The following is a 144179-nucleotide window of genomic DNA, read 5'->3' as shown; positions in this document are numbered from 1 at the left end:
ACATCGAGTGGCTGCCACCCACACGACCAACCAGGGCCGGGGACACACTGCAACTGAGGTACGTGCCCTTAGCGGGAACCGAACCCGGGTCTCTCCGGACCACAGGCCGACGCTCTAACCTCTGAGCCAAACCGGCCAGGGCTCCCTTCCTCTCTTTCTAAAAAAAAATCAATAAAAACATATTTAAAAAAATTAAAAACAAAGTGCTCCATACAAATGGCTAGTTTAGCTTGCAATTCAAACATCATACTTAAGTAAGCAGTACAAGTATACATCCTTCTTATTTTATCACACAGACTATTAAAAAGACATGTATTCAACAGATTAATTTAAAAAAATAATAATCTTTACTGTTTCAAATACATTCTTAAATAAAACTGGCATTTCTTCTACTGGAGTATGTTGCTGATGAAGAAATAACATGAATGTAGTTTGGTATACTGTCTTGATCCATGCTAAGTTACCAGTACTTTTGCCCATTATTATATTTTTAAATATCTTTTAATTGATTTTTTTAGAGAGAGAGTTAGAAACATTGATGTGAGAGAGATACATCCATCGGCTGCCTCTTGCATATGCCCTACTGGGGATCAAGCTCGTAACCCAGGTCATGTGACCTGACCGGGAATTGAACTGGGACCTCTCAGTCAATGGGACAATGCTCAGTCTACTGAGCCACACTGGCCAGGCTTTTTGGCCATTATTGCTTTTGCTTTAACAGCACAAGAGCCAATACAGTGAAAATGGCATATAATGCCTTAGCTTTATCATAAAAATAGTTTTGACTGAACTTCCTGAATTATTCCCGTGGGTCTTTGGATCATACATTTAGGGCTGCTGGTCTAGGCCAAGGCTGGAAGGGGAGAGATTCAGAAGAGTGGAGATTAAAATTTAATCATGCTCAGAAACATCCTGTCAATAGAGGAGGCAGGTGGGAATAAAGAGATAATTTGTAGATTCCTTTTCCAAAGGACCTCTGCTGTACCCCTTCCTGCTTCTGACTTGCCTTGCTCCTGATCTATTCCAGCCTAATCGACAACTAACTTCTAAATCTCCTCCATCCTAGAATCTCTACCTTGCAAGTCCAAAACACTAACAGAGAATTCCATACTGGCCCATGAACTTTTGCTACCCTACCCTAAAGCCCCAAGGCTCTGCCACACTGAATCTTGTTAGCCTTCTTGGATCAACCACCCTGTGTCAAATGGCATTCTATTTCCATGGAACGAGCACCTACTATGTACCCAGTCCTGTGTCAGGTGCGGATGGGAAAGAGGAGCAGTGATAAAGCTATAGTCCCTTTCCTATTCACTTCAATCGAGAGTCTTGCTTTACATCTGAAAGGGGAGCTGATGAAAGCCCTGTGGAAGAAGGTAGATGTTATCACATCTTGGAGGATTCCTGGAGTAAATGTGGGTTTAAGAAGGATCTGAGAAGGAGAGGTAGAATTTTAATCATGAGGGAGAGAGAAGGCATTCTAGACCTAGGCAGCAGGTAGAGATGATCACATGCAAGGCCACTGTAGTGACAAGCCACTGGAAGTGAGAGAGAGAGAGAGAGCTGGGTAGAGTTGGAGGTAAAGCTGAAGATACAGGGAAAATTGTGAATGCCTGACTTATTTCATCAGTCATAGTTTGCCAATGCAGGTGTATGAGCAGGATTGAAGCTGTGTTTCAGGAAGCCAATGTGGCCATATGTGCATAAAACACCTAAAAGCGTGTGGGACAAAAAGAACTAATAATAGCCCTGGCCGGTTTAGCTCAGTGGTTAGAGCATCGGCCTGTGGTCCAGAGAGACCCGGGTTCGGTTCCCGCTAAGGGCACGTACCTTGGTTGCAGTTTGTCCCAGGCCCTGGTTGGTCATGCAGGTGGCAGGCACTCAATGTATCCCTTTCACATCGATGCCTCTCTCTCTCTCTCTCCTTCCCACTCTATCTGAACACAATATGGAAAAATGTCCACAGGTGAGGGTAAAAAAATAAAATAAAATAAAATAAAATAAGTTTTTTATATATATAAAAAAAAAAAAACTAATAATAGCTCAGGCCAGTTTGGCTCAGCAGTTAGAGCTTCAGCTCGTGGACCAAAGAGTCTTGGGTTCGATTCTGGTCAAGGGCATGTACCTAGATTGCAATTCGTCCTCAGCCCTGGCTGGGACCGTGCAGGAGGCAACTAGTCAATGTGTGTCTTTCTCTCCCCCTCTCTCCCCCTCCCTCACACTCTATTTGAAGATAAATAGAAAAATATCCTCTAGGAGATGGGTACTATTGTTTTCATTCCCTAAAAATTGAGGCTCAGAAAGATCAGGTAACTTACCCAAGGTCACCTAGATGGTAAACTACCCAGGAGAGATTCCCACCCAGGAATGCTTCCAAAGCCTCTGCTCTGAATAACCAGTGATGGAGAGGGAAAAGAGAATAATTATAATAACGATGACAGCCACATTGAGAATTAGATATGTGACAGGCTAAACAATCTTTCATCAAACTCTTTCATTAGAACTTCATTACAACCTTGTGAGGTACAGACCATTATTACCTCATTTCACAAATGGGAAAACTAAGAAATGAGAGGTTAAATCATTTGCCCCAGGCCCCTCAAATAAGTTGAAGTGGGGAAACACACTAACACTTATTTCTAGAGCCCAAGATTTTTCACTTTAAGGTCTACTGCAGAAAGGGGACATTTGATAATAAGGACCTGAGATAGAGTAGTAGCCAAACCACACTATAGCAATAGCTAGTGAGAACTGAGTCAAGAGCTGTCATGAAGGAAGTAAGCACTGACAGAAATTCTGGCTGTCTCCATTTTGTAGTCGGGAGGTGGTGCCATTGACAGATGACGCCCAGCCCCAGACCACTGGTGATGGCTATGGTAGAGATTTTCCTAGGTTGTAGCACTAGTCACCCACTTTCACAGGCCCCTTCTGCAATCTGCCTAACTCTACAGCAGCACATGGGCCTCTAAGTGGGGCACCTGGAGCAATTGCCAAATGGACATACCCTCCACACATTTGTATTCTAAAATCTCATAGAGTGTTGAATTAAAACACTGATTCTAATCTCAGATCTGTTACTCACTAGCTATTTTGTAAATCACTTAATGTCTCTGTGCCTTAATTTCCTGCTCATCTTTAAATGGGAGCAATAATAGTACCTACCTCGTAGGATTTTCATAAGGAGTAAATGAAATAAAATAAGAAAGTGCTCAGCACAGTGCTTGACGTATTATAAGAACTCAATTAATGTTACTTATTTTTGTTGTTAGGGTGGTTATTCTTATTAGTTTGTCAATATCTACCTGCAAGGAAGATAGCTGTCACTAGTAATCAATATCTGTTTTTTACTTAGGCAGGGTGTCAAGACTATAAAGAGAAGAAAATGGCCCCTGGGTGGCTTAGTTGGTTGGTACATCATCCCATACACCAAAAAGGTTGTAGGTTCAATTCCCGGTCAGGGCACATACCTAGGTTGCAGGTTCAATCCCAGGCAGGGCACATGCATGAGGCAATCGATCCATGTTTCTCTCTCACCTTGATTTCTCTCTCTTCCTCTCTCTCTCTTTGTGTGTGTGTCTTCCTGTCTCTCTAAAATCTATTTAAAAAAAAAATAAAATAAAAAGAGATGAGAATGTACTAAAAGTTCAGCATCACTGCATCTTCCCATGATTTCAGGCTAGGCTGAGAAAGGAGGCCGAGTCAGACAGAGCCCAGGGGCTGGAGAAGAGCCAGGGATGGGGCTGACTTAATTAAATAGGGGCAGGGAAGGAGCCTGGTTAGGAGTGACCTTCCCAAGCACCCTACCTCTCACTCCTCCTGCTTCCTCAGAGCTGTTTTTCTAGACCCATGGTATCCAAATGAGGAGCAAATGGGGAGCTGCGAGGGGCTCTGCCAAGAGAGTCCTGCACCACATGGGCCACAGCCCTGACTCAAATGGTAGGCCAAGAATCAGAGGGTGCAAACAGAGACCTGATCCAGCAACAAACTGTTCTCTAAAGGAGACCCCCCTATCCTAGGAACCCAAAGGGCTGGATCCAAGACTTGGCACATTTGGGACAATTTGGAGTTAAGGGCAGAGGTCTCCAGTACCATTTGCTATTTTTGTTTTGTTTAATAAACGTTCTCTCCTCTCACTATATACTTCTGTGCCAGTTCTCCCTGCCAGGATTAGATTTTCCCTTTTCACTGCCTATTTAAGCTCAGTTTAGCTCCATCGCCCTCCTCCATGAGGTCTCCCTGGCATTACCTGTTCTCCTAATCTCTGCTATATTCCCCTGTGAAACTAGTCCCATTTTGAGAGCAAGGACTGTGACATGAATAGTACTGACCAAATGAATTACAAAATAACATCTAATCCCCCGAAGCAGTTAAATTTTGCAACTGGAACCTATAGTAAGAACTATATTTTACAGCATGTCCTAGTACATGCATTTGCGTATCTTTAGATCTAGATCTAGATCTAGATATATGACTAAACAAAAGTTTCACAGAACAACATGTACCCTTACCACATGTGATTCACTCTTCTAGTTGTTCATTCATTTTGTTAAATGCTGGTTGCAACCCACTACATTGATTTTAAACCTTGCCATTAGTTATGACCTATAGTATTCTCTGATAAGCCCTGTATAGAATGGGCTTAAGACCCTCAGAAGCCCTAAATCCTAAAAAGATGACAGGTGAAAGGCCATACATGGTCTGTTTACAGAGTGCAGGTCAAGTGTATCATCCTGATTTGTAGACTATAATTAAGAACCACAGATTTGAGGAATGGGCAGAGGAAGTGAGGTCAGCAATGAATGGTTTCAGAAATAGAAGGGAAACCAGGAGAGAGTGATCATGGAGACCAAGAGAGGAAGGAGAATTTCAGAAATGAGGACTTGGCCCACAGTGTCTTTTGCCACCCAGAGTTCAAAGAGATCACTGAATTTGGCAATTAGGAGGTTATTGGTGACCTTTGGTAGTGCCCTTTCACTAAGAGGATGGGCTGGGGCCAAATTGCAGTAGGTTGAGCTGCGATTGGTAAGTTGGGTAAAGTGACAGTTTAGAGTTTAGACTCTACTTTCAACAAATTTGAGGGTAAAGTAAAGAAAAGAGACAGGGAAGGAGGGAGCAGTAAGAGAGAGAAAGATAGCAAGTTAGGTAAGCAAGTGAACACATCTTAGGAGGAAGGAGGCTCATTCTGGGAAATAACAGAAACAGGCATTTTATAGTCAGAAGAGAGAGAGAGAACTAGTATAAAGAAGCTGAACTTTTCTGAATAGAAGGGGCATAACATTTTAAAGGAAGGGCCCAGAGAAAGAGGGTGGATGAAGCCAAGGCCCAGGGGAAAGGGAGTAGCTTTTAATGAGAGAGGCACCTTGTCCCCTGAAAAGGGAGGGCTGGAAGGGAAGGAAGTCGGAAAGGCAGGCCAATTTTTAGGAGGTGGGGCATGGCACTGAGGTAATTCATGCTTGAAGGCCTCTGTTTTCTCAGGGAAGTAGGAGGAGAGGTTATTCTATGCAGGGAGAGGGGTGGGGCAGGAACATGGTAAGGAGCTGAAGACAGTTTGTAATATGACCCAGGGAAATATTTCTGCTGGAGCTGGGAACTTGACAAAGGAACTGCTCAAAAGTGGCTGAGGAGTACTGGGGTTCAGCTGAGGTTGATTGAGACTGTCTTCCCCTCTGCTGGTCTTGTGTCCCTCCCTAGGTTGTAAGCACCTTGAGGCAGTGTCTACAGCACTTTCCTCTTTCTATTCTACTCCCTGACTAGTTTATGTCCAGCATCATTTGCCCAGAAGAGGCACCAGCCCTCTTGGAAGGATTTGGCAAAGCAATCACTGATGAAACCCAGAAACACTGTTAGGGAAAACAGAGGTAGAATCATAATTACCCTGATAGGAAATTCTTCACTTTGGTTGTTCCAGACAACCAAACTGTCAGGCCTGCTGCTCAGGGCAGTAAAGGGTCTGGACAGCCTCAATCATGAAGGATTGTGGCTGAATGAACAAAAGTTCAAGGTGGGAAGTGGCATGGCTAACTCTGGTTGGAAATGATTCCTGGGATCAGTTGTAATGTTTGCCTCTTCCTTTCCCCTCTTCTCTTCTGCCTATTTTCAGAGGCCATAGCCACCTAAAGATCAAAGAGTTTCCAGGGTGTGACAATAGGTCTGTTTCTTCCTCACTTGCCATCTCTTCCAACCCAATTTCTTCAACCAGGCTTCTCTCAGCCTCCCTTCGCATTTGAATCAGTGATGAAGTTAAAGCAAATTATCATGATCTGAAGGTAAATTTAGCAAGAACCCTCAGAGACTAATAGAAACTTGGGCTCCCAGGCAGCGCTCATTTTCTCCCCAAAGATTTTCCTCTCCAGGATCCAGGATCCAGTCTGTATTTATATAGTTAAGGGACAGAGAGCTTACCCCATTTCAACACATGTAATAGATCTCTGTTTATTAAGGGCTGGCACAGCGCCAGGCCCTTGGGTTAGGTGGTGGCTGGGCTGTTAGGAAGTTTTCCTTTGATTGAGCCAAAAAGTGTCTCCCTGTAGCTTCCAACCCTGGGCCTCTGCTCTGTCCTTTGAAGTCACACAGAACAAGTGTAATCCCATTGCAGTCTAATCCTCAGATATTTGAAGATGGCTGCCATTTCCCAAAGAGTTTTCTCTCCTCTGTGGATAAGCATTTCTTTCTTTTTATTTTTATGTGTCATCACTTTTTATTATCCAAATAATATCAGGTCTTGTGGAACTTTTCAGAAAATTCAGAAAAGCATAAAGAAGGAAGTAAAGATCTACCATAATCTTACACCCAGAACCAACCACTGTTATAGTCTCCTTTCTTTAAACCAGTATTTTTTCCTGTAACTGTATATTCTACCCTTTTTTCTTACCAGAATGGAATCTTCCTCTGTTATTATTGTAAAGGCTTCTCTTTTTTTCACCCTTCAGTACATTAACATTTCCGCAATCTTTTACAAAGCCAGTTTTAATACAAAATTGTAAAACTGTTCAATGACTTATTTAACCAGTTTTCTAAAATGAGACATTTAGGTTGTTTCCAATTTTCCTTTGCTGTGATGAACACAGTGGGGCTGGAATTTGAAGTGAGCTGGAGGTAGGGGTATTGGTGAATGGAGTAAAGAGGTGCCCTCGAATCAAAATATTCATTCTATTTTTTATTTAATTAATTTATTAATATGTTTTTATTGATATTTTAGAAAGAGGAAGGGAGAGAGAGAGAGATAGAAACATCGATGTGAGAGAGAAACATCAATCGCTGCCTCCTTCATGTGCCCCACTGGGGATCTAGCCCTCAACCCAGGCATGTGCCCTGACTGGGAATCTAACGAGGACCTCTCAGTCCATGGGATGATGCTCAGTCCACTGAGCCACACCAGCTGGGCTATTGATCCTATTTTAGCATCTGATTTTTTTTCACTTTGTGGATAGTTATACTTCCTAGAACATGATTGTGTCTGCTTAATATTCGGTTGCAAGAACCAAATTAATTTACCCTAATTAATTTAACCAGTTTCTTATTATTGGATATTTGACATTGTTTATAAGTTTTCACCATTAAAAACCCAACTGTGATGACTATCCAAGAAGTTACATTCGTGCTGGTGCTGGACATGGAGGTCAGGAAGAATATTTTTGGGACTTCTAAAGCATAAGGAGTCTGCCAGTAGTTGTAACTAGAAGCTTTTGTCTAAAGCCCAGAAGACTGGCTAAGGTCAAAGACAGTGCTCAAGCCTCTGGGCTTGCCCCGGGTTAGTACCCATTTACCCAGCCCCCGTCACAGAGTGTTCAGGTTGCAGGCCCTTTTGGGACCACTGGCTCATAACCTCTTCTCACATGTGAGGGAAGTGAAAGCCATGGGACCAGGGATAGTCCTTCATCAGCTTAGCAGCTGGGCAAAACTCTGCCTCCCCCAGCACCCCAGCTCCTGGAATGGAAGCTGAGCTCCAAGATTTGGAATCTGACTTGGAAGCCTTGACAATGCTGCCTGCATTCCTTTACAGAACCACTTACTGCTGTGGTTGGAAAGGGGTTCTGGCACTTTTGCAAATGAACTGACCAGTCAATGGGAGGGTGTGGAAAGATAACTTGAAGTTTAGCCCATAGACAACTATACCTGCTCTACCCAGAACCTCCTTTTCCCCTAACGCAGATGGTATGCTTAATGACAGTCACCCTATATCAGGTCCACCTAATAAATATATTTGGGATTTGAGCTGAAGTAACGGGTTACTTCCTCACTCTCCTTAGCCAAGCCATCTGTCTTTGTTGAGAAGGAGCTGTGCTAAAGGTTTGTCTGTCCAGCCCTTTGTGCCTGGCAACTTTCTGTGGTTTCAGGTACTAATGAGCTTCCCATCATTCCCCCCTCTGGCTTTGTTACTGCCTGGGGTATTCGCACAAATGGTGTGTGATTTGCCCCTCCTGTGTTTTCCTTTCTGACTTGGAGGTAAAGATAACCTCTCACCCCCCACTGACTCTCTGTTTATTCAACTAGGAGAGATTTCACACCCAGGAACCCAGCTCTCCCTCCTTGAGTGCCTTTTTTAAATCTTCACACACCCCCAAGTCTCACACGTCTGTACTTCCCTGAATAATTTATGAGTCCAGGCAGGTCTTATAAAGGGTCTCCCAGGAAAGGCCAAGAGTACCGCAGGTTCTTAGAAATAGGGGCCCTCACAGCCTGCCTGTTCTTGACACCTTAAGGATGGATCCTTCTCCCACTGCTGCTGCTGCTGTCTCAGCCCTGGCCCTAAGCATAGCTCCAGCTCTAGCACAGGCCCCTCTGGTACTCCCTGGCCTGTTCAATCCATCGCCCCTTCCTTTCCCTGGACAAGAAGTAGGTAGGAGTGAAAGGTAAGTGGAACTTGGCCTTTGGCAATCTGAACTCTGGCTTAGTGGGTTTCCTGGGGAAGGAAGGAAAATGAGATGTCCAAGGTGTCCCTATTCTCGGTGAAGGAAAAAAAGGCAAAAGCCTCATAGCCCTGAGAAACTGTCCCCTCCACATCTCGGGCTGGAATATCTCAACTGACTGTCCACCTTACTAATCTCTCTGGGTGACAGGAGGGGACTTAGGGACAGTGGGCATTGCCAAAGCTGAAAACTGAGCAGCCAGACCCTTATGGGCAAAGTTGCTCAGTCTACTGAGGGGCACATGGGAGAATGGCATGAAACCTGGGTTTAACATGAGCTAGGCTGCAGAGGTGGGAAAAGGGGCCAAAGTCCCAAAAGGCCTTTGACTGGGGAGACTGTCTGTTTCCTGACCACACTATAAGATTTCCCTTTTCTTTTCCCCTACTTCTGGAAGTCTAATGGGGAAGCAGTTGGCCCGGGAATATTTCTGGACCCTTTCCCCAGTGCAGGAAGATGGGAGGACTCTGACCTCTGCTTCTTGGAGCAAGAGGTAGGGGGGTAAGATATTCACCACTTAACCCTCATTCATTCCTCCAAACATTTAAGGAGTTCAACAAATATTTACTGAAATGCTTACTGTGTACCAGGCATTGTGGTAAGTATTGGGGATTCAGATATGATCAAACATAAATCTGCCCTTAAAAAGTTCAAAGGCAAGTAAATAGACAATTACAAAACTGTGATAAGAGCAATGATAACATTGTTGAAGCAGAGAGGAGGGGCATCTATCCTGACCTGGGCTCAGGGGCCTTAGGAAAGGCTTCCTGAAGTAGATGGCATCCCAGCCAAGTGTTTTTGGAGGCCTCTTTGTGATCTCAGAGAGTCCACGTTTGAGTCTCTTTCCTTCACTGATGGATCTCTTCTCTATGTCCTAGAGGGGCTTGCCTTTGGAGACCCTGGCTGTGCTTTACAAGTGATTCCCCAAGGCAGGTGAGGAAACTTGTGGATTTGGTGAGTATGAGCCCATTACATATGTTCACACATAGCCACATGCATTCACGCTGACCAGGTACCTTCCCAGAGAACTCCTGACCTCAGTCCAGGTCTGCAGATCTGGGAAATCATCTTCACAGCCATGTTCACATTTGATTCTCACAAAAGCTCTAGGAGGAGGCCAGACCTGAGGTTTCTGTGCAATTTAAAGATAAAGACACTGAAGCCCAGAGTAGGGGAGGGTAGGAGCAGGCCCCAAAGCTAGGTTATGGTAGAGCTGCTGCTAGAATCCTGGTCTCCTGGCATCTAACCCCAGTGTTTTTCCCCCACCTCTATCCCCACCCCCAACCACAAATCTTTGTTGCTCCAGTAGAACTCTGTCCCCTGGACAGTCTCCAAACAGGTGTTAGAACAGGGGCAGGAAAGTTAACAAACCCCAGGACTCTGCCCACTTGTTTTTCAACCACAACCAGGACAGACCCCTTTGTTGGAGGTGGGAGTAGGGACTCGACCCCAGAGCTGTCAAAGGTCTCTTTCTGTATCATCTTACTTGCAAGTTTCTGACCCATGATACAGAGGAGTCAGTTATCTGGCCATGTACTTTGAGTCACATGCTAGCTTTTGTTTTCAACAGGCCACTTCTGGGGCAACAAGTGCCAAGGTCACCAAAGCTGACTCTAAGTTCCATCACCCCGTCAGGTAAGCTTCTGGCACCAAGCTCAGAACTTGACATAGGTTCATTAGCTCTTTAAATCCTCACAACAGTCCTGTGTTAACATGAGGATAGAGGCACTGCTATGATCACTATTTCATAGACCAGAAAACTGAAGCCCAGAGAGGTTAGGGACTTTGTCAAGGTTGGCTTCCCTGGGGGCATTGTCAATGACAACTAAGAATGAGCCTTTATGGATAGGTCATTGAAAGAAGCCTTAGTAGGAGATAGAGGACACAGAAGAAATCTACAGAATTCTTGGCTAGAGGCCTTCTGAGGTGGGGGTGAGATCAGTGTCAGAATTAATAGATGCTAGGGTTGGGGGTCCCCAAAGTTATAGACCCACCATGTATTACCTTCCTTTCTGCGGTCATTTTGTAACCATTCAGAAAATTCTGTTACATAGCTCTCTTTTTTCCTTTCTCTCTCACACTATTATTATAGGTAGGACAAGGAGTTTAGGTTCTGGCTTCCTCTGTGGTCCTACTGATCCCTTTGCACATATGAGACCTCTCAAAGTTAGGGGCCATATTTCTTCTCTGTTACACAGGCTCTTCTGGTCCAAATCTTGCTCCTTTGACTACCTATACAGTTATGGGGAGATTTTACTGCAAAGCTTCCCTGTCCAGGCAACCATCAATCTGTATGAAGACTCAGACAGCGAAGAGGAAGAGGAAGATGGTGAAGAAGACAAGGAGGACGAAGAAGAGGAGAAATAGGAGGCAGATAAAAAGGGGTCAGAAGTGTGCGTGACGATACTAGGGTCAACACCACACATAGTCACAAGTCTTCCTCCTTCCCCATGCCTGACCTGTCCAAACTGAGCCAGAATCTGATTAGGGTTCTGTATGCCTGGCAAGGCTCCAGGGCATCGATTAGCTAGGAATCTCCAGGCACAGCTCTCTGGATTGAAAGTTGGGTCCTCCAGTCACTAGCTTACCCTGGCTATAACTATCTGGGCTGTAAGCCCAGGCCTCTGGCATCCCATTGCCTGGATTGCTGTTGTGTTGACGGTGGGAGGTTTCTAGGAGCTCTAGGGAAAAAACTATCTGCTTTCTGAAGCCCCTAGGAAGCAGATGTGGATAAAGCATGCCCATGAAGAGGGAAACAGTCACTCTTCATGGCTCTTTGACTCTCCAGCCTTCTAGGTGGCCACATACTACTGTCTCTGTGGGAAAAAACTGACTTCAGGCTTCACCTCCAAGGATACCAACACCAGATCCAAACAGAGTTGGAATGCTTTTCTGATGGGTTTTGCAGCAACCGAAGGGACCATCCAGAGAATGAGCTTGCTTGGGGGACCTCCCCTCATGTTGGCTGTTATCCACTGGAATCTCTATTGGCATGAGATGAATCAGGAGAAAAATAAACTAGATAATGTTTGCCTTTCTTCTGTAACTGTGCTGATTTCTTAACTGAACTCTGTTTGTGTTGTGAAGCCATGGGCACAGGGTCGGGGACCAGCTCAAGGCCAATTCATTGCTCTATCTGAGGTCAGTTTACAGATGGGGATGTAGGGTCAGGGGCCTAGTACAGGGCCAGGCCCTCTCTGTAAACTTGTGAAATCAGGCTACATTACACTTCAAAGACAAAATGGAAAGGGGGCCAAAAGACCCCCAAAGTGTGGCTTGAAAATTGGGAGTAGGACTGTGGGTTGGGGTGAAGGGGTGAGAAGTGCAGCCTTAGTTCAGCCTTGGAGATGAGTGTGTGCTTATGGAGAGGAGAGCTTGGGGGGCTACTCAATCAAATCAATTTTACTTACACAGTTCAGGCTTTCATACTTTACCTTGACCCCAAATACTTGTCAACTAATTTTCATGCCTCGAGAACATTCCTCTGCAATTCCTCCTCCACAGTGGCCACCAGATCAGGTCATGTTGAGCCCCAACAGTTGAAAACTTAACTTTTTTAAAAAAACCACAGATCCTCCTGAGAATCTGTGGCTTCTCTACTTATATATTCACAAATCAAGCCCTAAACTTGATATTCCAAGCTGTCCAATTGTTTGGTTGTTGACTGTTTCTCTTTTTAAAATTTTTATATTTTTAAAATATAGTTGACATACAATATTATATTAGTTTCAGGTGTACAAAATAGTGATTTCACATTTATCAACCTTTCGATGTGATCACCACAATAAATGTAGTACCCATCTGACACCATACAAAGTTATCACAATATTATTGCCTATTTTCCATATGCTATAAACCATATACTGTGATTTATTTTATAACTGGAAATTTGTATCTCTTATTCACCTTCACTTCCCTGTCTCTTCAGACTCATCTCTCAATGCTTGAAGCCTACGCTGCCTGTCCTTGAATGTGTCATGCTTTCTATCACCTCTGTAGCTTTCTCTGTGTGGAATGTTTCTTCACTTTTACATGTCTTATAAACTCCCATTCAATCAATAAGACTAGTTCAGACACCTCTCCTGTGAGAAGTCTCCCAGACCCCAAAGTCCAGATTGGGTGCCTCCATTACATTCAGTGTCTCCCATACCATAGCATCTGCCCCCTTCTTATGCAGTAAGATAGGGCTGTGTTTGATATCTCCACATGATTTCATTGCACAGCACACTGCCTGACACAAAGCAGGCACTCACATGTTAAAGAAAAAAAATTCTAAGGTCTTCTTAAAGCAGTTCTTGGCAGAACCATCTCTGTCCCTTCACTTGCTGGCTTTCCATTTCTTTGCTTAGCTACAAACAGGACAGAGTAACATCGTCTGTTTCAAGAACAAAATGCTGGCCATCTTTCTTTCCCTCTTTGATCAACTTGTGACAGGCTGCTTCAGTTCTGAGCCCTGCTGGGACTTCCCTGAATTGGACCAAGCCTTGAGCAGATAACCAAATTCACACACTGGTGCCATCTATTGGTCAAAATTTAACCTTGTTCCTTAATACTGCCAGGCAGTTGACTTTTGACCACTATAATCCCTTTAGTACATTATTTTCCCCCCTATATTCTCCCTCTTTTTTCAAATGTATATGTTTTTTGTTTTGTTTTGGTTAAGCCTCACCCAAGGATATTTTTACATTGATTTTTTGATAGAGTGGAAGGGGGTGTGGGGAGAGAGAGAGAGAGATGGATGTGAGAGAAACACAATGCTTGGTTGCCTCCCACACAACCCTAACTGGGGCCAGGGATCAAACGTGCAACCCAGGTATGTGCCCTTGCCTGGGAATCAAACCTGTGACTCTTAGGTCCATAGGCTGATACTCTAACCACTGAGCCAAACTAGCCAGGGCTAGCGCTCTCTCTCTCTCTCTCTCTCTCTATATATATATATATATATATATATATATATATGTATATATTTAGTGTTGACAGTATTACACATGTCCCCCATTTCTTCCCCTTTACCACCCTCTACCAGCCACTACCAACCCCCCACCCCTCCACCATAGGTCTTCACTGCACTACTTTCTGTGTCCATGGGCTATGCATATAAGTATATGCATTCTTTGGTTTATCTCTTCTCGGCACCCCCCTCCCCCCAGAGATATGTCAATCTGTTCTGAGATATGCCTCCATGCCTTGGCACTTATTTCGTTGGTCAATTCATTTCATTCATTAGATTCTACAAATAAGAGAGATCATGTGATATTTGTCTTTCTCTGACTGGTTTATTTCTCTGACTTAGTATAATACTCTGCAGGTCCCTACATGCTGTCTCAAGGGTAAGATATACTATTTTATTTTTTACAGCTGCATAGTATTTCACTGTGTAAATCTACTACAGCTTTCTTATCCACTCATGTACTGATGGGTACTTGGGCTGTTTCCAAATTTTAGCCATTGTAAATAACATAGGGGTGCACATATTCTTTGTGATTTGTGTTTCGGGGTTTTTAGGATATATTCCCAGAAGTGGGATCACTGGATCAAATGGTAGTTTCATTTTTAACTTTTTCAGGAAACTCCATACTGTTTTCTGTAGTGGCTGCACCAGTCTGCATTCCCACCATCAGTGTGCCAGAGTCCCCTTTTCTCCACATCCTCACCAGCATTTGTTGTTTGTTGATTTACTGATGATAGCCATTCTGACAGGTGTGAGGTGATGTCTCATGGTGGTTTTAATTTACATTTTCTGATTAGTGACGAGCATTATTTTATATGTCTAAAAGACCTTTAGTCCATTTTGTTTATGTTTGTAAGTAAAGTGGAATCTACCACATGCTAGCTGTATCACCTTGGGCAAGTTACTTATCTGCTCTGAGCCACAGTCTCTTCATCTATAAAATGGGGAAAATAATGATACTTTCTCTGAGGGTTGGTGTGGGGATTCAATGAAATAATATATGTAAAGTACTTAACACAGACCCCAGCACGTAGTTAAAGCACTAAATAAGTGGTTGTAGCCATAGTAATCATAGCTGTAGTAGTGATTTTATTACTTTTATAACAGAAATTAGTTTATAGGCTCAAGTCAGCTAATGACTGGTTTACTCAACTGATCGATTTGTCAGTCATCTCTACCTGATTTCCCTGGCACCATTTGATGGCTTACCAGTCAATGCATCTTTGCAGTGTTTTTCCCTAATTTAAAAAGGAAACAGAAAACAGAGACCAAATGTGACTTCTTGGGACAGAGGTTTCAAAACTTACGTTTTGTGCTTTAGCAGGGACACACTTCTTCTGAATTGAATGTAGAATCCCCATATGCAAACCAGAGCTGGAGCTGTCCTGGTGGAAATCACAATGTGGGACACAGAATTCCCACCATGTTGTCCTCTCTCTTGTAAATGAAGTCTCTCTACCCCTTTTTTTGAGGCACCTGCCAGGGATCCCTAGATTATGGGGAAGACTATTTGGAATCCACTGTTCTAAGGGTTAAAATAAGATTGATCTGAATTCTAGTGGGGATTAGAATTTTAACATGTTCAGTGTTCCATTTAAAATCCTTGTTTTGGGTTCTAAGCTCCCAGCATTTCATAGTTAAAAAACTGTTTTAGTCCTCCTCTGCACACATTGTTGCTAAGTAATTGGAATTCACTATTCTGACTAATCAGAGTCCAGTGTGAATTACTTTGTGCTGGGTGTATCCAGTCCTTATAAGAACTTCAAAACCAGTGTATAAACTCAGGAGAAAAATCTCTGTGCAAAACTTAGAGTCCTTCCTCCAGTTCCACCCTAGCTGGTCCATCCTAGTGTGCCATACTTCACACCCCAGCACTTATGCCTCCTGTTCTCCTCCATCCCATAGTAACAGAGAGAGGGCACATCTTTTGAGCATGAAGCTGCATTTGAGCTGGACCTTGAAAGCTGGGCCCAGCTAGAGAAGGAGGGAGAAAACTTTTCAAAAAGAAGCAGCAATATAAATTATTTTATTAAACAAATATTTATTGGGCAACTACTCTGTGCCAGGCATTGATATTGTAATGATTAAGAGTATGGGCTTTAGAGGCAGAAGCACCTAGCTTCAAATCCCATATCTGCCACCTGCTGGTTCTATCCAACGGCCCACTCCCCTCAGGTGTCAAGGTCAGCTCTCTGCTCTCAACTCTCTCACTATCAGCTCTGTATTCCCTTATTATATAACACACACACACACACACACACACACACACACACACACACACACACCCCACATACTCATTATATGCTGCCTATTCTCCTCTATCTCTGAGCAAAGAAAGCTCCCTCACCTACCCCAGTGGGTGTTACCAACCCTTACCTTTCATTCCTGCCCCCAACTGTGCCTAGGCTGTTGTCTAGTAGGGAGTTTGTCTCCCTTCCACCCCAGGCCCCTGTTGTAAAATGTTTGCCAATTCTCTTCCCAAACAAGGTAGTTAGGTGGCCTGAGTTCACTGTTTTGACCTGTCATAAGCCTGGTGTTGGTTACTGTGTTTTTGGTTTAATCCCAGCTGGCAAGGCTTGTGGCAACCTAAAGCACACAAACCCAGATACAAAAATCTGGCAGCGAGAGAGAGCTTAGTAAGTGGTAGCCACAATACTCTTTGCCAGGCACTTGCTACTAATGTTACAGCCATGATCTTCTATGGTATTATAATCACAACAATCCTAGAAGATAGGTACAGTTGCCATGCCTATTTATGAATGAGAAAAGTAACAATTAGGAAGGTTTTTGTACATGGGTTTGTGGGCTTGCATGGAGGTTGCTACAAGCCTTTCAGCTGTGGGGTAAACCAAAAACATACTAACCCTAGGCCCCTGACAGCACAGAACAGTGAACTTGGGCTACCATTTTACAACAGAGGACTAGGGAGGACAGAAGACAAACTGCCCACTGGATAACCACACGGGCACAGGTAGGGGTGGGTGGATAGGAGGTGTTAACACCCACTGAGGTGGAAGAAGAGGCTTTCCCTGTCCAGAGGAGGCTAGGCAACATGGTGGCTTGGAGGATGAGAGTTACAACAACTGATAATTATTGAATTCTTATTATAGACTTGGGTGCATGGCTAGGAACCTTACATGGATTAACTCATTTAATATAACAACCCTGAGGTATAGTTACAGTTAGTATGACTGAGTTTTTTAGGGGTTTTCAAAAAAACTTGCCAAAAAATCCCAGAGCTGATCATCTGTAACACCTTCTAAGTGTGAGGCACTTTACCTGTATTCCTCATTTTTTTTTGTTTTGTTAATTCTCATCTGAGGATATTTTTCCATTGATTTTTAGACAGAATGGAAGGAAGGGAGGGATGGGGCGATTTTAGAGAGAGAGAGAGAAAAAAAAAAAACATCGATGTGAGAGACACACGAATTATTGGTTGCCTCCTGCATGATCGCGACTGGGGCTGGGGATCGAACCTGCAACCCAGGTATGTGCCCTTGACCGGGAAAAGAATCCGTGACTCTTTGGTTCACAGGCTGACGCTCTAACCATTGAGCAATGGGCCAGGACTTCCTCATTATTTTATTGATGATTTTTAGAGAGAGAGGAAGGAAAGAAGAGAGAAACATTAGTGTGAGAAATATTGATTGGTTGTCTTCCATACCTGTCCCAACCAGGGATTGAATTTGCAGCCAACTTTGTGCTGTGACCTGGAATCAAAACCAAAAACTTTTGGTGTATGGGACGATGTTCTAACCAACTGAGGCACACTGGCCAGAGCTACCTGCATTTAATCCTTACAACAATCCTGAGACATAATTACTACTATTATCCTCATTTTATAGATGAGAAAACTAAAGTTCTGGGAGGTTAAGGAATCTGCTCTAGGTCACACAATGCATAAATGGCTGAGCCATGATTTGAGAGATACCAGCACGTGTCCTAGGTTACACCAATGATAAAAAGCGGGACAGGATTCAGGTTCGACTCATTCCAGAGCCCTGTGCTTTCAGGAGGTAGATGGAATCTACAGGACTTAGCAAAGAAGTGAATCTCTTGGAAGGCAGCAGAGAAAATGTTGCAGTTCAGGCTGGAGGGAAGTGAGTTAGACGTTAGGAACAATTCTGGGCCAGGAAAAGCTGAGGGGCCACTGAAAGGTGCCATCAAGGGAGGGATGTTTGGGGGCTTTCTGTGGGGTAGCGGCAGACTCTCACAGAACCTGGGCTGCAGTAACAGGGAGGCCGATGAGGGACTTCTCCTCTTTCACTCTGTGGCCTCTGAGTATAATGGGCCCTGGCTGAACGGAGTGCTTCCTTCTATCTCCTGAGAGTCTAGGCCCAGCTTGAGGACTACCAATTACTGAGCTCTCCCATAGTGCAGCAGGCACTAAGCTCAGCACGTTTTATCCCAAATAAGATTCACTAGCCCCAAGCAGGGTGGGTTGTACTATTCTTATGTTTACAGATAGAAAACGGACTCAGAAAGGTGAAGAGGGGAAGCTGGGGGCAGGCCCCAGACAATGTAGGTAGAGTCCTGGCTTTTAACTACTAAATCCCTCCTACCCTTTTACTCATTTTTCCGAAGAAGCTCTGAGAGTCCTGTAAGGGCAGGCAGCTTGCCTAGTGTCCTGAGGTCTACATGAAAGAGAAGCATGCTAAGGCATTTCTATCTCTGGTAACATTTGGGGCCTGCGGCCAAGTGTGAATTAAAAGGGATTGAGGGAGAGCCCAAGAGCAAGGTGGTACCAGGCTCTGGGTTCTTAGAGAAATCTTCCATATCTGGGAGAGAAGAGCCAGCTGCCAGTCCCTAGCAATTCAACTGATGTCCATTAACAGCAGGAGAGGCAGCACTCTCTAATGGCTGAGCTCTAGACTGAGCCTGGATCTATAGCACTAGGGAAGGGATCAGGAGGCTCATCCACCCAGAGGATTTTATGGCCAGCCTGGTGGTTATAGGGACAGGCTCTGGAGTCACACAAGATCTGGGTTTAAATACTGGTTCTCCTCCTTGCTAGCTAATTGACCATGTAAAAAAGAGCAAAGTAATTTCCAAGTGAATAATGTCAGAACTAAGTTGAATTGTAGGACACACAACCAGTGTTGAAGAATGGCTTATTGGTATAGGGAAAAAACTACACATTGGAATTGGAATTAGAATTGTTACATATCTAGCCTTAGCATGAAGCTTGTAACCCAGCATTAATTATAAATTCTTGTTTCTATTTATCTTTCTATAACAATAGCAATTATAATAATAAATAAAAACTTAAATTAGGGTACTGTTAATCATCTTTCACTGCATGAAATTCAGAATACCTTTGAGGAGAATGCAATTGATTCCTTGATTCATATATTTGTTTAGATTGGCTTCAGGTACCAGAATATGCAATATATATAAGAAAACCAATACTGTATATATTAAATCATGGATGTTTTGAAATTCCACTTTCTGGCTTATGTGTGTGTGTGTACAGTGTGTATATGTATGCACATAAATATATAGAATGTAGTGGCCCTAGCTGGATAGCTCAGTTGGTTGGAGCGTTATCTCAATATGCCAAGGTTCAATCCCTAGTCAGGACAGATACAAGAAACAACCAATGAATGCATAAATAAGTGAAACAACAAATCAATATTTTTCTCCCCCTCTCTCTCAATATATATAAACAAACAAACAAATAATAGAATATGATTCTCAAGGCAAGAGAAGACATTTTAAATCTGGCGAAGTGGTATAGGAGGCATCTTGATTATGATGTAACTTGTGTTTTGTGGAGGACTCTTATCGAAACTGCTTTGTATTCCAGTTAACCTGGAAACCTAGTATTCATTAGATTTTTATCAATTGCAAAGCTCCATTCACACTTGGAAGCACATATCTTCCATAGGTATACCATAAAGGAGTTTTATCATAATCATTTTTTTGTGGCCAGCTTTGTTTTTAGTAGGAAAAATCAGATCTACAAAAACAAAACTTCCAAACTAAACAAGAAAAGTGACAACTCTCAACAAGCACTTCCTAGTAGCCAGGCTTGGTGAGAAACACTTAACAATAATGTCATTATGAAAATAAATAAGCCCTGGCTAGTTTGGCTCAGTGGTTGGAGCATCAGTATGAGGACCAGAGTCCTAGGTTCAGTTCCTGCTAGGGGCACTTATGAAGAGAAGGGAAGGGAAGGGAAGGGAAGGGAAGGGAAGGGAAGGGAGGGAAGGGAGGGGAGGGGAGGGGAGGGGAGGGGAGGGGAGGGGAGGGGAGGGGAGGGGAGGGGAGGGAGGGGAGGGGAGAGAAGAGGGGAGAGGGGAGGGGAGGGGAGGGGAGAGAAGAGGGGAGGGGAGGGGAGGGGAGGGGAGAGGAGGGGAGAGGAGAGGAGAGGAGAGGAGAGGAGAGGAGAGGAGAGGAGAGGAGAGGAGAGGAGAGGAGAAGAGAGAGAAGAGAAGAGAAGAGAAGAGAAGAGAAGAGAAGAGAAGAGAAGAGAAGAGAAGGGAAGGGAAGGGAAGGGAAGGGAAGGGAAGGGAAGGGAAGGGAAGGGAAGGGAAGGGAAGGGAAGGGAAGGGAAGGGAAGGGAAGGGAAGGGAAGGAAGGGAAGGGAAGGGAAGGGAAGGGAAGGGAAGGGAAGGGAAGAGAAGAGAAGAGAAGAGAAATAAGATAGTGAATGTGTTATTTCTCTTTGGGTTTTAAAGATGAGAAAATCAAAGCTGTAGAAAGGTTGAGAAATTTTCCACAGATCACCCTTGTAAAAAGTGGTGGGCTAGACTTCCAAAACTGGTAATAGTGTTGTGTTGCCTCCTCTAATTGCAGGTGTTGGAATCAAACCTGGACAACCTTTATGAACAGTGAGCTTTTACCAAAGTAAAAGTGAGGCATTTTCAATGGTGTTTCCAATTGAATGAGTGCCATACAACAATTTTCATGATTCATTTGATAATACAGCTTAGCTGATTTAACTATCTCTTCCTTGATCGTTTATTTTTTCCATCATGTTTTTACCAGAAGAGAATATATTTGATCTTGGTTGAAGGAACTATTTATCAATAGGATATAGCAAAGACAAAAGGTTTAGTTGATCTAGAAATAGTGCATTTATTAGGATGTTAACCTTTATCCAAACTTCCTTTCAGGTAAATACATGAAAAATTGGATCTGCACTCTTTGTAAGCATTTCATTTGTGAGTTAGTGAATCTATCAAAAACATTTATGAATTGAGTGTTTGTTCATTTAATTGTTATATTTTACCTAATTTGTCAGGATCAACTAGAGGAAGCAGAAGAGCATTAGCTTCTATTCTATTTAGAGAGATTAGAAATGTTTATGTAATTATAATGTAGTGTGATGAGAACCGTAAAAGAATAAACACAAATTGATGTGCAACCAAATAAACCCGATGGAGAATGGAATGTAGGCCAGAAATCTTTTGTCAAATAAATTGGCATGAATTTTCAATAAGATGCTAAACACCTACCAGTCCCCTACTTCCCACTTGACCAGGAATTGAACCGATAAAAGCAAAATGCCTGACATGAATAGGAAATGTCCAAGAACTGCTTGCTAAATATTAAAAGTTTATAAAGATTGTATTTGTTATCAATTTTGACTTGTTTTCCCCAAATCACTTATAAAGATCCATTAGCAAGATACGTTAAACTTAATTCTTTGTCTATTCATGAAATCCAAGTAAAAAAGTGAACTGAAAAAAAAAAAAAGAGTGAAGTAATCTCTAACCCTCAGTTTCTTCATCTATAAATAGGGATGATAATCATACTAATTTCATAGCATTGCTATAAGGATTAAATGAAATTATATATATAAAGGATTTAGCTGAGTACTTGGCACATTATAGACATGAGATACATATGTGTGTGTATGTGTAGTATGTGTGTGTGTATACATATAATCATTATTTTTTGTCTTTTGTAAGTTATCTTTATGGTTTAATGTATTAGAGACGTTCCTCCTTTTCCCCATATTGACCCCATCCTCCCTGATCCCATCCTCCTTCTGCTTTCCCCACACTATTGTCTGTGTCCATTGGTTACATTTATATGGATATAAATCCTTTGGTTTATCTCTTCCTGCCCCCCCCTTCCCTTTGAGGTTCTTCAGTCTAACAACCAATTTGTACTTCTTAATCCCTTCACCTTTTTCACCCATCCACCCACCCCACTTCCATCTGGCAATCATCATAAAGTTATCTGTATCTATGAATCTGTTTCTGTTCTGCTTGCTCATTTTACTTGTAGATTCAATTTTTTTTTTTTTTTTTTTTAATCCTCACCCGAGGACCTTTTCCCATTTTTTTGCTCAGGTAGAGTGGGAGGGAGAGAGAGGAACAGAGAGAGAGAGAGAAACATCGACGCGAAAGGAACACATCGAGTGGCTGCCACCCGCACGACCGACCAGGGCCGGGGACAAACTGCAACCGAGGCACGTGCCCTTAGCGGGAACCGAACCCGGGTCTCTCAGGACCGCAGGTCGACGCTCTAACCGCTGAGCCAAACCGGCCAGGGCTCAATTTTTGATAGATATGTATTTATTGCCATTTTATTGTTCATATTTTTTATCCTTTTCTTCAAGAAGACCCTTTAACATTTCATATAATACTGGTTTGGTGGTGATGAACTCCTTTAACTTTTTCTTGTCTGGGAAACTCTTTATATGTCCATCAATTCTACATAATAGCTTTGCAAGATAATCTTGGTTATAGGTCCTTGCTTCACATAATTTTGAATATTTCTTGCTACTTCATGCAAAGTTTCTTTTGAGACATCAGGTGACAGTCTTAGAGGAGCTTCCTTGTAGGTAACTGTTTTTCTCTTGCTGCTTTTAAAATTCTACCTTTGGTCCTGGCCGGTTGGAGCGTCAGTCTGCAGACTAGAGAGTCCTGGGTTCGGTTCCTGCTAGGGGTACATACCAAAAAACAAAAACAAAAACAAAAAAACTCAAAAAGATTCTATCTTTGTCTTTAACCTTTTGCATTTTGATGATGATGCGTCTTGATGTGGACCTCTTTGGCTTCATCTTTTTTGAGACTCTCTGTGCTTCCTGGACTTGTATGCCTGCTTCCTTCACCAAGTTAGGGAAGTTTTCTAACATTATTTTTTCAAATAGGTTTTCAATTTATTGTTCTCTGTTCTCCTTCTGGCACCCCCATGATGTGAAAGTTGGTATGCTTGAAGTTGTCCCAGAGGCTCCTTACACTATCCTCAATTTGGGGGTTCTTTTTTTTTTATTTTTGCTGTTCTGATTGGGTATTTTTTTGCTTCCTTATATTCCAAATCAATGGTTTGCTTCTTGGCTTCACCTACTCTACTATTGATTCCCTGTAAATTTTTCTTTATTTCAGTTAGTACATTCTTCATTTCTGACTGTGCTTTCTTCATTTATGACTGGTCCTTTTTTTATGCTTTTGAGGTTCTTACTCAGTTCATTGAGCATACTTATAACCAGTGTTTTGAACTCTGCATCTGTTAGATTGATTATTTCCATTTTGTTTAATTCTTTTCCTGGAATTTTGTTCTGTTCTTTCATTTGGAACATGTTTCCTTATCTGCTCATTTTGGCTTCCTTCTTGTGTTTGTTTCTATGCATTAGGTAGAGTTGCTATGTCTCCTAGGCTTCCTAGGGTGGCCTGTTGTAGTAGGTGTCCTATAGGGTCCAGTGGCACAGCCTCCCTGGTCACCCAGCTGTGCCCTCAAGGTGCACTCATAGTGTGGAGTGTACACCCTTCAGTTGTAATTGAGTCTTGATTGCTGTTGGCATGTCAATGGAAGGGATTTACTCAGGCTGATCAGCCCCAGGGACTGGCTGTGCCCACTGACCACTGACCTCTGAATACTTTGGAGGATTAACAGTGCAGGGGCCCACCACCCAGAGCAAGACTTATTTCAGCAGGGCCCTGGTACCCACTGAGTCCACTCCTTGAGTGTGTTGCTTGTGCCTCAACGTGGTCTGAAGCTGTCCACTGCTGGCTCTGGTGCAAGGTCAGCCACTGCCTGTGTTAGTGGTGTGTAGATTCAGGTCTTTTATCAAATTGGGGAAGATGTCAGCCATTATTTCTTCAAATGTTCTTTATTCCACCCCCCCTCTGTCTCTCCTCTCTCTCTCTCTGGGAGCTCCATCGTGTGTATGTTAGTATTCTTGAGTGCCCCACAAATCTTGTTAGGCTCTATTAACTTTTCTTCATTATTTTCACTTCCTGCTCTTCAGACTGTATAATCTGGATTGTTCTGTCTCCAATTTCTTTTTTCTGCTTGCCCAAATCTTACTCAAACTGTCTCCTATAGTGAAATTTTAATTTCAGTTATTGTACTTTTCAACTCCAGAATTTCTTTTGGTTCCTTTTTGTAATTTCTCTTTATTGACATTCTGTATTTGGTGTGACATTGTTTTCCTGGTTTTCTTTAGTTGTTTGGGCATATTAAAGACAGTTGGTTTAGCCTGGCTGCTATGGCTCAGTGGTTGAGCATCTACCCATGCACCAAGAAGTTGCAAGTTTGATTCCTGGTCAGGGCACATGCCAGGTTGTGGGCCAAATCCACAGGTGGGGGGCATGCAGGAGGTGGCCAATCAATGTTCTCTCTCATCAATGTTTTTATCTCTTTCTCCCTCTCCCTTCCTCCCTCTCTAAAATAAATAAAGAAAAAAAATTAAACAAAAAGACAGTTGGTTTAAATTATCGAGTAAATCCAATTTCTTGGCTTCTTCAGGGATAATTAATATTACTTTTTTTTTTAAACCTGTGAATGAACCATACATTCTTCTTTCTTTGCATGCCTTATAATTTTTGTCTAAAACTGGATATTTTGAGTATTATAATATGATAATTCTTGATATATGATTCTCCCCCCTCCCCAGGGTTTGTTTTTGTTTCCTATTGTGGGTTGTTGTTTGTTTGTTTAATGACTTTTCTAAAATATTTTGTGAAGTCTCTATTCTCTAATGTAGCCAGTGAAGTATTTATTCCATTAGATTAGTAATCAACTAATATTTTGACAGAATTTTCCTAAATGCCTGGAGCCAAGAAAACAAAAAGTACTCTCCCAATTTTTGTGGATCACCTCTGTGTTGGGAGACTCCTTCAATGCTTAACCAATCCATTTACAACTCTGCCTTAGCCTTCAGTTCTGGCTTGCATGTATTGTGAAAGTTAGACAGAGATAAAATCTTAGGTGTTCTCAGGCCTCTTCTGAACATGTGCCCAGCTCTGGGCATACACATGACTTTGTCAATTCCCCCAGTATATGCGAGAGCTGTTAAAAGTTCTTATTCCCCCACATATTTCCCTTTCCATTTTCCTTTTTCCCAGGCTTCTCAGTTTTTCTATTGCTTGTCCCAATTGTTATTCCTTTCCCCAGGCTGCACTAGACAATACTTTTGCCTTCAAATGTTTTTGGCAAAAGCCACCCAGTAAGCTCTGGAAATGCTCTGAGTCAGGTGAAATAAAGGCAGGCCCTTACATCAGTCCTTGAAGTAGTCATTAGTCAGGTTGAAACACACAATCACAATAATTGTGAATAAGGCCATTATTGCTCTTTCTGCCAATATCAGCCTGTACCATGTGTTCAGAATGCCACCTTCATGGCTGCTGCTGATCTGGCGGGGGTGGGGGAGTTGGTAGGCAGGTGATTTAAAATACCACAGCACTTTTTTTTACTGCAATGTAGCTGCTTCTTTCTTCATTAAGCTTTCCCCTGGTTGTTGTAAGTTTAGTTTTACTACATTCCAGAGTTCTACATAAGTTGACATTTTTTGCTAGCTTATTAATTGTTTTTGTAAAGATATAGAACCCTGGAGTTACCTACTCTGCCATTTTTGGTGATGTCCCTTGACAAATATAGTTGCTATAAACTTTTAATTTCCAGAGTTCTTATAAAGTTTATTTTGACTTGGCCAGTTTATTTGCTGCTTTATGAAAGGAAAGACTTTTGAAGTTTCCTACTCTGACATTTTCAATGATGTCACACAAACAGGAATTTTAAAATCTGGGTAGATTATTCACCTTAGTATTTATTCTTTAATCTTCAGTGGAGGACATATTTTTATTGAATTTTAGAGCGAGAGAAAGGGAGACAGAGAAAAAGAGAAACATCAAAGTGAGAGAAACGCATTGATTAATTGCTCCTGTACACGCCCTGACCAGGGACTGAACCTGCGACCTAGGTATGTGACCTGATCGGGAACCAGACCCACAACATTTTGGTGTATGGGACGACACTATAACTAGCTGAGCCACCCAGCCAAGGCCCCATCTTAGTATTTTATCCAACCAGAGAATCATTGCTGGAAGGAAACAATGTCTAGCCACTCTGATTTCTGCATTGGCCTACCCTAGGTCCTCAGCTACAGCATTGTTATTGGAAAAGCTTTATCTTAAAGAAGATAGGCCTTATTAAAGTGAACTTTGGCAGTTCTATTTGAGGAATCTGTAAATTTTTTAAAAAGGGTTGAATATTTAGCTTCTTGTCTCTTCCTCTTGCTTTTCTTTACCATTAGCATATTCTTTCATGTACTTTTCTGTATGTTCTGATTTTTTTCCGCAATTAACACGCTCCTTACTATTATGCTCCTTATAAAGAACTGTTACATTTTTCAATTGCCTTTTTACCTGAAGAAAAATATAAATAATTGTAGTATTACTTTATTATACTGCAGTGTTTTGGAAATGATAGATTAATAATTATTCTGCCATTATGTAGGTCATGGTGGTCATACATACCTACTAGAATGGTTCTGGTGGGATGGGCTTTAATATTCAGTAAGTTCTCTTCAATTTACTATCTATTGATATTACATTTACCCCAATGATCTATGTTTTTTCAAATTTTTGTTACAGATGTTTCTCATTTTCCCCCCATTGACACCCTCCTCCTGATCCCACCCTACCCTCCAGCGTTGTTGTCTATGTCCATGGTTACCCGTACATGCATATAAGTTCTGTGGTTTATCTCTTCCCTCTCCTCACCCATCGCCCTCTTCTGAGGTTTGTCAGTCTGAACCCTACTTCTATGTCTCTGGGTCTATTTATTTCATCAGCTTGTTTTGTTCATTATATTCCACAAATAAGTGAGATCATATGGTATTGGACTTTCTCTAATTGGCTTATTTCATTTAGCATAATACTTTCCAGGTCCCTTCATCTTATCTCAAAAGATAAGAGATCTTTCTTTCTTACAGCTGCATAGTATTCCATTGTGTATATGTACCACTACTTTTTTATCCATTCATCTACTGATGGACACGGGTTGTTTCCAGATCTTAGCAATTGTAAATAGTTCTGCTATGAACACGGGGGTACATATATTCTTTCTGATTGGTGTTTCAGGCTTCCTAGGGTATATTCCTAGAAGTGGGATCATTGGGTCAAATGGCAGTTCAATTTTTAAGTTTTTGAGAAAACACCATATTGTTTTCCATAGTGGCTGCACCAGTCTGCATTCCCACCAGCAGTGTACTAGAGTCCCCTTTTCTCCACACCCTCACCAGCACTTGTTGTTTGATGATTTGTTGAGAGCAGCCATTCTGGCAGGTGTGAGGTGATACCTCATAGTTTTAGTTTTTATTTATTTATTTTTTTACTCCTCACTCAAGGATATTTTTTTACTTATTATCAGATAGAGTGGGAGGGAGGGAGACAGAGAGAAACATTGATGTGATAGAGCCACATTGACTGGTTGTATCCCACGTGACCTCACCAGGGCTGGGGACAAACCGCAACCAAGGTACGTGCCCTTGATCGAACCCGCTACTCATTGGTCAGCGGGTCAACACTCTAACTGGCCAGGGTGGTTGTTCTAATTTGAACCTCTCTGATGATTACTGACGTTGAACAATTTTTTTTCATGTCTCTTGGCCTTTTGTATGTTCTTTTTGGAGAAGTGTCTATTTAGGTCCTCTGCCCATTTTTAATTGGGTTCCTTGTCTTCCTTTTGTTGAGTTGCATGAGTACTCTATATATTTTGGAAATTAACTCCTTATCTGATGCATTGTTGTCAATTATGCTCTCCCATGTAGTGGGATCTCGTTCCATTTCTCCATTTTTTTTTTTTTTTTGATGTTGTTGTTCAGATAGAGTGCGAGGGAGAGAAAAAGAGAGAGAGAAAGAAACATCGACGTGAAAGGGACACATCGAGTGGCCGCCACCCACACGACCCAACCAGGGCTGGGGACAAACTGCAACCGAAGTATGTGCCCTTAGCGGGAACTGGACCCGGGTCCCTCTGGACCGCAGGCTGACGCTCTAACCTCTAAGCCAAACTGGCCAGAACTCCCGTTCCATTTTGATGGTTGTTTCTTTTGCTTTGCAGAAATTTTTTCGTTTGTTGTAGTCCCATGTAATAATTTCTTCCCTTGTTTCTCTTGCCTTAGGTGATGTATCAGTGAAAATTCTGCTGTGTGTGATGTCTGAAATTTTGTTGCTTACATTTTCTTCTAGGATTTTTATGGATCCATGAATCGCATTTAAGTCTTTTATCCATTTTGAGTTTATTCTTGTGTATGGTGTAAGTTGGTGGTCTAGTTTCATTTTTTTGCATGTAGCTATCCAATGTTCCCAACTCCATTTATTGAACAGGCTGTCTTTACTCCATTGTATGCTCTTGCCACCTTTGTCAAATATTAATTCAGCTTAATATCTTGGTTCAATTTCCAGGTTGTCTGTTCTGTTCCATTGATCTATATGCCTGTTCTTGTGCCAGTACCAGGCTGTTTTGATTACAGTGGCTTTGTAGTAATAACCTGATATCTGGTATTGTGATTCCTCCTACTTTGTTCTTTTTTTCAAGATTGCTGTGGCAATTCAGGGGCTTTTTGGGTTCCATATACATCTTTGAAGTATTTGTTCTAGTTCTGTGACATATGTCACTGGTATTTTAAAGGGGATTGCATTGAATGTATAGATTTTTTTAAAAATTATTTTTATTTTTTTGTTACAGATATTTTACCTTTTTTACCCCATTGGCACCCCCCTCCGCACCCCATCCCACCCCCGCCCCATCCCTGGCTTAGTTGTCCATGTCCATTGGTCATGCATACATGCATATAAGTTCTGTGGTTTATCTCTTCCCACCCCCCACACCCCCTCTTCTGAGGGATGTCAGTCTGTGCCCTACTTCCATGTTTCTGGGTCTACTGTATTCCTCAGACTGTTATGTTCTGAATGTATAGATTTCTTTGGGTAGTATGAACATTTTAATGATGTTAATTTTTCCGATCCATGAACAAGGTATATGCTTCCACATTTTTATATCTTCCTCTATTTTTTTTTTCAATGTCCTGTAGTTTTCTGCAAATAGGTCTTTTATTTCTTTGGTTAAGTTTATTGGTATCTTAATTTTTTTGCTACAATGGTAAATGGGATTGTTTTTTCAGTTTCTCATTCTGTGAGTTCATTATTGGTGCATAAGAATGCTGTCAATTTGTAAATGTTAATTATGTATCCTGCTACTTTGCCAAATTTGTTAATTAAATCTAGTAGGTTTTTGATGGAATCTTTAGGGTTTTCTATATACAATATCATGTCATCTGCAAATAATGAGTTTCACTTCCTCCCTTCTAATTTGGATCCCTTTTATTTTTTCTTCATGTCTGATTGCTGTAGCTAAAAATTCCAGTACTATGTTAAATAAGAGTGGCAAAAGTGGACAACCCTGTCTTGTTCCTCTTATTAATGGAAATGCTTGTACTTTTTGCCCATTGAGTATGATGTTGGCTGTAGGATTTTTGTATATGGTCTTTATTATGTCAAGACATGATCCCTCTATTTCCACATTGCTGAGCATTTATAGGAGAAATGGGTGTTGGATTTTGTTGGATGCTTTTTCAGCATATATTGTTATGATCATATGGTTTTTATCTTTCATTTTGTTTATGTGGCATATTACATTTATTGATTTGCGAATATTGTACCATTCTTGCATCCTTGGGATGAATCCCACTTGATCATGGTGAATAATTTTTTAAATGTATTGTTGAATCCAATTTGCTAATATTGTGTTAAGGATTTTGGCATCTATGTTCATCAGAGATTTTGGCCTGTAGATTTTTTTCTTTGTACTGTCTTTATCTGGTTTTGGAATTAGAGTTATGCTGGTCTCATAAAATGAGTTTAGAAGTCTTCCTTCTTCTTATATTTTTTGAAATAATTTGAGCTAATGGGTGTTAGTTCTTTGAATGTTCAGTAAAACTCCCCCATGGAGCCATCTGGCCCTGAGCTTTTGTTTGCTGAGAGATTCTTGATTACATCTTCAATTTCCTTAGTTATTATTGGACTCTTCAAATTTTTTATTTCTTCTGGTTCAGTTGGGAGAGACTTTGTTTCTAGAAATTTGTCGATTTCACTTCAATTGTCCAATTTGTTGTCATATAATTGTTCATAGTAGTTGTTAACAATCTTTTGTGTTTCTGTGGTGTCAGTTGTTACTTCTCTTTCATTTCTGATTTTGTGTATTTGGGTTCTCTCTCTCTTTGTTTCTTGGTGAGTCTAGCTAAGGGTCCATCAATCTTGTTTATCTTTTCAAAAAACCAGCTCTTTCACTGATCCTTTGAATTGTGTGTGTGTGTGTGTGTGTGTGTGTGTGTGTGTGTTTTTAGTTTCTATGTCATTTATTTCTGCTCTGATCTTTACTATTTCTTTCTTTCTACTTGATCTGGGTTTTTCTTTCTGTTTGCTTTCTATTTCTTTAAGTTGTAATGTTATCAATTAGAAATTTTTCTTGTTACTTGAGGTAGGTCTGTAGTGTTACAAACTTCCCTCTCAGAACTGCTTTTACTGTGTCCCATAGATTTTGTGTTTTTGTGTATTCATTTTTATTGGTTTCCAGGAAGGTTTTAAGTTCTTCCCTGATCTCCTTTGTAACTCATTTATTGTTTAAGAGTTGCTTTTAGCCTCCACGTGTTTAAATGTCTTTACGTGTTTTTGTTGTAATTCATTTATAATTTCATGCCATTGTGACCTGAGAAGATGCATGATATGAGTTCAATTTCTAAAACTTTTAGAGACTTAGTTTGTGTCCTAACATGTGGTCTATCTTTGAGAATGTCCCATGTGCACTTGAGAAGAATGTGAATTCTGTAGTTTGTGGGTGTAATTCTCTGTAGATATCTATTAAATCCATTTGATCTAGGGCATCATTTAGAGTCTCTGTCTTCTTGTGAATTTTTTGTTTAGAGGATCTATCCAGTGATGTCAGCAGGATGTTGAAATCCCCCGCTATAATTGTATTGCTGTCGATTTCTCCTTTGAAGTCTTTCAGAAGATTTTTAATATATTCTGGTGCTCCTATATTGGGTGCATATATGTTTATCAAGGTTATATCTTCCTTTTGGATAGATCCTTTCAATATTTTGTTGTGGCCTTCTTTGTCTCTAGTTATGGTCATCATGTTGAAGTCTATTTTATCGGATATAAGTATTGCTGCCATTGCTTATTTTTCCTTTCCATTTGCTTGGAAGATTTTTTTTTCATCCCTTCACTTTCAACCTTTGTCTTTTGTTGTGAGGTGGGTCTCTTGTAAACAACATATATGTGAGTCATGCTTTCTTATCCAGTCAGCTACTCTTCGTCTTTTGATCAGAGCATTCAATCCATTTAAGGTTATTATTGATATGAATTTATTTATTGTCATTTCTGTTTATTGTGGTTATATTTTTCTTCCTATGTCTTCAACTAATTACAGCAGTCCTTTTAACATTTCTTGCAGTGCTGGTTTGGAGCTAATATCGTCCCCTAGATTTTTTTTTTTTTTGTCTGGGAAGCTCTTTATTTCATTTTCTGTATTGAATGATAGCCTTGCTGGATAGAGTAATCTTGAATTCAGATCCTTGTTTTTCATTACCTTGATTACTTCATGCCATTCCCTTTTGTTCTTTTGTGTTTCTGTTGGTAAGTGAACTGACAGCCTTAGGGGGTTTCTTTTGAGGTGACCTGTTACTTATCTCTTGCAGACTTTAAGATTCTCTCTTTTTCTTTAATTTTTGGCATTTTAATTATTATGTGTCTTGGTGTGGGTTTGTTTGGGTTCTTTTTACTTAGGGCTCTCTGTGCTTCTTGAATTTGAATGCTGTCTTCCTTCACCAAGTTCGGGAAGTTTTCTGTCACTATTTCTTCAAATATATTCTCTAATCGTTGCTCATTTTCTTGTTCTTCTGGAACTTCTATGATGTGGATGTTGTTACATTTCAAGTTGTCCCACAGTTCTCTTAAGCTGTCTTTCTGTTTTTTAATTGTTTTCCCTTTTTGGTTTTCTAATTGGGTAATTTTTTTCTACCCTGTTTTCTAATTCACTGATCTGGTCCTCAGCTTCCTCTACTCTACTGATTATTCCTTCAATGTGTTTTTTATTTCTGCAGTAATTCTTCATTTCCAATTGGTTGTTTTTCAATGTTTCCATATCTTTATTCATGCTGTTCAGCTCTTCATGTTGTTGAGCTCCCTCAAGATCATGGCTCTGAATTCTACCTCTGAAAACTTGTTTAACTGCATTTCATTTATCACTTCTTTGGTAGAGGTCTCTTGTTCTGTCATTTTTGATTTGCTTTTTTGTTTTATAATTTTGGTTGTTTCAGTGGGTTTTGGAGCCTGACTAATTTTCCCTGTAGGTGATGGTGTTCCACTGGTTGTGGCTCCCTCTACTGGGTTTGGATGAGTGTGGGAGGACCCACATTAAACACCACTGTGAAGTCTTAATTTTCTGGGTAGATTTGCAAGCCCAGAAAAGGTTCAGTTATCCTCTAGCTTTTTGCTTAGAGGCTATAAGTCTCAGTTACTTGATGAGCCTTGGAATGTAGCCCTTATCTGAATGAAAAAAATCCCTCAAGTGTTCAGGCTAAGAGGATTTCCAGAGGGTGGGGCAGATGCTTGCTGGATGTAAATGAGCCTTGATTTCCATTTCTCTGGCCTGGTGGGGTATTGTTAAATTCTTGAGGGAGGTGTTGTTGCTTCTCCCTGGGGCTCTTTGAGTAAGATGGCTACTGTTTTATGAGGGAGTGATTCAGCAAAAAACTCCCATTGCCCTACCAGCTCTCCCAGCTCCTGATTCTCCACTCAGGTCTAGTTCAGTGTGCCTCCCTCTGCTGGAGCCCAAGGTGAGTGGCTGTAGCTAATTTAGTGATGGCTTGGGGTTTTAACCCCTAGAAAGCTGCTCACAGCTAAAAGAGCTTCTGTCTATCGGCTCCCAGCCTGCCCTCTTGTGCCTCTGCAGTTCCTACCAAGCTCGATTTTCTCTCCCTTTTCTGTCCCTGGTTGTATGGGTGTTCTCCAGCTGCTTTTCTTTTGCTTTTTTCCCAACAATTTGTCTTTGTTTAAGTTGTAATTACAGTTCGGTTCTGGGAGATGATTGGTGTAGCTCCCATTCACTCCGCTGCCATTTTGGAATCTATTATTTTTCTAAAATATGTATTTATTGATTTTTATAGAGAGAGAAAGGGAGAGGGAAAGATAGAAACATCAATATGAGAGACCCAATGATCCACTGCCTCCTGCATGTTCCCCACTGAAGATTGAGCCCACAACCCAGGCATGTTACCTGATCGGATATCAAAATGATGACCTCTCGGTCCATGGGTCAATGCTCAGCCACTGAGCCACAACTGCTGGGCCTTAAAATATTCTTTATTTCAGTTAGTACTTCCTTAATTTCTGACTGCAACCTTCTATTCTGACTGGCCCTCTTTTATGCTCTCGAAGCCTTCAGAAAGTTTATTGAGCATCCTTATAACCAGTGTTTTGAACTCTGTATCTGTTAGATTGCTTATCTCTGTTTTGTTTAGTTCTTTTCCTGGAGTTTTGTTCTGTTCTTTCATTAAGGACATGTTTCTTTGTCTCATTATTTTGGCTGCCTCCCTATATTTGTTTCTATAAATTCGGTAGAGTTGCTATGTCTCTTAGGCTTCATAGGGTGGCCTATTGTAGTAGGTGTGCTGTGGGGTCCAGTGGCACAGCCTCCCTGATCCCCCAGGTGTGCCTTTGAGGTGCACCCATTGTGTGGACTATATACCCTTCTGTTGTTGTAATTGAGTCTTGCTATTGGCACATTAATGGGAGGGATTTACTCAGGCTGATCAGCTGCAAGGACTAGCTGTGCCCACTGAACATTGACCTCTAACTGCCTTGGAGGATCAGCTGTGCACAGGCTCACCACACAGAGCAAGACTTATTTCAGTAGGACTCTGGTACCCACTGAGTCCACTCCTTGAGTGTGGCGCTTGTGGAGGTGGTTGGGTGGTGGAGCTTTGATATGGTCTGAAGCTGTCCACTGGGTGTACTAGCTCTGGGGAAAGATCAAGCACTGCCTGTGTTCTACCCGGGGCCACCAGGCATAAGCTACAAAGCGATCTGTAGATGGCTGCTTCTTGTGCTGGGCTTGGAGGTACTGAGGGAAACCTTAGTTTTTAACCAAGGCTGGCTGTTTCTAGTGTCAGGCCTGGGGCCACTTAGTGAGAAGTTTGTAGGCTCGCTGAGGCCAGGTGCTGTTTGTTTGTGAGAATTTAGGAAAAATATGAAGTAGGATCCAAGACAGGCCAACCCTATTGTAAAACCACTGGAAACAGCTTGGGTGGGCCTGGAAGTTTCAGTGTGGTTAGGCAGGGCTTCAGGGAATCACAAGGGCAGGGCAGACAGTGTGAGCCATGTTGCTAGAGTCCCACATATGGTGCCTGTCTGATGGCTCTTTGGGGGAAGGGCTTACCAAAGGAACAATGGCCTCTGCCAGCACATCTGCCTGGGAGAAAGCTGTCTTTCCAGCTCTTGTCCTGATGCTGAACAACTCAGTTCTTCCCATATGTCTCTAGTGCCTTTCAGGCTGCTGGAACTTTGAGGGAGCTAGTCTGAGTAAGTACATGTGTGGGCCCTTTAGGAGGAAGCCTCACCCTCCCTCAGCCTTAATTCCCACTGGTTTTTACAGCCAGAAGTTATAGGGACTTCTCTTCCTGGTACTGGAACTCTGAGCTGGGGTGATTGATGTGGGATGGGGACCCCTCACTCCACAGGGAGAACCTTCACATTGGAGGTACCTTCTGATTTTTACTTCCATACGTGGGTGTGGGACCAGCCTGTCTGTGCATCCATCCCTCCTACCAGTTTCAATGTGGCTTCTTTAATTTTGTAGTTGTAGGACTTCCATTCAGCTCAGTTTTCAGATGGCTTTGAATGATGGCTGTTCTGTACTTGTAATTTTGATGTAGTTGTGGAAGGAGGTAATACCGCATTTACCTACACAGCCATCTTGACCGGAAGTCCATCATTATTATTTTTTGACTTATGCTATCATTTCAGTAGTTATATCTTTGACTCACCCTATCTAGCTCTGTTAGGTCCCTGGTGCTCCCAAGCATAACGTCTTGACCCAAGGGAGGCAACGTCAACACACTCACCTAAGGCTTATGGGTCAGACCTGGGTTAAGATACTTGTTTTGCTCCATATATACTTTCAAGAATCTTGGACTGTAATATTTTTCCTTCACTATCCTGTGAATACTAATAAGCTTGCTTTACACAGGAGTTGGCTTTTTTTCTTAATTTTAAAGCAGCTTTATATCCACGACCTCATTTAGATCTCTTAACATTGCCCATGATATATTCCTTTTTCAATGAGGAAACCGAAGATGATGGGAAGGTAAGTAACTTGCTCAAGGTTACACAGCAAGTCACTGCAGGAGTCAAGACTAGACCCCAGAATCTTGCACTGAGTCTAGTGCTTTTCTTTAATACTTACGATTGTCCAGGCACCTGAGCTCTGGCTAAACGTGAAGCATCTATAACCTAGGATTTGGATTATGGTTTGGAGGCCACATTACTGCACTCTGACAAGTTTCCTGCTTCTACTGAGGCAACATTTTATCCTCAGTAATCTATTAAATATTCTTCTAAAAGAAATGGCAGCAAGTTATTAGGGTTGGAAACCCATGAGTCACATCTTCAGCACTTGTCAAGAATAAAATTAAGTGTTAGAGAAGAAATGAACATTATCTCCCCAGCCAAGCAGCATGCAGTGCTTAGAAATTTGCCACTGTCATGTACTCACAACCAGCTAGATTTAGCCACTCATCTCATGTTTAACGCAGCCATCAGGTGCTCAGAAGGGCAATTGTGTCCTTAGTCAGTACAGATTGTGAAGTGTAGATGTGCGTCATCAGCATGGGTCTCGATGGCAGTACGTGTTTGCAGGCACTCAGGGAAGCAGTGAGATAAAAGCTCTGTGTCCCTTGACATGACTCTGGGGTTGCAGGCTTGACTGTCAGTACCAGAGGCTGGTTTCCTCTCATTCTAACACAATGGAAACAGCACAAAGACTGCTGAGATACCAAGTCTTTCAGCCCAAAGACCCCATCCTTAGTTCCTATGTGGCACTGAAACCCTGACAAGCTTGGTTCTGCTGAGAGGGAAATCTTGTTATTTCCTCCTGAAGCACTGGATCTCTGGGCAGCACTAAATTTTTTTTTCTGCTGTCACTTGCTCTTCACTCTCTGATTACCATGGCAACCCAAGAGAGGGAGCCAGCATTAAAATCAACTTCTCCCGCCCTAGCCAGTTTGGCTCAGCGGTCAGAGCTTTGGCCTACAGACCAAAGGGTTGTGGGTTCTATTCCCAGTAAAGAGCATTGACCTGGGTTCTAGGTTTGATCCCCCACCCCAGTGGCGGTTATGTGAGAGGCAACCAATCCATGCATCTCTCCTATGTTGATGTTTCTCTCTCTCCCTTCCAGTCTTTCTAAAAAGCAATGGGGAAAAAAAAATCCTCTGGTGAGGATTAAATAAATCAACTTCTCTCAACAGACATATGTGGAACAGCAAGTGTACTCTAATATTAGGGAAGAGGAACATATTTAACCCTCTTTTCATTCTTTAGTATTGGTCCATGGTGGAGAGCAAATACTTTCACCCATAATTCCAGGTGCTTGATATATCTCTTTCTTAGATCTTCCTGCATTGGAACTACTAATCTGATTGGTCTGAGATAAATTATTAGGCTATATCTCACCAGTGAGCAGGGTCATCACAATGAAAAGTGATACACATTTGTGACTATACATAGTATAGTCCACATGCTATGGATAATTAGGTCAGGCAAAATTTTTTCTAAAGACTGTAGCTTCTCAGATTTAGAAAGGAGGAAGTAGCTTAAGCTTCATTTTACAGTCCATTTTTTATTGATTTTTAGAGAGAAACATCCATTTGTTGTTCCACTTATTTATGTATTCACTGGTTGATTTTGCATGTGCCCTGACCAGGAATTGAACCCACAACCTTGGTGTATCGAGATGATGCTCTAATCAACTGAGCTACCTGGTTAGGGCCTACAGTCCATTTTTTAAACCACAGAACCATGCAACAGAATGACAGAAAGAGGGGAGGAGGGGTTCCCAAGCATATGCTGGATTCTCGAATCAAGCTTTTATTAATAAATGACACTTTGCTTGCTATACCAATTTGTCCTTCTATGTATAGTTTTCTCAGTGGAAAGTCTTGAGGAGAGGGTGAATAGTAGGAATCAAGCATGAAAACTCATTCTTGAACCCACATCGAGGAAGATTTGCCCGGGATCAGAATCTTGCCCCAGCCCATGTCTACATTGGGCAGAGGGTGTACTTAAATTCAATTTCCTTACCTTCCATTGATGTCTGAGAACCTAGGGAGGAAATTCAATTTCAATTTCAATTTAATACTGAGCTTCTAGTTGTGTGTAGCTCTTTCATGGACACCCAGAAGTGACTTGACTAAGTAGTAAAATTGTTAGATTGGGAGAAAGGGCTTTGCCTTTGGCTAACAGTGAAAATTTCTCCTGCTCAAACAGATCCATGGAAACTTGTCAAAACACTTTTGGAAAACTAATAGCAATAGGTATTTTCATAGGTAAAAAAGTTTAAAATAAAAATACATTCTTTGTAAAATTAAAATTTATTAATGACTAACGTTTTCTGAGGCAGGAGCAGTGTTATAAAATTTTCACAAAAATTTTAATTGATTTGAGAGAGAGAGAGAGAGAGAGAGAGAGATTTGTTGTTTAACTTATTTAAAATTTTTTTCCCTTTATTGATTTCAGAGACAGAGAAAGTGAGAGGGAGAGATATAAACATCAATGAGAGAGAACATCGATTGGCCACCTCCTGCGTGCTCCCCACTGGGGATCGGGCCCATAACCTGGGCATGTGTCCTGACCTGGAATTGAACTGGCGACCTCTTGGTGCATGGATTGATGCTCAACCACTGAGTCACATTGGCCAGACTTTTCAACTTATTTATGCATTGATTGGTTTATTCTTATATGTGCCCTGACTGGGGATAAAACCCACAACCTTGAAATATTGGGATGGTCCTCTAATCAAATGAGCTACCTGGCCAGGGCAGTGCTGTGGGATTTTAATAAGCACTATGAAAAGACCATCAATGTTAACAGTCTGTATTTCAAATGCAAGCACAAACTCCCAGAAAATTCTTGGAGAAACCCTTGGAGATCTGGCATAAAAAACAGCCAGGTAAATTACTAGAGATGCTAATATTTGTGGCTTTACTCCTAGAGGTAGGTGAAATACTTCCTTTTTCCTACCTGCCCACCTTTCCTAGATACTCCATTTCCTAATCAACTTAAGGAAGCTCTCCACAAGACTCTGTATGTAATGTGAATTCACAAAAAAGTGTGAACATGAGAGCAGTAGCTTTGCTTGAATTGCTGGGAGTGGTGATTTTTGGTAGTTGCCATTGGCAAAGGCTTACAAAATATTCAGTTGATGCTATTTCTCCAAAGCTAGGCCACCTGCATATTTGAGTACAATGAACATGTTATGCCACTGTGAATGTACTCATCCTGTTAAGAAAATGGATGTTTTCCCCATAGAAATCACTTTAAGGACTCTATTTAAATTTCAAAAAGATACTAAAATTTTTTTAAAAATCTATAATAATGGAAAATTTACAAATAATCCATAAAAGCATTACTACAGGCACAAGAAAAACCATAAAAATGGCAGGAGAAATCCCAATTGACCAAAACATTTGCTGAAACAAAGTAAAATGAAGAGTTGTGGGAGTAAAAATAAAATTAAAAGTAAAATAGTTCCTTTTTACTTTTAAAAGGGTAAGGATACTCGCCTTTATGTAATGTATTATACACTTTTTGTGTACCCTTCCCTCTTAAACATATACAAAACCACAAATAGCTCCATGAAGTGTTAGTAGAAAAGAAAATGTTTCTCTTACTATTGCACAGAAGGTAAGATTATAAATGTAGATGTTTGCAAGGCTTCCTTATATCTATTTTTGTAAATCCAAGAATATTATATGCAATTGGACACACCACACTGAAACCAGGTAGAATAAAGTATAATTAAAAAGAGATAAATTACCAGAGGAAAGAAGGGGGGAAGGCAGTACAAGGTAAAGCAGGGATAAATGGTGATAAAAGGAAACTTGACTTGGGGTAGTGAACATATAATACAGTGTACAGATGATGTATTGTAGAATTGTACACCTGAAACCTATATAATTGTATTAACCAATATTACCTCAATAAATTTAATTTAAAAAGATATCCAGCCTTGGCCAGTTTGGCTCAGTGGTTAGAGCGCTGGTCCATGAATCAAAGGGTCTCGGGTTCGACTCTGGCCAAGGGCACGTACCTTGGTTTTGGTTTGTTCCTGGCCCTGGTTGGGGTCATGTGGGAGGCAACCAACACATGTGTCTCTCTCATGTCGATGTTTATCTCTCTCTCTCTCTCCTCCTCCCTCCCACTCTATCTGAAGAAAATGGAAAAATAGCCTCGGTTGAGGATTAAAAAAAAAAGCCAATATCCAAATGAAGGACATTTTAGTTTCTTATTGAGATAGAGAAAGAGGGAGACAGAGAGAGAGAGAAAGAGAAATAGGTAGAGTAGTAAAGAATTAACCATTTAAAGTGGAATCAAAAAATGCAAATCTCTTGGTGTGTTAGGGTGGTAAAATTACCTATGGTTTTACTTTTCTTATTTCCAAATGATCCTTAGAGGGCTTGTTTTTATTTATTTATTTTATTTTATTTTATTTTATTTCATTTTTCCCCCTCTTCCTACGTTTTTTTTTTTTTTTAAATTAAATAATTTATTTTTGTTACAGATGTTTCTCCTTTTCCCCCCACTGATTCCCGGCTTCTCCCCCTCCCTGCCCAGTCCCCAGCTTTATTGTCCATGTCCATTGTTTATGCACACATGCATATAAGTTCTGTGGTTTATCTCTCCCCCACAACCCGCTCTTCTGGGGATTGTCAGTCTGAACCCCACTTCCAGATCTCTAGGACTACCCATTCCTCAAACTGTTATGTTCATGATATTCCACAAATAAGTGAGATCATATGATATTTGTCTGTCTCTGTTTGACTTGTTTCACTAAGGATAATACTTTCCAGGACCCTCAATGTTGACTCAAAGGATAAGATATCTTTCTTTCTTACAGCTGCATAATACTCCATTGTTTATTTGTACCACACGTTTTTTATCTATTCGTCTACTGATGGACACTTGGACTGTTTCCAGATCTTAGTGATTGTAAATAGTGCTGCAACAAACATAGGGGTACATATATTCTTTCTGACTGGTGTTTCAGACTTTCTAGGGTATATTTATAGAAGTCGGATCACGGGTCAAATGGAAGTTCAATTTTTAACTTTTTGAGGTAACACCATAGTGTTTTCCACAGTGGCTGCACCAGTCTGCATTCCCACCAGCAGTGTACTAGAGTCCCTGTTTCTCCAAACCCTCGCCATCACTTGTTGTTTGATGATTTGTTGATGGCGGCCATTCTGACAGGTATAAATTGATACCTTATTGTTGTTTTAATTCGCATCTCTCTGATGATAAGTGATGTTGAGAATTTCGTCATATGTATCTTGGCCACTTGTATATCCTATTTAAAGAGGTGTCTGTTTAGTAAATTTGACTAATTAGCTTCAGGCAAAAAGGTAGAGAATAACTAAACTATTCCTGGGCTAGAAACTTTAACCAGGAAAGTAAGATTTGACAGTGGTGTGTAAGGAGGGTCCTTCCTGACTCATCCAAACCCAGGAGAGGGAGCCACAAACAGCAGAACACCAACACCCACAGGGAAAACTTGACAGGCTCCAAGCCCACTGTGATAGCCAAAATGTTGAAACACAAAAACAAATGCCAAACGAAAGAACAAGAGACCTCCACCAAAGATGAGATCAATGTGGAGCAGTTAGGCAAGTTGACAGAGCTAGAATTCAGAGCCATGATCTTGAGGAAGCTCAACAGCATGTGTAAGAACATGAGCACCATCAATAAAGACATAGAAATGTTGAAAATCAACCAGTTGGAAATTAAAAACCATCAAGAAGAAATGAAAAATGACATATCGGAAACAAAGAACACATTGGAAGGTCTAAAGAGCAGAGTAGAGGGAGCAGAGGACTGGATAAGTGAATTAGGAGACAAGGTAGAAAAAAAATCAACCAATCAGAAAACCAAATAGTAAAAAACAATTAAAAAACAGAAAGACGGCTTAAGAGAACTGTGGGACAACTGGAAACATAATAATATTCGCATCATAAGAGTCCCCGAAGAAGAAGAAAATAAGTAAGGGTTAGAGAATATATTCAAAGAAATAGTGACAGAAAATTTTCCTAATTTGGTGAAGGAAGAAGGCATTCAAGTTCAAGAAGCACAGAGAGCCCCAAGTAAGAAGAACACAAACAGGACCACACCAAGACACACAGTAATTAAAACGCCAAAAATTAAAGACAAAGAGAGAATCCTAAAAGCAGCAAGAGATAAGCAACAGGTTACCTACAAAGGAAACCCCCTAAGGTTCTCAGCTGACTTCTCACAAGAAACAATACAGGCCAGAAAGGAATGGCACGAAGTAATCAAGGTCATGAAAAACAAGGATCTAAATCCAAGACTACTCTACCCAGCCAGGCTATCATTCAAAATAGAAGGTCAAATAAAGAGCTTCCCAGACAAAAAAAGGCTAAAGGAATACATTAGCACCAAACCAGCACTGCAAGAAATGTTAAATGGACTGCTATAATTAGTAGAAGAAATAGAAAAAAAATATATAACCACAATAAACAAAAATGGCAATAAACAAGTACATAACAAAAAATCACCTTAAATGTAAATGGACTGAATGCTCCCATAAAAAGACACAGAATAGCTGATTGCATAAGAAAGTATGACTCATCTATATGTTGTTTACAAGAGACCCACCACACAACAAAAGACTCACATAGGTTGAAAGTGAAGGGATAGAAAAAAGTTTTCCAAGCAAATGGAAAGCAAAAAAAAAACAAACAAAAAAAAAACTGGGGTAGCAATACTTATATCTGATAAAATAGATTTCAAATGAAGGCCATAACTAGAGACACAGAAGGCCACTACCTAATATTGAAAGGATCTATCCAACAGGAAGATATAACCTTGATAAACATATATGCACCCAATATAGGAGCACCAAACGATATTAAAAATCCTCTGGAAGACATCAGAGGAGAAATTAATAGCAGGGGACTTCAACACCCTGCTAACATCACTGAATAGATCCTCTAGACAAAAAAAAAAAAAAAATTGTCAAGGAAACAGACTCTAAATGAAGCACTAGACCAAATGGATTTAACAGATATCTACAGGGAATTACACCCCAAACTACAGAATTCACATTCTTCTCAAGTGCACATGGGACATTCTCAAAGACAGACCACATGATAGGACACAAACTAAATCTCTACGAGTTCAAGAAGATTGAAATCATATCAAGCATCTTCTCAGATCACAATGGCATGAAAGTAGAAATCAATTGCAACAAAAACATGCAAAGACATTTGAACACATGGAGGCTAAATAGCATGTTATTAAACAATGAATGGGTTACTAAGGAAATCAAGGAAGAAATTAAAAACTTCCTAGAAACCAATGAAAATAACCACACAAGAACACAAAATCTATGGGATGCAGCGAAAGCAATTATGAGAAGGAAGTTCATAGCACGACAGGCCTACCTCAAGAAACAAGAAAAATTTCTAATTGACTGTCTAACCTGACAATTTAAAGAATTAGAAAGCAAACTAAAAGAAAACCCGGAGTAAGTAGAAGGAAGGAAATAGTAAAGATCAGAGCAGAAATAAATGACAGAGACCAAAAAAAAACCCACAAAAAACAAGTCAAAGGATCAATGAAACAAAGAGCTGGTTTTTCAAAAAGATAAACAAGATTGATGGACCCTGAGCTAGACCCACCAAAAGACAAAGAGAGAGAACCCAAATAAAGAAAATCAGAAATGAAAGAGAAGAAGTAACAACTGACAAACTGACACCACAGAAATACAAAAGATTATCAACAGCTACTATGAACAACTATATGGCAACAAATTCAAAAATCTAAGTGAAATGGACAAATTTCTAGAAACACAGTCTCCCAAAACTGGACTGGGAAAAGATAGAAAACTTGAACAGACCAATAACAACTAAGGAAATTGAAGAGGTCACCAAGACACCCAGCAAACAAAAGCCCAGGCCAGATGGCTTCACAAGGGAGTTTTTCCGAACATTCAAAAAAGAACTAACACCCATTCTCCTCAAACTATTTAAAAAAATTCAAGAAGAAGGAAGACTTCCAAAATCATTTGATGAGGCCAGCATAACTCTAATTCCAAAAGCAGAAAAAGACACTACAAAGAAAGAAAACTACAGCCTAATATCCCTGATGAACATAGATGCCAAAATCCTGTACAAAATACTAGCAAATCGGATCCAGCAATACATCAAAAAAATTATTCACTATGACCAAGTGGGATTCATTCCAGGAATGCAAGGCTGGTACAATATTCGCAAATCAATAAATGTGATACACCTCATAAACAAAAGATGAATAAAAACCACATGATCATATCAGTAGACGCTGAAAAACCATTCGACAAAATCCAGCATCCATTTCTGATAAAAACACACAGCAATGTGGGAATAGAGGGACCATATCTCGACATAATAAAGACCATATATGAAAGAACTACAGCCAACATCATACTCAATGAGCAGAAACTAAAAACATTTCAGATAAGAACAGGGACAAGACAGGGATGTCCACTTTCGCCACTCTTATTTAACATAGTACAGGAAGTCTTAGCCACAGCCATCAGACATGAAGGAAAAATAAAAGGGATCCAAATCGGAAAGGAGGAAGTGAAACTGTCATTATTTGCAGACGACATGTTATACATAGAAAACCCTAAAGACTCCATCAAAAATCTACTAGACTTAATAAATGGATTTGGCAAAGTCGCAGGATACAAAATTAATGTCAAGAAATCGACGGCATTTGTATACACCAATAATGAACTCACAGAAAGAGAAACTGAAAAAACAATCCCATTTACCATTGCAGCAAAAAAATTAAGATACCTAGGAATAAACTTAACCAGAGAAGTAAAAGACCTATTTGCAGAAAACTACAGGACATTGAAAAAATAAATAGAGGAAAATATAAAAACGTGGAAGTACATACCTTGTTCATGGATTGGAAAAATTCTCATCATTAAAATGTGCATCCTACCCAAAGCAATCTATAGATTCAATGCAATCCCTATCAAAATACCAACGACATATTTCACAGAACTAGAACAAATACTTGAAAAGTTCATAAGAACCAAGAAAGTCCCCAAATAGCCACAACTATTTTGAAAAAGGACAAAGTAGATGGGATCACAATACCGGATACCAGGTTGTACTACAGCGACTGTAATAAAAACAGCCTGCTACTGGCACAAGAACAGGCACATAGACCAGTGGAACAGAACTGAGAACCCAGAAATGGACCCAAGGCAATATGCTCAATTAATATTTGTCAAAGGTTGCAAGAGCATGCAGTGGAGTAAAGATAGCCTCTTTAATAAATGGTGTTGGGAAAATTGGACAGCTACTTGCAAAAAAATGAAACTAGACCATCAACTTACACCATACACAAAAATAAACTCAAAATGGATAAAAGACTTAAATGTGACCCGTGAATCCATAAAAATTCTAGAGGAAAATGTAGGAATCAAAATTTCGGACATCATACGCAGCAGAAATTTCATTGATACAACACCTAAGGCAACAGAAACAAAGGAGAAAATGAACACATGGGACTACATGAAACTCAAAAGCTTCTGCACAGCAAAAGAAATTACCCTCAAAATGGAAAGGCAACCCACTGTATGGGAGCACATCATTGCCAATGATACATCAGATAAGGGGTTAATTTCCAAAATATATAGAGTACTCATACAACTCAACAAATGGAAGACAAAGAACCCAATTAAAAAATGGGCAGAGGAGCTGAATAGACACCTCTCCAAACAGGACATACCAATGGCCAATAATCATATGAAGAAATGCTCAACATCACTAATCATCAGAGAGATACAAATTAAAACAACAATGAGGTATCACCTCACACCTGTCAGAATGGCCACCATCAACAAATCATCAAACAACAGGTGTTGGCGAGTGTGTGGAGAAAAGGGGACTCTAGTACACTGCTGGTGGGAATGCAGACTGGTGTAGCCACTATGGAAAACAATATGGTGTTACCTCAAAAAAGTAAAAATTGAACTTCCATTTAACCCAGTGATCCCGCTTCTAGGAATATACCCTAAGAAGCCTGAAACACCAATCAGGAAGAATATATGTACCCCCATGTTCGTAGTAGTACTATTTACAATAGCTAAGATCTGGAAACAGCCCAAGTGTCCATCAGTAGACAAATGGATAAAAAAGCAGTGGTACATATATACAATGGAGTACTATGCAGCTGTAAGAAAGGAAGATCTCTTATCCTTTGAGACGACATGGAGGGACCTTGAAAGTATTATCCTAAGTGAAACAAGCCAAGCAGAAAAAGACAAATACCACATGATCTCACTTATTTGTGGAATATAATGAACATAATAATCTGAGGAATATGGTAGACCCAGAAACATGGAAGTAGGGCACAGACTGACATCCCTCAGAAGAGGGGGTTGAGGGTGGTGGGAAGAGATAAACCACAGAACATATATGTATGTATGCATAACCAATGGATATGGGCAACAAAGCCGGGGACAGGGCGGGGGGGATGGGGAGGAGGGTGCCAATGGGATAAAAAAGGAGAAATATGTGTAACAAAAAACAAAACAAAACAAAAAAAACTCCCACAGATGTTCAGTTTAAGGGGATTTCCTGAGGGTGGGGCAGATGCTGGTTGTTAATGAGCCTCAATTTGCATTTCAATGGCCACTGGGTGTGGTTGAATCTCCGAGGGAGGGGCCACCACCTCTCCTAGGAACCCTGGTAAGGAGTAAGATGACCACTGTCCTGCATGGCCACAACTCAGCAAAAGCTGAGTGGCCTCCAAATCCTGAGTGTCCCCACACAGTTCCAGTCCAATCCACCCTCCCTCTGCCGGAGCCCAAATGGCTGTGGCTATTTTAGCCTCTGTCCTGGCTCTGTGCTGTGGCGCTTCTTGGGAGTTTAACCCTGAGTGAGCTGCTCACAGCTAAGGTCGCTGCCAACCATGGGCTCCCAGACTCCTCTCGCGCCTCCGCAATCCTGCCAGGATTGAGTCAGTGTCCCTGGTTATATGGTCCTCCAAGATGCTTTTCTGTTGCTTTTTCCTGATGATTTGTCTTTATATTCGTTGTAATTCTAGTTTGGTCCTGGGAGATGGTCTGTGTAGCTTCCATTCACTCTGCCGCCATTTTCGAGGGCTTGTTTTTAGGTTTTTCTTTCAAATTAATGGTTATGGCAGTCAGAGAAATTAAGAATGGTTAACTTCAAAAAAGCAATACTAAAAGTGTTAACAGAGACAACAGAAGTCAAAAGACAATGCAATGATATTGTCAAATTGCTAGAAAAATAAAACTGGAAAAGCAATCTAGAATTTGACAACCAGCAAAAATATATTTTGAAAATGAAAGTAAGCACACCCACACAAATATGTCCAATTTATTTTTGACAAGATGCACACGAAATTCAATGGATAAAGAGACTTTTCAGAGAATGGTGCTAGAACAATTGCACATGGAGAGGGAAAAAAATGAAACTTGACCTAAACCTCACATCTTATACAAAAATTAATTCAAAATAGATAACAAAAAAAAAGTTAAACATGAAATTATGAAAGGTTTAGTCAAAGCCCACAGCAATATATGTTTAGGGTATAAAAGCAGTTAAATAATTGTTGGACTTGACTCCAAAATCACCATACTACAAGAAAAAAAAAGTGATAAATTGAACTTGATCAAAATCCTGTGAATTACATGAAGACTCAAGCTACATACTGGGAGAAATATTTGCAAATTACATAGTTGACAAAAGACTCATTTAAAAATTACACACACACACACACACACACACACACACACACACAAAGTATCTCAAAACTCAACAGTAAAAAATTCCATTAGAAAATGTAAAATACATGAACAGACATTTCAATGGTGAGGATATAGAATATACACATGGTAAATAAGCACATGAAAAGATGATTAATATCATTACCTATATTAGTTTGCTAGGGCTGCCATAACAAAAATACTTGTCTAAAACCACAGAAATTTATTTTCCCACACTTCTGGAGCTAAAAGTCCAAGATCAAGGTGTTGGCAGGGTTGGTTTATTTTGAGACATCACTCATAGCTTGCTGGCAGCTACTCTGGAAGCTTCTTTACATGGTCATTCGTCTATACACATATGCCCCTGGTGTCTTTCCCTTCTCATAAGAATACCAGGTATAATGGAATAGGTTCCCACCCTAAGAGTTTCATTTGAACTTAATCACCAATTTAAGACCTTACCTCCAAATACAGACATTCTGAGATACTGTGGGTTGGGACTTTAACATATAAATTTTTCAGGGGACACAATTCAAGCCAGCTATAACATTAACCTCCATGGAAATGTAAATTAAAACCACAGCGAGATACCATGACATGCCTATCATATTGGCTAAAATAGAAATAGTGACAACATCTAATGCTAGAGAGGATGCAAAAAAACTGAATCATATATATATATATATATATATATATATATGAATGTAAAATGGTACAACTCTGGGAAATGTGTATAGCAGTTTTTCATAAAATAAACATGCACATACAATACAACCTAGAAGCTGCATTCTTGGTCATTTGTCCCAGGTAAATGAAAACTTATGTTCACACAAAAACTTGTGTGTTTAAAGCAGCTTTATTCATAATATCCACTAACTGGAAACAGTTTAGATGTACTTCAATTGGTGAACAGCTAAACAAACCAGGGCACAGCCACACCACAGAATACTACTCAACAATAAAATGATGCACATGATAACCTAGATAAACCTCCAAGGAATTGTGATGAATGAAAAAAGCCAATTCCTAGAAGCCACTTGCTGTATAATTCCATCTGTATAATGTTTGAAAGAATAAAAATTTTTAAAAGGAGAGTAGATTAGTGGTTTCCAAGAGTTGAGGTGGGTGGGAGAGAGATGGATATGGCTGTAAAAGGGTAGCACCAGAGTGCCTTGTAATATAGAACTGCTCTGTCTTGGAAGTGGTGATGTCCACACAAAATTGCACAGAACAAGACATACTCACAAAACTGAAGAAGTCTCAAATCAGTGTACTAAACCAATGACAAGTTCCTGGTTGTAATACTATACTATATTTATGCAAGATGTTACCATAGGGGAGAACTTGGTAAAATATATATGGGATCTTTCTATATCATTTGTTACAACTGCATGTGAATCTAAAGTTACCAAAAAATATTTTAGAGAAAGGTGAGCTAAAGATATTTTCACAAACAAAAACTAAGAAAATCTGCTATTAGCAGATTCTTACTAAAAAAATATTAAATACAAATGACCCAAGATGGAAGCTTAGAGACATAAGAAGTAATGAAGAAAAAAATAGTAAATATGTTAGTAAATCAAAGTAAATATGGATTGTATTAATAAAAAATAAGAATGTCATGTAAAGTCAACAATACACAGATAGGTATATTACACAGCAATAATAGCAAGTAAGTCATGAGGAGAATAAATAAGGTTAAAGGGTTCATACAAGAAGTATGAACTAAAGATAACAAGTATCATTTCACAATGAAAACAAATTCCAGCCACCAGAGATATATTTAAAAAAAAAAATAAGGTATACAATATACTAGACTAAAAAAAATTAAAGCAAATAAAACTTCATAGAAATAAAAGTTAATTTTATCATATCTCTTCCATAAATGACAGATTAGACAAAAATATGTAAAGCTATGGAACTGCTGTGTAATACAGTAGCCACTGTCTAGAAATGACTGAATATTTGTAATGTGGCTAGTCCAAGTTGAGATTTTCTGTAAGTGTAAAATGCATACTGGATTTCAAAGATATAGTATGAACAATGGGCAGTGAGATGTGGAGGCAGGTGAACTGGAGAGAGTGGTCAGGGGCAGGCTGCAACCCCTGTCTTTAGGAGTCCCAGAGCCCTCTCCACAGCTGCCAATGGCCAGGCCCAGACTCAGAAGTAGCAGTGAATCACACCCACCTCCATGATCTGATAGTAGTGATGGTGGCTACTCCAAGCCAGACTGGCTGGCCTCAGGGTCTTCACACCCAACTCTGCAAGGCCTCAGGGAAGCTCTTGCACCACCATGGGGGCTGTCTTGTGTGGCAAGGTGAAAAGACAGAAGTCTACCTAAATACCACAGAAAGCCATTAAGGACTTTGAGGGCTCAAAAAGGGTATTTGTGGACACAAGCTCAGCCACCTCTTCAGGCCACAGAGCCATGCACATCCTACTCCTGTGGTGACTGCTGTGTCTCAGCTGGACAAGACCCCACCTCATAAAATTTGGGAGTAGAGCCCTGGTCAGTTTTGCTAGTGGTTAGAGCATCAGCCTGCAGACCAGAGAGTTCCAGGTTCGGCTCCCACTAGGGACATGTTCCTCAGTTGCGGTTTGTCCCTGGCCCCAATTGGTGTTGTGTGGGTGGCAGCCAGTTGATGTGCCTCTCTCACATTGATGTTTCTGTCTCTCTCTATCTTCCTCCCTCTCTCCCTCCTGCTCTATCTCAAAATAAATGCAAAAATGTCCTCAGATGAGGATTAAAAAACAATTTGGGAGGAGGAGACGACTCCGCCCATAACAGCTAATAAGAACATGAAAATATGGTCAACATTACTAGACATCAGGGAAATATAAATCAAAACCACAATGGGATACTACTGCATACCCATTAGGGTGGCTACAATAAAAAAGACAGACAATAACAAGTGTTGACAAGAATGTGGATAAATTGGAACCCTCATATACTGTTAGTAGAAATGTAAAATGGTAAAGCCACTTTGTAAAACAATTTGGCAGTTCCTCAAAACATTAAACAAAAGGTTACCATATGATCCAGCAATTCTACTCTTAGGTACAGCAATTCTATTCTTAGGTATATACTTAAGAGAAAAGAAAACATATGACCACACAAAAACTTGTACCACAGATACTCATACTAGCATTACTGAGAATAACCAAAAGGTGGAAACGATCCAAATATACACCAATTTTTGAATTTATATACAGATCATGGTATATCCATACAATGGAATATTACTCAAAAATGAAAAGGAACTAACTGCTGATATTTAGCTACCACATGAATGAACCTCAGAAACATTGGTAGCCAGATGCCAAACACCAAATACTGCATGACTCCATTTATATGAAATAATCAGAAAAGACAAATTGATATAGACAGTAAAAGAAAATTGGATATTCACATGTAAAAGAATGAAACTTGACCATTATCTTACACCACCCACAAAAATTAACTCAAAATGGATTAAAATTTTTAAATGTAAGACCCGACGGAGTCCAGCTTGTGTGGCTTAGTGGATTGAGTGTCATCCCATGGACTGAGAGGTCCTGGTTCGATTTCTAGTGAGGGCACATGCCTGTGTGGGGCATGAAGGAGGTAGCCAATCGATGTGAGAGAGATATAACAATGTTTCTATCTCTTTCTCTCTTTCTAAAAAATCAATTACAAAGATATAAAAATAAAAATAAAATGTAAGATCTAAAACCATGACAATTATAGAAGAAAGAAACATAGGAAAAAAGTTCTCTGACATGGGTCTTGGTTATGTTTTTTGGAAGTCACACTTAAAGCACAAGTAACAAGATAAAAAAATAAACAAGTGGGAATACACCAAACCAAAAGCTTCTGTGAAGCAAAAGAAACCATTGGCAAAGTGAAAAGACAACATAAAGAATGGAGAAAAATTTAAAAACCATATGTTTGATAAAGAGTTAATATCCAAAATAATAAAGAACTGATACAACTCAATAGCAAAAATAGTAATTTTTAAAAATGTGCAAAGGACATTTCTCCAAAGACATACAAATGGCCAACAGGCATTTGAAAAGATGCTCAGGATAACTAATCATCAGAGAAATGCAAATTCAAACCACAATGAGATATCACTTCACACCTGTCAACAAATCAACAAACAACAAATATTGTGTTGATGAGGATGGGGAAAAGAGGGAACACTTGTGCATTATTGGTGGGAGTGTAAATTGTTACAACTACTATGAAAAACAGTATGAAGGTCCTCAAAAAATTATAAATAAAACTACCTTATATTCCAGCAATTCCACTTCTGGGAATATATCCAAATGAAACAAAAACATTAATTCAAAAAGATGTCAGAGGCAAAAAAAAAAAATTGCAAAATGGTGGCAGAGTAAATGAAAGCTACACAGATGTTCTCCCAGGATCAAACTAGAATTACAACTAAAATGAAGACAAATCATTGGGAAAAAGCAACAGAAAAGCAGCTGGATAGGACCACATAATCAGGGACACTGAATCGAGCCTGGTAGGTATGCGAAGGCATAAGAGGGTGGGCTGGGAGCCCATGGACAGCAGCAGTTGTAGCTGTGAGCAGCTCCTGTGGGGTTAAATCCAAAGCCCACTCCGCAGCACATAGGGCCATTGTTCTCCTTCCCAAAGCTCTGGGGAGAAGCAGCAGCCCCTCCCTCCATGATTTAACCCCACTCAGCTGGGTCAAAGAAATGCAAATTGAGGCTCATTAACAACCAGCATCCACCCCACCCTCTGGAAATCCTCTTACGCTGAACACCTGAGGGAGTTTTTCATTAAACTGAAGGCTACAACCCAAGGCTCATCAAGTAACTGAGACTAATAGACTCCAAGCAAAAAGCTAGAGGATAACTGAACCTTTCCTGGGCTTGGAAATCTACCCAGGAAAGTAAGACTTGACAGTGGTGTTGAACGTGGGTCCTCCCACATTCATCCAAACTGAGTAGAGGAAGCCACAGACAGCAGAACATCAACACCCAAAGGGAAAATTTGGCAGGCCCCAAAACTCACTGAGATACCAACATGGTGAAACAAAGAAACAAATCCCAAGTGAAAGAACAAGAGAACTCTACCGAAGATGAGATAAATAAAATGCAGTTAAGCAAATTATCAGAAGTAGAGTTCAGAGCCATGATCTTGAGGAAGCTAAACAGCATGAGTAAGGACCTCAACACCATGAGTAAAGATACAGAAAAACTGAAAACCAACCAAGTGGAAATGACGAACGACATAGCAGAAATAAAAACAAATTGGAAGGACTAACCAGCAGAGTAGATGAAGATCAGTGAATTAGAAGACAGGGTAGAAAAAAATTAATCAATCAGAAAACCAAAAGGAAAAAACAATTAAAAAAACAGAAACAGCTTAAGAAAACCGTGGGACAACTGGAACCATAACAACATTTGCATGATAGCAGTCCCTGAAAAAGAAGAAAATGAGCAAGGGTAAGAGAATATATTTGAAGAAATAGTGACAGAAAACATCCCTAACTTGGTGAAGGAAGAAGGCATTCCAGTTCAAGAAGAACATAGAGCCCCAAGTAAGAAGCACCCAAATAGGTCCACACCAAGACACATACCCCCGGCTTGTTTGGTTCAGCGATTAGAGGGTCGGCCTGGGGTCGAGAGAGACCCGGGTTCGGTTCCCCCTAAGGACATGTACGTAGGTTACAGTTTGTCCCCAGCCCTGATTGGGTTGTGCAGGTGGCAACCACTCGATGTGTCCCTTTCACGTCGATGTTTCTCTCTCTTCCTCTCTCTCCCACTCTATCTGAACAAAAAACACACAAAAAAAATGTCTTCCAGTGAGGATAAAAAAAGAAAAAAAAGACACATACTAATTAAAATACAAAAATTAAAGACAAAGAGAGAGAATCCTAAAGGCAGCAAGAGATAAGCAACAGGTTACATACAAAGGAAACCCCATAAGGCTATCATCTGACTTATCAACAGAAACACCACAGGCCAGAAGGGAATGGCAAGAAGTAATCAAGGACATGAAAAACAAGGATCTGAATCCAAGACTACTCTGTCCAGCAAGGCCATCATTCAAAACGAAGGCCAAATAAAGAGCTTCCCAGACAAAAAAAGGCTGAGGGAATATATTAGCACCAAACCAGCACTGCAAGAAATGTTAAAAGGACTGCTGTGATTAGTAGAAGAAATAGGAAGAAAAATAGAACCACACTAAACAAAAATGGTAATAAATAAGTACATATCAATAATCACCTTAAATGTGAATGGATTGAATGCTCCGATAAAAAGCCACAGAGTAGCTGATTGGATAAGAAAGCATGACTCATCTATATACGACTCACCTCACAGCAAAAGACTCACATAGTTTGAAAGTGAAGGGATGGAAAAAAATCTTCCAAGCAAACGGAAGGAAAAAAAAAAAGCCGGGGTAGCAATACTTATATCTGATAAAATAGACTTCAAAATGAAGGCCATAACTAAAGATAAAGAAGGCCACTACCTAATATTGAAAGGATCTATCCACCAGGAAGATATAACCTTAGTAAACATACACGCACCCAATATAGGAGCACCAAACTATATTAAAAATCTTCTGGAGGACTTCAAAGGAGAAATCAACAGCAATACAATCATAGCAGGTGACTTCAACACCCCGCTGACATTACTGGATAGATCCTCTAGACAAAAAATTCACAAGGAAACACAGACTCTAATTCAATGCTTCTCCACCTTCCTAATGCTGCGACCCTTTAATATAGTTCTTCATGTTGTGATGACCCCCAACCATAAAATTATTTTCATTGCTACTTCATAACTATAATTTTGCTACTCTATGTCTTAGGCAACCCCTGTGAAAGGGTCGTTTGACCCCCAAAGAGGTAGTGACCCACAGGTTGAGAAACACTGCTCTAAATGAAGCACTAGATCAAATGGATTTAATAGATATCTACAGAGAATTACCCCCCAAAACTGCAGAATTCACATTCTTCTCAGGTGCACATGGGACATTCTCAAAGACAGACCATATGTTAGGACACAAACTAAGTCTCTACAAGTTCAAAAAGATTAAAATCATAGCAAGCGTCTTCTCAGATCACAGTGCCATAAAACTAGAAATTAATTGCAACAAGAACATGCAAAGATATTTGAACACATGGAGGCTAAATAGCATGTTATGAAACAATAAATGAGTTACTGAGGAGATCAAGGAAGAAATGAAAAACTTCCTGGAAACCAGAGACGTGGAAGTAGGGTACAGACTGACAGCCCTCAGAAGAGGGGGTTGTTGGGGGAGGGAAGAGATAAACAACAGAACCTATATGCATGTATGCATAACTGATGGACACGAACAACAAAGCTGGGTATGGGGTGGGGGGAATGAGGAGGAGCGTGTCAATGGAGAAAAAAAAGGAGAAATATCTGTAATAAAAATATTTAAAACATTTAAAAAGTTAAAAAATAAAAACTTTCTGGAAACTAATGAAAACAAACAGGCAACACAAAATCTAAGGGATGCAGCAAAAGCAGTTCTGAGAGGGAAGTTCATAGCACTACAAGTCTACCTCAAAAAAACAAGGAAAATTACTAATTGACTATCTAACCTCACAACTTAAAGAACTAGAAAGCAAACGAAAAGAAAACTCCACAGCAAGTAGAAGAAAGGAAATAGTAAAGATCGGAGCAGAAATAAACAACATAAGAGACCAAAAAACAATTCAAAGAATGAATGAAACAAAGGGCTGGCTTTTCAAAAAGATAAACAAGATTGATGGACCCTTAGCTAGACTCACCAAGAAACAAAGAGAGAGAACCCAAATACACAAAATCAGAAATGATAAGAGGAAAAGTAACAACAGACATCACAGAAATACAAAAGATTGTTAACATATACTGTGAACAATTATATGGCAACAAATTCGACAATCTAAGTGAAATGGACAAATTTCTAGAAACACACAGTCTCCCAAAACTAAATTGGCAAGAGATAGAAAACTTAATTAGACCAATAACAGCTAAGGAAATTGAAGATGTAATCAAGACTCCCCCAGCAGACAAAAGCCCACGGCCCGATGGCTTCACGGGGGAGTTTTACCAAACATTCAAAAAAGAACTAACACCCATTCTCCTCAAACTATTTCAAAAAAATTCAAGAAGAATGACTTCCAAACTTGTTTTATGAGGCCAGCATAATTCTAATTCCCAAACCAGAAAGATACTACAAAGAAAGAAAACTACAGGCCATTATCCCTGATGAACATAGTTGCCAAAATCCTGAACAAAATACTAGCAAATCGGATCCAGCAATTCATTAAAAAAAATTATTCACCATGATCGAGTGGGATTCATCCCAGGGATGCAAGGCTGGTACAATATTTGCAAATCAATAAATGTGATATACTACATAAACAAAATGAAAGATAAAAACCATAAGATCATATCAATAGATGCTGAAAAAGCATTTGACAAAATCCAGCACCCATTCCTGATAAAAACGCTCAGCAATGTGGGAATAGAGGGATCATATCTTGACATAATAAAGGCCATATATGAAAGACCTACAGCCAACATCATACTCAATGGGCACAAACTAAAAGCATTTCCCTTAAGAACAGGAACAAGACAGGGATGTCCACTTTCGCCACTCTTATTTAACATAATACTGTAAGTCTTAGCCACAGCAGTCAGACATGAAGAAAAAATAAAATGGATCCAAATTGGAAAGGAGGAAATGAATATGTCATTATTCGCAGATGACATATTTTACATAGAAAACCCTAAAGACTCCATCAAGAATCTACTAGACTTAATAAATTTGGCAAAGTAGCAGGATACAAAATTTATGTCAATAAATCAATGGCATCCTTATACTCCAATGATGAACTCACAGAAAGAGAAATAAAAAAATCCCTATTACCATTGCAGCAAAAAAATTAAGAAACCTACCAATAAACTTAACCAAAGAAGTAAAGGATCTATTTGAAGACCACAATAGGACATCGAAAAAAGAAATGGAGGAAGATATAAGAAAGTGGAAGCACATACCTTGTTCATGGATTGGAATAATTAACATCATTAAAATGTCCATACTACCGAAAGCAATCTATAGATTCAATGCAATCCCCATCAAAATACCAACAACATATTTTACAGAACTAGAACAAATACTTCAAAAGTTCACATGGAACCAAAAAAGACCCTAAATAGCCACAGCAATCTTGAAAAAGAAGGATAAAGTGTGTGGGATCATAATACAGGGTATCAGGTTATACTACAAAGCTACTGTAGACAAAACAGCCTGGTACTGGCACAAGAACAGGAATATAGATCAATGGAATAGAACAGAGAACCCAGAAATTGACCCAAAACATTATGCTCAATTAATATTCAACAAAGTTGGCAAGAGCATACAATGGAGTAAAGATTTCTCTTTCATAACTGGTGCTGGGAAATTATATAATTATTAGCAAAAAAAAATGAAGCTAGACCACCAACTTATACCATATATAAGAATAAACTCAAAATAGATAAAAGACTTCAATGTGACTGACTCATGAATCAATAAAAATCCTAGTAACACAACAAAATTTCAGATATCACATGCAGCAGAATTTTTACTGATACAATACCTAAGGCAAGAGAAACAAAGGACAAAATTAAATAAATGGGACTACATCAAACTAAAAAGCTTCTTGACCTGACTGGTATGACTCAGTGGTTAGAGCATCGGCCTGTAGACCACTGAGTCTTGAATTCGATTCCAATCAAGAGCATGTACCTTGGTTGCAGTCTGGTCTCTGGTCCTGGATGGGGTTGTGCAGGAGGCAACCAGATGATGTGTCTCTCTCACATCAATGTTAAAATTAAAATAAAAATCTCCTGCACAGCGAAAGAAACAACCATCAAAATGGAAAGGAAACCCACTATATGGGAGAGCATAATTGACAATGATACATCAGATAAGGGGCTAATTTTCAAAATATATAGAGTACTCATACAACCCAACAAAAGGAAGACAAAGAATTCAATTAAAAAAAATGGACAGAGGACCTAAACTGTTACCTCTCCAAACAGGACATACAAATGGCCAAGAAACATATCAAAAAATGCTCAGCATCACTAAACATTAGAGAGATGCAAATTAAAACAACTATGAGGTATCACCTAACACCTGCCAGAATGGCTGCCATCAACAAATCATCAAACAAGTGCTGTCAAGGATGTGGAGAAAAGAGGACTCTAGTACACTGCTGGTGGGAATGCAGACTGGTGCAGCCATTATGGAAAACAATATGGTGTTTCCTCAAAAAATTATAAATTAAACTGCCATTAGACCCAGTGATCCCACTTCTAGGAATATACCCTAAGAATTCTGAAACATCAATCTGAACAAATATATGTACTCCTAGGATCATAGCAGTACTATTTACAATTGCTAAGATCTGAAAACTGTCCAAGTGTCCATCAGTGTATCAGTGGATAAAAAAGCTTTGGCACATATACACAATGGAATACTATGCAGCTATAACAAAGAGAGATCTTTTATCCTTTGAGACAACATTTAAGGACCTGGAGAGCATTATGCTAAGAGAAATAAGCCAATCAGAGAAAGACAAATAGCATATGATCTCACTTATTTGTGGAATATAGTGAACAAAATAATTTGATGAACAAAATAGATCCCGAGTCATAGAAAGGAGTATGGTTCAGACTGACAAACCTCAGAGGAGTGGGTCAGGGAGGAGGGATGAGATAAACCAAAGAACTTATATGCATATATGCATAACCAATAGACATAGACAACAATCCTTTGGGGGATGGGCAGGATCGGGAGGAGGGTGTCTAGGGTGGAAAAAGGAGAAACACCTGTCACAAAAATAATTTAATTAAATAAAAAAATGTCTGCACCCTCATGTTCTTAGTAACATTATTCACAATAGCCAACTCATGGAAATAACCTAAGTGTCCTTTGATGGATGAATAAATAAAGAAGCTGCAAGATACACACACACACACACGAGATATTATTCAGTCATAAAAAAGAGAAAATCCTACCATTTGTAGAGACCTTGAAGAATTCATGCTAAGTGAAGTAAGTCAGACATGATCTTTATTATTATTTTTTCTTTATTTATTTTTAGAGAGAGAGAGAAAGGGAAAGAGAGATAGAAACATGGATGAGAGAACATAGATTGGCTGCCTCCTGCATACCCCCCACTGAGGGTTTGGCCTACAACCTGAACATGTGCCCTGACCAGGAGTTTAACTGGCAACCTTTTGGTGCATGGGTTGATGCTCAACCACTGAGCCACACTGGCCAGGCCTGTATGATCTTCTTTATATGTGGAATCTAAACAAAACATACTCACAGAAAAAGAGACCAGATTTGTGGTTACCAGAAGTGAGGGGCAGGGGAAGGGGAATCAAAGGAAAGTTGTCAGAGGGAACAAACATTCAGTTGTAAGATAAATTCTAGAGATGTAATGTAAAACATAATGATAGTAGTTAACGCTGCTGTATGATATACAGGGAAGTTGTTAAGAGAATAGATCCTAAGAGTCCTTATCACAAAGAAACATTTTTTTCTTTCCTTTTTATTGAACCTATATGAGATGATGGATGTTAACTGAACCTACTGTAATCATTTCACAGTATATGGAAATCAAATCTTCATGCTGTATGCCTTAAACTTATACAATGATGTATGTCAATTATTTCTCAATAAAACTGGAAATATTTTTATAAACAATAGGAAAAAAAGAATGGCCTATATGCAAATTAAATGACCCTGAAATCCATTAGTCATTATTGAAATACAAATTAAAGCTACAATATAAAATACTACTACACACCCCCTAAAATGGACAAAATTTAAGAATGCCAAGCACTGGCAAGAATGTGGAACAATTGGAACTCTTATATATTAGTGAAAGGAATGCAAAATGATACATTTGATCTAGAAAACAGTTTGAAAATTCCTTATGAGGTGAAAAATATATATGTCCCATCGATTCCATTCCTGGGTATTTATACTAGAGAAATAAAAACATGTTCACAAAAATATGTGTACACAAATGTTCCTAGAAATATTATTCATAATAGACAAACCTGGATACGACTCAAATGACAATGAACAAGTGAATGGACATACAAATTGTGGTATATTCATATGGGCGACAGCATGGATGAATCTTATACACATTATGTTGAATAAGAAATGACAGACATAAAAGAGAACTTACTGTATGACTCAATTTCTATGAAACTCTAGTAAAAATAAATTTAATATATGACAGAAAGCAGACCAATGTTTGCCTGGGCCTGGGAGTAGGGGAGGTTAACCTGGTTGGGAAACAAGGGAACTTTTCTATACTTTGATGTGGTGTGGTTGGCTACACAGGCATATAAATTTACCAAACTCATAAAAATGTATACTTTAAACTGTATTAATATGTCTGTAAATTATACCTCAAAAGTTCATTTTTTAAAAATCAGGGAAATACAAATGAAAACCACAAAATACCATTATACACCCACCAGGATGGATACGATTAAAAAAGGCAGACCATTCCATGTGTTGGTGAGGATGCAGAGCTACCAGAACTATTAATTATGATTAATTGGAATGTTAATTGGTAGAGCCATTTAAAATACTGTTTGGCATTCTATGATCCCTGCCTCCTGATGTTGATGCCATTGTGTAATCCTCTCCACTTGAGAGGATTTAACCAACAAAATATGGCAAAGGGGAAGAGAGGTCACTGCTGTGTGATTATGTTACATTATGTAAGGCACTGTCTTGTTAGCAGACTTGCTCTAGAGACTACTTGCTGGATTGATGAAGTGGCCATTTTGGGGAAACCCACATGGCAAAGAACTTTGGGCAGCCTGAAGAAGCTGAGGGCAGCTGCTAGGAACTGACTGAAGCCTCTAGGAACTGAGGGTGGCCTCCAGCTGACTACCAGAAAAAAGCTGGGCCCTCCAGATCACAACCATAAGAAAATGAATTCTGCCAACAGCCTGAGTGAGCTTGGAAGTGGATTCTTCTCCAGTTGAGCCTCTACATGAGAACCAGCTTGGCTGACACCTTGGCTGCAGTTTTGTAAGATTCTAAGCAGAGCCTTATCCACTGAAATGGTAAGATAAGTGTATGTGTGTGTGATCATTTGTTATACAGCAATAGAAAATAAATACAGTGTCCAATGACCATTCCAGCCATAAGTGTGTCTTTCTGTGTTACAGAAGCTAAAATGCTAAAAGTACACTTCCCAGATTCCTTTGCAACATAGGTCAATCAGATGCATACTTGTGAGACTTGAATGACAGAAGGGAGGTGGAGGCTATACTTCTGCCATTTATCCTGGTAAACATAGTTGTGAAGATGGTTGTCTATTGCAGTTTAGTCACTACCTTGTGGGTACTGAGAAGTTTGGCATCTGTTTTGTTGGTATAAACCAAAGCAGGTGGAGCATGATTCTGGAGGTAGCAGCTGTAGTGTCAGCTTCTCATCATGACAGTAGGAAGTAGCAGTTTCCTAATCATAGAAGAGTTAGCAATTCCCTTGGTGGATTGGTTCTCTCATGTAGCTTTGGAAGTTGTTCTTGAAAGCTCAATTTAGAGTCAGTTCTCTTGATAATTCTGTAAGTTACTTAATATTTGGTAATAAATCTTTGCCTGACTAAACTAATTAGAGTGAATTATGTTCTGTGCAACTGAAACTTAACTAATACAAGAAGGAAGTCCTCAAGTGATAACTGAGTTAAGTGTTAATAAAAGTACATTGTAACAAATAACAGTAATATCTTTAAGTATACCATTTTTCATGTTTATTATAATATATTTATAATATTTATTTTTATAAAGACAAGAAAAGCCACTTTATAACATATTTAATGTATAAGATATAATGTACTGGTTCAGTTTGAAACAGCTACATAAGATTTTTAATATTAAGAACAATTCATTTGCTCAGCAAGGTAGCAACTATAAAACTATGTTTAGCTTATTTTTCCTACAGACTCAGAAAATGTTTGTCTTTTTAACTTGCATGTATAGTCTTTTTGCAACTGCAAAATCTCTTTAAGTATTCCATTTTAATTAATCTAGGATATATATGATATTAATCTTCAATATTCTGACCTTAAATATCAAATATTAATAGTATATGTTAAGAAAGTGTTTTTATAAATACAATTGACAAAATATTCAGCAAAATATGTGCAATAGTGCTTTTGTATATAAGCATAGAGCCTGTGTCTTTCTAGAGCTACTGAAGTCTAATTTATCAATCATTGCATAATAGCAAATGTATGGTAATTTACATATAAACTACTAACTAAACTCTAAAATGTAGGTATGTTTCAGCATATCATCTCTGAGAAAAGGCATACATACTATTTACCAACTATTTATTTTAATGGTAATTTCCTTGAAAAGACAAGGTTGACAAATTCATTTAAAAAGACATCATTTTAAAGACACTACTTGTAAGAGTTTGGTCAAGTCCAATTTATGAAATTTTCAAAGGATCTACTTAAAAATTTTTGAGTCTGCCCTGGCCGGTTTGGCTCAGCGGTTAGAGCATTGGCGTGCGGTCTGGAGAGACCCGGGTTCGGTTCCAGCTAAGGCACGTACCTTGGCTGGAGTTTGTCCCCGGCCCTGGTTGGGTTGTGTGGGTGGCAACCACTCAATGTGTCCCTTCCACGTCGATGTTTCTCTCTCTATCTCTCTCCCCCACTGTATCTGAACAAAATATCAAAAATGTCCTTGGGTGAGGATAAAAAAAAAATTCTTGAGTCTTTCTGAAAATAATATATTCTATGGTGACAAAACCCTCTGTGTTAGGCCTTGTTCACAGTAGATTCTTATCAAAGGCTGACTATACCAATTTCTTTTTCAGAAAGGGAGACTTCTTGGATCATTTTAAAGGACGTCTACCCTAACATTGTTTCATATCTGAAAAGTCAAAGGGCTTAACACCAAAGTCTTTTTTGAAGAAAGAAGCTCAATGGATGATTTTTTCCCACAATTCCAAAATCAATTGATTAATAAATTGCTCCTGTCAGAAGTGTAGTTTATTTTTTCTTTAAAGTGCTAATGAAGCCCACTATTTTTACATAAATTTACTGTGATGACTGATATATAAGCAGTACAAAGTATGTAGAAATTATATATCTAAATCAGATAATCAAAAATTTTTAGATAGATACCAGAAATTCTATAGACTATCTTAACAACCATTACGCACAAGTATACTTAATGAACTTGCCAGACTAATAAAATAATTTAGTCTATCTAATGTAACTTAAAACATGACTGGTGAAAACCCAAAATCTAAAGCTAGAACCAAAGCAATCACAGGCTATTCTGAGACAAATGCCACAAACAGCAGTGCTCAGAAGAATTTCAAGTAATTTCTCAGTTTAATGAGAAGCAGTTAATTGAAGTTTCTTAACCCTTCTGAAAATGCTGGTTTTATCCAGCTTAGATCCAAATTCAATATTGTTTTTCCTTATATTAGCCCAGAGTTTTGAGTTCTTGATTTATTTTCTATCAGTAAAAGAGTTAGAAGCGTGAATCAGAAGATTCTGAACCACTCAGGTAGGGTGATTTCAGAAGTTACGAAAATAAAATATTTATTATTAGAAGACCAAATGAGATTAACTTTAAAAAGTTAATATTATTTCAGTTAGATAACTTGAAAATGAGCTCCCACCCCCCAACCAATTAGGTAATCTTATCATTAAGGCCATAAGAGGCTGGTTTTCTAAAGCATTCTAATAGGACTGCAGCAATTTGGAAATTAGCATTCATCAGTAAAATATCATCATCACTAGTACTCAAACATTAACACCACATTTTCAAAATTATCAGTAATTCATATGTAAACAGCAGCACAAACTAGTAATTACTTGACCAAAAGTGATATGTTGGTATGCCCTGGTGGTATCATTTAGCATACTCCTCTTATATTGAATATCTTGTAAAGGTAAAGGGATTAAGAAGTACAAATTGGTAGTTACAAAGTAGTCACCAGGATGTAAAGTACAGCATAGGAAATACAGTAGATAATATTGTAATAACTATATATGGTGCCAGGTGGGTACTGGAAATATAAGGGGGATCACTGTATAAAGTATATGATTGTCTAACTACTATGCTGTACACCTAAAACTAATGCAAAATAATATTGAATGTAAACTTTAATTGAAAAATAAAATTTTTAAAAATTACACTTGTATTGGAGAATATCAAAATTAGAGATTGCCACAAAGGAATGATTCACTGTGTTTCCAAATATTTTTTTTAAACCTTCAAACACATTGGTTAACATGATAAATCCCTGATTTCTACTCCCAGGAATCAAGTTGACAACTACAAGAATCTTAGTAAGTTTGTCTGATAGGCAACTCCTGTTCAGAGATTTACATCTTGTATCTAGAACTTAACTGAGCGGTTTTTGCATTTTCTAGTTTGGCTTTTACATCTATGGGTTTCTCAAAGTACCTCACCACTGCTGGTTCATTCAACAAAGATGCAAGAATCTGTTCAAATGCAAATGACCACTGAGGTTCTTCCCTGAGCAAGGAGGGATCTTTCTCCAAGGGGCTCTCTGTTTTCCCCTCACTGGGTCCTCCAGAAACACAAACTGTACCAGAGAATCCTTTGGCTGATGATGCAGGGCAATGAAGTGTCCTTCCAACTTCTTCCATTCTGAGCAAAAGGCTGGTTACAACAGCAATGGCTTGATATAACAACTCTTCTTCAGGGTCCCCATGAAATAAGTTATAAAGGGTTTTTGAAAACTGAATAAATTGTGACTAGAAGACACAAGTTAGAAACCACATTTTATATTAGATTTAGCAAATATAAAGAGAAATTAGAGTAAATAGTCACCTATTTAGAATTTGTACCATATAACATTCAACACAGAAGTTACAGAACTGATGATCAATCCCCAAATGAATCTTGGTTCTAGAAAGACAGATGTCAATAATAGAATAAAATTCCATTTAAGTCATTTCATTTGTTGCCCAAGAGCAGTATATTATACATACAATAGTTTATGGGCAATTTACCTGCCAGCATTCTTTCAATGTTAGTTGGTATTTCTAATTAGGCAAAGTCTCATATTTCCCTACATGTAAATCATTAATTCATTAATCAATCTTAAAGGTTAAGATGAGGTACCCTTGATCTCCCCAAAGGGCTAGAGTGAGTAGCTCAACTAGGATGACTTAAATTTAGGGGAAAATGTTTTGGGATCTATCTAGTGGTACAAGGTAGCTCTAAGAAGCCCATTTGTACGTGTTTCTCTTTAAAGGCTGGGTAGGGCCCAAGTGGAGAAATCAACTGGTTTGTTTGCTAATTGTTCCTAGATAATCATAAATATTCCTAAAAAAAAAAATCTGTCAATTAAAAACAAGATTGTAACACATGAGTCCTATAAGTCAATCCTACCAGAAAAGTTTATCTATAAATTAAAAGCAAATACAAAGAGTGTATTTCATAAAAATATATTGTTCCAGCCCGGCCAGTGTGGCTCAGCGGTTGAGCATCAACCCATGCACCAAGAGGTTGCCAGTTCAATTCCTGGTCAGGGCACATGCCCAGGTTGTGGGCCAAATCCCCAGTGGGGGCATGCAGGAGGCGGCCAGTAGATGTTCTCTCTCATCGATGTTTCTATCTCTCTCTCCCTTTCCCTTCCTCACCTTCTAAAATCAATAAAGAAAAAAAAATTAAATATATATTGTTCCACCCTGGTCAGTGTAGCTCAGTTGGCTGTGCATCATTCCATGCACTAAAAGGTTACTGGTTCAATTTCTGGTCAGGGCACATGCCCAGGGTTCAGGCTTGATCCCTGGTAGGGGACATGCAGGAGGCAGCCAATCAATGTTTTACTCTCAGGTCTCACATAGATTTCTATTTCTCTCTCTCTCTACCCCTTCCTCTTTCTCTAAAAATCAACAAAAATATTTACAAAAATATATTCAGATAGTCTCAAAGTTTTAAGTTCATTTCTCTCTTTTCCTTAGTCTATAGTACTGCTTATTTATAAAAATTTTTAGAATAAGTACATCCCATTAATTCATTTTTAAAATAGTTCTCATTTTGGTAAAGTTCTGGGAATATTAAGTATCCATACTAACAGATTTTTAATTTAAAAGTTATAATAACATGTAAACAACAGATTTTCAAGGACAAATTATATACAGTGACTAAGGTCCCAGACATCAAATTGAGTGGTCCATTATTAGAACTGAGGCACAAAGTCAGAAACCAATTTAGGAGCAAAAATCATAATGCTGCATCACAGAATTCCTTATATTACTGTTATCTTTCCTCAATATTGGTCCTAAAGATTAGAGCAGGGTTGAATATGCCTTGGGGTTCAAGTACGATTAGCACTGAAGAGGAATGTACTGCAAAATCCAGCCAACAACACTGAGAATTGGTCCCTAACCTCATCACTTACACTGTAAGAGCTAAGAGGGGAATGGAGGAGATGTTTCCCTAGAAGAAGCATGAGTTACTGTTTTACCAAAGGAAGAGTTTATGGATATTGCGTTGGCAAAAACAAATGCTGTCCTCTTCTGTGTGTTTAAACACAGTGCTATTGTCTAATGAAAAAGGAATAGAAATATTATGGTATGTATTCTGAGAGATTTAAGCTCTAGATCCATCCAAGGTCATTAACTGCAGTAGAATTCATTGATTTTAATGTCTTGGATAAGATTAATGTCTTCACAGTTTGTTGAAAATTCTAAGTGAACTTAAAAATATATATATAATAACAGCAAAGCTGGTGTGGCTCAGTGGACTGAGCGTCCTCCCATGGACTGACAGGTCCTGGTTTGATTCCTCGTCAAGGCACATGCCCAGGTTGTGGGTTGGAAGCAGCCAATCGATGTATCTCTCACATCAATGTTTCTATCTCTCTCTCCCTTCTGCTCTCTCTCTAAAAAAAAAATCAATAAAAACATATAAAAATTATAACATATACTGACTAAATACTTTGTAAGAAAGACTGATTTAGAGTTATGTCAATACTAGTCATTGAGCAGGTTCAAATACAACATGATTAGGAACCAGGTTGTGATTTATCTAATTTCTTATTCATAGTACCTAGCATTGGGTATATATCTAGTAAGCACTAAAAGTTTACTGAATAAATAAAATTTTCTAATAAAGCTGGAAATAGAAAACACTGAAATATATGTTATACATATCCATCTTTTCTATATATACAAATGTCATAGCATAGAAACTACACTGAAACATGAGGCATTTAAGTATTAAAAATAATTTTATTTCATTCTTCTGTGCTCATCTGAAACTTAGAGATAATACACAGATGATTTAACTTTTTTTGGAAAATAGCATGCTAGCTATTTTAGAGTTGGATACACCCACATGCATAAAAATAACATCAAAAACTTAAATTTTTTTCTTTGAAAGCACAATACCTGTTTCATTCTTGGTAAATCCTTAATGTTTTCTTCTTTTTTGAAAAGCTCATCTTGCCATTGATTAAGATATGCTTGAATATCAACTTTTCCTTTGCCTGAATGAGGAAAAATAAAACCACTTTCATAATAAACAGCCCACTATATTTTCCCAAATCTCAAAAAATAAATGACAAAACAATTATTATTGAAAGATTTTTCACTGAGTAATAAGATTATTTTACCTTTTTTAAATCCAGGAAATTATATGAATTAAACTTTTATTTCACCTACTGGCTCTCAGGAAATTTCTCCATTTCCATTAAACTAAAACTTACTTCAGGAAGGTTTGGGACTAAGGGAGATATGAAGCAAGATAGAGAAGTATGCATTTTAGATTAAATGGTACACCCTGGCTTGATGATGTAAATTTCATGTAGATGTTTTCATGAACACTACTAAATTTAAAATAGCTTATAAATAAACTTCTTCTTTTTTTTTTTTTTATCCTCACCCGAGGACATTTTTCCATTTTTTGTTCAGGTAGAGTGGGAGGGAGAGAGAGGGAGGGAGAGAGAGGGAGAGAGAGAGAGAGTGAGAGAGAGAGAGAAACATTGACGTGAAAGGAACACATCGAGTGGCTGCCACCCGCACGACCGACCAGGGCCGGGGACAAACTGCAACCGAGGTACGTGCCCTTAGCGGGAACCGAATCCGGGTCTCTCTGGACCGCAGGCCGACGCTCTAACCGCTGAGCCAAACCGGCCAGGGCTATAAATAAACTTCTTAATATGCAAATATTAAGTGATCTATGGAGGCTCTTTTTGAAAAATTCAAACCACAACTTATTCATTCTTTGAAAAGTTTAATTAAGGTGATATTCATAATTATCAAAATATTAAATGTCCCTACTATTTGAGACCCAGAATTCTCATACCAATATAAATTTGTCCTATCCTAACAAAATATGTGTAAAAGTATACTAAAATGTAAGAATAATGTTTCTTGCAGTAGAATTTATAATATAAATCATTAGAAACAACCTAAATATCCATCAACACTGGGCTAGTTATTAAAATAAATTATGGTATGAAGATCCAAGACAGTGGCAGAGTAGGTGGAAGTTACACTCACCTCCTCCTAAGCCCAAAATGGAATTGCAACTCAATTATAGAACAATCAACCTGAATAACCAACAGAAGACTAGCTGAACATGTCTTATAACCAAGGTTTTAAAGAAGCCACATGGAGACTGGTAGAAAGGGCAGGGATTCAAAAAGGGCGGGCCCTGCACCCACAGGAGGTGGCTGAGAATCCAGATGGATATTTCAAAAGCAAAGTTCCCCCCAAGGAGCGTGGAGTCTTAATCCCACGCAGGGCTCCCCAGCCCAGAGCACTATAGGATAGAAGAGGAAGCCACAAAACATCTGGCTGTAAAAATCAGTGGGGATTCTGCCCACCGGGAAGAGACGGGGGTCCGCTAGAGACACAGGCGCTTTCTTAAAGAGCCAGTGCACAAAATCTTATTTGCAGCCACTAACCCTGGGCTCCAGTGGAGAGAGGGAAGAACAGACTATAGTTGTGTGAGGACAGACTGAGGTTTGTGGATCTGAGGAGAGAGTTGAAGGGACAACCACCAGGGCTCTGTGCTGAATCATTCTCTCACTCCATTCCTTACAGCATCAGCCTGCGGGAATGTAATAGCCATTCCCTCTAAAATCCCTACTGCCACACTCTGCAGAGCTCTAGCCCTTCTGTGGAGTCAGCTGCCTAAGCCCAAGATCTAGAGGTCCAGGCAGATTCATGGTGTGCCAGGGACTGAGTTGTGTGGCTCTGGAACAGAGGTGATTCCCACCACCTTCCTGACAACCTGACTGGCGCCACCCTTCCCCCACGGGAGGTGCACTAGTGTCACACTCCCAAACCCAGGCAGCCCCTCCCTGCCAAGCTTGTGCTCTTCAAACGGTCAGGGCAGAATCAAGGACAGACTGAGTTGTGTGGCTCTAGGAAGGGGGTCATTTTTACTTTGCATACCAAACGACTGTACAACTCTCCCTTTACAGAGCCAAATCTTGGTCTGTTTGGGCTTGATAAACTGCTGGCCTCCCCCTGATGACTCCCTGAGACTATGCTCCACCACAAAGGTCTTTGGGCTACTGGCGAGTGGTAGTTGGTCTCGGTGTACACTGAGACTTTTTTTGAATGGCCTCAGACCCAGTCCTGGCACTAACTTTAAATCTGTATAAACTTGGTTAACACCACTTGCCCCTAGCTGGTGACTCACTGAGAACATGGCTCATGTAACTAGCATTCCACTGTGCCACCAAAAGCTTTTTCAGTGACTGAGCCTAACAGGCAGCCAACAAACATAGGTGGAACTCAGGGTGCCTTGGGCCTTTTGCTGATCTGCCCCCGACCTTCGTGTTAGTGTAATCTAGCCTTGGTGCACAGGTTGGCCGATCCTACGCACACTCAGGCCCAGCAGAGGCAGCCACAAACTGTGGAACTCCCTGTAGCTCCAAACAGGTAGCCCATGGCCGGTCATAGGCAGTACCTGACATTTACCTGCACCAAAGTCCCTCAGAAAAGGCCCCAGAACCAACCCAAACTGTAGCAGGATTCAGACATCAGAGAACAACTCAACTATCTCCACAATCGGCACACCCAAAGGGAGATCTGGTAGGCACCAGGCTCTGCTGGGTTGAATTCCACTTCATAGGGTCAGCCCCCCACAGCAGCTCATACACTCTGGTTGGGGTTGATCTTCATAGTCACCAAGCCCGAGGGTCAACCCGACCAACAGATGGGCCAAGAGCAATCAAGATTCAACTACAATAGGAGGCTTTACACAACCACACAAGGGACAGTCTTGGAGTACCCAGCTCAGGTGATTAGGGAGACAGCCCCACTAAGCCCATACAATACCTACTACATAAGGACACCATACCAAGACTGGGAGAGAGAGCAGATCTACCTAGTACACAGAATCAATTACAGAGAGGCAGCAAAAAATAAGGAGACAAAGAAATATGCCCTAAATGAAGAAACAGGAGAAATCCCCAGGAAAAAAACAAACAAAAAAACCCACCTAAATAAAATGGAGGCAACCAATATACGAGATTACCAGATACAGAGTTAAAAAGAAAGGTTATGAAGAGGACCAATTAACTTAAGCAAAAAAATGGATGAACACAGTGAGAACTAAAGGACATAGCAAACGTAAAAAAGGACATAAATACAAAAAAAAAACAAACAAACAAAAACAAACAAAAAACCAGTCAGAAATGAGTAATATAATATCTCAAATAAAGAATACACAAGAAGGAATCAACAGCAGGCTAGATGAAGCAGTGGATCGAATCAGCAATTTGGAAGACAAGGTAGCATTAAATACAGTACCTAACCAGAGCAGCAAAAAGAATTAAAAAATAATAGGATAGTTTAAGAAACCTCTGGGATAACATGAAACATAACAACATCTGCATCATAGAAGGAGAAAAGAGAGAGCAAGGGATTTAGAACCTATTTAAAGAAATAATAACAGAAAATTTCCCCAACCTGGTGAAGGAAAAAGACATACATGTGAAGGAAGTACAAAGAGTTCCAAACAAAATTAAAGGGTCTTTTTAAAGAAAAAGATGAAAAAAAGGTGAAAAGTATGAATAAAATGGCAACAAACACATATCCATCAACAATTACTTTAAATGCAAATGAATTAAATGCTTTAATCTAAAAACATATGGTGGCTGAATAAATAACAATACAAGACCCTTAGATATGCTGTTCACAAGAGACTCACTTCAGGTGGAAAGACACACAGACTGAAAGTAAAGGGATAGAAAAAGATATTTTATAAAAGTGGAAACAAACAAACTGTGGTAGGAATACTTATACCAGACAAAACAGACTTTAAAACAAAGGCTATAACAAGAGACAAGGAAGAACCCAACAATAACACTTTTGAGTATTTATCCAAAGAAACCCAAATCACTAAATTGAAAAGACATATGCATCCCTATGTTTACTGCAGCATTATTTACAATAGCTAAGATATAAAATCAATCTTAGTGCCCATCAATAGATGAATAGATAATGAAGAAGTGGTGTATATATACAATGGAATATGACTTGGCCATAAAAAAGAATGAAATCTTGCCATCTGCAACAACATAGATGGACCTAGAGGATATTATGCTGAATGAAATGAAATACTATGCAGCTGTAACAAAGAGAGATCTCTTATCCTTTGAGACGACATGGAGGGACCTGGAGAGTATTATGCTGAGTGAAATAAGCCAGTCAGAGAAAGACAAATACCATATGATTTCACTTATATGTAGACTCTAAAGAGCAAAATAAGCAAACAAACAAAACTGAAAGAGCCTCACAGATACAGAAAACATACTGATGACTGCCAGAGAGTTGGGGGATTGGGTGAAAAAGGTGAAGGGATTAAGAAGCACAAACTGGTTGTTACAGAATAGTCATGGGGATGTAAAGTACAGCATAGGGAATATAGTCAATGATATTGTAATAACTATGTATGATGCCAGATGGGTACGAGATTTATAGGGTGATCACTTTGTAAGTTATATAAATGTGTGATTACTGGGTTGTACACCTGAAACTAATATAATATTGTATGTAAACTATAATTGAAAAATTAAAGTAAAATGTCACAGAAAAGGGGAATCTGCTTTTCCCCTTTGTTTAAACAAACAAACAAAACAATAACATTTAAATTATATTCTTAGATCATAGTACCTTTTTCAGGGCTGTTTTTTACTGATTCTGCTTCCTTCTCACTTGCAGGTTTGGAAACTAAATGAAAAGAGGACAATTGCAATTTGTAAAATATTTAACAGATAGCTTTTGTAAAATAATATCTCATATTAAGACTTTTAAGCACATTATTTTCTTCAATTCAGAAAAACAATTTCAGCTGACCTGGCCTCCTATCATTAGAAGACTAAGTATTCAAGCTCGGCCTGAAAGACTCATTTGGTTGAGTGTCATCCCGTGCACAGAAAGGTTGTAGGCTCGATTCCTGGTCAGGGCACATACCTGGGATGTGGGTTTGATCCCCAGTCCTGAAGTGTATAGAAGACAACCAATAGATGTTTCTATTTCTCTTTCTCTTCCTTTCTTCCCCACCCCCCATCTCCCTCTCCCCCCAAGCATGACCTCAGGTGAGGATTAAAAAAAAAAGTGAAGCCTGGCCAGTTGGCTCAGTGGTTGAGCATCGACCCATGCACCAAGAGGTCGCCGGTTCAATTCCCAGTCAGGGTACATGCTCAGGTTGTGGGCCTAATCCCCAGTGGGCAGCATGCAGGAGGAGGCCAGTTGATGTTCTCTCTCATTGATGTTTCTATGTCTTTCTCCCTTTCCCTTCCTCTCTCTCTAAAATCAATGAAGGAAAAAAAAAAAGACAAAGTATTCAAGAACTTTTATAGTAAAAAGCACACTAAGGGAAAATCCATATAAAAAAAATTCCTAGGAGGAAGTATAGCAAATATTAAGTATTTATTTCTGAGTGGTATTTTCTTCTTTGTGACTTTCCTCAAATTAAATTGTATTACTTTTAATAGGAAAAAAAAAAACATACTGGAAGTCAGAAAGCTGAGCTAAATGTCCTAATTGTGGCAATGACTCACTGTGAAATCATGCATAAGTCACTACTTCTTTCTGGACCTCAGTGTCCCTATCTATGTAATTAAGGGACTTGACTAGATGATTTATTAGGTCTCTTCAAAGTTTATGTTAAATTACTAACATATAGTAAACATAAACATACATTAATCAGGATGTATTCCTCTATAAGATTCATATTTATGGAAAAGAAGCAAAGGACACAAAAATAAGCTCATAATCTTTCAAATAGGTTTGGAGACAGACTCATCCCTGTTTCCTATACCTACAGTGATTTATAATAAGTATTCACTGTTTGAATAAAAGCTATGGCCTTCTATCATCAAAGATTCTACTGTCTTCATTATATTTTTAACAAGGCATGAAAATGATATGATACATTTTAGAAATTTCTGCAACGTAAGTGGGAACAAACTGCATTTTCGTTCTAATTCTCCAGTAAACAAGAAATTCCATGCATCAAAACCCAAAATGCAGTTTAGCCAATAAAATATTTATGGAATACTTACCATGCATTTAGCACAGTGCTAAGTGCTGGAGTACCACAAAAGAATGATAAGGTATAATTAATCCAAATTTTACTAGTGGTAGCTGGGTTAGGAGTATTCAAGCCAGGAAAATCTCTATTAAATGACTAATTTCAAACAGATACATTTTTGAACAGATATTTACCACGGAGCTGACTGAAATAAAGTAATTCTTCCTTGGAAAGTTCATCTCCCTTTGAAGGGTCCTTTGAAGGGTCCTTCGATTTCACTTCAGTATAAGCTGAAAACAGATTACTCAAATCAAATTTACTAACACTGAGGAACAGAAACATATCTTTAACAGCTCAAGTACATCTGAGGGCAGAGATTTAAGGAAAGGAATTCTGTAAAAGAAAACACATATGATGAAATGTGGAAGTGATACCACTGTATTGTTTGGCAAATAACAGGAAATACTTAATCACTTTGAGTTCTATTATTTCTCCTACTTGCTTTTTTATAGTTTTCTGAGAGCCATTACAAGTTGAAATAAGAAAATCTGGCATTTGTAAATCTCTGAAAATGTGACCTCAGTTATTTAAAAACATTTCAACAATAAGGAAAACATGAAGTTGAGTGCTGTAACAGATGTAGTTTTCTATTTTTGATGCTTCTACTGAAAGCATATTTATTACATGACAATATTAGATATTTGATATGACAATATAAACTCCTTCATAATTAAACTATTTGGTGGTTTGTCTTTTGTTTTTAATGCTGTTTGTTATCTGAGTGTGTGAAGAGTTAAAGATGGCTTTTAGATTTTTTGGTTTGGTAAAAGAATGGATGCTGGCTCTCCTGGGAAGACTAAAAGAAATCCCAGGTGTAGCTTTAGACAATGTTATTTGTTTTTGTGAATTATCTATCTAAGCTTAAAGGTACTTTTGTAATGTTCCTTTAGTTGAAAGCTTAAGACTGCTTTCCAAAATACGGATCAGGCCTGGAAAAGTCAGCCTCTTAAGGTTAGTGGAAAACACTTAAGTAAACTGGAATAGTGTGGTAACACTGAGGCAGCATGCTAGAATAGAAAGAAACCCAAGTTCTGGAGTCAGATCTTTGTTTGAATCTCAGTTATGCAATATATTATCTGTGTGGTCTTTGGCAAGTAATTTCATCTTTCTGAGCCTTAATTTCTTTATTGTCAAAATTGGAAGCATAATACCACCTTTCAGGAATATTATGAGAAGTAAATATAAGAATGCATGTAAAGCAAATGCCTTGACAGAGCAACTGCTCACTCAATAAATGGTAGCTTTTATTTTGTTTCCTTTTGCAAATGTTCACTATCCCTACTATCCCTGCCCTGGTCTCATTTTTCTGAATAATTTGTAGTATTTCACACATTTGGCAGTTTGTCTAAGGCTAAATTCAACTCTAATGACAACAGCAATAAAAATTCAACAGTATACCAATATTCAAATGATAGGTAGTTCTTATATATAAACTATTTATTATTACATTGATAGACCACTAACAGGAGGAAAACTTGTGAACCCTTATGTTACACAGACTCTCTTCCATAGATTCCACCATATTTATATATCAGCAAAAGTACTGGTAGTATGATCCATGGGCCACAATGAAGGAATAACCTTATATACTGAACACTGTTATCTGTTAAAATGGAATTATATATGTAATTATACTTGTTAAAATGGAGTCAACTCCTACACATCACTAGAGACTGTTAAACTCTTACCTGGAGGAATATGCAGCTTAAAAAGTAGTTTAAGCTTCTCAGTAAAACTTCCGTTGTACATTATGTCTGTTCAATAAAATTTAATTATAAGTAGTCACATAGCCAAAGGAAATTCAATCAATTCCAGCAATACAGATATTAGCCAAGAATTAGAATTCAGAAACCTTCTGTTACTTAAACTAACAGTTAAATAACCACCCTGTCAGTCAGATCCTCTCCTGTTAGTGCGTAAGCAAAACCCCCTTTATTAGAGTGATAAAATGCTTTTCTACTGATCTTCCCTTCCCCCAATCTCAATTTCTTTTTTCTTTTACATGTGGACTTATGCCTCATTTGAGGAGATAACTCCTCTTCAAGGGACAATCCCTAACAAGAAAGCATGCTGGGGTGTTGGAAAAGAAAGGAATGCTAAAACTGGTGGCCTATCTCCAGGTACAAGATGTTTGTTGGATATTTGCCTACCACTTGCTTTAGCTATGTAGTTGGATTTTTACTGAGGGAGAAAGTCCTCCTGACGTTTCCATGTGCCTGAGTGTGGGAAAATCAGGACATTCTCTTCTTCATGTTAACCATTAGAACATCCATATATAACAGCTTGCCTTTTTGGAAGAGTTGAAACAAAATGTGTGACCAATATACTCAGACTTAGCAACAGACTCAGAAAAAGGTCCAGTTATCGCTAAAGTTGGAGACAATGTAACTCAGGCTGATAAAAATCTGACTCAATTGACAATTATAGGCAGTATAAGTATTTTTAGGAGCACCTTTATTTTTGGCTTGAAAAAAGAAAATTATTCGAAATCATCTTACCAATTGCAGAAGAGAATTCTTTGAAGTTTATAAGGCAGTCAGAGTTTTCATCCAACAATCTGAATGTCCACAAAGCTAACAAGTCTTTGTTTGCAGAAGGAGCCCAGGGACACAACAAATGATATAACACTCTGAACTGCTGGCAGTCAATCTGATACTGTTCCAAATATGGCAAACTGGGGTCATGGTGCTTTAATACTGGACAACTCAAACACCAATAATACGAAAAAAACAGCTCTTTCTATTAAAAACAAATAAAAAAGGAAAGTCATTAAATCAGCAAAAATAATTCTACAAGGTTTTTTCTTTTAACCATGTCTACTAAAATAATTAAAGACAAAATACTTAAGAGTAGTTGTGGTAAAAAAAAAATCATTACAAAAATATTATTTTTCATTTAAAGAACAGTACCTTAAAGATGACAAAAAGTTTGTCCAATTCCTGAAGGCTCATTTTCACATCTTGTGATACAACACGCAACTTAAAAAAGAGTAGAAGCAATTTAGAATATAATACTTCAGTATAGAAATTCTTTTTGACTCCATTTAGAAATCTCCCTCTGCCAGAGTAAAATATTTTTCTTCTAACTTTTAAAAGGAATAATAATGGTAAATGCACCTATTTTGCCTTTAAAAAGGTTGTACATAGAACACAATTGAATTATACTCTTATATGCCTCAAAAGTATTAGAACTAATGAGAGTCAGCAATAACATGGCCATTTAATAAAGTAACATAAGCTTGGCCAGTGTGGCTCAGTGGATTGAGCATGATCCCATGGACTAAGAGGTCCCGGTTGGATTCCTGGTCAAGGACATGCCCGGGTTTTGGGCTTTATCCTCAATGGGGGGCGTGCATGAGGTGGCCAATCGATGTTTCTCTCTCACATTGATATTTCTATCTCTCTCACATTGATATTTCTAACTCTCTCCCTTCCTCTCGCTCTAAAAATAATAATAAAACATATTTAAAAAATAAAGCAACATAAACAAATCCATAGCTTTTACATACACAGCAATAAACAAATTAGAAAATGTAATGAAAAAAAAAGATCTCATTCATATTAGCAACAAAACCATCAAAAGCATTGGAGTAGATAAACCCAACAAGAAATGTATAAGACCTATATGATGAAAACTATAAATGCTTACTAAAGGACATATAAAAAGACATCATGAAAATGAATATTAAAGGCTTTTTTAAAGCCTTACCAGATTTCAAAATGAACTATAAAGCCATAGTAATTAAAACAGTATGGTGGTGTTGCAGAAAAAGAGACTCCAGTAATAAACCAATGTATGTATATAAGTATTTAACATTAGAATAGGGCAGAATACAGTAAGGATGGACAAGACAATAAATGGTATTCAAACAATAGGCTGTTTCAGTTGAAATAAAATTCCATTAGGGACTTATGTCACACTTCATAAATATATATAATTTAGGTGTAGTAAAGATCTAAATGTTTTAAAAAACCAAAGCAATACCAGTACTATAAGCTAACATGAGAAAGTATGTTTATAAATTACATAATTTTATATAGAAAAGGCTGAAACCTGTACAACATGTAAGAAATAAAACATTTAACTACATAAAAATTTGAGCCCTGGCCAGTTTGGCTCAGTGGTTGAGCATTGGCCTGCGGACCAGAGAGTCCTGGTTCGGTTCCCGCTAGGGGCACGTACCACAAAAAAAAAAAAAAAAAAAAAAAAAAAAAATTGAAACTTATACACTCTGAAATATACCCTAAAGAAAATTTAAAATACATACACACAAGATTGAAGGGAAATATTAGCCACAAATATAACTAACAATGATTTAATACCACTAATATATAAAGTGCTCCTACAATCAATAAGAAAAAGACAAACAACTTCACAAAAAAAAAAAATTGGCAAAGGCTATGAATAGGCAATTAAGAGAAGAAATAAAAAAGTTAATAAACATGTGATCAGTGAAATAAAAAGGATGATTAGATTTTTTAATCTATCAAACTGGCACAAACTAAAGATTTTTAATATCTGATGTTAGTGGGAATGTGGGGAAAAAGGAATTCCTACATACTGTTGGTTGCACTATAATATGGTACAAAACATTTGGAGGATAATTTGGCAGGACCTATCAATTTTCACATGGGCATACCCTTTGACCTAGATTCTACCACCAGGAATCTACCTTTCAGAAATACTCCTAGAAATGTGTAAAAATAGATATACTGTGATGTTTAGATATGGTATTACTAATAAGAGCAAAAAATACTAAATGTACATATACAAGAAATAGTTAAATAAAGTATAACATATCTATACTATAGTATACTATTCAGTACATTAAGAAAAGTGATGCAGATCTGGATGTACTAATATGCAATGACCATGATATATTTTTGAATGAAAACAAAAATGTAGAACAAAGTGACTAATATGCTCTTAATTTTAAAAACTGTATTACCTGCACCTACCTCCAGCATACACATTTATATCTATAGATACACACAAAAATGATGTGGAAGAAAATATGCCAAATCATTTTAATATTGGTTACTCCTGGGGTAGGAAAGCTTTTTTTTTTTTTTCATTTCTGGACTATTTGAATAATTTACAAAAAGTATGTATTATTTTAAGTATGTATTATGTATAAAGGAAAATTTTTTTCCTTTATTGATTTTAGAGAGGAATTGAGAAAGAGAGAGCTAGAAACATCAATGAGAGAGAACATCAATTGGTTGCCTCCTGCATATCCCTCACTGGGGATCAGGCCCACCACCTGGGCATGTGTCTTGACCAGGAATCAAACCTGCAACCTCTTGGTGCATGGGTCGACGCTAAACCATTGAGGTACACCGACCAGACTCAGTGTTTTTTTAACTCCTCAAGCGAAGATATGTTTTTTAATGTCTTTTAGAGAGAGAGGATAGGGGAGAGAGAAAAAGGGAGGGGGGAGAGAGAGAGAGAGAAACACTGATATGAGAGAAACATCAACCTGTTGCCTCCTGTACATGCCTAACTGAGGATCAAACCCACAACCTTTTTGGTGTATAGGAAGACACTCCAACCAACTGGGCCACCCAGGCAAGGCTTACTTCAGTGTTTTTAAAGGTTAATATAAAAAAACTAAAAAAAGGGGGCTCTATGCTAATTATGTCATAGTAACAGCACTGATTTAACTGAAATCTAAACCTGGAATCTTAAGAAATGTTAACCATGACTTCTGGTCCAGATGACAGTGTAGGTAAAGGTCGTATCGCCTTTTCCCACAAACACATCAAAATTACAACTAAACTACAACACAACTATCATTCAGAACTGCCTGAAATCGAGCTGAATGGAAGTCCTACAACTACGAAATTAAAGAAGTCACATTGAGACTGATAGGAGGGGCAGAGGCGCCGGCCGGCTGGTCCCACACCCACATGTGGTGGATAAAAATCAGAAGGGACACTGCTATGAAGGTCCTCCCTGAACAGTGAGGAGTTCCCATCCCACACTAGGTTCCCAGTTCAGGTTCCAGTGCCAAGAAGAGAAGTCCCCATAACTTCTGGCTGTAAAAACCAGCAGGAACTGTGCTGAGGGAGGCTAAGGCTGCTGAAACTCCAGGCAGTTCCTCTTAAAGGGCCTGCTCACAGATTTATTGGGACTTGCTCCCTCTGAGCTTGGAGGGGAGTTAGCTAGAACAGCACCAGAGACAAACTGGGAAGAAATGAGTTGTTTGGCCTCAGGACAAGGGCTGGAGAGGTAGCTTTCTCCCACACAGAGGTGCTGGTAGAGGCCTTTGTTCCTTTGGTGAGCCCTTTCCCCATGGGGCCAGCAGAGGGCTGCCTTATCTGGGACTCCAGTAAACTGGCTCACACTGTTTGCCTGCCCTGGTGATTCCCTGAGGCCCTGTCCCATCCAACCTCCTGGCCCACCTACGCAGTTTCCAGTGGCTTTATCACAGGGTTGGCCTGTCCTGGATCCTGCTTCAGATTTTCCTAAAATCTCTCAAACAAGCTGCATTTGGTCTCAGCAAGTCCCATATCTCTTGTTAAGTGGCCCCAGGCCTGGCATTAGAAGCAGCCAGCCTTGGTTCACAACTTGGCTTTTCCTGGGCACCTCCAAGCCCAGCACAAGAAGCAGCCATTGGCAGGTCACTCTGTAACTTATGCCGGGTGGCCCTGGGTAGAACACAGGCAGTGGCTGACCTTGCCCCAGAGTTAGCATACTCAGTGAACAGCTTCAGACCACATCAAAAAACCACCACCCAACCACCTCCACAAGTGACACACTCAAGGAGTGGACTCAGTGGGTACCAGAACCCTGCTGAAGTAAGTCTTGTTCTGTGTGGTAGGCCCCTGTACAGCTTGGTCCTCCCAAGGGAGTCAGAGGCCAGCGGTAAGTGGGCATAACCACTCCTTGCAGCTGATCAGCCTTAGTAAATCGCTCCCACTGACGTGCCAACAGAAAACAAGACTTAATTACAAGAGAAGGGTGTATAGTCCACACTAGGGGTGCACCTCGAGGCCACAGCTGGGGTGATCAGGGAGGTTGTGCCACTGCATCCTACAGGACACCTACAACAATAGGCCACCCTACGAAGCCTAGGAGACATAGCAACTCTACCTAATACATGGAAACAATCACAGGGAAGCAGCCAAAATGAGGAGACAAAGAAACATGTCCCACATGAAAGAAAAGCACAAAACTCCAGGAAAAGAACTAAACAAAATGGAGATAAGCAATCAATCAGATGCAGAGTTCAAAACACTGGTTATAAGGATGCTCAAGGAACTTAGTGAGAACTCCAAGGAACTTAAGGAGAACTCCAAGGAACTTAGCAAGAACATCAACAACATAAAAAAGGACCAGTCAGAAATGAAGGATGCACTAACTGAAATAAAGAATAATTTACAGAGAGAGTAGGTAAAGAAGCAAACCATAAATCTGGAATATAAGGAAGCAAAAAATACCCAATCAGAACAGCAAAAAGAAAAAAAGAATCCAAAAAAAGTGAGGATAGTATAAGGAGCCTCTGAGACAACTTCAAGCGTGCCAACATTCACATCATGGGGGTGTCAGAAAGAAGAGAGAGAGCAAGAAATTGAAAACCTGTTTGAAAAAATGACGGAAAACTTCCCTAACTTGGTGAAGGAAACAGACATACAAGTCTAGGAAGCACAGAGAGTCCCAAACAAGATGAACCCTAAGAGTTTCACACCAAGATGCATCATTATCAAATTGCAAAAGGTTAAAGACAAAGAGAGAATCTTTAAAAAAATTATTTTTTCTTTACTGATTTTTAGAGAAAGAGGAAAGGAGAGGTAGAGAAGAGACAGCAACACTGATGAAAGAGAATATTGACTGGCCGCCTCCTAAATGACCCCCACTGGGGATCGGGCCCACAACCTGGGCATGTGCCCTGACCGGGAATCAAACCTTGAACCGGCGACCTCTTAGATCATGGGTCAACACTCAACCACTGAGCCAAAGACAGAATCTTAAAAGTTGCAAGAGAAAAGCAGTTCATTACCTACAAAGGAGCTCCTGTAAGACTGTCAGCTGATTTCTCAAGAGAAACTTTGCAGGCCAGAAAGGAGTGGCAGGAGATATTCAAGGTGATGAAAAGCAAGGACTTACAACGAAGATTACTCTATCCTGTAAAGCTATCATTTAGAATCGATGGACATATCAAGAGTTTCCCAGACAAGAAAAAGCTAAAGGAGTTCATCACCACCAAACCAGTATATGAAATACTGAAGGGTCTTCTTGAAAGAGAAGAACAAAAATATGAACAATAAAATGGCAATTGATACCTATCTATCAACAATTGAATCTACAAACAAAATGGGCAAGCAGAACATAAACAGACTCATAGAGATAGAATTTTTTGTTGTTTGCCAGACAGGCGGGTGCTGGGAGGATGGGTGAAAAAGATGAAGGAGTTAAGAAGTACAAATTGGTTGTTAGACTGAGGAATCTCAAAAGGAAGTGGGGAGGGGTTGGAAGAGATAAACCAAACAGTGGGGAAGGCAGGAGGGGTGCGGGACTGGGGAGGAGAGGGTCAAGGGGGAAACAAAGGGGGACCTCTGCAATACATTCAACAATAAAGTTAATAAAAAGAGAAATGTTAATCTTCCCAGATTTGTACCTCCAAGGACCTGACCTTTAAGCAAGTAGGTTTACAAAAATGCATGCTCATGATAAAAGCTCAAACAGTACAGAAGGATATATACAGCAAAATAAAACTCTCGCTCCTCTGATCAGCATTCTATTAATCACACTTACCAGAGGCAACCAATATTAACAGTTTTTTATGTACCTATCCTAATATTAAAAATTAGAGTATTTAAAAAACACTGGTTTAGACATTTTTCATTTTAGGTATCCAAGATAATAATATATATTAGCAGCATTGACTACTATGTAGGTCAGCTGTTCTATTTGATGAAGCACATCACACATATGTTATGCTTAAATGTCTACACTATAGTATTCACTGTTTATTATTATTATTTTAATCCTCACCCAAGGATATTTTTCTATTGCTCTTTAGATGGAGTGGAAGGCAGAGGATGAAGAGAGAGAGAGAGAAACATTGATGTGAGAGACACATCAATTGGTTACCTCCTGCGGGATCAAACTTGCAATCCAGGTACATGCCCTTAACCAGGAATCAAACCTGCAAACCTTCGGTCCAAGGGCGGATGCTCTAATCACCGGCCCAAACCAGCCAGGGCTATAGTATTCACTACTGAAGGTCAAATAACACAAAACAAGGAGAAACCAACATAATGGACTTGGTGAAAAAAGTGAAGAGATTGAGAAGTACAGATTTGTAGTTACAAAACAGTCATGGGGAAGTAAAGTACAGCATAGGAAATACAGTCAATAATACTGTATAAACTATGTATGGTGCCAGGTGAGTACTGCAAATATTGGGGGAACACTTTGTAAAGTATATGACTGTCTAACCACTGTGTTGCATCTGAAACTAACACAAATAATAGTAAATGTAAATTGTGATTGAACGAAATAAAAAATAGTTTCTCCCAAAAGAATAACTTATTTCCTCTCAAAAATTTATACTAGGTTAAGCTGCAGTAAGAATATACCTTAAAACTTTGATTATTCTCTTTTTCTTTACAAAAAAAATGATAATTTTAAAAAGGAAGTTGAAGAAAAATTGTCACTCTAATTACTTTCCCCCCATTGGGTGGTTACTCACCACATTCTGCTTTGTCGTTTCCTCTAGGGTCTGTATCACATACAATCTATTTCGACAGCGCATGGTGTGTATATCTTCACAACGAATGTTACCATATTTCTAAAAAATATATTATTTCAGTGTATACTCATTCATAATAAACATCCATTTCTCCTCAACGTGAATTTCATCAGATTCAATTCTCAGAGGCTTTTGTTGCATTTCTAGCTATTTTCTTAATTTGTTCAGTGATTATGCAAATTTTCACCTTCCATATTTCATTTTCTCTACATATTCACTGGAAAGAATTTCATCTATTATATGTCTAGAACAAGTACAAGAACATTGGTAAAATTCTTAATCTCTAAGAAGAGAATAATTTTATCCTTTTATACAGTGACAGATATTTAAAAGTGGTCATTATTGTGAAAGCAAGTGAATACAGTTTCATTTAATGAAAAGCAAATGAAAGCGGAGGCGGCTACATAACCTAGGAACAGTTCACAGAATTCATTGTTAAAGTGAAGTTGTATTTTAAAATTGTAGCTTTACCTGTATCATTATCTTACTCTTAATATACCACTAGAGACATAACTATAGTATGAATTATTTTAAATATGCTATGTAATTATATTTGATATTAAAAACTTACCTCATTTGACTCTCTAATCAAATCTGTAATATCCACTCTAATATGACTGCTTTTTTCGTCACTCACATTTGAACCCTGCTGAACACTTGAAGGCAATGGGCTATCCTTATTAGTGATACTGTCAAAGAACCTATCCAAAAGTGATAGTAACACAAGAATTAGTGGAAGTAAAATGCAGAGAAAATGACAGCTAATTTCTCCATAGTCAGTCAAAAGTTAATTTCAACTGAGAGGACAGGGGACAGTCTTATGATAAAGAAGCAAAATTTGAAGATGGTTCAGAATTAGGAAGACATGGGAATGGGGAATGGGATGGTGAAGAAATTATTTCAGAGGCAGGGAGTAGAGCAGGATGGAAGTAAATAGGCTCAGGGTAATCTGAAAATACTTAGCAAATGCCACATAGCCCAGTAAGGATGGAATATAGGGTATGCAGAGGCATGTAAGTAGAAATAAGTTAAGAATAGGCACATAAAGGCCTCAACATAGTGAGTTCTACATGTTAGAGTAAGGTATTTACATTTCATGTGTACATAATAGGATTTGGTGCACCATTATAACAGTTACTCAAATAATCCTTCAACATTATACACAGTGTACACACACACACACACACACACACACACACACACACACCACAGTACTTGAACACATAACAGCATTCATAAAAATGACGCTAGGAAAATAAAATTCAGCCTACCACTTGGAAAACAGAATAATTTCTCCTAATGGATATTCAACATTATCAACTACTCATTACCCTTCAAATTACTTTTACACAGTGACACCATAGCTCAAACTGGGACTATGAAAATCCTGGAATAACGAGTCAATGATATTAGTGGCTTACTTCAAAGTGATTTACTTTTATAACATTCTATTAGAAAACAGAGGAGTGGATTTTAGGCCTAGCTATCTCATTCAACTAACTTTATGACCTTGGGAAAATTGCTTCGTTTCTAGGCTTATGTTCTTCATCTGTAAAATAGGGGATTGAACACCATAATCTTTAAGGGGCTCTCCAGATTTAAATGTTATGGTTCTTATAGTACCTGTTTAAAGCTGTCACGGCTTCAGCATCGTCTTTACATGACAACAGTTTGTCTAAATTATAATCAAGTATTGCCAATCCCAGTTGTAAAATGGCCTTTATTCCATCATAGAAAAAACAGTCCACCACATTCACTGCACTTTCAATAGGTAGTACACTAATAAAAAGTGTGAGGAACCATGAGAGAGAAATTGAAGAAAAGAATGTCATATCGGTCATGTGTTCTGTGAGCTGGGGAAGGTGATCCCTGATAAGTTCTTCAAAGACGGCCTGATCAACCAAGGCACCTGGATGACATAAAAAGAAGTTTAAAAATAAACACCTTGCAAAAAGATTTGTTACTGATACTTCCCACTTCTATTAGTAAGATAATAAATCTCATTTTTCCTCCTTAAATTATGAACTTCTTCAGTGCCTTTCTATATTTCACAAATCTCTTTATCTGTTAGTATAGTGACTTGCAAAAAGAAACACTTGAGAAACTCAATTCAAGTTCATTTCAACAATTACATATTGAATTATTATTATGTGTAGAAACCTGTAATATGCCAATTAATGAAATAGTCTCACTTCAATAAGCTTAATATATAGTAGAACTTAAGATAAATATACAAATAACTAAAATCAAAGACCATACAATCAAAGACTTAGCCATGATACTGAAGGCTTATAAGGGTACAAAGGAGTGACCATCTATGGTTTAAGGCGGAGGAATGATAGATCTTATAAGAATTTGATTACTGAAGAAAATATTACACAATTAAGGAACCAAGAACTTGGTCCTTCTTTCAAACCTTTCAATATCTATACAATTCATATAAATGTAGAGAGTTTAAGCTTATTAAAATCTCTCATCAAGAAACTATTAAAAATTATCCAGCAGCTCTCCATGCTTCAGATTACCATTGTTTTAGCAAAACAGAGAGTAAACTTATATTTTCTAGTTTATTAAGAAACAGACCTAGTACTTTATTTTTTTATTTTTTATTTTTTATTTTATCTTTTTTATTTTTTATTTTTATTTTTTATCCTCACCCGAGGACATTTTTCCATTTTTTGCACAGATAGAGTGGGAGGGAGAGAGAGGAAGGGAGAGAGAAAGGGAAACATCGATGTGAAAGGGACACATAGAGTGGCTGCCACCCGCACGACCAACCAGGGCCGGGGACAAACTGCAACCGAGGTACGTGCCCTTAGCGGGAACCGAACCCGGGTCTCTCCGGACCGCAGGTGGATGCTCTAACCGCTGTGCCAAACCGGCCAGGGCGTACTTTATTTTTTTAAAAGCAACATATTAAACAATCTTCCCAATTATTATTCAGTACCAAGAGCTCTTCACTTGACCATGTCTGTGAATGTGACATTTTGATACCGCTTGCATTTTGTATATTTTTATTTTTTTAAATATTTTTTCTTTATTGGTTTTAGAGAGAGAAGAAAGGAGAGGGAGAGATAGAAACATCGATGAGAGACAACATCAATTGGCTGCGTCCTGCATGCCCCCAACTGGGGATCAGGCCCACAACTTGGGCATGTGCCCTGACCAGGAACAGAACCGGCAACCTCTTGGTGTATGGGTCGACACTCAACCACTAAGCCACACCAGCCGGGCGCATTTTGTATATTTTAAAACCTAATTGATCATTTGCCCTATCCAGTGTTGCTCAGTGGTTAGAGCATTGGCCCATGCACCGAAGGGTCACAGGTTCAATTCCCTGTCACGGGCACATATCTGGGTTGCAGGTTTGATCCCTGGCCCATGTCAGGGCTCCTGCGGGAGGCAACCAATCAATGTGTCTCACATCGATATTTTTCTCTCTTTCTCTCTCCCTCTCCCTCCCTCCTTTCCACTCTCTCTAAAAATCAATGAAAAAAATACCCTCTGGTGAGGATTAACGACAACAAAAAAACCTAATTGATTAGTTCCTCCATTTGATAGATAACTGAATAGACAAGAGGCATATAAATTGTTTAGAAAATAAATGTGTTTTTTTCATGTGTTTTGTTTTTTTTTTACCAATGATTCGACGATTAAAATAATCAGGCAACATTCGTTCACATACAGCAACCAGAAGCCAAAAAGCTTCTTCCTCTTTTGCATACAGAAGCAACACGGAAGTCAAAATGTTCATTGCCTAAAATTCATAGAAAAATAAAAGTAGTTATTTGGATGATCCATTCATTTACACTACTTTTCAAAAAATTCCGTATTGATAAGTTTCAATGAATAAATATGATCGATATGAAATCCTTATGGTTGCTCAACCCATTATAAATTAATCTGCGGCAGAGAAAGCTAGCTATCTACCATAATCCATACCCCTTTCTTCCATAGTATCTGGACATGTGTGTGCTCAGCCACACAACATTTTTCAGACTTCTTTGTAAAAATGTGTGACCATGACACCAAGATCCTCTAACAGATTGTAGGTGAGACATCAAAATTACAACTAAACTCCAGAATAACCATCATTCAGAACCACCTGAAATCTGGCTGAATGGAAGTCCTACAACTAAGGAATTAAAAAAGAAGATACCTAGATTGGCAGTTGGGTGGAGACACAGAATAGGCTAGTCCGACACCCACCTGTGGCGGATAAAAACTGGGAGGAATATGTCAGCTGCAGAGGTTCCACATGAGGTGCGAAGGGTCCCAGCCCCACCCCAGGCCCCCCAAACCCAGGGTTCCAGTGCCAGGAAGAGAAGTTCCTACATCTTACATCTTCTGGCTGTTAAAATACCAATAGTGAACGAGGCTGAGGGAGATAGAGAGGACTTCTGAAATCCCAGGCAGTACCTCTTAAAGGGCCTGAACATGGATTTAATAGGACTCACTCTCTGAGCTCTAGCACTGTGGCAGCAGCTTAAAAGGCATCCAAGATATAAGAAAAGGAACTGAATTATTTGACATCAGGGAAAGAGTTGGGGCTGAGTGCAGCTTTCCCCCAGAGAGAAGTGCTGGCAGAGGCCACTGTTCCTTTGATGAGCCCCCATCCCTACAGAGCAGGCAGATGGGCACCATATCTGAGACTCCATCAACCTGGCTCACACTATACCCTGCCCTGGAGATTCCCTGAGGCCCTGCCCCACTCCTCTTTCTGGCTCACCCAAGAGATGTTTCCAGTGATTTTCCACACGAATGGCCTGTCTTGCCTCATGCTTCAGATTTTCCTAAAATCTCTCAAACAAGCAGCCTCAGGCCTCAGGTCCAGCACTACCAGCAGTCAGCCTTGGTTTTCAGCCTGGCCTCACCTGGGTAACTCCAAGCTCAGCACAAGTGATAGCCATTAGCCAATTGCTTTGTAGCTCATGTTGTGTGTCCCTGGGGAGAACATAGGCAGTGGCTGACCTTGGCCTGCACCTCCCGGTTAGCCCCACACTCAGTGCACCCAGTGGAAATTTTCAGACCACAGCAAAAAACCACCACCTTACTACCCCCATAAGTGAACTCAGCGGCTACCAGAGCGCTGCTGAAGTAAGCCTTACTCTGTGGGGTGGGCCCCTGCACAGCTAATCCTCCACAGTGGTCGGAGGTCAGTGGCCACAGCCAGTCCTTGCAGCTGATTGGCCTGGAGGTAAATCCCCCTACCCATTGGCCTACCAATAGCAATCAAGGCTCAGCTACAACAGAAAGGTGTACACAGACCACATGGGGATGTATCTCGAGTAACCAGCTTGGGTGATCAGGGAGGCTGTGTCACTAGACCCTGCAGAACATCTACTATATTAGGCCACTCTACCAAGCCTGGGAAACATAGAAGTTCTACCTAATACATAGAAATAACCACAAGATGCTGCCAAAATGAGGAGACAAAGAAACATGTCCCAAATGAAAGAAAAGAACAAAATTCCAGGAAAAAACTGAACAAAATTGAGACAAGCAATCTAGCAGATGCAGAGTTCAAAACACTATATACAAGGATGCTCAATGAACTTAGTGAGAACCTGAACATCTTAAAAAAGGACCAGTCAGAAATGAAGGATACACTAACTGACATAAAGAATAATTTACAAGGAATCAACAGTAGAGTGGATGAAGCCAAGAATCTAATCAGTGGTTTAGAATATAAGGAAGCAAAACCCACCTAATCAGAACAGCAAAAAGAAAAAAGAATACAAAAAACTGAGGCTAGTGTAAGAAGCCTTTGGGACTTCAAGCGTACCAACATTCACATCACAGGGGTTCCAGAAGAAGAGAGAGAGCAAGGAATTGAAAACTTATTTGAAAAAAACAATGACACAAAACTTCCCTAACCTGGTGAAGGAAAGACACACAAGTCTAGGAAGCACGGAGTGTTCCAGACAACATGAACCCAAAAAGGCCCACATCAAGACACATACTTAAAATGTTAAAGGTTAAAGAAAAAAAGAGTGTCTTAAAAGCAGCAAAAAAAAGAGAAAGCAGTTAATTACCTACAATGGAGCTCCCATAAGACTGTCAGATGATTTATCAACAGAAACTTTGCAGGCCAGAAGGAAGTGGCAAGAAATATTCAAAGTGATGAAAAGCAAAGATGAAATGCAACCAAGATTACTCTACCCAGCAAAACTATAATTTAGAATGAAGGACACATAAAGAGCTTCTCAGATTTAAAAAAAGCTAAAAGAATTCATCACCACCAAATCAGTATTATATGAAATGCTAAAGGGTCTTTAAGAATAAAAAAAGATAAAAAATATGAATAATAAAATAACAGTACATACATCTCTATCAACAATTGAATCTAAAAACCAAAATAAACAGAACAGAACAGAAGCAGACTCAGATACAGAAGACATTTGGACATTTGCAGATGGGAGGTGGGTTGGAGGGATGGGTTAAAAAGGTGAAGAGATTAAGAAGTACAAACTAGTTGCTACAGTGTAGATAGTCATGGAGATGTAAAGTACAGCATAAGGAATATAGTCGATAATATTCTAATTATTATGTATCGTGACAGATGAAAGTGCGATTTATCAGGGTAATCAGTAAGTTATGTAATGTCAAATCACTGGGGCATACACCTGAAACTAATATAGTAATGTATGTCAACTGTAATTGAAAAGAAATAAGATTAAATGAGAAAATAAGAATACAGGTGAAATGATGTGTGCACCTTCCTGGCCTGCCTGATAAGAATCTTCCACAATTTTTTTATTCATGCTCTCTCCTTCTTCCTCTGAGTAGTAAATGGCAATAACAGAGTACCTTGGAAGCCATGTTTTGAAGATGACTGATCCTGCTGTCAGCTTAAGTCTTTGAATAATCTCGTAGAGAGCTGCCTACTGACTTAAAAACTCGCTCTTCTCTATTTATTCCTTTAAGTAAACTTTTATGTTTTGAGCTATTACTTGTTTGAAATTATTTGTGTTAGCAGTCTAGCATATCCTAATAAATATGGTGTGCTTCTAAAGAATGTTTTCAATTATTTCATAACTGCCTACAAAATAAAATTCAAACTCCTAACCAATCCTATCCCAATCTACCTTAGTGATTTTGTTTCTCCAACTACTTTGCATAATTCACCACACTTCTACTAAACAGAACAGGGTCCTATATACATCCCATATTTACCTTTATCTGTTTGTTTAGACTGATCCCTCCATATGGAATGTTCTTTCATTCCATCTCCATACATCCAAAATTCATAATTTTCAAGACCTACAAATGCTACCTGTTGCATGAAGCCTCCTCTGATTCCTCTAGATGAAAATAATTTTCCATATTTTAAATCCTGACAGGATTTTATATTTCTCTAATAATCTTATTCATTTGTTTTTCATTTGCTAATGAATATGTTTTAATAGCTACTAGTCAATATACTTTTAAGGGTAAGATCCTTATCTAATTCTCCTTTATATAGTCTTTAGCACCGAGGACAACATCTTTTACAGAGCAAGAATTCAGTAAACATTTGTTAAATATATAAAAAAATGAATTAACAAAATGTCAGCTCTCCTAAATATTCCCACTTTCATTCTACTTAGATTAATAATATCCACTATTAATTGCAACTCAACCTCTGTCCTTATCACAATTTTCAAACTAGTAGAGTTGGATTAGATGTGATTTTTATCATTTGGAACATGTACACAGTTGGGTTTATAACAAAGTCATACCTGGCAGTATCCAATTTTGGGATTCCTGTATGCATAAGCAGTGAGTACTCGCCTCAGAGCAGATATGCCAGTGTCACTTTGAAAAGCTGGGTGCTCAGGCAAGGATCGACGTAAATCACGTTCAATCTCTTCAGTAGCCAAGTTACAGGTCCCTAAGGATTGCTCAACCACTTTAGCATAATAGCCAGGATTAGCAGCCATGTCATTAACAGCACCTGTAAAGATGATTGCATTAACACACAAAAGAAGAGGCATGTAATAAAGTTACTACTTGCATACATACATGAAGAAGTGGAAGACCTTTAACCCTGGCCAGTTTATCTCAGTGGTTAGAATGTCGGCCTGCGGACCAGAGAGTCCCGGGTTGGGTTCCCGCTAGGTGCACATACCAAAAAAAAAAAAAAAAAAAAAAAAAAAAAAAAAAGGAAAGAAATAAACCACAAGTCTTTTGACCTTAACAAAGAGGCCTCTCTCTCTCTCTCACCCGCACTGACCCTATGGTTTCCCCTTTCTCTCCATAAGCAACCATGCGAGCCTCGGTCCGTGGCCCACAGCAAATCACTGGGCTCCGAAGGACTAAGCTTTACTACAAAGCAAAAAAAAAAAAGAATTGGAAGACCTTTAATTTTAGCTATATACTCAAGTGATATCAAAGTACAAACAAAAGAAAAACCTTCACCTTAGAATCTATAACATGAGAACAATACCAATCTTATCCAACAGAATAACATTTTCATGAACTGTTTGTCCCCTTAACTTTCCTTTGACACCAGAGATAGAGATTCCTCCCAACAATTAGCTATAACATGCCTAATAAACTGATCTGCTTAGAAAACGGATGTGTGGATATATATGTAACTAATTAGTCCGTGATTAGTCTAGACTCCTGATGAATGAGACTTTGTCCTAGACATCATTGAAATTTTTATTTAGCTTGCTGCATAACTCTTAGAAGGGCCATAATTAATGTCTATTAAATAAATAAATAAATAAATAAATAATGTAATACCTGAAAAAAGCATCCACAGCTCTCCTCTTAAGGTCTCTGGAATCCCTCTTATAACCAGATCTCGAGTCTTCTTGGTTCGAAACATGGTAACACCACGCCCACATTCTGAAAATAGGATGTTCCATGACTGTTCCTTCATCTTTTCTTTCAACTATAACAACAAAAATCCAACCAACTAAACATAATGAGAAATTAACTTCTTTCAAATAACTTGATAGCTCTCATCGCCATGAAACAATACATATGGAAATCGAGACTGTAGAAACTCAAAATCTGTACTTAGAGGGGCCCAAAACTGAATTACTGTCATCAACAAAATTTTTTTTAAATCCATGTGAGCATAACAGATTTAATTTACTATTTTAATTCTTAGCTAAACTTATATAAAATGAGAAAAGCATTATATTTAGGAGGTAAAGCTTTTGAACCATCGTTCTCCCCAATAACCTTGATTAGGATTGATTATTAGAAATAACCAATACAATTAAAACTCAATGTTCAACTTTCATCCTTTATCTTAATGTATAATAAAAGTACTTTTATGTTATGGAACCAAACAAGTCACACAGTAGTACCCGCTGGGAAACCTTTTCAAACTCCAAAAGAAGTGTTCAGTTGTGGTACCTTCTAGTCTGTTCTTAGATTTTTATTTTTGACCATGTTTCAGTTCACAGTAATAAATATATTGTTTCCCTACCATTTTGGAATTAAGAATCTCCACATTCTGAGGGTGATAAACTGTCATTAAGGCTTCAGTGTTCACAGTTTCACTATATTCTCTCTGACATGTCAAAGATTGTACCTCAATATTATCAGATGGATCTATAGAATGAGAACCAATAGGAACCTGAAAAAGAAAGAATGTAATTGTCCCAAATGTATGCTTAATAGTTTTTGCAAAAAAAAAGTGGTAATGTTTTATCAATCATTTAAAAATCACAATTTATATGCATAATAAATATTATTAAAAACAATGTCTCAAGGAGACAGGAAGACATTGTCTTTCTATCAAAATTAGAGATGACAATAAACTAATGTCTGTAACAGAAAACTCAGGACCTAAGTAAACCAACCCACTCCCCTACAAAAGCAATAAAACACTAGCAAAATGTTGACATAGGAAAAACAGAACATAGAAAATTAACATAGAACACAGGAAATTAACCAAAGGCACAGAACAAGCTGAAAAGCATTGCTTCAAGTAAAACTAATGAATCTCAACAAGAACATCATAGTCTGTGAAGTTTGAACTTGAGGTTATTCCTATCTGCCACCCTCTCAAGCTCAGATGTGTGGTAGTCATGAAAGCCAGCATTATAACAGCCAAGGATCCTTCATTGAATCTTAACTAAAATCCTCATCCCTAGGACACAGTCAGTATTTTGACCCAAGTATCGGCTACATGGAAATTTTCCATTTTATCATTTTATTTGATTCAGAGCTCAGCTCTGTGAATATAGTCCCTTCCCCATGTTAGAAAAAACAATAGCAATATGCTAAGTACACTACAGTTCATAAATCTAATTATGGGGAAAACGGGAGTCTGGCTATAAACATAAAAGGAAGACCTGGAGAACTAGCTGACCATGGGGAACTTTGAAAGATTCCAATGTATTCTTGAGGATCTAAATGTATGCATGAATGTGCAGGGCTATGAACCTGGCCAGGAAAAGAAACAATATTCCAAAAATGTATATGGAACCACAAAAGACCCCTAATAGCAACAACGATCCCAAGAAAGAACAAAGTTGGAGGAAACATACAACATAATATCAAACTATCCAATAAGACCATAGTAATCAAAACAGCATGGTATTGGCATAAAAACAGACATATAGATCAATGGAACATAATAAAGAGCCCCAAAATAAATCCACACCTTTATAGTCAACTAATATTTGACAAAGGAGGCAAAAACATACAACGGGCTAAAGACAGACTATTCAATCAGACTATTCAATATATGGTGTTGGGAAAATTGGACAGATAAATGCAAAAAAAAAAAAAAAATGAAACTAGACCACCTTCTTATACCACACAAAAGAATAAACTCAAAAGGGATTAAAGACTTAAATGCTAGACACGAAACCATAAAAATCCTAGAAGAAAACATAGGCAGTAAAATCTTGGACATTTCCTGTAGCAATGTTTTTTTCTGATATATCTCCTCAGGCATGGGAATCAAAAGAAACAATAAATAAATGGGACTATATCAAACTAAAAATTTCTACACAGCAAAGGAAACCATCAACAAAATGAAGACAAGCCACGGAGTGGGAGAACATATTCGCCAATATATCTGATAAGGGTTTTAAATCCAAAATTTGTAAGGACCTTATAAAACTCAACACAAAAAAACAAACAATCCAATTTAAAAAATGGGCAAAGTACCTGAACAGACACTTTTCCAAAGAGGGACATGTAGATGGACAATAAATATATGAAAAGATGCTCAATGCCACTAATCATCAGAGAAATACAAATTAAAACCACAATGAGATATCACCTGGCACCTGTCAAAATGGCTATCATCAATAAAGCAACAAACAAGGGTTGATAAGGATGTGGAGAAAGGGGAACACTTGTGCACCATTGGTGGGACTGCAGATTGGTGCAGCCACTGTGGAAAGCAGTATGGAGTTACCTAAAAAAATTAGAAATGGAATTGTCTTATGACCCAGCAATTCCACATCTGGGAATTTATACAAAGAAACCCAAAACACTACTTTGAAAGAATATATGCACCCCTATGTTCACTGCAACATTATTTATAAGAGCCAAGATTTGGAAGCAGCCCAAGTGTCCATCAGTAGATGTGTGGATAAAACAGCTATGGTACATTTATACAATGGATTACTACTCGGCCATAAAAAAGAAAATTTTATCCTTTGTGACAACAAGGATGGACCTGGAGAATATTATGCTAAGTGAAAAAAGCCAGTCAGAGAAAGACAAGTACCATATGATTTTATTCATATGTGGAACAAACTGAATTAACAAATAAAATAGAGATAAACTCATAAAGAGGAGGTTGACAGCTCTTGGAGTGAAGGGTGTGAGGAGGCAGGGGTTATGGAAGGACTGAGCCATAAAGGAAAGTAAAAAGAGAAAGAACTCAGGGACATAGACAACAGTGTGGTGATTGTTGGGGGAAGCAGTGGGTAGAGGATGACGAGAATATAGGAGGGATAAATGGTGATGGAAACAAAATTAAATTAAATTAATTTTTAATTGAAAAAGATGTAAACAGAGATCTCAAAAAAAGATATAAAGATAACAAATAAACATATGAAAAGATGCTCAACATCATATGTCATTAAGGAATTAAACACCTATTAAAATGGTTAAGAACCAAAACAATGACAACATCAAGTGCTACTGAAGATGTGGAACCACAAGAACTCACATTCACTGCTGATTGGAATACAAAACAATACAGCCACGTTGGAAGATGGTTTGGCATTTTCTTACAAAGCTAAATATAGTCTTACTTTATGATTTAGCAATTGTGCTCTTAGATATGTACCCAAATGATTTAAAAAGTTATGTCCACTCAAAAATCTATACATGTATGTTTATAGCAGCTTTATTCATAACTGCCAAATATTGGAAGCAACCAAGGCATCCTTCATTAGGTGAATGTAAAAATATTGTGGTATATCCAAAAAATGGAATACTTTTAAGCAATAAAATCACTGAAGTATCAACAAAACTAAGAGTTGTTTTTTTGTTTGTTTGTTTTGTTTAAGATAAACAAAATTGACAATACTTCAGGTAGATTTACCAAGGACAAAAAAGAGGAATCAAACAAATAAAATTAGACACGAAAGAGGAGACATTACAACATAAATAAAAGATCATAGGAAACAACTATGGTCTCATTTGTACAACAAAAGTTTTAAATTTTGATATACTCCAATTTGCCTATTTTTTCATGTATTTTTAGCTCTAAAGCTAAGAAAAAATTGCCTAATATAAGGTCATGAAGATTTACTCCTGTTTTCTCTAAAGCAGCGGTTCTCAACACGTGGGTCATGACCCCTTTGGGGGGGGGGGGGTCAAACGACCCTTTCACAGGGGTTGCCTAAGACATAAGAGTAGCAAATTATAGTTATGAAGTAGCAACAAAAATAATTTTATGGTTGGGAATTACCACAACATGAGGAAATATATTAAAGGGTAGAGGCATTAGGAGATTCCAAAATGGTAACGGAGTGAACGGAAGCTACGCACACCATTTCCCAGAACCAAACTCGAATTACAACTATAACACAGACAAATCGACAGGAAAAAGCAACAGAAAAGCAGCTTGCGAGGACCATATAACCAGGGACACTGACTCGATCCAGGTAGGATTGCGAAGGTGCGAGAGGGGGCCTGGGAGCCCACAGACAGCAGTGGCCTTAGCTGGGAGTAGCGCCCTCAGGTTAAACTCCCAAGCGGCTCCTCAGTGCAGAGCCGGAACAGAGGCTAAAAAAGACACAGCCGCTCACCTTGGGCTCTGGCAGAGGGAGGGCAGACTGGACTGGAACTGTGTGGGGAACTCAGGATTTGGAGGGCACTCAGAGCGTTTGCTGAATTGCTGCCACTCAATACAGTGGCCATCTTGCTCCTTCCCAGGACTCTTGGGAGAGGCAGCAGTTCCTCCCTCAGAGATCCAACCCCACCCTGTGGGCCATTGAAATGCTAATAGAGGCTTACTAACAACCAGCATCTGCCCCATCCTTGGGAAATCCCCTTAAGCTGAGCACCTGAGGGAGTTTTTCAATCAACTGACAACCCAAAACTCTTCAAGTAATCTCCAATGATAGCCTCCAGGCAAAAAGCTAGAGGATAACAGTACCTTTTCTGGTTTAGCAACTTTAATCAGGAAAGTGAGACTTGACAGTGGGGTTTAACGTGGGTCCTCCCTCGCTCATCTAAACCCAGGACAGGGAGCCACAAACAGCAGAATACCAACACCCACAGGGAAACTTGACAGGCTCCAAAGCCCACTGTGATAGTCAAAATGGTGATACACAGAAACAAGAGCCAAATGAAAGAACAAGAGACCTCCACCAAAGATGAGATAAATGAGGTGCAGTTAAGCAAGTTAACAGAACGAGAATTCAGATCAATGATCTTGAGGAAACTCAACAGCATGTGTAAGGACACAGAGATGCTGAAAATAAACCAATTGGAAATTAAAAACCACCAAGAAGAGATCAAAAACGACGTATCAGAAATAAAGAACACATTGGAAGGTCTAAAGAGCAGAGTAGAGGAAGCTGAGGACCTGATCAGTAAATTAGAAGACAGGGTAGAAAAAAATAAACTAATCAGAAAAACAAAAGGAAAAAACGGTTAAAAAACAGGAAGACAGCTAAAGAGAACTGTGGGACAACTGGAAATGTAAGAACATTCGCATCAAAGGAGGCCCCGAAGAAGAAGAAAATAGTGACAGAAAACTTCCCTAATTTGGTGAAGTAAGAAGGCATTCAAGTTCAAGAAGCACAGAGAGCCCCAAGTAAGAAGAACCCAAACAGGCCCACACCAAGACACACAGTAATCAAAGTGCCAAAAATCAAAGACAAAGAGAGAATCCTAAAAGCAACAAGAGAGATGCAACAGGTTACCTACAAAGGAAACCCCATAAGGCTCTCAGCTGACTTCTCAAAAGAAACACTACAGGCCAGAAGGGAATGGCATGAGGTAATCAAGGTCATGAAAAACAAGGATCTGAATCCAAGACTACAATACCCAGAAAGGCTAACATTCAAAATAGAAGGTCAAATAAAGAGCTTCCCAGACAAAAAAAGGCTAAGGGAATACATTAGCACCAAACCAGCACTGCAAGAAATGTTAAAAGGACTGCTGTAATTAGTAGAAGAAATAGGAAGAAAAATATAACTACACTAAACAAAAATGGCAATAAACAAGCACATATCAATAATCACCTTACATGTAAATGGACTGAATGCTCCAAAAAAAGACACAGAGTAGCTGACTGGATAAGAAAGCATGACTCATCTATATGTTGTTTGCAAGAGACCCACCTCACAACAAAAGACTCACATAGGTTGAAAGTGAAGGGATGGAAAAAAATCTTCCAAGCAAACAGGAAGCAAAAAAAAGCTGACGTAGCAATACTCATATCTGATAAAGTAGATTTCAAAATGAAGGTCATAACTAGAGACAAGGCTATTACATAATATTGAAAGGATCTATCCAACAGGAAGATATAACTTTGATAAACGTATATGCACCCAATAGAGGAGAACCAAAATATATTAAAAATCTTTGGGAGGACTTCCAAGGAGAAATCGATAGCGATACATTCATAGCAGGGGACATCAACACCCCGTTGACACCACTGGATAGATCCTCTAGACAAAAAATTAGCAAGGAAACAGACACTCAAAATAAAGCAGTAGACCAAATGGATTTAATAGATATCTACAGAGAATTACACTCCAAAACTACAGAATTCATATTCTTCTCAAGTGCGCATGGGACATTCTCAAAGACAGACCACATGATAGGACACAAACTAAATCTCTACAAGTTCCAGAACACTGAAATCATATCTTCTCAGATCACAAGGGCATGAAACTAGAAATCAATTGCAACAAGAACATACAAAGACATTTGAACACATAAAGGCTAAATAGAATGCTATTAAACAATGAATGGGTTACCAAGGAAATCAAGGAAGAAATTAAAAACTTCCTGGAAACCAATGAAAATAACCACACAACACAAAATCTATGGGATGCAGCAAAAGCAGTTCTGAGAGGGAAGTTCATAGCACTACAGGCCTACTTCAAGAAATAAGAAAAATTTCTAATTGACTGTCTAACCTCACAACTTAAAGGCTTAGAAAGCAAACAAAAAGAAAACCCCAGAGCAAGTAGAAGGAAGGAAATAGTAAAGATCAGAGAAGAAATAAATGACATAGAGACCAAAAAAACAATTCAAAGTATCAATGAAACAAAGAGCTGGTTTTTCGGAAAACTAAACAAGATTGATGGACCCTTAGCTAAACTCACCAAGAAAGAAAGAGAGAGAACCCAAATACACAAAATCAGAAATCAAAGAGGAGAAGTAACAACTGACACCACAGAAATACAAAAGATCGTTCACTGCTACTATGAACAACTATATGCCAACACATTTGACAATCTAAGCGAAATGGACAAATTTCTAGAAACACACAGTCTCCCAAATCTGGACCGGGAAGAGATAGAAAACTTGAACAGACCAATAACTAAGGAAATTGAAGATGTAATCAAGACTCTCTCAGCAAACAAAAGCCCAGGCCCAGATGGCTTCACGGGGAGTTTTACCGAACATTCAAAGAAGAACTAACACCCATTCTCCTCAAACTATTTCAAAAAATTCAAGAAGAAGAAAGACATCCAAACTCGTTCCATGAGGCCAGCATAATTCTAATTCCAAAACCAGAAAAAGACACTACAAAGAAAGAAAACTACAGGCCAATATCCCTGATGAACACTGGCACCAAAACTCTGAACAAAATACTAGCAAATCAGATCCAGCAATACATCAAAAAAAATTACTCACCATGACCAAGTGGATTCATTCCAGCGATGCAAGGATGCTACAATATTTGCAAATCAATAAATGTGATACACCACATAAACAAAAGAAGAATAAAAACCACATGATTATATCAATAGACGCTGAAAAAGCATTCGACAAAATCCAGCATCCATTTCTGATAAAAACGCTCAGCAATGTGGGAATAGAAGGATCATATCTCGACATAGTAAAGGCCATATATGAAAGATCTACAGCCAACATCATACTCAAAGGGCAAAAACTAAAAATGTTTCCCTTATGAACAGGAACACGACAGGGATGTCCACTTTCTCCACTCTTATTTAAAATAGTACTGGAAGTCTTAGCCACAGCAATCAGACATGAAGAAAAAATAAAAGGGATCCAGATGTGAAAGGAGGAAGTGAAACTGTCATTATTTGCAGATGACATGATATTATACACAGAAAACCCTAAAGACTCCATCAAAAATCTACTAGACTTAAATGCATTTGGCAAAGTAGTAGGATACAAAATTAACGTCAAGAAATTGACGGCATTCGTATACACTAATGATGAACTCACAGAAAGAGAAATTAAGAAAACAATCCCATTTACCATCGCGGCAAAAAAAATTAAGATACCTAGGAATAAACTTAACCAAAGAAGTAAAGGACCTACTTGCAGAAAACTACAGGACATTAAAAAAAGAAATAGAGGAAGATATAAAAAAGTGGAAGCACAAACCTTGTTCATGGATTGGAAGAAGTAATATCATTAAAATGTCCATACTACCCAAAGCAATTTATAGATTCAATGCAATCCCCATCAAAATACCAAGGACATATTTCACAGAACTAGAACAAATACTTCAAATGTTCATATGGAACCAAAGTACCCAAATAGCCACAGCAATTTTTAAAAAGAAGGAGAACGTAGGTGGGATCACAATACCAGATATCAGGTTATACTACAAAGTGACTGTAATCTAAATAGCCTGGTCCTGGCACAAGAACAGGCATACAGACCAGTGGAACAGAACTGAGAACACACCCAAGAAATGGACAACACACACAACTGAGAAATGGACCCAAGGCAATATGCTTAATTAATATTTGTCAAAGGTGGCAAGAGCATACAGTGGAGTAAAGATAGTCTCTTTAATAAATGGTGTTGGGAAAATTGGACAGCTACTTGCAAAAAAATGAAACTAGACCATCAACTTACACCATACACAAAAATAAACTCAAAACGGATAAAAGACTTAAATGTGACCCATGAATCCATAAAAATTCTAGAAAAAAATGTAGGAATCAAAATTTCGGACATCATACGCAGCAGAATTCTCACTGATACATCACCTAAGGCAACACAAACAAAGGAAAAAATGAACACATGGGACTACATCCAACTCAAAAGCTTCTGCACAGCAAAAGAAACTATCATCAAAATGGAAAGGCAACCCACTGTATGGGAGAACATCGTTGCCAGTGATACATCAGATAATGGATTAGTTTCCAAAATATATAGAGTACTCAAAGAACTCAACAAAAGGAAGACAAAGAACCCAATTAAAAAATGGGCAGAGGAGCTGAATAGACATCTCTCCAAACAGGACATAGAAATGGCCAAGAGACATATGAAGAAATGCCCAACATCACTAATCATCAGAGAGATTCAAATGAAAACAACAATGAGGTATCACCTTACACCTCTCAGAATGGCCGCCATCAACAAATCATCAAATAACAAGTGTTGACGAGGATGTGGAGAAAAGGGAACTCTAATACACTGCTGGTGGGAATGCAGACTGGTGCAGCCACTGTGGAAAACTATTGGTGTTACCTCAAAAAATTAAAAATTGAACTTCCATTTGACCCAGTGATCCCACTTCTAGGAATATACCCTAAGAAGCCTGAAACACCAATCAGGAAGAATATATGTACCCCCATGTTCATAGCAGCACTATTTACCATAGCTAAGATCTGGAAACAGCCCAAGTGTCCATCAGTAGGCGAATGGATAAAAAAGCTGTGGTACATATACACAATGGAGTACTATGCAGCGGTAAGAAAGAAAGATTTCTTATCCTTTGAGACGACATGGAGGGACCTGGAAAGTATTATCCTAAGTGAAACAAGCCAAGCAGAAATAGACAAATACCACATGATCTCACTTATATATGGAATATAATGAACATAACAGTCTGAGGAATACAGTAGACCCAGAAACATGGAAGTAGGGCACAGACTGACAACCCTCAGAAGGGGGGGTGGTGGAAAGAGATAAACCACAGAACTTATATGCATGTATGCATAACCAATGGACATGGATAACAAAGCCGGGGACGGTGCAGGGGGCATGGGTCAGGGGGTGCCAATGGGGTAAAAAAGGAGAAACATTCGTAACCCAAAATAATATAAAAATGGGTCGTGTCATTAGGAAGGTTGAGACTAAAGGTTTTATTATTTCAGCTCTTACATGCAGTTCTTTGGTACATTTTGAGTTAATTAGTGTGTATGATCCAACTTCATTTTTTGTATGTGGATATGCATTTTCTAAAAATGAGTAAGACAAACTAGAATATTCTAGGACTCTGACATTCATCTGAAAAGATGGTAGACTTATTTTGAAAACAAAATCCTTTCTTGACAACTGATCATACACAACAACCAGAGGTACCTGAGAGTTTTCAGGGGAAAAAAATTCCAGTTCTTCAGGTTTAAGAGACACAGGTTAATTAAAGAAGAAGGAAATGCAATAGGACAGGAAAAACAGTGATATATGCAAGAATATGGGAGCATTAGGACAGAAATTAGCAAGACTGGTCAGATTTTACTTCTGTCTTCACATCAAACTAAGGATTATCTTGGGTATATACATGAAGAGAATGAAAGATTAGAACGTTGGGGCAATAAAACTCTTGATGGGCAACATAAAGGTTCTATGTCTGAAACTGAAATAATTTTATGTTTTCATGTGCTTTTCTATAATCAAAGGGAAAGTTTGTTTTATCAATACTGCATTATAATGAACTTAGCATAATATTTCCAGTCTCTACTCTGGAGAGAAAGGTAAAAGTATCTATAATCCAATCCAAATACATTAATATAGCTATTAAAGCCAATGTTGATTTTTTTCTTTGAATTTGTATAATTAAAATATAAATAGTAATAATGTGATAAGTTTTATCAATCTATTAAAACATGAGGTTCCTAGGCAGTAAAAAAGAAAATTAATTTGAACTATCTATATTTGCATGAAAGATAATAAACTAAACACCAAAATCATGCTCTGAACTACCTTATGAACAAAAATGTTTGCCTTCTCTAGTACTGTACCATTAAATAGATATGCCATACCCTGGCTGGACTGGCTCAGAAGTTAGAGCATCAGCCCTCAGACTGAAGGGACATGGGTTCGATTCTGGGTCAAGGGCACGTACCTGGGTTGCACATTCGATCCCTGGCCCTGGTTGCCTGGTTGGGGTCATGCAGGAGGCAACCAATCTATGTGTCGCTCTCACACTGATCTCTCTCTCTCTCTCTCCCCCCCTCCCATCACTCTATCTAAAAAGCAATGAAAAGTATCATCAGGTAAGAATTAAAAAACAAAATTTAAATAGATATGGCACTTTTTTGCTTTGGGCTAGATTATATAAAGAAGGCTAACCTACTCAATGTTACAAAACAGATAATCATACAGGTTTAAAAGTGCTATCGGTCTATAGCAGCGATTTTCAACATTTTTCATCTCATGGCACATATAAACCAATTACTAAAATTCTGCTGCATACCAAAAAAATAGGTATACTATTTTTAATCCTCACCCAAACATGTTTAGAGAGAGGAAGAGGGAAGTAGAGAGAGAGAGAAAAAGATCACTGTGAAAGAGAAACATCAATCAGTTCCCTCCTGAACACACCCCTACCGAGGATAGAATCCACAACCTAGGTATGTGTTCTGACTTGGAATTGAATCCATAACCTTTGGTGTAAAGGAAGATGCTCTAGCTGAGCCACCTGGCCAAGACAAAATAGCTATAATTTTGATTTATTCAAACCAGATGGCTATTGTGTTGGCTGTTGTGTTTTTGTTTTTGTTTTTGTTTTTGTTTTTAATTTGATGATCTAAGAGAAAAGAGGTCAGTGCCCCTCAATAAATAGTCAGGTATTGCATGTTTTAAAAATTCTCGCAGCACACCAATTCTTTGTGTTTGTTTGTTTGTTTTTGTTTTCGTTTTTTTATTGTATTTTTGTTACAGATAGTTCTCCATTTTTTCCCTATTGACACCCTCCTCCCCATCCCCTCTACCCTGTCCGCAGCTTTGTTGTCCATGTCCATTGGTTATGCTTACATGCATTTAAGGTCTGTGGTTTATCTCTTCAGCACACCAATTCTTTTTTTTTTTTTTTTTTTTAAATCTTTATTGTGGAATGTAGAATGCATTACAGATGTTCCTCATTTTTACCCCATTGACCCCCTCCTCCCCACTCCCGCCCCCCTCCCACCTTTTCCCACACTATTGTCTGTGTCCATTGGTTATGCATATAAGATCTTTGGTTTATTTCTTCCCACCCCCAAACCCCTTTCCCTTTGAGGTTTGTCAGTCTAGCAATTAATTTGTACTTCTTAATCCCTTCACCTTTTTCACCCATTCCCCCAAGCCCCCTCCCATCTGGCAACCAACAAAATGTTCTCTGTATCTATGAGAATGTTTCTGTTCTACCTGTTCATTTTGTTTGTAGATTCCATTGTTGATAGATATGTATTCATTGCCATTTTGGTTGTTCATATATTTTCTTTTTCTTCAAAAAGACCCTTCATCATTTCATATAATGGTTTGGTGGTGATGAACTCCTTTAACTTTATTTTGTCTGGGAAAGTCTTTATATGGCCATCGATGCTAAATGACATCTTTGCAGGATAGAGTAATCTTGGTTGTAGGTTCTTGCTTTTCATCACTCTAAATATTTCTTGCCACTCCCTTCTGGCCTGCAAAGATTCTTTTGAGAAATCAGCTGACAGCCTTATAAGTACTCCCTTGTAGGTAACTAGTTGCCTTTCTCTTGCTGCTTTTAAGATTCTTCTCTCTTTGTCTTGAACCTTTTGCATTTTGATGATATGTCTTGGTGTGGGCTTCTTGGAGTTCATCTTATTTGGGACTCTCTGTGCTTCCTGGATTTGTATGTCTGTTTCCTTCACCAAGTTAGGAAAGTTTTCTGCCTTTATTGTTTCAAACAGGTTTTCAATTTCTTGTTCTCACTCTTCTCCTTCTGGCACCCCCAAGATGCGAATGTTGGCACGCTTGAAGTTGTCTCAGAGGCTCCTTACACTATCCTCATTTTTTTTGGATTCTTTTTTCTTTTTTGCTGTTCTGATTGGGTGTTTTTTGCTTCCTTATATTCCAAATCAATGGTTTGCTTCTTGGATTTACGTACTCTACTACTGAATCTGTGTAAATTATTCTTTATTTCAGTTAATGCCTCCTTCATTTCTGATCATGCATCCATCATTTCTGACTGGTCCTTTTTTATGCTCTTGAGGCCCTCACTAAGTTCACTGAGGTTCCCACTAAGTTCATTGAGCATCCTTATAAGCAGTATTTTGAACTCTGCACCTGTTAGGTTGCTTATCTCCATTTCGCTTAGTTCTTTTCTTGGGGTTTTGTTCTGTTCTTTCATTTGGGACCTGTTTCGTTGTCTCCTCATTTTGGCTGCTTCCCTGTGTTTGTTTCTGTGTATTACTTAAGGAGCGGTATGGGGCTAGCTGAGACCAGATGCTGCTTGTTTGAAAGAATTTAGGAAAAACCTGAAGCAGGATCCAAGACAGGCCAATCCAATGGTTAAGCAAGTGGCAACAGCTTGGGTGGGTGGGGCGGGGCCTCAGGGGATCACCAGGGCGGGGCTACCAGTGTGAGCCAGGTTGCTGGAGTCCCAGATATGGCAGCTGTCTGCCACCCCAGGGAAGGGCTCACCAAAGGAACAAAGGCCTCTGACAGCACATTTGTCCCAGAGAAAGCCCCCTCTCCAGCCCTCGCTCCAGTGCCAAACAGTTCAGTTCTTCCCTGTATGTTTCTGGTGCCCCTCGAGCTACCTCCCCTCCAGGCTTAGAGGGAGTGAGTCCGATAAGTCCGTGCGCGGGCCCTTTAAGGAGCTGCCTGGGGCTCCAGCTGCCTCAGCCTCCCCGAGCCTCAGTTCCTGCTGGTTTTTCCAGCCAGACATTATGGGGAATCTCTTCCTGGCACTGGAACCCTGAACGGGGCACCTGGTGTGGGATGGGGACCCCTCAGTCCTCAGGGAGGACCTTTTCAGGCCGAGGTATCCTCTTGATTTTTATCCGCCACACGTGGGTGTTGGACCAGCCCATTGTGCCTCCGCCCCTCCTTCCAGCTGGATGTGGCTGCTGCTTTAATTTCGTAGTTGTAGGACTTCCATTCAGCTCAATTTTAGGCGGTTTTGAATGATGGTTGTTCTGTAGTTTAGTTGTAACTTTGACGTGGTTGTGGGAGGACGCGATACCATGTTTACCTACGCTGCCATCTTGACCGGAAGCCTCAGCACACCAATTCTTGCGGCACTCTACTGTGCTGGAGCACATGAGTTGAAAATGGCTGCTCTATAGCATTAAGATGAGGGTCCTTTTCCTAGGCCTTATTGAAATCTCAGATATAGTTTAAGTTGTTAATAACCATGTTATGTGAGCCCTGGCCAGTGTGGTTGGAGTGTCATTCTATACACCAAGAGGTGTTAGGTTGGATTGCCGGTCAGGGCATATATCCAGGTTGTGAGTTCGATGCCTGATCAGGGGTACATGTGGGAGGCAACCAACAGATGTTTCTCCCTCACATCGATGTCTCTCTCTCTCTCTCTCTCTCTCTCCCCCTTCCTCTCTCTAAAAATCAATCAACGTTTTAAAGAATCTTACTTAACTGACATTAAGAAAACATATTATGTGAAAGTATAAGGTGTGCATAATTGGTAAACAATGAATACAGTCAAGAAAGATCAAATGGTAATAGTTTTTTAAAGTAATATTTTTTTTAAGAAAACACAGGCAGTAAAATCACTGACATTTATCTTAGCAATAATCCCTAAGAAGTAAAACTGTCATTACTTGCAGATGACATGATACAATATATAGAGAACCCTAAACAGTTCACAGGAAAACTACTAAGACTGATAAATGAATTCAGTAAAGTATCAGGATACAAAATAAATATCCAGAAATTGGTTGCAGCTTTTTAAATATATTTTAAAAATTTATTTTTTATTTTATTTTTTCCCACCATTTATTTAAATCACAATTTATCTCCTATATGCCCTCTTCCACCTCCACTCACCCTCCTTCCCCCTGAAATCACCACACTGTTGTCCATGTCAAGAGTTATCTCTCTTTTTTTTCTCAATCCCTGCACCACCCCCAAAATGCCCCACCAGAACTGTCTGCCTGCTCTCTATCTATGAGTCTGTCTGTGTTGCATTTTTATATACTGACAATAAATAAACTATCAGAAAGGGAAACTAAGATAACCCCATTTACAACTGCATCAAAACAAAACAAAGAAAAACCTAGGAATAAATTTAACCAAGGTAGTCAAAGACATGTACTTGAAAAGTTGTAATACACTGGGGAAAGAAACGGAAGAACATACAAAAAAATGGAAGTATATACTGTGCTTGTGGCCAGGAAGAATTAACACCATTACAATGTCCAAAGCAACCTATAGATTTATATCAAACTACCAAAGACATTTTTCACAGAACTAGAACAAATAATCCAAAAACTTATGGGAACCACAAGAGACCCTGAATAGCCACAGCAATCTTGAAAAAGAACAAAGTTGGAGTATAATGTTACCTGATATCAAACAATAGTATAAGGCCATAGTAATCAACACAGTCTGATACTGGCATAAAAACACACATAGATCCATGGAACGTAACAGAGAGCCCAGAAACATGCCCATGCCTATATGGTCAATGAATATATGAGAAAGGAGGCAAGAGCATACAATGAGGTAATGACAGTATATTCAATAAATGGTGTTGGAAAAATTGGACAGATACATGCAATAAAATGAAATTAGACTACCTTTTTATACCACATACAAGAATAAACTCAAAATGGATTAAACCTTTAAGCGTAAGACTTGAAACCATAAAACTCCTAGAAGAAAATACAAGGAGTAAAATCACTGACATTTCTCTTAGAAACATTTTTTCTGATGTATCTCCTCGGGTAAGAGAAACAAAGAAAAATATAAACAAATAGGACTACATCAAACTAAAAAGTTTTTGCACAGAAAAAGAAATAATCAACAAAACAAAAAGACAATCTACTGAATGAAGGAAGGTATTTGTCAATGGTACATCTAATAAGGGGTTAATATCCAAAATTTATAAAGAACTCAGATAACTCAACACCAAAAAAACACAAACAATCCAATTAAAAAAATGGGCCCTGGCTTTGATCCCCATCCCTGGTCGGGGTTGAGCAGGAGGCAACCAATCGATGTGTCTCTCTCACATGGATGTTTCTCTCTCTCACTCCCTCCACTCCCTCCCTTCCACTCTAAAAAAATTAATGGAAAAGTATGCTCACGTAAGGATTAACAAAAAATGGGGGGGCTTGGCTGGGTGGCTGTTGGTTGGAGGGTTGGAACATTGTCCCATACACCAAAAGGTGGCAGGCTTGAATCCTGGCCAGGGCACATACCGAGGTTGTGGGTCAATCTCCAGTCAGGGAGTCAGGGCACTTACAGGAGGCAGCCAATTGATGTTTCTCTGTTTCTCTCTCTCTCTCTCTCTCTCTCTCCCTCTCTCTCAAAAGCAATAAAGAATATATTTTCAGGAGAGGATTACCAAAAAAAAAAAAAAAAAAAGGGCAGAGTAATTGAATAGACACTTCTCCAAAGAAGACATGCAGATCACCAATACACATATAAAAAGATGTTCGTCGCCCTGGCCAGTTTGGCTCAGCGGTTAGAGCGTCGGCCTGTGGTCCAGAGAGACCTGGGTTCGGTTCCCGCTAAGGGCACGTACCTCGGTTTCAGTTTGTCCCCGGCCCTGGTTGGTCGTGCGGGTGGCAGCCACTCGATGTGTCCCTTCACGTCGATGTTTCTCTCTCTCTCTCTCTCTTCCTCTCTCTCCCTCCCACTCTATCTGTACAAAAAATGGAAAAATGTCTTCGGGTGAGGATAAAAAAAAAAAAAAAAAAAAAAAAAGATGTTCGTCACTAATCATCTGAGAAATGCAAATTAAACCACAATGAGGTATTGCCTCACATCTGTCAGAATGGCTATCGTCAATAAATCAACAAACAAGTGTTGGTAAAGATCTGAAAAAAAAGGAACCCTATGAACTGTTGGAACTGTTGGTGGTATCACAGATTGGTGCAGCCACTGTGGAAAACAGTATGGCATTACCTCAAAAAACAAAAAACAGAACTGCCTTATGACTCAGCAATTCCAAATACACACACACACACACACACCTCCCCCCAAAAAAAACTAAAACACTAATTCAAAAGTATGTATGCATCCCTATGCTCATTGTAGCATTGTTTACAATAGCCAAAGAATGGTAGCAACCCAAGTGCCCATCAACAGAGGTGTGGATAAGAAAGTTGTGGTACATATATACAATGGAATATTACTTGGCCAAAAAAAAGAGAAAGGAACCTGCCTGGCCAGTGTGGCTCAGTGGATTGAGTGTCACCACCTGAACGTTGTCCTATGGACTGAGAAGTCCTGGATTGATTTCCGGTCAGGGCACATGCCCGGATTGTGGGCTCGATCCATGCAGGAGGCAGCCAATCGATGCATCTCTCTCACATCAATGTTTCTGTCTCTCACTCCCTTCCTCTCTAAAAAATGATATATTTAAAAATAAAGGAACCTTACAATTTGCAATAGCATGGCTAGACCAAGAGAGCATTGTGCTAAGTGAAATAAGTCAGTCAGAGAAAGACAAATACCATATGATTTCACTTATATGTGAAATTTAAGGAACCACGTAAATAAACAAGTGAAACTGAAAAAGCTGAAGAAATTAATAAGTACAAATTGGTAGTTACAAAATAATCATAGGGATGCAGAATACAGCATATAGAATATAGTCAATAATATTGTAATAACTATGTATAGTGCCAGGTTGGTACTTTAAATTCAGGGGAACACTTTGTAAAGTATGTGATTATGCAACTACTATGCTGTACACCTGGAACCAATATAAAATAATATTAAGATATTAAGTGAAAACTGTAAATAAAAAATAAAGCATGAGTTCCTCAAAAAGGACAAAGTCCTTAAATGTCAATTCTGCTTATAATAGGTCTTAGAGAATATAATTTATTTTTTATTATTCATTTAAAAAAAACCCCTAAGATTCTAATGATTCTGTGCAGAATCGATGGACATATAAAGACCTTCTCAGACAAGAAAAAACTAAAGGAATTCACCACCAAACTAGTATTATATGAAATGTTGGAAGGTCTTCTTGAAGAAGAAGATAAAAAATATAAAAAATAAAATGGCAATAAATACATTATCTATCAACAATTTAATCTACAAACCAAATGACCAAGCAGAACAGAAACAGACTCAGATACAGAGAACTTTAAAAAAAAAATTTTTTTTCCTTTCTTGATTTTAGAGAGGAAGTGAGAAGGAGAGAGAGATAGAAACATCAATGAGAGAGAACATCGATTGGCTGCCTCCTGCATGCCCCCCACTGGGGATCGGGCCCACAACCTGAGCATGTGTCCTGACTAGGAATCGAACCAGCGACCTCTTGGTGCATGGGTCGACGCTCAACCACTGAGCCACACTGGCCGGACCAGAGAACTTTTTTAAAAATATGTTTTTATTGATTTTTTAGAGAGAGACACAGAAACATCTATGTGAGAGATGGAGCCCGCAACCCAGGCATGTGCCCTGACTGAGAATTGAACGGTAACCTCTCAGTCCATGAGATGATGCTCAATCCACTAAGCCATACCAAACGTGCTACACAGAACTTTTATGATGGTTGCTGGATGGGAGGAGGCTTGGGAGGATGGGCGAAAAAGGTGAAGGGATTAAGAAATACAAATTGGGCCCTGGCCAGTTTGGCTCAGTGGTTAGAAAACTTATATGTATATATGCATAACCAATGGACACAGACAATAGTGTGGGGAAGACAGGAGGACGGTGTGAACAGGGAGGAGGGGGGGTCAATGGGGAAAAAGGAGGGACATCTGGAATACTTTCAACAATGAAGATAAATTTAAAAAAAGAAACCTAAGACTAAATAGGAAAGACATTATGAATTCCATTTGAAATAACGGACCATACAAAAGACATACCTGTTTTCAAAATGATTTCATTGCTATATAATTACCTCTGTGCTAATATCGTGATATTGATTTGAAGCTGTTCCACACTTGAGCCTGAGTTTTGCCACCAGTTGTTCAAAGTCTGTAACATCACTGAAGCGAAAAGCTGTTTTTCCTTTGATGCTAATAATGACAGCTTTGCTGGAATCATTTGTCTTATCTATAGCTAAGACCTGGGGGGCAAAAACATAAATGAATCACACTCTCCCTTGATGCTTACACCTTCAGGCAAAATATGTTTAGCTTACTCTTTTGTGGCTAAAGTTTAGGTCTCTGGTATAACTCATTAAATAATAGACTGGAAAACTACAATGAGATCTCACCGCACACCTCTGAGAATGGCTGTCATAAAAAAAACGACAAATAAGCATTGGCGAGCATGTGGATAAAAAAGAACCCCTGTGCACTGTTGGTGAGATTAGAATTTTGTACAGTCATTGTGGAAAACTGTATACGGGTTCCTAAAAAAATTAGAAACAGAACTATAATATGACCCAGCATTCCCACTTCTTGGTATTTATCCGAAGAAATCTAAAATACTAATTCAAGGGAGCAGCGACCTGCTCTCTGGGTGGAGATATGTGTAACACACCAAGTTACTGTGACCTAGGAAAGGCTATCAAGGATGTCTTCAACAAAGGATATGGGTTTAGCATGATCAAAATAGATCTGAGAACCAAGTCATGTAGTAGAGTGGAATTTTCTACTTTTGGTCATGCTTATACTGACATAGGGAAAGCATCAGGCAACCCAGAGACCAAATATAAGGTCTGTAACTATGGACTTACCTTCACCCAAAAATGGAACACAGACAATACTCTTGGAACAGAAATCTCTTTGGAGAATAAGTTGGCTGAAGGGTTGAAACTGACTCTTGATACCACATTTGTACTGAGCACAGAAAAGAACAGTGGGAAATTGAAGGCCTCCTATAAACAGGATTGTTTCAGTCTTGGCAGTAATGTTGATATAGATTTTTCTGGCCTAACCATCTATGGCTGGACTGTGTTAGCCTTTGAAGGCTGGCTTGCTGGTTATCAGATGAGTTTTGACACAGCCAAGTCTAAACTGTCACAGAATAATTTCACCCTGGGTTACAACGCTGCAGACTTCCAGCTGCACACTCATGTGAATGATGGCACTGAATTTGGAGGGTCTATCTACCAGAAGGTTAAAGATTGAAACATCAATAAACGTTGCTTGTACAGCTGGCAGTAACACCCGTTTTGGCATCACTGCTAAACACAAGTTGGATTGTGGAACTTCTCTAGCTACTAAAGTAAATAAGGCCAGCCTGATCGAACTGGGTTATACTCAGACTCTTCGACCAGGAGTCAAACTGAGCCTATCGGCTTTAATCGATGGAAAGAATTTAAATGCTGGAGGTCACAAGGTTGGGTTGGGATTTGAATTAGAAGCTTAATGCAGTTTTGAATAAAGCATCAGATTTCTCCCTGGAGATGAAGAGAAATAAACCCACTATGTTTTGGCCTTAACATTCTTCTCTGAAATTTCAAAAGTGTGAACTTTTTATTCTTCCAAAGAATGGTAATCATCCCCACACTGAAGTCTAGAGATTGCAAGTCCATCCTAAGGGAGGCGCTTGAAGGCATGCCTGGAAGTTGTCATGTGTGTGCCACATTTCAGTTCAGTTCTGCAGTATTATTTAAGTGTGTTCTTCAGCGACAATGTAGTGTCATGTTGTAAAGGAAATAACCCAATTCTCCAGTTTGTGCATCACATCCTGCATGTCCCACACCACTTTTCATGACCTTTTAATACATTGGTCTCTCTGCTGTAGTGCAATCTTTGGTTTTGCATCAGAGTAAAATAAAATAAACGCATCACATTTTAACATAAAAAGTAATAAAATACTAATTCAAAAAGATATAGGCATCCCTTTGTTCATTGTGGCATTATTTACAATGGCCAAGATATGGAAGCAACCTAAGTGTCCATCAACAGATGATTGGATAAAGAAATTATGTTACTTATATACAATGAAATATTAGCCATAAAAAAGAATAAAATTTTACCATTTGCGACATGATGGACCTAGCGGCTATTATGCTAAGTGAAATAAGTCAGACAAAAAAGACAAATATCATATGATTTCACTTATATGTGGAATCTAAAATACAAAATCAATGGACAAACAAAACAGAAACTCATAGATACAAAGAACAAAATAATGGTTGCCAGATGACAGGAAGTTTTGGGGGGGCTGGTGAGGCAATTAAAAAGTAAAAATTGGCAGTTAAAAAACAGTCATGGGGATGTAAAGTATAGCATAAGGAATATAGTCAGTATTACTGCAATAACGACATGTGATGTCAGGTTACTAGACACATTGGGGTGTAAATGTGGTTCTAACCACTATGATGTATCCCTTAAACTAACATAATATTGAATGTCAATTGTAATTAAAAAAAAAAAAACTTAAAAAGAAAATAATAAAATTTCTTATTGTCCTAAAAGAAAAAAATAAATAGACTTTAGGTACTAGTTGTACCACTTACATAAGTAACCTCAGTGCAAGTTATTTAACTTCTCAAGGAAAAGTCTTAACTAACATGGAGTCTTCAAAAATGACAATACAAATGTAAAAATTCAGTGCTGCAATGCTGACTATTTCTGAGTTACACAAAAGCTATCAATTCTATTCTTTTTGACTGCATATATCAAATGTTTAAGTTTTGGTATTCACGTCATAAATGTCCGAGAAACCATGTTCCATTTTGAGTCATCCTAAACCCTTAACTTGTTTCTAGATTTTTCTTTTTTCACTTTCAACAAGAGCTATAAGGTTCTTATCTTAGTACTCTTATCCTGAAGAATAATGCTGGACTTAAAAATAATTATCTAAAAATTACTAAAATAACATGGCACAAAGAGTTTTTCATAATTTACAGAATTAAAGAACATTTTACTCTGTGAATGATAACATCTTCAAACTAAAAACTGATATGCAACGAAGTTTACATTACCTCTCGAAATGGAATGATTACACTACATAGATTGCCATCCTGGCTAGCAAAGCAGATATAGTTTTCTGAGATGCACATTTTGCCACGAGCATTGAAGTGGCTGAATGGTACCCATAAAAAACACTCATGCACTTCTTTCAAAGTTTCTTCTTTGGGAAGCCTAAAAAAAGCATTAAAGTGCTCACTGTGGGCTCGATCTTCCAGACCTCTGCAGGAAAGAAAAAAAGGGGGGCTTCAATAATAACTTCTAAAGTTCATACATGTCTATATTGATTAATCCAAATGCACTGTAAAGCAGAAAGTTTGCAAACTACATGCTGTGTAAGAAACATACTGATTCCTAACAAATTCATTTTGTTTGTTCTCTTTTCCAATTTTGTTTTATTAATGGATTACAAGGCACAAAAGTTAGAGATGAAGTAAGTCTTCACACCATCTGTTAAGGAGTGATTTGCTGGAAGATTATTGTTATATTATTATATAGTCATGTGAATATGGCTAAAGCAATCTTGGTAGACAGTAATCATTATACCTGGTAATCACAAAATCATGAGTTAACCAGTTCAAACAAAATAAAATACTAAAACTTTATGGCATACAAATTTAAACAAGAATAATAGTGCATTAAAAGGTAATATTAAAACTAAAATAGTACATAAAAGATAATACTGTTTTATAGTAATGTTTTCAACATTCCAAATTGGAGGCAAGAAAAAACAACACTGTTTGCACAGTATTGGGAACCAGATAGGTGTCAATAAAAACAGATTACTTGTTAATTTATACGTAATCATACAAATGAAAAACAATTGCTTAAAATAGTATCATTTTTTTAGAGGCACTAAACATTTGAACTAAGTATAAATGCCATCTGGGGTAGTAGGTAAATTATGCAAATTTTAACTCAAAGCCAACAAAATTAAAACTAAATTTTCCTTCCAACATATACTATTTGAATATGAGAAACTTCATCATGTTTTTCAAAATAATTTTAATAAATATGAACAAAAAATCACATTAATTTTTAACTCAAATTGTAATTCAGTGTGTTACTTCACTATTATTTAAAACGATGAGCCCTGGCCAGTTTGGCTCAGCAGTTAGAGCGTCAGCCTGCAGTCCAGAGAGACCTGGGTTCGGTTCCTACTCAGGGCCCATACCTCAGTTGCAGTTTGTGGCCCGCCCTGGTTGGGTCATGTGGGTGGTGACCACTCTATGCGTCCCTTTCACATCGATGTTTCTCTCTCTCTCTCTCCCTCCCACTGTATCTGAACAATATATCAAAAAATGTTCTCGGGTGAGGATAAAAAAATAAAAGGATGAGTTCTATTTATATCAATGAAAAGATGTCCAATCAGCACCAGGAGTAAAGATATAGAAATATCAAAAACCAACCAAGTGGAAATGAAGAATGACACAGCAGAAACTAAGAAAACATTGGAAGAACTAACCAGCAGAGAAAAGAAAGCTGAGGACGGGATCAGTGAACTGGAAGAGAGGGTAGAAAAAAATCAACTAATCAGAACCCATAAGGAAAAAACAATTAAAAAACAGGAAGACAGCTTAAAAAAACTGTGGGACAATTGGAAATGTATTAACATTCACATCATAGGAGTCCCCGAAGATGCAGAAAATAAGCAAGGGTTAGAGAATATATTTGAAGAAACAGTGACAGAAAACTTTCCTAACTTAGTCAAGGAAGAAGGCATTCAAGTTCAAGAAGCACAGAGAAGTCCAAGTAAGAAGAACCCAAACAGGCCCACACCAAGACACATAGTAATTAAAATGCCAAAAATTAAAGACAAAGAGAAAACCCTAAAAGCAGCAAGAGATAAGCAACAGGTTACCTACAAAGGAAACCCCATAAGGCTCTCAGCAGACTTCTCAACAGAAACACTACAGGCCAGAAGGGAGTGGCATGAAGTAATCAAGGTCATAAAAAACAAGGATCTGAATCCAAGACTACTCTATCCAGCAAGGCTATCATTCAAAATAGAGCTTTCCAGACCAAAAAAAAAAAAGACTAAGGGAATATATTAACATCAAACCAGCACTGTAAGATATGCTAAAAGGACTTCTGTAAATTAGTAGAAGAAATAGGAAGAAAAATAGAACCACACTAAACAAAAATGGCAATAAATGAGTACATATCAATCATCACCTTAAATGTGAATGGTTTGAATGCTGCAACAAAAAGACACAGAGTAGCTGACAGGATAAGAAAGAGTGACTCACATATATGTTTTTCACAAGAAACCCACCTCACAACAAAAGACTCACATAGGTTGAAAGTGAAGGGATGGAAAAAATCTTTCAAGCAAATGGAAAGAAAAAAAAGCTGGGAAAGCAATACCCATATCTGATAAAGTAGATTTCAAGATGAAGGCCATAACTAAAGACAAAGAAGGCCACTACATAATATTGAAAAGGTCTATACAACAGAAAGCTATAACCTTGGTGAACATATATGCACCCAATATAGGAGTACCAAAATGTATTAAAAATCTTTTGGAGGACTTCCAATGAGAAATCAACAGCAAAACAATCATAGCAGGGGACTTCAACACTCCGCTGACATCACTGGATAGATCTTCTAGACAAAAAAACTAACAAGGAAACACAGACTCTCAATGAAGCGCTACATCGAATGGATATAATAGATATCTGCAGAGAATTACACCCCAAAACTGCAGAATTCACATTCTTCTCAAGTGCACATGGGACATTCTCAAAGACAGACCGCAAGTTAGGGCACAAACTAAGTCTCTACAAGATCAAGAAGACTGAAATCAAATCAAGCACCTTCTCAGATAACAATGGCATGAAAGTAGAAATCAATTGCAACAAGAACATACAAAGACATTTGAAAACATGGAGGCTAAAATGCATGTTATTGAACAATGAATGGGTTACCATGGAGATCAAAGAAGAAATTAAAAACTTCCTTGAAACCAATGAAAATGACCACACAACAACACAAAATCTATTAGATGCAGCAAAAGCAGTTCTGAGAGGGAAGTTCATAGCACTACAGGCCTACCTCAAGAAACAAGAAAAATTTCTAATAGACAACCTAACCTCACAATTTAAAGAACTAGAGAGCAAACAAAAAGAAAACCCTGGAGCAAGTACAAGGAAGGAAATAGTAAAAATCAGAGCAGAAATAAATGACATGGAGACCAGAAAAACAATTCAAAGGATCAATGAAACAAAGAGCTGGTTCCTTGAAAGGATAAAGAAGATTCATGGACCCTTAGCTAGACTCACCAAGAAACAGAGAGAGAACCCAAATACACAAAATCAGAAATGAAAGAGGAGAAATAATAACTGACACCACAGAAACACAAAGGATTGTTAACACATATTATGAACAATTATATGGCAACAAATTCAACAATCTAAGTGAAATGGACAAATTTCTAGAAACACATAATCTCCCATAACTGAACCAGGAAGAGATAGAAAACTTGAAAAGACCAATAACAACAGAGGAAATTGAAGATGTAATCAAGACTCTTCCAGCAAACAAAAGGCCAGGCCCAGATGGCTTCACAGGGGAATTTTACCGAATATTCAAAGAACTCATACCCATTCTCCTCAAACTATTTCAAAAATTTGAAGAAAAAGAAAGACTTCCAAACTCGTTTTAGGAGGCCAGCATAATTCTAATTCCAAAACCAGAAAACTACACTACAATGAAAGGAAACTACAGACCAATATCTCTGATGAACATAGATGCTAAAATCCTGAACAAAATACTAGCAAATCGAATCCAGCAATACATCAAAAAAATTATTCACCATGACCAAGTGGGATTCATCCCAGGGATGCAATGCTGGTACAATATTCGCAAATCAATAAATGTGATACACCACATAAACAAAATGAAAGATAAAAATCATATGATCATATGAATAGATGCCGAAAAAGCTTTCGACAAAATCCAGCACCCATTTCTAATAAAAACACTCAGTAAACTGGGAATAGAGGGATCAGATCTCGAAATGATTAAGACCATATATGAAAGACCTACACCAACATCATACTTAATGGGCAAAAACTAAAAGTATTTTCCTTAAGAACAGGAACAAGGCAAGGATGCCCACTTTCGCCAATCCTATTTAACATAGTACTGGAAGTCTCAGCCACAGCAATCAGACATGAAGAAAAAATAAAAGGGATGTATATTGAAAAGGAGAAAGTGAATCTGTCATTATTCACAGATGACATGATACTATACATAGAAAACCCCAAAGACTCCATCAAAAATTTACTAGACTTAATAAATGAATTTGGCAAAGTCGCAGGATTCAAAATTAACATCAAGAATTCGTTGGCATTCTTATACACCAATGAGGAACTCATCAAACGAGAAACTAAAAACACAATTTAATTTATCATCATGGAAAAAAATTAAGATACCCAGGAATAAACTTAACCAAAGAAATAAAGGACCTATTTGCAGAAAACTACAGCTCATTAAAAAAAAGAAATAGAGGAAAATATAAAAAAGTGGAAGCACATACCTTGTTCATGGATTGGAAAAATTCACATCATTAAAATATCCATATTACCCAAAGCAATCTATAGATTCAATGCAATCCCCATCAAAATACCAACGACATACTTCACAGAACTACAACAAATACTTCAAAAGTTCATATGGAACCAAAAAAGACCTCAAATAGCCACAGCAATCTTGAAAAAAAAGAACAAAGTTGGAGGGATCACATTACAAGATTTCAGGTTATACTACAAAGCCACTGTAATAAAAACAGCCTGGTAATGGCACAAGAATAGGCATATAGACCAGTGGAACAGAACAGAGAATCCAGAAATGGACCCAAGGCAATATGCTCAATTAATATTTGACAAAGGTGGCAAGAACATACAGTGCAATAAAGACAGCCTGTTTAATAAATGGTATTAGGAAAATTGGACAACTACATGCAAAAAAATGAAACTAGACCATCAACTTAAACCATATACAAGAATAAACTCAAAATAGATAAAAGACAAATGTGACTCATGAATCCATACAAACCCTGGAAGAAACTAGGCAACACAATCTCACACATCATACGCAGCAGAATTTTCACTGATCCATCACCTAAGGCAACAGAAACACAGGAGAAAACGAACACATGGGACTACATCAAACTCAAAAGCTTCTGCACAGCGAAAGATACAATCATCAAAATGGAAAAGCATCTGACTGTATGGGAGAGCATAAATGCCAATGATATATCAGATTAAAAGGTTAATTTCATATATATATATATATATATATATATATATATATATATATATAGTGCTCATATAACTCAACAAAAGGGAAACAAAGAACCCAATTAAAAAATGGGCTGAGGAACTAAATAGACACCTCTTCAAACAGGACATACAAATGGCTAAGAGACATATGAAGAAATGCTCACATCACTAATCATCAGAGAGATGCAAATTAAAACAACAATGAGGTATCACCTCACATCTGTCAGAATGGCCGCCATCAACAAATCATCAAACAACAAGTGTGGAGAAAAGGGGACTTTAGTACACTGCTGGTGGGAATGCAGACTGGTATAGCCACTATGAAAAACAATATGGTGTTACCTCAAAAAAGTAAAAATTGAACTTCCATTTGACCCAGTGATCCCACTTCTAGGAATATAACCTAAGAAGCCTGAAACACCAATCAGAAAGAATATATGTACCCCCATGTTCATAGCAGCACTATTTACAATAGCTAAAATCTGGAAACAGCCCAAGTGTTCATCAGTAGGCGAATGGATAAAAAAGCAATGGTACATATACACAATGTAGTACTATGCAGCTGTAAGAAAGAAAGATCTCTTATCCTTTGAGACGACATGGTGGGACCTGGAAAGTATTATTCTAAGTGAAACAAACCAAGCAGAAAAAGACAAATACCACATGATCTCACTTATTTGTGGAATATAATGAACATAACAGTCTGAGGAATGGGGTAGTCCCAGAGATATGAAAGTGGGGTACAGACTGACAATCCCCGGAAGAGTGGATATTGGGTGATAGATAAGCCACAGAACTTATATGCACGTATGCATGAAAAATGGACATGGAGTATAAAGCTGGAATAGGCCAGGAAGGGCGGAGTGGGGGGTATCAGTGGGGGACAAGGGAGAAACATCTGTAACAAAAATAAATTAATTAATAAAGAAAAAGAAAAGTTATCCATGATATATTATTTTAATGGGGGAGCAAAGTGTAGAATAATATGTGATGTTTAATCCAATTCATGGTTTTTGCAAATATTTTTTTAATTCATGCATTAAAAAGTCTGGAAGTATATATGCTGTACTTAACTATAATTATTATGTTTCTGTATTATTTAAGTTAAAGTAATACATATTAGTAAAAACAAGCTGAATCAATAGACATTCCATTTTTGACCTAAATATAAGTCTAAATATAAGCCATTATTCTTTTTAACTTACTAAAAAAAAAAATAGGATTTAGATATATAATTTTCAATAGGTTCTTTTAAAAATATAGACAAAAGCGGATTTCCTATATCTCATTTATATACAGATTTGGTAATGAATAACTCATTGATAGGTGGCCTTTTAGAGGGTATTTAAAGGGAAATGAAATGGCTGAAAAGTTTATGTGTATGGTGGCCAATCAAAAAACAAACCACAAAAACCAAACAAAGACAAATGTCCAACTATAACATAAATAGGATTCTTAATCCTCTTAGATTTGCATTTACAAATCATGTACACCGGGACCTAATTTTGGTAATGAGTTGTAAAAAATTCACCTTGCTGATCTATTTTTCAGAAAAGCAGGAAGGTTCACAAAATAATCCTTATGGATATGGAGTTTAGGAATAATTTAAGAATAGGTAAGAGGAATGACTGTACCCAGTTTAGACTCTATAATAATCACAAAACCATCCAGGTCACTTGTTCTGTCTATCCATAGGACTATGGCTTAGGTTCCTCCTATACTTCCCCATACAATCTATACCCTCATCCTCCTTGCCAGAAGCTGCTCTCACTGGCTGTTTCTGGATCCTCTCCTGTCTCCCTCCACTTTTGGAATGCTCATTTCAGTCAACTGTTCTGAATGTTGAGCAGAAAGAAAGTATACTAGTCAGTTTCAGCAAACCAAGTATAGAGGCACACAGCTTTCAGACAAATACTTCTGATGCAGGAACTATTAATGATTAACATTTATCTAGTGCTTTACATTTTACAAAATGTTTCACTCAATATATTGCTCATTCCTTAAAAGTGCTCTCTGAGTTGGAAATAGATGAAAAACAGAGGTCCTAAGAGATTATGACTTGTCTAAGAGGTCTTCTACTCTCCTTCTAAAGACTATTCTCCACTGACTCCAGAAACTTGCCTCCTCATAAAAAATTTGCTGTAAATTAGTCTTAAAAATAACACATTTAACAATTTCAGACCTAAAACTATCTAGACTACTCATACAGAAATTTAGAGTTAGATTAATCCTGCACACATAAATATCTATATTTCTGAAAGCACTCCAGGGCAAATCCTACTTGGGATCTCAAGAAATAATTTTCAAACCTAACTTGTATCGTTTCTTAGGATTAAATTTCATGGAGAGAATACTATTTGTGAAATGCATGTAAATAAACTAAAAATATATCAATAATTAACTACAAAGAAAAACTATCATATAATGCAGAACGGTTAACTTAAAAACATTTTTTTTCTTTAGTAATTTTTTAGAGAGAGAGGAAAGGAGAGGGAGGGAGAGAGAGATAAAGACATCAATGAGAGAGAACATCGACTCGTCGCCTCCCCCATGCCTCCCACTGAGGATCAGGCCCACAATTTGGGCATGTGCCCTGACTGGGAATTGAACAGGTGACCTCCTGGTTCATGGGTCAATGCTCAACCAATGAGCCACACTGGCCAGGCGAACGGTTAACTTTTAATGCTAATCAATGCTAGTGTTCTTTGGTCAAACAATACCTTAAAAAATAAGTATTAATTAAGGTTTGAATACCTTTTGGTGATTTGTAGAGGATCCTCAAGGACTGGGTCATTATCAAATGTTTCCTTATCAAAAAGTCTCTTTACAGCATAGCTGGCCAGCTGTTCCATAAGAAGGTATGTTTGATTAATATGCAAAAACATTGAAAAGTAGTGACTCTCCCCTTGGGAACATACATGAATACTTTCTGTCAGTATGACATTTGAAGTCTTTTCAAGTTTTGAGATCGCATCCCAAGAGATAATGAGTTTTACTGAAAATAAGAATTATAAGCAGATCTGATTAAATTTCTCAATATTGATTAATGTTTATCAATTAGGTCTTTTGAAACAATAGTAACATACTTGAAAAATGCTATGAACAACTAAAATACTTGAGTTCACCATCATTTATAATTTTGAATTATAACCATGAATATACATTAATTGGTGAGTCTAGGAATAGATATATATTACTCTGTTACTTTACATAATTACAAAATCATTGATGTACTATGGTTAGTATATTTATATTGTGTGATTAAAACAGGGATTGAGGAACGTAGGTAGTTTAGAACAATGGACAAAAAGAAGTTATACATGCCAGATCACCATCATCATTTCATATTCATTCACTTTCCACAATATGCAAGGAATTCTATACCCACTTCTTATGGTTCCTATTTTAAACAACCAGACTTAAAAGGACTCTTTCTCTAGATCAAGTGAACTTTTTTTGTATTTTTAGAGAGAAGGGAAGGGAAAGAAAGAGAGAGAGAGAGGGAGGGAGGGAGGGAAGGAGGGAGGGAGAGGGAAAAAGAGAGAAAAACTGATGTATGAGAGAAACTTAAGCATGTGCCCTGACCGAGAATCGAACCAACAAACCTTTGGTGCATGGGATGATGCTCCAACCAACTGAACCACACCAGCCAAGGCTAGATCAATTGAACTTTTAATGTACAGTTTAATTACCCTTAATATCAATCCTATTGCTTTATATATAACCTAACACCACTACAAAATTGATAGGTCAGGTCAGTCAGCAAGTTCAAAGTCATGGTAAGCAATAGAAACCACTTACCTTCTGATCCCAATAAAAAAGAATAAAAGCTCAGGAAGTTGGTGCTAAGATAGAGCCAGCCCTGACAAGGAACCCGTCCTTTCCAGTAACTGCATGAGTAATAGGTCACTAACTTCTCCTGCTCTGGTAAACCAAAACATTTTTCAAATTTCAAAAGAGTTTCTCGAAATTTCTCAGGATCATCTTCTTTTGCAAAAGAATGTTTTCCTTCTTCAGCAATTAATCCCTAAGGGAAATAAAATATTTTTTGAAAATTAATCATTAACTACCAACAAAAATATTTTTCATATATTTAAACAGATCATTGACAATAACTATGTATATCTACACAGGTGCATGTATCATATGTATATGTGTGCATATTATATACTTAGGACAGAGGTGAGCAGATTTTCTTTAATTTTGTCATTAGGCTTTTTCTCACAAAGAACTACCACAAATGCAGTTGCTAAATATTGTTTTGATTGAGTGAAGTGTTCACTCAAACTCCAAACTCAAGAGATATTAAAATAAAGATAGTCCTAAGAGCACTCACAAGGGCACCAAAGGCTTAACCACTGACTATAATTTTCTTTAGCACTGATTCTGACATCCATGTGTGTGCTTCTGCCAATTCTGAAAGGTGCTAATAGAACACTGACCTTCCATGCAGCCTTTGATCCTCAAATAAGAGGGTCAAAGATTTTTGTATTCCATCTACAAATTGTATCTATGCCACTTACTCTTATCTTTCCTTGTACAAAATTAGTAATATCTTTACTTGAATCAAACACAGATAAGGTCTTCATGATATTTTGTTCCAACCAATCCCAATGCTTCATTATTTCTTCTCTGTTGGCTCCTGATTAATAATGAAAGAGAATAAAAGACTCAAGAAAAACTCCACAACCAAATTGCTCTTGCTATTTACAAGCTTAGTTAAAAAGAAATAAAATTATATTTGCTTATTTTCAAAAATGATATTCATTAAAATAAAGGTATTACATTTATTCTCTATTTCATCCCTATATATGGGCTTGAACACTATTTTCATTATAAATACAATTAATAAAATGTTTAATGAAAGAGGAGAAAAGTAAATATAACTTATGAGGAAAGATCAAATTCTGAAAACAAGATGCTTGTAACTGGTGCCTACAATAACCAGTATCTTTTAAGAGAATAAAGACTACCAGAACACACATATAGATAATTTAATCCTTGGTCTTCAAATAATAATACTGTGCCTGTAATCTGTGTGACTGAAAACAGCATGCATGTGACAATCCTATGCATATTGTATAAATGTGGAGTTCAAGTGTGGCAACTCAACTTATTTCAGAAGGTCTGAAGCCTTTGCTCAGAGTCACCCTTAAATTCAAAGCCCTAGTCAATGAAAAGAAATTTCATGAAAGAAATTAGAAATCCAGCAGCAAGGTTAAATCCATGTTACCTGTTGAATCAGGGTTAGGTGGCATTTTGGGAGTCAGATTAAATAAATTAAATCTGGGTGCTTTGGCTTGAAGTATATTACAGTACCGATCTCCACATGTAACCCACATACCTTAAAGATCTCCCCAGCATTGTGGATTATACAAATCTCAATCAAAAGAAATACTATGGCTTTTCAGTATATTTCATAATATATGGAGAGTGACACTTTAAAAATTTATTGAAACTGGCCCTGGCCAGTTTGGCTCAGCGGTTAGAGCGTCGGCCTGCGGTCCGGAGAGACCCGGGTTCGGTTCCCGCTAAGGGCACGTACTTTGGTTGCAGTTTGTCCCCGGCCCTGGTTGGTCATGCGGGTGGCAGCCACTCGATGTGTCCCTTCACGTCGATGTTTCTCTCTCTCTCTCCCTTCCTCTCTCTCCCTCCCACTCTATCTGTACAAAAAATAGAAAAATATCCTCGGGTGAAGATAAAAAAAAATAAATAAAAAAAAAATTTATTGAAATTGCAAAATTGCCTATTTCCTACAATTCACTTAGAATTGTACTCATGTTATTAAAGTCACCTTACCAAGTGTAATCACTTTCTTTAATGAACTACAGATAAAACTCATGGGAAAATTTTAAGGCCTTTATTTTGGTCCTTTATGTACAAGGAAGCTTCATTAGTAGGTAATTACTATATTTCTGCATCAGGTCAACAGGAGGATTAAATTATATAATCATTCTTTTAAAAATAAAAGTGGAAAGGACATTTTTTTTTTCTAAATAATTTCTACCAACCAAATTTAGAATTCAGGTTACAGACCTCGCATGATATCAGCAGGTGTAGTGTCTTCTTCATATAGTTTACATGACATTCAATTTCAGAGAGCCAGGAGAAAATGCTCACCTGCTACGCTAAAGGAAATTTAGAGGGAGATGCAAAAAACAAGCCACACATCTTTAAAAATTAATTGTATGCTGTAGCTATATGTTCATGCATATGAACTATTCAAAATCACATGAATTTTTTTTGAAAAGTATATCCACTTGAGAAGAGGAGAGGAGAAAAGAAAAAGACAGCCTTTCAACATTTAAAAAGCCAAAAATCTGGGATTCTATTTTAGACAAATATAATGGCATCATAAAAAAAAAAGGTAACAAACTGTCATGGTGTTTTTTGAAATTTTGCGTTGCTTTATTAGGAAGAATACAAACAGCTCCAGGAGGAATGAATATGTAGCATCACCTGAAAGATGTCCTTTCATATTTCAATATTTCAAGGATGGAATGCCTTTTGTGAAAACGTAGGTGTGCAACTAAAAAGTATTCAATTTTTCAGGCTTACAAAACTTTCCTAGGGAATGACTCTTAAGTTTTGGGCTTGATTCTCCTCATCTGAGTTATTACAGCTGAAACAAAGTATTTTATGGGGATGTTCTAATTTTTCTTACAGCTGAAATGTATAAATGTGAATTTCGAGTGTGGCAACTCAAGTGTGGTTCTCATTTTCCTTACAGGTGAATCAGGAGGAATATGTTGAAGAATGGAGTTATAAAGCAGTAGCAATACCAAAATTTGCTCAGAATCAGCACTGCTGGAACACACGTTTCAGTTCCCTCACACTGATCAATGTTTTAAAAACCGTAAAAATCTGTAATCCTTCTTAAATAACAATTAGATGTCTTCCTATTCTCTCAAAGTACAGTTGTACATTTAACTCTTTTCTAAATCAAAACAACTTGGGAGTATAAATTTATTCAATTAATTAATGTCCTTATTTGTTTGAATTATATGTTTTAAAAATCACACTCACCACAAGCAATTGACAGGTAAACTTGAGAATCTGGTGTCTGGTGTAGAATACGAAATGGAGCTACTTTGGCAGTAGAGTCTAAGACTGAATCAAGAGTCCCAACCAGAAGCCCTGTTGTAATAAAGACACTGTTGAAATAAGGATTTTACAAGAGATGAAACCAGTAGTAACTTCATATGACAAAAAACAATGAATTTACTTTAAAAAAATATCTAGCTCAAAGTTTCCTTATAGAGACCTTTCTTAAAGAAAAAATATATTCTGGATGAAGAAATTATAGTGTTCCTATGTGAGGAGTGTTTGAGAAAATGATCTTTTAATAAAATAAGTCAGGTTCACTTGCCCAATCTCAAGATATATTTGCAATATAGATATCCTTTACAAGGTTGCGTATATAACAGATAAGAACGTAGATGCTGGTACCAGAGACTACCTGGTTTTGAATCCTTGCTCTGCTCTGTCAATTACTTATGTCAACTTGAGCCAGTAGTACTTAACCTTTTCTTCATTCACATTTGCAAAATAGGGGTTAAAAGAGAACCTACCACAAAGCGTTGTTGTAAAGATAAAATGAGTTGTTATTACATATAAAACACTTAGAACAATGCTTACCACGTAGTAAAACACTCAATGTTAGCTAACACTGATGTAAAAAAATCTTAACTATTTAAACAAGATAAAATCTTAGTTAAAATGCTTAGGTGAAAGGATTTTCTAAAAACAATTCTTAATTCTTCATTTGGAATTCAAGGTTTTGATCAGTTAGTTCCAGTTTAATGACCTGATTATATTTCCTACTACTCCCTAGAACAAAGTTTTCTGTTTTCTTAAACAACCAATTAATTTCTCCCCTCGGGCCTTTGTTAAGCAATCCTAAGAAAAGTCTTCTAGCCCAGTCCAGCAAAATTCAACATTTTCTTCAAGACCTGCTTCCCCCATGAAATATTTCCTGACAACCCCAAGCAATAATGTTTTGCCTTTTCTCTGATTACTTATAGCATATAAAGTCTATACAACACAACCTACCATTTTGATTATTAGTCTACTTATTACAACTACTTTTAAGTCCTCCAGGTATATTAATCTTGTCTCTTTATCTAGATTATTAGTTCTCTGAGGAAATAACCACATCTTCTACATCTGGGTTTGCATCTTTTTAAAAATATGTTTTTATTGATTATTTAGACAGAGGAAGGGAGAGCTAGAAACATCTATGTGAGAGAGAAACATCAATTGGCTGCCTCCTGCATGCCCCCTATTGGGGATTGACCCCAAACTCAGGCATGTGCCCTGACCAGGAATCAAACCAGGACCTCTCGGTCCATGGGAGGACACTCAATCCACTGAGCCAAATCACCTGGGCTGGGTTTGCATCTTTAGCTTTCAACATATTTTGGGGCACAATAGGAGCTAAATTGTTGATTTAACTGTATCAATGGGATGGCTGAAATATATAAATCCACCTTTCTTTTTAGAAATTTTGATTGGTTGTATGTTGGTTTTGCTTTATGGGGCATTTCTCTTTAATTTACATTACAGATATTTGAGAAAAACATTAAATCAATTATAAAGTAGGTTTTTGACTATTTTCTTATCTTTATACACTTAAAATGAGTTAAAATTTCAAGCAAGCTTTGAATGTGAATATGGGTAAGGTTGACAGATGTGAGGTAGGAGGTCATAAGCTTAGAAGGAGGCAAATTAGAAGAGTAGGAGATAGAACAAGGAGATAAAGAGAAATTTGGCTCAGCAGAAAGGAAGGGGTAGAAGAGTGGATGTAGAAATTGGTAGAGAGTAAAAATAGGGGTCACAAAAGCAGCATAGTATCAATTAGCAAAGTCACAGAGGGTTTTGATAGTGGGAATAAAGTATCAAGGGAAAAGATTTTGGCAATAACAATACGTGCAGATTATAGATAAAAGAAGTTATCTGATATGAAAAAAAGTTACCATATGAATTAAGACTTTACTTAAGAAAGAGAAATGAGAAAATCCAGACAAGAACTTAAATTCTAAAAAAGGTTTCAAAGAAGTATTTTCAAGGAAAATCATTTATTTCACCTTTACCACACTTTCAATAAAACTAGCTCAAATCCAATTTCCTTATTTACATACACTAGAAAAAGGTAGTAGTAGAAGAATAGTAAAAAGACCAAAGAGATAAAGAAAATTTTGACTCAGCTGAGAGAGAACACTGGGAGTGTGGATGTGTGAGAGGTAGAGATGGAAGGACAGGCCACAGATAATCATTCCTGAGTAACATTATAACAATTAGTTCTCTCAAAGAATGAGACTGGGGACAAAGTGGTCAAATTCACTGGCAAGAAAGGTCATTTCTTTTTGCAGCAGAAATATTTGCAAGATAGGTGGCTTACACCATATAGAAAGGAAATTGCTCAGTTTTTGTAAGTGCATGAAATCAGGCAGTTAGCATAAAACTATGCAACAGATAATTTGGAAGCTAGTTCTAAAATACATTTGTAGTCACTTGAGAAACTCTTCCAGCTCATTAAGCTTTAATCAGCAAATCTCTGCAAGTCATTCAGGAACTAATATGTGCCAATATCTGGGTTTTAAAAGTACAATACACCAAGCTGACAACTTTGGGTTGCTTTTCCATATACACAGAGATTCATCATCTGACAGCATGAACACCAAAAGTTATAAATCAGCCTACACAAGACATTCTTTAGCCATAGTAAATTGGGAGAACAGATACCATCTCTCAGCTGCATGGCACAAAACAAGAGATTTAAAAATAACAAGAAATTCAAATCAATATTTGAATATCTATAACTGAGTAAGGTACCAATGTTCTAGACCCTGATAAAGGCCTATGGGGTTTTGGTAGCATCCTGCCATACAAGTAATACCAAACTTCTCAAGGAAAGTCACCACCATAATTGATGTGAAATACTTTTTATTAAATGACATGGCTAAATAACAAAAAAGCAAGGTTCTATGACTTTGAAAAAAAATAGGCAATTTGCAGGTAATGATTATTTTTTATGAACCAATTATTTTATTTATTGATTGATTTTAATGAGAGAGGAAGGGAGACAGAGAGAGAGACAGAGAGAGAGAGAGAGAGAGAGAGAGAGAGAAATATCAGTCTGTTGTTCCACTTATTTATGCATTCATTGCTTGATTCTTTGTTTTTTTTTTTTTTTAATCCTCACCTGAAGATATTTTTCCATTTATATTCAGACAGAGCGGGAGGGAGGGAAGGAGAGAGAGAGAGAGAGAGAAAGAGAGAAACGTTGATGTGAGAGAGACACATCGACTGGTTGCCTCCTGCACAACCAGAAGAGAACCGGGTACCGAACCGCAACTGAGGTACGTGCCCTTGACCAGAATCGAACCCAAGACTCTTTGGTCTGCAGTCCAATGCTCTATCCACTGAGAAAAACTGGCCAGGGACATTGGTTGATTCTTGTATGTGCCCTGACCGGGATCAAACCACAACTTGGACTTGTTGGGATGACACTTTAACCAAATGAGCAACCCAGCCAGGGCCTGAACCAATTCTTTATGACTGGATAGTGATATAGCACCACTGACTTTACTGATGAAAAATATACTAACAGGTCATATAGTCCAACCTCCAGCATATTAATCTCCACTGTAAGATCCCTGATAATAAAGCCTAGCTTTTCCTTTATAATCGCAGAGTTCACTTCTCCCAAGGCAGCCTATTAAATTGGTGGGGATTTCATTACTAGGAAAGTCTTTCTAAAATATGAAAGGATTTATATATATCCAAATGGAATAGTCAAGGCTGGCTTCATGGGCTTCATGACCTTTCCATAGGTCCCCATGCTCAGAAGGGCCCCTTGCTTGGTTAAATGCTCTGCTGTCACCACCGTGAAATTCTTAATTTTAAATAAAGAGGTCTGCTTGTTCATTTTGCACTAAGCCCCACAAATTAGGTTACAGTAGGTATCTCCGGGCAGTGGAATAATGGGTAATAATTATTTTCTTTTTCATACTTATACATATTTTCTGAAATTTTTACAATAAACATTTTTAACCTTTAAGATAGAAAAATAAAGCTTCCTCTACACACTTATAAAAGGAAGGTCATTCTTAGAATTAAATGCTACTTCTTGCTGAGCCAGTGTGGCTCAGTGGATTGAGTGTCAAACCATGAACTGAGAGGTCCCAGTTCGATTCCCTGTCAAGGCACATGCCTGAGGTTGTGGGCCAGATCCCCAGTGGGGATAATGCAGGAGGCAGCCAATCAATGTTCTCTCTCATCAATGTTTCTATCTCTCTCCCCATTCATCTCTCTCTAAACTCAATAAAGAAAAAACATGTTTAAAAAATAGATTGCAAAATGGCAGCAAGCAGAGTGAATGGAAGCTACACAGATTGTCTCCCAGGACCAAACTGGAATTACAACTAAAATAAAGACAAATCAATGAGAAAAAGCAACAGAAAAGCGGCTTGTGAGGATCATATAACCAGGGACACTGAGTAGATCCTGGTAGGACTGGGGAGGCGCGAGAAGGGGGCTGGGAGCCCACAGACAGCAGCGGCCTTAGCTGTGAGCAGCACCCTCGGGTTAAACAACCAAGCAGCTCCACAGCACAGAGCCAGAACAGACGCTAAAACAGCCACAGTCACTCACCTTCGGCTCCGGCAGAGGGAGGGCAGACTGGTCTAAAACTGTGTGGGGACACTTGGGATTTGGAGGGGGCTCAGAGCTTTTGCTGAGTTGCAGCCATGTAGCACGGTGGCCATCTTACTCCTTCCCAGGGCTCTGGGGAGAGGCGGCAGCCCCTCCCTCAGAGATTCAACCCCACCCAGGTGGGCCATTGAAATGCAAATTGAGGCTCAATAACAACCAGCATCTGCCCCATCCTCCAGAAGTCCCCTTAGGCTGAGCACCTGAGGGAGTTTTTCATTCAACTGACAACCCAAGGCTCTTCAAGAAACAACTGCTAATATCCTCCAGGCAAAAAGCTAGAGGAAAACTGTACCATGCCTGGGCAAGCAACTCTAACCAGGAAAGTAAGACTTGACAGTGGTGTTTAAAGTGGGTCCTCCCTCGCTCATCCAAACCCAGGAGAGGGAGCCACAGAGAGCAGAACAACAACACACACAGGGAAAATTTGGCAGACTCCAAAGCCCACTGTGATAGCCAAAATAGTAAAACACAGAAACAAAAGCCAAATGAAAGAACAAGAGACCTCTACCGAAGATGAGATAAATGTGGAGCAGATAAGCAAGTTAACAGAGCAAGAATTCAGAGCCATGATCTTGAGGAAGCTCACCAGCATGAGCAAGGACATACAGATGTTGAAAAAAACCAACTGTAAATTAAAAACCACCAAGAAAAAATCAAGAATGTCATATCAGAAATAAAGAACACACTGGAAGGTCTAAACAGCAGAGTAGAGGAAGCTGACGACCGGATCAGTGAATTAGAAGACAGGGTAGAAAAAAATCAACCAATTAGAAAACCAAAAGGAAAAAACAATTAAAAAACAGGAAGACAGCTTAAGAGAACTGTGGGACAACTGGAAACATAATAATATTCGCATCATAAGAGTCCCTGAAGAAGAAGAAAATGAGCAAGGGTTAGAGAATATATTTGAAGAAATAGTGACAGAAAACATCCCTAATTGGGTGAAGGAAGAAGGCATTCAAGTTCAAGAAGCACAGAGAACCTCAAGTAAAAAGAACCCAAACAGGCCCACACCAAGACACATAGTAATTAAAATGCCAAAAATTAAAGACAAAGAAAAAACCCTAAAAGCAACAAGAGATAAGCAACAGGTTACCTACAAAGGAAACCCCATAAGGCTCTCAGCGGACTTCTCAAAAGAAACACCACAGGCCAGAAGGGAATGGCATGAAGTAATCAAGGTCATGAAAAACAAGGATATGAATCCAAGACTACTCTACCCAGCAAGGAAGGCTGTCATTCAAAATAGAAGGTCAAATAAAGAGCTTCCCAGACAAAAAAAAAAAAAAAAAAGGCTAGGGGAATACATTAGCACCAAACCAGCACTGCAAGAAATGTTAAAAGGGCTGCTGTAATTAGTAGAAGAAATAGGAAGAAAAATAGAACCAAACTAAACAAAAATGGCAATAAATAAGTACATATCAATAATCACCTTAAATGTAAATGGACTGAATGCTCCTACGAAAAGACACAGAGTAGCTGATTGGGTAAGAAAGCATGACTCATCTATATGTTGTTTACAAGAGACCCACCTCACAACAAAAGACTCACATAGGTTGAAAGTGAAGGGATGGAAAAAAATCTTCCAAGCAAACAGAAAGGGAAAAAAAAAGGTTGGGTAGCAATACTCATATCTGATAAAATAGATTTCAAAATGAAGGCCATAACTAGAGATAAAGAAGGCTACTACATAATATTAAAAGGAAGATATAACCTTGATAAACATATATGCACCCACTAGAGGAGCACCAAAATATATTAAAAATCTTCTGGAGGACTTCAAAGGACAAATCGACAGCAATACAATCATAGCAGGGGACTTCAACACCCTGCTGTCACCACTGGATAGATCCTCTAGACAAAAAATTAGCAAGGAAATAAGACACTCTAAATGAAGCAGTAGACCAATAAATTTAATAGATATCTACAGAGAATTACACCCCAAAACTACAGAATTCACATTCTTCTCAAGTGCACATGGGACATTCTCAAAGATAGACCACATGATAGAACACAAACTAAATCTCTACAAGTACAAAAAGACTGAAATCATATGAAGTATCTTCTCAGATGGCATGAAACTAGAAATCAATTGCAACAAGAACATGCAAAGACATTTGAACACATGGAGGCTAAATAGCATGTTATTGAACAATGATTGGGTCACTGAGGAGATCAAGGAAGAAATTAAAAACTTCTGGGGAACCAATGAAAATGACCACACAACAACACAAAATCTATGCGATGCAGCAAAAGCATTTCTGAGAGGGAAGTTCATAGCACTACAGGCCTACCTCAAGAAACAAGAAAAATTTCTAATTGACTCTCTAACATCACAACTTAAAGAATTAGAAAGCAAACAAAAGGAAAACGCTAAAGCAAGTAGAAGGAAGGAAATAGTAAAGATCAGAGCACAAATAAATGACATAGAGTCCAAAAAAACAATTCAAAGGATCAATAAAACAAAGAGCTGGTGTTTTGAAAAGATGAACAAGATCGATGAACCCCTAGCTAGACTCACTAAGAAACAAAGAGAGAAAACCCAAATACACAAAATCAGAAATGAAAGAGAAGTAACAACTGACACCAAGAAATACAAAAGATTAACAAATACTATGAACAATTATATGGCAACAAATTCGACAATCTAAGTGAAATGTACAAATTTCTAGAAACACACAGTCACCCAGAACTGGAACGGTAAGAGATAGAAAACATGAACAGACCAATAACAACTAGGGAAATTGAAGATGTAATCAACACTCTCCCAGAAAACAAAAGCCCAGGCCCAGATGGCTTCATGGGGGAGTTTTACTGAACATTCAAAAAAGAACTAACACCCATTCTCCTCAAACTATTTCAAAAAATTCAAGAAGAAGGAAGACTTCTAAACTCATTCTGTCTGAATAAAAATAAAAAAGGAAAAATGTCCTCGGGTGAGGATAAAATATAAATAAATAAATAAATAAATAAATAAATAAATAAATAAATAAATGCCATATACGAAAGGCCTACAGCCAACATCATACTCAATGGGCAGAAACTAAAAGCATTTCCCTTAAGAACAGGAAGAAGACAGGGATGCCCACTTTTGCCAGTCTTATTTAACATAGTACTGGAAGTCTTAGCCACAGCAATCAGACATGAATAAAAACTAAAAGGGATCCAAAATGAAAAGGAGGAAGTGAAACTGTCATTATTTGCAGATGACTCAGTGATCCCACTTCTAGGAATATACCCTAAGAAGCCCGAAACACCAATCAGAAAGAATATATGTACCCCCATGTTCATAGCAGCACTATTTACCATAGCTAAAATCTGGAAACAGCCCAAGTGTCCATCAATAGACGAATGGATAAAAAAGCTGTGGTACATATACACATGGAGTACTATGCAACTGTAAGAAAGAAAGATCTCTTATCCTTTGAGACGACATGGATGGACCTGGAAAGTATTATCCTAAGTGAAACAAGCCAAGCAGAAAAAGACAAATACCACATGATCTCACTTATTTGTGGAATATAATGAACATAACAGTCTGAGGAATAGAGTAGACCCAGAAACATGGAAGTAGGGTACAGACTGACAACCCTCAGAAGAGGGGGTGGTGGGGAGGGAAGAGATAAACCACAGAATTTTTATGCATGTACACATAATCAATGGACATGGACAACAAAGCTGGGTATGGGATAGGGGGGATGGGGAGGAGGGTGTCAATGGGGTAAGAACGGAGAATCATCTGTAACAAAAATAAAATTAAAAATAAAATAAAATAAAAAAATATATACACTTAGCTCTTTCAACTATTTGTTCTATGAGATTGTCTGGGCTTCTTTTATTTATTCTACCATTCTCTTAACATATCTACTTGTCAAGGTCTTATAAAATGTGTCAGTCCAACCTGAACAGCAGATATGGTCTGAACAACTGCAGGTTTTTTATATCGTGCGCTTCATGGTTCTATTAATGTAGTCTAATATCATACTACTTTTTCTTTTTTAGCTACTACCCAATCTCAAATGTAAATCATTTGGAGGAGTTTTTGAAACTATTCAAGCTAAAGTTTTCAAACTACAAAAGCCCAGAAATTCTAATTTAATTCATCTGGGGTAGGAATTGGGTATTGTATTTTCCCCTTAACTTTGTGTTACAAAATTTTTCAATCATATAAAAAATAGAGATAATATCCCTGGCTGGTTTGAGCATCAGCCTGCAGACCAGAGAGTCTCGGGTTCGATTCCAGTCAAGGGCACATAACTCGGTTGCAATTCGGTTCCTGGCCCTGGTCGGGGTCACGCGGGAGGCAACCAATTAATGTGTCTCTGTCACATCAATGTTTCTTTCTCTCTCTCCTTTCCTCCCTCCCTCACACTCTATCTGAAGATAAATGGAAAAGTATCCTCAGGTGGGGATTTAAAAAAATAGAGATAATAATATATTGCAACTTCTATGTGCCCATCACCTAACTTGAATAATTATCGTCACTTTGTCAGTCTTCTGTCATTTACCTCATTTAAAGTAAATCCCAGATATCATATGATTTTACCCATAAATGCTCTAATGTCATTTAGTTTGTTTCAAGTTTCTCAGTTCAATCTAACATGAAGCCAGTGTTGAGAAACTGACCTATGGTAGTAATCATTCCTTTCAATTTTCAGACACCTGCATATTTGATCAACCTTTCTTTTTTGTATTAGGTGAATTATAATGATAAACAGGTAGGACCAATGGTTGAGTGTTGGAGGAGAGGCCATTACAACAGTCATGGCTTGAAGATGGTACTCATTATCAATGTGCTAGTTTAGTACATTTTAGTTTGACAAATGGCTCTTTCTACCTGTAAACCAGAGTGAGGGCATGATGTAAGGCAATAAATACTACTCTAGCTGCACAACAAACTTCCTAATTACAAGCAAGATTTATTTCTACTTTAAGTAAAATGCTGAATTATAAATGTCCATAATCTTGTCATTAATTGCCATGTTCACAAAGTCAAACAAGTACACTTTTACTGAATTTTTCTATAATCTCAACTTCATTAAATGTTAATGAACAAAGTAGTACACTGCCAACACACTTAGTAGGAAATACATTCAAAATTGGAAAAAGTAGTGTTCTCAGTAGACATGTGGGTTTTCCTGATTCTACTGCTTTTGCTACCAGATCTAAGTCCTTAAAACAGCACTATAAATGCTTATTTTAGAATAATCTAATAGCCACAGTTGGAATTTTGAAAGCTACCAACGTAAAGAGCAATGGAAAACAGTTAATAATAATTCTTTTTTTGTCCTGTTTTCCCTCTCCCTGAATTTTTAAAAGACATTTACTTGAAAACTGGAAATATGTAAGCATGCATTTCCTTCCCTAATTGAAATCTTGCTCCAGGATTTACAAAAAAAAAAAAAAAAAAAAAAAATTAGTGAAGTAACTGATGCTTAAAATGGCAGATTACAATGGCATGTGCAAAAAATAAAAAAATAAAAATGCATGATTATCAATCAAACCCAGCTACATTTCTAAAGACTAAAACATAGGAAACTATAAGAATTGTTACCATCTTTATTTACAGCACCTTCTTACATGTTAAGACTTATACATCAATGTACAAAAAGAGTAGCCCCAGAGGAAAGGAAAGAAAATAGCATTTGAATTCCTACCTGCAAAGCAACAAGTAAGTGTGGTTGCAAATGAATAAATTCATATACAGTACAGCACTTTGAAAACATTATTTGGAAGAACTAAATCTGACCATTATTTTGGTAAGTTTAAAACAAGAGGACAGCCCAGCCGGTGCCTCTCAGTGGATTAAGTGTCATCCCATGGACTGAGAGGTCCCAGTTGGATACTCTGTCAAGGCACATGCCTGGGTTTGATTCCCAGTGAGGGGTGGACAAGGGTAAGCCAATCCATGTTTCTCTCTCACATCGATTTTTCTATCTCTCTCTCCCTCCCTCTCTCTCTAAAAAAATAAATAAAAACATATTTAAAAAAAGAGGACAACAATTATAGTGATAAAAATCAACAAATGTGATTAGCCCTTGTTTTAAAAAGTCACTTCTTTTTTTTTAATAAGGGAAAAAAATAAGACCTTCTAGACTGGAGTGGAAAGAGCTATGGAAACAAAAATAACAAAGGTTAAATTCTCAGGTCCCTTTAATTCTTTATCTCAGATTTTCATCTTCCATAGATGAGGTCATTTGTTCTTTAACCTTTTCTAATTGCTAAGGGCACTATCTCTTGATTCTCATTTTTGGCTTTTGAACTATCATATTATTCTTCCCACTTAGAATGTCTTCCCCACCCCATCCCAGATACTGTTAGTGCTCAAAGATAGATGATTTAGTTCAAAAACAATCCAAACTGGTTTTTGGCAAATTTTGCCACAGATGTCACACTGAAATTCTGCCAGCAGAATACCACCTATTGTTATTAACCACTGCTTTTAGGAAATCTTTGTATCATTTAACAGGACATCTTTTCAGCATACTTTACACTAGAGCTGGCCTTGGAAAATTGCTTTTTGGGGTTTCAAATACCACTTATCTGTAACTATTTAGAAGCCACCAAAAATAGACTGATATTACTGACTACCCTAGTAATTATATATTTCTTTGCTTACCTGTTTATTATCTATCCATCTCATCAGGTTATAATCTCTGTGAGGGTAGGAACCCTTTCTGTTTTATTCTGTATACCCAATATCTAACACAGTAGTTAGCTACCAACTCATTTCTCAGCTTCCCTTCAGAGCAAAATTCCTAGAAAACATGATGTATATTCACCCTGCCCCCAAATATCTCCTTGGCTCATACATTCTACTTCCTCTGATCTCTGCTCATACGTCATCTAAGAGTCCTTCTCAGACCAAATTTTTCTAAAATAACTTCTCTACTCTTATAATTTACTTTGCTTTTCTTCATATCACTCATCACCACCAGCCATATAATACATTTTTGTTTATTTGCTTTCCTCAACTAAACTGCTAGCCCCATGAGAACAGGCATTTTGTTTTGCTCATTGCTATTATCGCCAGCATCTAAAACTGGTTTTTAGAAGGCAACTGTAATTATCTGTTTGATGAATATATCTTGTTTCATCACATTTTCTTTTATGCTTATATAGCAGCAGCAAAAGGTAAAAAACTGGGCACATTTTCTAACATAAAGGTAATATAAAATATATGTCATAACTGTACAACATGGTAAACATTACATTGCCCTTTGTTATTAATTTTTAGCTTACTTTACATTCATAGTCCTTCCACAACTGTCCAATAGAAGCATGGGATTTCACAGCTAAATCATTTCTTTATTATGTTTTAAAAAACATAACTAAGACAACTAAAGTTATATGTACTTTTTAATACCACTCAGTAAGACAACAGGTGATCCCTATGTCTGTAGAAGCTCTGTTTGAGAACTTCTAGGTTGTGGGCAATTATAGATAAAAAAAAATTAATGCTGCTGTGATATTTTATTCTAATTGTTGTACACTATTCTGATTATAAACCATAAATGTGCAATCATCATCATACCAACATTCTTGAATGATTAACTATAAGTATTTTGCTTTTACAGTGATATCACTGCATGTTGGACATAATGTTACTACCTGAAATCAATTTTATTATACAACATGGGAAAAGTAATTACTAGGGAAAATAGTACTTAACATCTCACTCCTTCTTTAATAGATAAATGAATATCAAATGTTTATGTAGTTGCTCACAGGTTTCAAAACTCACTTGATTCACATAACAATGCTATGAGTTAGGGAAGGTAAGTTATGTCCCATTTTACAAGTGAGAAAACAAAGCCTTTATAAAATAATTACAACTGAATAGAGGCATAAAAATATTAAAGAATCAGGAAAGAGAAAGAAAGCAGGGTTAATACGGTAAGTGGAATTGCTGGACTCAATGGTGTATTCATGTATTTGTGGATTTTGGCTTATAGTTACCTTATTAAATAGAAAATCCCATAGGTAACCCCTGGGGAGGGAAAAGCACACTGTGTTCCTGATTGTCAAATCTTTCTAAATCCCATACACTAATGTACTTAATAGAATGTAGCCCATAATTCCACTCATGTGGTAGCTCCCATCTGCCAAGCAGAGCAAACTGATTTCTGCTTAACAAGCCAAATATGCATAAATTATTTTTAATCACATAAAACCAGGTACTAAATTTAGATGCCATAGAAGAGACATTACCCTTCATCAGGCAAGAGGAACAAGGGATAATGTAAGGTAAATGCAAAAGTCCAGAATGGTGATTTACTTCTCTAAATGAAAGAAAATAACTATCTGTAAAATAATCTTATAGATAACAAAAATTTCCACAAGATATTCCACTCTGCTGGGAACCAGGACAATTAAGTAAGATAAAGTTAGGCTAATGGTAAGTAATCTATCAGATATCCATCAAAAGTGTTTCAGAATTTAGAAAAGGACCTCAGAATTCTAACTTCCAAACTAGTCTCCTACTATAACCATACTAGGGTTCTTTATTGCTCCAATTCCATTATCAGAAAATAATAGAGTTACAAACTCTACAGCGAAAGTCATTACATTGCTGATGGTTATTGCCAATTATCACAAGGCAAGTATGTAAAATCTTTCTTTTTTAATCCTCACTTGAGGACATTTTTGTATTTATCTTCAGATAGAGTGGGAGGGAGAGAGGAAGGAAGAGAAAGAGAGAAACATCAATGTGAGAGAGACACATCGACTGGTTGCCACCCACATAACATCAACCGGGGCAGGGGACAAACTGCAACTGAGGTTTGTGCCCTTAGTGGGACCTGAACCTGGGTCTCCTTGGTCCGCGGGCTAACCCTCTAACTGCTGAGCCAAACCGACCAGGGCCAAATATGTGAAATCTTAAAGAAAGTACAAATATTAACATTTTGAGATGGCCAATATCTTTCCTTCATTAAATAAATTGTATAAAAGAATCTTTTAAAGAAGTAGTATATAACATTGGCTTTTAGCAAACAAATGGACAAAGGCAAGCTTATGGTGGCACACAGTCAAACTCCGGTGGGAGCTAATCTACATGTGGATTTTTGGTAAAGCACAGCAAAACTCTTGGCTTCACAATTTTAAGTAAGAATATTGCACCAGTTTCTTATCTCCATCCCATCCACTCCCATTTACTCTTCCTTGTGTATCTCTAGAATAAGGGATTTGTCTGAAGACATGAATCAAGATTTCTACCACACAGTAATTGAGCAGCCATTAAAATCAGCACACACTTTATTTAGATCTAGACCAAAAACAAAACAAAACAAACAAAACAAAACAAAATCTCTGTTTCGTACCCATTGTTTAATTTAAATGAAATACAGTAGTAGCTCTCTCGTGGTAATTTCAAGCATCTTGACAATCATGCAGAGATATAAACTGACCACAAAAATAGGGCTATGGAGCCCTGGCCGGTTTGGCTCAGCGGTTAGAGCGTCGGCCTGCGGTCCTGAGAGACCCAGGTTCGGTTCCCGCTAAGGGCGCGTACCTCGGTTGCAGTTTGTCCCCGGCCCTGGTTGGTTGTGCGGGTGGCAGCCACTTGATGTGTTCCTTTCACATCAATGTTTCTCTCTCTCTCTCTCTGTTCCTCTCTCCCCCTCCCACTCTACCTGAACAAAAAATGGAAAAATGTCCTCAGGTGAGGATAAAAAAAAAAAAAAATAGGGCTATGGATATTCTCAACATACATGTGTGGTAGAAATCTTGGTTCATGTCTTCAGACAAATCTCTTATTCTAGAGATACAAGGAAGAATAAATGGGAGTGGATGGGATAGAGATAAAAAAACTGGTGTAATTGGTCCATACTTTTAAGAAAGCATGTCAGCCCAACCAGTGTGGCTCAGTGGTTGAGTGCCGAACTATGCACCAAAAAGTCACCGGTTAGATTCCTGGTCAGGGCACATGCCCAGGTTGTGGGCCAAGTCCCCAGCAGGGAGCATACAGGAGGCGGCCAATCGATGTTCTCTCTCATCGATGTTTCTATCTCTCTCTCCCTCTCCCTTCCTCTGTCTCTAAAATCAATAAAGAAAAAAAAAAGAAAACATGTCAAGTGAAAAACCAAACACAGAAAACAAGGAGTTCTTATTTAAAAGAAATGTGCAACAAGAAAACATTTTTTTGTGGTTTCTAATATTCAGCTTTTTTCTTTTATTTATTTATTTAACTAATTAATTTATTTTTGTTACAGATGTTTCTCCTTTTCCTCCCACTGATACCCCTCTCCCCCACCCTCCCAGCCCTGTCCCCAGCTTTGTTGTCCATATCCATTGTTCATGTATACATGCATATAAGTTCTGTGGTTTATCTCTTCCCTCCCCCCACCAGCCCCTCTTCTGGGGATTGTCAGTTTGTACCCCACTTCCACATCTCTGGGACGACCCTGTTCCTCAGACTGTTATATTCATTATATTCCACAAATAAGTGAGATCATGTGGTATTTGTCTTTCTCTGCTTGGCTTGTTTCACTTAGGATAATACTCTCCAGGTCCCTCCATGTCATCTCAAAGGATAAGACATCTTTCTTTCTTACAGCTGCATAGTACTCCATTGTGTATATGCACCACAGCTTTTTTATCCATTTGTCTACTGATGGACATTTGGGCTGTTTCCAGATCTTAGCTATTGTATGTAAATAGTGCTGCTAGGAACATGGGGGTAAATATATTCTTTCTGATTGGTATTTCAGGCTCAAGTAAGAAAACACTTAACATATTAAAATGATTTGATTCTCAAGAATGACTTACTTGCCTACTGTTTTTCAGGAACATGATTATACAATGCATAATACACTTCTTAATGTAGGCCAATTTGGGCAACTGTGGACAAGGGCACCAGAAAAATTCTGGTCAAACAGAATTAAAGGGAACCAAAATATTATGCTGTAACACTGGCTACAAGGACCTATTTAAATATATTCTGACATGTTCTCAATGGATAAGGACAGTGGTTCTCAACCTTCCTAATGCCATGACCCTTTAATATAGTTCCTCATGTTGTATGTGGGTATATCTGCATATGGGCGGACCCGCCTGGAGATGGATAGAGGAGCAGTATCTCGGTTCCTAAGACCACCAGAAATATGTTTTTCTTGTGGTCTTAGGCAACTCCTGACCCCTGTGAAAGGGTCGTTTGGCCCCCAAAGGGGTCGCAACCCACAGGTTGAGAACTGCTGGACTATGAGGCTAAATTACATCACTGGGTAATTATGAACACTGATTCTCACATTTTAATCTGGAAAATATATGCATCTATTAAATGAAAAGATTCCTCTGAGAAATAACACTTGCAACTTTTAACTAGAAAACAACAACAAAAAAAGGTCAATTTTAATGAGGCAATTTTCATTGCCATATTTTCAAGAGAGTCTTTTTAGAAGATGGATAAGATAGGTCTTGAGAAATTTTTCAAAATGTCCTGTGGAATCTAAAAATTCTCTCCACACTAGGGGTAGCTTGAAAAAAAGGAAAAAACAACAAAACAAAACAAAACAACAACGCACATCTTAACAACATAAATTGACTTAGCACCCATTATCTTTCATTTTATCCTCTCAATTGTGTGAGGTAAACACATTTTGCAGAAGAGGAAAAGCAATGCTATCACCTCCACGAATCTTTATCCAATCCTTCAGTTATCTAGTTCTAATTATAATTTAGCTGGTTTACTAGTTATTGGTTATAATTTGCCTGGTTAATTCCTCCTAACCCAACCCTCTCCCATTTATCAGGATTATGAGCACTTCTTAACCGTCGTTGTACCCTGTCATTCCATGCAGCACTTAGTAGGTGCTTAAGGTTGAATGAAATAATTTATCAAATGTCATTTAACAAGAGATGAGAACAGGACTAAAATACAGGGTTTTGGATTCTGCCCTCTTTCTGCTACATCACACTGCCTAAATTAAGCCTGGTTCGCCATTTCAAGGCCACAACACCAAACTAGAAATTGTCACGAAAAAGAGCTCTGGCCTTTCAAATGTCCAAAACTTTGAATGATTCCACCCTAGACAAGTGGTCTCAAAATAAATAAAATTCTTTAGTGGTTTTAAACACTTGACCAAGGAATAGTTCTTGATTTGTAAATCTAAGAAATTGAAGGCAGGAAAGATTAGGCGGGAAGAGTTCAACTTCCATTTTTTAATTGGTTTGCTTACAATCATGGCTTTGACAGAAGGGGCAACACCACTCAAGACAGGAGTAATCTGTGACGGTTACTTTCAGAGGGTAGCCCAAGGATTTGAAACCTTGGAGACAAAGTAAAAGATGCCAAATTGGGAGAAGTTAGCAATTTGTGAGACGGCTCCCTCGCCCTCCCCCCACTCCCTAATCTCTCATTTGAAGCCAGTCCTTCTGGATGTGATGGGGCTCCTTCCTCTCTCACCATACCCCCCCACCCCAACACACATTTACACTCCTCAGGGTGGTAACTATCAATAGGGGTTTTGTGAAAATTGTTAAGTCCACAACTACCAACTGACCCTGGTCACCAGCCTAAATGCGACCTGTCGAGGTCTAACACTCGTCATCAGCCCCCTCCCCCACGAGAAGCGACAGAGAAGGTACTCTGCTTCTGAAAGAACCCGTCCTCCCTTTCGCTGTCCCATCCAGAGAGCAACTGCTGATCCAGGGATGCATTCCAGGACCCAGGGAGGGCAACGCAAAGGTGGTAGCGGGCGAAAAACCTCAGTCCCTCAGCCTAGGGTTTAGGATCCTGCGACGGATGGCGACGAGTAACTGTTCTCCTCATTACCTTCTAAGTACCAGTGACCACGGCCCCGAGGCGGGTGGAGATGGCCAAAACTTACCGGTGAGCCCCCCACCTCCGTCCTCCCCGTAGCCCCGACGCCGTTGCAGCACGAAGTAATCGTTGGACCTTTCCATCAGCCACAGCTTTAGCGCATTTTTCAGGAGCACCTCCTCAGGCTTCAGCCACATCGCCAAGAACTTTGAACCACCAGCGAGCAGCGACCTAAAACCCTTCTTCACCTCACCCTCCACCCGTCCTTTCCCCTCTACTTTTCCTCCCACCAGTCTTCCTCAGGCGGCAGTGGCTCAGTTTCAGATTTTCCACACTTCCCCCAACCCTCCTCTCCCACGTAGGCAGAGAGATTGCCAATTCCCTCCCACAGCGCTACTGCCGGACTGGGAAATAGTCCCGCTTCTTCATTTCTGGGAATTGTAGTTTCCTACCCGCTTTTCTGTACTCACGCCACTGGAGCACGGGACTACACTTCCCACAATCCACTGGAGAACTAAGTGGGGGTGCTTTCAAAGTGGGTCCCGCCACCAGGTAAGTGTATTTCGCCTATCTGAAATTTAAAGCGGGGTTTTTGTAGGTTTTTGGTTTGTTTGTCCAAATAAGTGAGCCCCAGGTATAAAAGTGTTTCTTCTCATTCTTTTACAGCCGAGGTTCTTAACTACAGAAAAAGTTTCTGGAAATTTGGAGTGAGGAATGGCCCTTTGTCGGAAGCGGCACTAACACCGACTAACATTTAATAAACTCTTACTATGTACTAAAGAGATTTCGCGTAATTATCTCACATAATCTTTATAGAACTCCTGCGAGGTATATTTTGCCCTTAAACAAAAGCGCAGATGGATGAGTGGATTTATCCAAGGTCACACAGTAAGTGGAGTCATACAATTTCTTGTCTAATTCAAAACGTTGCTTAGATTAAGTTCTTTCTGCCCTTGCAGGAAGAATATAAAATCCAGAAGCCACCCAGTTTTCCTCACGGCACATACCCTTCCCTTCCCCCGCTGCCGCCCCAGTCAATTTATTTAACTGCTGTAATCAGCCACAAAATGCCTTGTTAGACTTTCCATTTCAGGATCTAAACTCTTTAAGAAAAAAATTCCCTTTTAGGGCAGCCTTTACTTCGTTGTACCTTGGCAATAATACACAGATGCTTAAACACTAAGGCTAATGAATTCAGTGATTTGCATGACATTGCAGTAAGGAATTATTTGAGGGACCTTTTTATTTAT

General features: G+C 38.4%; 3 protein-coding genes across 3 annotated transcripts; 2 read left to right on the top strand and 1 right to left on the bottom strand.

Annotated features, from left to right (window-relative positions):
• The first annotated feature begins 8700 nt into the window (after positions 1 to 8700).
• RIPPLY1 (ripply transcriptional repressor 1) lies at positions 8701 to 11270 on the top strand. Its single transcript, XM_036271204.1, has 4 exons — positions 8701 to 8849; positions 9782 to 9857; positions 10474 to 10538; positions 11102 to 11270. Exons 1-4 carry the CDS (start codon positions 8701 to 8703, stop codon positions 11268 to 11270), a joined length of 459 nt encoding a protein of 152 aa, XP_036127097.1.
• A 52179-nt stretch (positions 11271 to 63449) lies between these two features.
• Positions 63450 to 143126, bottom strand: TBC1D8B (TBC1 domain family member 8B). Its single transcript, XM_036270471.1, has 21 exons — positions 142997 to 143126; positions 125481 to 125591; positions 122978 to 123096; positions 122256 to 122481; positions 121209 to 121449; positions 113184 to 113391; positions 110202 to 110369; positions 91980 to 92129; positions 91283 to 91433; positions 90274 to 90488; positions 86192 to 86309; positions 84176 to 84461; positions 83124 to 83253; positions 82493 to 82591; positions 75705 to 75773; positions 75294 to 75534; positions 74484 to 74549; positions 72930 to 73025; positions 71373 to 71429; positions 66630 to 66727; positions 63450 to 63983 (listed from the first exon to the last, which is right to left on the bottom strand). The coding sequence occupies exons 1-21, from the start codon at positions 143124 to 143126 to the stop codon at positions 63588 to 63590; spliced, it is 3375 nt and encodes a 1124-aa protein (XP_036126364.1). The 3' UTR covers positions 63450 to 63587.
• Positions 110776 to 111619, top strand: LOC118635695 (voltage-dependent anion-selective channel protein 3-like). Its single transcript, XM_036270470.1, is given in 2 exon segments — positions 110776 to 111368; positions 111370 to 111619. Coding segments are annotated over 2 exon segments (843 nt in total).
• Positions 143127 to 144179: the final 1053 nt, after the last annotated feature.

Source organism: Molossus molossus, unplaced genomic scaffold (genome assembly GCF_014108415.1).
Source record: "Molossus molossus isolate mMolMol1 unplaced genomic scaffold, mMolMol1.p scaffold_m16_p_2, whole genome shotgun sequence".
Taxonomy (NCBI): Eukaryota; Metazoa; Chordata; class Mammalia; order Chiroptera; family Molossidae; genus Molossus; species Molossus molossus.
This window is presented reverse-complemented; position numbering and strand designations above follow the sequence as displayed.

Coding starts and splice junctions, on each gene's coding strand:
- RIPPLY1 (XM_036271204.1), top strand. CDS start 8,701: ATGGATCCTTCTCCCACTGCTGCTGCTGCTGTCTCAGCCCTGGCCCTA. Junction 9,858..10,473: donor TGAGGAAACTTGTGGATTTG/GTGAGTATGAGC, acceptor TGTTTTCAACAG/GCCACTTCTGGGGCAACAAG. Junction 10,539..11,101: donor AAGTTCCATCACCCCGTCAG/GTAAGCTTCTGG, acceptor TCTGTTACACAG/GCTCTTCTGGTCCAAATCTT.
- TBC1D8B (XM_036270471.1), bottom strand. CDS start 143,126: ATGTGGCTGAAGCCTGAGGAGGTGCTCCTGAAAAATGCGCTAAAGCTG. Junction 125,592..142,996: donor CGGAGGTGGGGGGCTCACCG/GTAAGTTTTGGC, acceptor TTATTACAACAG/GGCTTCTGGTTGGGACTCTT. Junction 90,489..91,282: donor GCTGTGGATGCTTTTTTCAG/GTATTACATTAT, acceptor TCATCTTTACAG/GTGCTGTTAATGACATGGCT.